At 44.5% G+C, this 144,179-nt stretch overlaps 14 non-coding genes and 7 pseudogenes across 14 annotated transcripts; 4 read left to right on the top strand and 17 right to left on the bottom strand.

The window, feature by feature from the left end:
* Positions 1-5,044: 5,044 nt before the first annotated feature.
* LOC142718406 (U2 spliceosomal RNA) lies at positions 5,045-5,226 on the top strand. The gene has a single exon (XR_012872525.1). It is a non-coding gene; the product is annotated as a U2 spliceosomal RNA (small nuclear RNA).
* Positions 5,227-6,460: 1,234 nt separating this feature from the next.
* Positions 6,461-6,651, top strand: LOC142718421 (U2 spliceosomal RNA). The gene has a single exon (XR_012872537.1). It is a non-coding gene; the product is annotated as a U2 spliceosomal RNA (small nuclear RNA).
* Positions 6,652-13,195: 6,544 nt separating this feature from the next.
* Positions 13,196-13,420, top strand: LOC142718405 (U2 spliceosomal RNA; annotated as a pseudogene).
* Positions 13,421-14,944: 1,524 nt separating this feature from the next.
* LOC142718423 (U2 spliceosomal RNA) lies at positions 14,945-15,135 on the bottom strand. Its single transcript, XR_012872538.1, has one exon. It is a non-coding gene; the product is annotated as a U2 spliceosomal RNA (small nuclear RNA).
* Positions 15,136-16,373: 1,238 nt separating this feature from the next.
* LOC142718413 (U2 spliceosomal RNA) lies at positions 16,374-16,570 on the bottom strand. The gene has a single exon (XR_012872531.1). It is a non-coding gene; the product is annotated as a U2 spliceosomal RNA (small nuclear RNA).
* Positions 16,571-22,790: 6,220 nt separating this feature from the next.
* LOC142718420 (U2 spliceosomal RNA) lies at positions 22,791-22,985 on the bottom strand. The gene has a single exon (XR_012872536.1). It is a non-coding gene; the product is annotated as a U2 spliceosomal RNA (small nuclear RNA).
* A 6,261-nt stretch (positions 22,986-29,246) lies between these two features.
* On the bottom strand, positions 29,247-29,444 carry LOC142718412 (U2 spliceosomal RNA). The gene has a single exon (XR_012872529.1). It is a non-coding gene; the product is annotated as a U2 spliceosomal RNA (small nuclear RNA).
* Positions 29,445-40,729: 11,285 nt separating this feature from the next.
* LOC142718416 (U2 spliceosomal RNA) lies at positions 40,730-40,924 on the top strand. Its single transcript, XR_012872534.1, has one exon. It is a non-coding gene; the product is annotated as a U2 spliceosomal RNA (small nuclear RNA).
* A 1,526-nt stretch (positions 40,925-42,450) lies between these two features.
* LOC142718422 (U2 spliceosomal RNA) lies at positions 42,451-42,617 on the bottom strand (annotated as a pseudogene).
* A 6,576-nt stretch (positions 42,618-49,193) lies between these two features.
* Positions 49,194-49,406, bottom strand: LOC142718410 (U2 spliceosomal RNA; annotated as a pseudogene).
* A 12,651-nt stretch (positions 49,407-62,057) lies between these two features.
* On the bottom strand, positions 62,058-62,245 carry LOC142718399 (U2 spliceosomal RNA). The gene has a single exon (XR_012872520.1). It is a non-coding gene; the product is annotated as a U2 spliceosomal RNA (small nuclear RNA).
* A 7,288-nt stretch (positions 62,246-69,533) lies between these two features.
* Positions 69,534-69,727, bottom strand: LOC142718407 (U2 spliceosomal RNA). Its single transcript, XR_012872526.1, has one exon. It is a non-coding gene; the product is annotated as a U2 spliceosomal RNA (small nuclear RNA).
* Positions 69,728-75,832: 6,105 nt separating this feature from the next.
* Positions 75,833-76,019, bottom strand: LOC142718398 (U2 spliceosomal RNA). The gene has a single exon (XR_012872519.1). It is a non-coding gene; the product is annotated as a U2 spliceosomal RNA (small nuclear RNA).
* Positions 76,020-82,571: 6,552 nt separating this feature from the next.
* On the bottom strand, positions 82,572-82,796 carry LOC142718418 (U2 spliceosomal RNA; annotated as a pseudogene).
* A 6,527-nt stretch (positions 82,797-89,323) lies between these two features.
* LOC142718400 (U2 spliceosomal RNA) lies at positions 89,324-89,515 on the bottom strand. The gene has a single exon (XR_012872521.1). It is a non-coding gene; the product is annotated as a U2 spliceosomal RNA (small nuclear RNA).
* Positions 89,516-96,301: 6,786 nt separating this feature from the next.
* Positions 96,302-96,476, bottom strand: LOC142718401 (U2 spliceosomal RNA; annotated as a pseudogene).
* Positions 96,477-103,268: 6,792 nt separating this feature from the next.
* Positions 103,269-103,459, bottom strand: LOC142718396 (U2 spliceosomal RNA). The gene has a single exon (XR_012872518.1). It is a non-coding gene; the product is annotated as a U2 spliceosomal RNA (small nuclear RNA).
* A 1,238-nt stretch (positions 103,460-104,697) lies between these two features.
* On the bottom strand, positions 104,698-104,868 carry LOC142718403 (U2 spliceosomal RNA; annotated as a pseudogene).
* A 6,431-nt stretch (positions 104,869-111,299) lies between these two features.
* Positions 111,300-111,474, bottom strand: LOC142718424 (U2 spliceosomal RNA; annotated as a pseudogene).
* Positions 111,475-123,300: 11,826 nt separating this feature from the next.
* On the bottom strand, positions 123,301-123,492 carry LOC142718402 (U2 spliceosomal RNA). The gene has a single exon (XR_012872523.1). It is a non-coding gene; the product is annotated as a U2 spliceosomal RNA (small nuclear RNA).
* A 6,784-nt stretch (positions 123,493-130,276) lies between these two features.
* Positions 130,277-130,470, bottom strand: LOC142718417 (U2 spliceosomal RNA). Its single transcript, XR_012872535.1, has one exon. It is a non-coding gene; the product is annotated as a U2 spliceosomal RNA (small nuclear RNA).
* Positions 130,471-144,179: the final 13,709 nt, after the last annotated feature.

Below are 144,179 nucleotides of genomic sequence, written 5' to 3'. Positions count from 1 at the left end.
CCAGAGAGCAATAGAAGATATGAGCTTGGCACATTTGTTCAGAACGTCCTTTTCAGGATGCTGAACTTGAGAGCACAGGAGATCTACTGCTTGCAGGATAACACTTCTCAAGGGCTTTTTGATGTCTCTTTTGAGACACAAAATGAATGCCTCAGCGTTTTTGAACGCTGCAAAGAGCTGAACACGCAGCCAGAGATGAGAGACTTCACCCTTCTGCCGCTGTTCCTGATGGATGAAAAGCCGGTGACCCTGCACCTCTTCAACCCGTTCACGGAGCTGTCTCATGTGGTGGCTTTCCTCCAGAGATACTGCACCAGCGTAAGAGGAGGAATCAAGCTGAAGAACTGCTTTGGGATCCCAAACGGAAAACTACGCTTCTGGGTGCGTTTCCGTCCAGACTCGGATGGCATCGGAGGAGTGAGCCACCCGCCTTCTTCCTTCTCTCTGGGTGGTAACCGAGGATACCTAGTATACCCAGGACAGCCAAGATATTGCCGACAGTGCTTCAAGTTCGGCCACACCCAAGACGCCTGCCCGACCGGACGATGCTGCCGCAACTGCGGCACTATGGGCCACGACGCTGGACGTTGCTCTCAGCCTCGCTCCTGTGACCTGTGCGGCTCCAGAGAACACCTGGTAAGAAATTGTCCGAAAGGCTTAATGACAAGCCGAAGTTATGCGGATGCGGCTCGTACAGGCCGCGGACCCATCTTCCTGGAGACTTCCCGTGCTGTGGAGGATTCGGAGCCGGCCGCAAAAGAGCTACCAATGGCCCAGGCACTGTCCGAATTGCCCTCGCTGTTTTCAAATCCACCTCAGAAGCCAGCACAGGCACCTAACCTACAGAAACTTATATTACGCAGTTTCAACTCTGCTACATCAACACCTGCTGCTGAACTCCAGCTAACACCGGCTGCTGTTCACCCACTAGAGGGCGCTGCTGCACAAGTTCTGGCTTCTCCAGGACATATCCCTGAGCTGGAAGTGCCCGCTGATGCCTCCCCCCAGGGGGTCGAGGCTCGCACGGCACAGAAGATTGTCGCAGCTACGGAGGGCTTAGAGGACTGCCTTTCCCCAATGCAGTCTGATGACCAAGAGGGCAGTGGCACTGTCATCCCGGACACTATGGACAATGTGAGTATGAACCCTTCTTTTTCTGCCGCATTTGAAGCTTTACCCTCACTCTTGGCCCCAAATACCGAAGGAGAGGAGGACCTTTGGGAGACTGTCCGCAGTCGACCCAAGAGGATGAAAACGGAGCCTGACCTCCCTACCCTTAGCGGTGCTAGTCTTAGCTCCCTGCCTTGTGCCCAGAGACTGCTTAGCCCTCCAGATAAAAGAGATACCAACTCTTTCGAAGTGCTGGCCGATTTGACGGAGGAGTTACTCAGCCAGGATAGTGGGGCGTCCTCCCCCTTCCTCGATGGCGACGTGGTCAACCTTTTTGCTGATACCTTACACATGCCACAAACATGATTTGATCTGCAGGATTTTGTTTCTGATTTCTTCTTTTTTCATTAATAACATTCACACTCTCTATTTTTTCCCTTAATGTAAGGGTTTTCCAGGACAAAGCAAGGCGGACAGCTATCTTAGAACACCTTGCCACCAAACCAGGGGATATTTTTTGTTTACAGGAATGTGGCCTTGCCACCACCCCCAAAAGCTCGGAATGGGCACACGGCCCATCCCTCTGGTCCGCTTCCACCAACAACAAGAATGACGGAGTGGGCATTCTATTTAGAAATAATAATTTTGTGATTGACAGTTATGTGATTGTAGAAGAAGGCAGATGTTTAATTGCTTATGTTAAGTATAGAAATGTCACCTTTAGGGTTATTAACATTTATGCTCCTGCAGACAAAAATGAGAGGAAGGAGCTTTTTGACAAACTAAAACTGTTCCTTCCTGGGCGTTTGCCATGCATATTAGTGGGGGATGTCAACTGCCACCTGCAGGGGGACAAAATTGATGTAACGGGAAAGCAGTTTGTCCAGTTAACGTCTGATTTTCATTTACAGGATGTTGTGGTATTAAGTAAAATCAAGCCTGCACCTGACACATACCATGCTGACAGGGGTGGGATTCACTCCAGGTTGGATTATCTCTTTGTCTCACGGGACTTTACTGTGAAATCTTATCACCAGGAGAGGGTGCTGTTCTCTGATCATGAATGTTTGATGTGTGCTTTGAATTTGGATGATGATAGGAAGTATGGGAAAGGAGTGTGGAAATTGAATGTAAGCATTTTGGAGGATGAAACTGTGAAAGGTAACTTTAAAAAAATGTACGACAGATGGCGACAACAGAAAGCTGACTTTGAATGCATTTTGGATTGGTGGGATTGGGTGAAAGGTAGAATAGGTTTTTTCTTTAAACAAAATGGGTATAGATTAGCTGCTAGGAAAAGGGGTATGTATGCCAGAGCGCAAGCGAGAATGAATACCTTACATAGGCTTAGAAAGGAAGGTTTGGATGTGGATGAACAATTGTGTGGGGCCAGAAAGGAGGTGAGCGATTTGTTAAGGGTAAGGGGGAAACAGATCATATACCAGGCTAAGATAGACTGCATGGAAAAAGACGAGTCTTGCTCACGTTTTTTCTTCAAAATGGTCGCGAGAACAAACAGGTATTTGCCCAATATGGCAGATACAAATGGGAATAATGTGAGTGGTGCTGCTATGAAAGAGGTGATTGAATCCTTTTATACGGAGCTGTACAGTGAGAAGGTGAGAGATGTGGGGCTAGAGGAAGACGTGATAGGAGCGCTGCATGACAGGGTTGGACAAGATGATCTGCCAGCTCTAGAAAAGGAAATCCTGGAGGATGAGGTAAGACAGGCTTTCTCTAACATGGCTAGAAATAAAACACCAGGGAAGGATGGACTGCCTGTAGAATTTTATACTGATTACTGGGACATAGTGGGTCCAGAGGTCCTAGAGATTTATACTTATATGTGGAAAGAGGGTAAAATTAGCTTAAGCATGAAGGAGGGGGTTGTTGTTCTTATCTATAAAAAAGGAGATAAAACCGACCTCCGGAACTGGAGGCCAATTACCTTACTGAACGTTGACTACAAAGGTTATGCAAAACTCATTGCAAACCGAATGAGCAGGGTGGTAGGTCAAGTGGTACAAGATGACCAGGTATGTGGGGTGCCTGAGAGGTATATTGCAGGGAACCTTAGTCTCCTGAGGGATGTGATATGGGATTGCACTCAGAGAAATAGGAGTGTAAACGTGCTTTCACTGGATTTCGAGAAAGCCTTTGATAGGCTCTCTCACTCCTTTTTGTTTCAGGTTATAGAGAGGATGGGCTTTCCGCCAATTTTCGTTAAGGCCATTAGGAGCCTGTATGAAGAAATAGGGAGTTGGATTCTAGTTAATGGCTTTCTAAGCAATAGAGTTAGTGTTTCCTCGGGAGTCAGACAAGGCTGCCCGCTATCACCGCTAGTTTTTATTTGTGCTATGGAACCTTTATTCTGCATGATACGGAGTGACAAGTTTATGGGAGGGGTAAAAATACCTGGGAGTGGGGGCCAGTGTGTGAAAGTCTTAGGTTATATGGATGATGTGTGTGTGGTGAGTGAAAATAAAGCTGAATTGTTAAGAGCTAAACTATTAGCCAACATATATTGTGGAGCATCGGCTTTCAGAATAAATTGGGACAAATGTGAAGTCAAATGTTTTGGAGGTGCATGTGACATGTCTGATGTGGGGGTTAAAATTGTTGACAGTATAAAAGTTCTGGGTCTTCAGTTTGATGAAAGATTAAATGGTCAGCAGAGCTGGGGAACGGTGAGGGAGAAAATAGCGAGAAAACTGGATTTCTGGGAATTGAGGGATTTAACTTACACTGGAAAGGTGTTGATGGTCAAATGTGTAATTTTGCCCATGTGGCGAACATTTTCCCACCCAGTTACATGGAACTCAGAAAAATTAATAGGGTTATCTTGCTCTTCCTATGGGGTTGTAAAATGGAAAGAGTTAAACGGAGTACAGTAGTGAAATCTAGGAAAAACGGAGGATTGGGTTTCCCTGATGTTCACCTTTTTCTAGCCATTAACCTTATAGTTACTGTATTGAGACTGTTTAAAGGTAACACAAAAGTAGCCCACATGATTCGATACTCGGGAGGATGGATATGGTGTAGAATGGGATGGTGTAGCCGTAACCTGCGACAACCCGTGGCCTTTCTTTGTCCATCCTGGTATAAATGTATAGAAATTTTTGTTATTAAACATGAACTGTGTGACTTAAGTACAACGGACCTATGCAATAAAAATAAAGTCCTGGCAGCCTGTACAAAGGATGAGACGACGACCAACATAGATCTCCTGACATCTGTAGAAACCCAACAGGTATGGAAAAATCTGTCTATGGATGGTATGACTAACAAACAAACACAGGTAATGTGGCTCAGTATGCAAGGGGCCTTACCAGTCAGGGAAGTACAGAAAAAGAGGGATTTAGTAAGAACGGATATGTGCCCAAGACAGGGATGCGGGGGCAGGGAAAGCATTCTGCACCTCTTCTGGAATTGTGATTTTGCGCAACGGGTTTTAGACCAATTAAAAAACGTAGTCAAAGAACTGACAGGGATTCAATACCTCACATTTGCCTATGTTCTTTTTGGAATAGGGTTGACAGACAAACACAAGAGCCGAGTGTTATGGTTGCTCATGTTATGTGTCAAAGAAATCTCATGGGACGCCAGAAACATTTATGTATATAAACGGGAAGTGTGGGAGGACTCTGATTGTGTCAAATTGATTTTAAGCCGACTGTACTTATGTTACCTTTGGGATAAACGGAAAGGAGACAAGTTTGACGCTGAAGGTGTTTGGAAGTTCAAAAAATGGAAACACCTAGTTTAAAATAAAAACATACACTTAAAATTGTATTTATCCTGTTAAATTTTACCTGCACACCTTTTGTCAAATAAAAAATAAATGAATAAGAACCACATGATGACCTGGTTATGGCTTGAAATCTTGATGAGTTTGCTTTTTGTCAAGTTATTTAGGCCTTTACCACCAGACCTGATGGTTTTAAAAAAAAAAAAAAAAAAAAATCTGTTCTTATCAGTTTAATATCTGATACGTCCCCTATCTGGGGACCATATATTAAATGGATTTTTAGAACAGGGAGATGGAAATAGAGCTTGCTCTGTCCACTCCACGCATTGACCTGGTATTGCAGTATTTCCAGGACCGGTGCACCCTTTCCTTATGTGTTGACTAAAATCAGATTCCAAAAGTGTTTTTTGTGTTTGCCATTGTTTCTGTCTTTCTGAAGGGATCTCCCCTTTTAATCCCATTATTTCAACACCTGTTGGACAATGCATGAGTGATAATGAGCTAATTGATTAAATGCAATTAATGAATACATTGCCACCTCTTGTTCTGTGTCGTCTGTGTGTCTGTGTTTCCGGCATTTCACATTGGAACAGCTCATTCACCTTCCTTGTCTTCTCTCCGCCCTCCCTTTTAGGTAAGTTAAAGAGCTGCACCTGAGCCAGCCACTGATTGATGCAGCACCACAGTCAAATAGTGGAGTGGAGTAGGGGAACAGCAAACAGCCATTAAAGCCGCCCGCCCGCCCGCCACAATGGACCTACCTGTGTACACTAGATGGATGTGATGGAATGTACTGTCGTCCCTACATTTCAAGAAGGAGTAAGAATTGCAGTTGCAACAAAGCCTTGCTTGCCTACAAAGAGAGCAGCAATTTGGATTTGTTACTATGTTACCTAGAAGAATAACAAACTGTGCAAGGATGGAGGTTGTAGGAGCAAGGAGAAGTTGTCTGTAAAGTTGGTGGATGCTTATTTTCCATTTTGCAGTCCCTTGTCTCCCTCTTGTGGCCTCCTGGAGGCAACTAGCTGTGCAAAAAAAGACAGCCTGGCGGCCGGCTGTTGCAGTGTTGCCCTCTCAGGCAACACTGAGTGACTGACTGAGCCGCACCGTCTTATATAAAGTTCAGACGGAACTTTGCACGTGTCATAGTGGAGCCCTGAGGAGCCAGAGCCAGCTTTCTGACATCATAATGGGGCCTCAGAGATAAAAGCCTGGGCCCAGGCAGTGTTGGTCAGTGCTGCTCAGCAGGCAGCACTGGACTGGACTGGATTACAGCTGATACAAGGTGTGAAGGAACAAGGGGTGGCTGTGGGCATGCACTTGCTGCCGCTGCCAGTGTTTATCTGCATGGCAGCAGGGCATTTGGGCGTTGCCAGGAAGGCGTTTTTATGTAGATTCCTCCTCTTTCAGCACTGCATTGTGGTGCAAGCAAAAGAAGCAAATCTTGTCTGGCTTCCTCTCCGGCCTTTATTCACCTCCCGTGTAGCTGTGAGTGTGTGAGCCTGCAGGGCCCCATGGAATTGCCTAGAAGTAGGCTGAATCGCTGCAAGGGCTGAACAGCAGTATCGGGCAGGCTCGGGCAACGCGCGGCCCGTTCGGGTTATCGCTTCTCGGCCTTTTGGCTAAGATCAAGTGTAGTATCTGTTCTTATCAGTTTAATATCTGATACGTCCCCTATCTGGGGACCATATATTAAATGGATTTTTAGAACAGGGAGATGGAAATAGAGCTTGCTCTGTCCACTCCACGCATTGACCTGGTATTGCAGTATTTCCAGGACCGGTGCACCCTTCCCTTATGTGTTGACTAAAATCAGATTCCAAAAGTGTTTTTTGTGTTTGCCATTGTTTCTGTCTTTCTGAAGGGATCTCCCCTTTTAATCCCATTATTTCAACACCTGTTGGACAATGCATGAGTGATAATGAGCTAATTGATTAAATGCAATTAATGAATACATTGCCACCTCTTGTTTTGTGTCGTCTGTGTGTCTGTGTTTCCGGCATTTCACATTGGAACAGCTCATTCACCTTCCTTGTCTTCTCTCCGCCCTCCCTTTTAGGTAAGTTAAAGAGCTGCACCTGAGCCAGCCACTGATTGATGCAGCACCACAGTCAAATAGTGGAGTGGAGTAGGGGAACAGCAAACAGCCATTAAAGCCGCCCGCCCGCCCGCCCGCCACAATGGACCTACCTGTGTACACTAGATGGATGTGATGGAATGTACTGTCGTCCCTACATTTCAAGAAGGAGTAAGAATTGCAGTTGCAACAAAGCCTTGCTTGCCTACAAAGAGAGCAGCAATTTGGATTTGTTACTATGTTACCTAGAAGAATAACAAACTGTGCAAGGATGGAGGTTGTAGGAGCAAGGAGAAGTTGTCTGTAAAGTTGGTGGATGCTTATTTTCCATTTTGCAGTCCCTTGTCTCCCTCTTGTGGCCTCCTGGAGGCAACTAGCTGTGCAAAAAAAGACAGCCTGGCGGCCGGCTGTTGCAGTGTTGCCCTCTCAGGCAACACTGAGTGACTGACTGAGCCGCACCGTCTTATATAAAGTTCAGACGGAACTTTGCACGTGTCATAGTGGAGCCCTGAGGAGCCAGAGCCAGCTTTCTGACATCATAATGGGGCCTCAGAGATAAAAGCCTGGGCCCAGGCAGTGTTGGTCAGTGCTGCTCAGCAGGCAGCACTGGACTGGACTGGATTACAGCTGATACAAGGTGTGAAGGAACAAGGGGTGGCTGTGGGCATGCACTTGCTGCCGCTGCCAGTGTTTATCTGCATGGCAGCAGGGCATTTGGGCGTTGCCAGGAAGGCGTTTTTATGTAGATTCCTCCTCTTTCAGCACTGCATTGTGGTGCAAGCAAAAGAAGCAAATCCTGTCTGGCTTCCTCTCCGGCCTTTATTCACCTCCCGTGTAGCTGTGAGTGTGTGAGCCTGCAGGGCCCCATGGAATTGCCTAGAAGTAGGCTGAATCGCTGCAAGGGCTGAACAGCAGTATCGGGCAGGCTCGGGCAACGCGCGGCCCGTTCGGGTTATCGCTTCTCGGCCTTTTGGCTAAGACCAAGTGTATTTATACAGGAGGTTTTTAGTCAGAAGGTGCTCAGGTACCCTCTCTCTCGGCCTCGGGGGATCGTCCAGGTTCGCCTGGACTTCACCCCCGTGCTGCTATTTGGGAGAGAGGCTTAGTCCTGAGCAACGAGTTGCGATCCCCCCCCCAGCCCTTTGGTGTGTCTCCTTGAACCCAAAGGGCGCAGCGCAAGCTGTGCGGTACCGACCTGGCCACGCAAATGGCAGGCGGACCTGATGCGGTGCCGGTATACGCCCGGTTGCGGAATACTGCAAGATTTATCTTGGCAGAGGGTGGAGGCGGTCCTCGTGGTCTCAAGTTCCTTGTCCACGATATTTTGGAAAAGCGGTTGGCGGTCCACAAGAACGAGATTTTGGCGATCCAGGACTACCCAAGGCGTGGAGTGTACGACGTGACTTTTATGGGAGAAGGAATCCTCCGTGATGCCATGGGAAAAGCTGAGAGGCAACAAGGTGAACTCATGGCCTTGGGAGTCCAGGTAATTGAACACGCTTTTGAAGTAACCAAACTCGTAGTGATTAAAATGTATTCCCCATACGTGAAAGATCAGGAAGTGGCGGCGTTTCTTGCTGCATACTTTAAGAACGTTAAGCTGCTGGGGAGAGTTATGAACGAGTGCGGTGTGTGGACCGTCAAATGGAAATTTATTGTTACGCTAATAAAGGACCCCTCCACCCAAGAAACGAAGCTACCACCTGCTCGTTTTAAACTTGGGAATGTGAATGGCGACCTCTATTTCTCAGGAATGCCAAACTTCTGCAGGGCCTGCGGTACCTATGGACATACCAGTTTTAACTGCGATGTCACCTGCAGGAACTGTGGAAGTAAACAACACACAATGAGAGAATGTACAGAAGAGAAAAAATGCAATTTTTGTCAAAAAACTGGTCATCTTTATTATGCTTGTCCACATAGGTACCGAGGCGAAGAAGATGAGCAACCCGAGGTGCCCCCACGTGCTCCACCAGCAGAGCAGTCCCGTCCTCAAGGAGGAGAACAAGCTGTTGCGGCGAAAGAGCAGAGAGGTACCTGGGCTTCAAGAGTACGGCTAGCCGAAGCCAAAACAGGTGCCTCTCAGCCAGCGACCTCAGGGGATAAAAATGAGCCCAGCGCCAAGGAAAAACGGCAGGCCAAGAGGAAGGCAGAAAAGGAGCAGGCCATCGATGAACCTGTGGCATCCCAGACGGCTGGTTGCTCAGGCGGTGCCGGGCCTGCTCCTAATCCTGGGTCTCTAGAGACCGACTCGGAAGGAGAAGACTGGGTACAGGTGGGTCCCCGTAAAAAGGGGAAGCAAGAACGTGCCAGTAGGAGGGAGACAGGGGAGGAGCAGATGGATACGTCCGTGCGGAAAGATGTGGCTCCTCCTGGGACCCCCTCCTCGCCTGCACTGGTGAGGAGGACGGGCACTGCTCCCTCCGTATTATCGGACACCCCGCCATGCGCACAACCTCCCCCTCTAGACCGGCCTTCACGGGCCCAGGGGGGAGAGGCGGGGCCCTTGGGGGACCCACCAGACATGGACCCAGTCGGTCAACCGAGAGAGACCCAGGTGAGGCTGTGCGAGTCTGGGCTCCCCGTGTACGAGGTGAGTGTTGCTGGCTCAGCTCTCAGCGACAGTAGTTCTTCTCCTGCCTCGTCCCTCTTTTCAGTTGAGTCGGATGAGGGCGGGGCCATGAGTTCAAGTGAGGTTTCGGGTATTGCTGGTGGAGGAGCAATCTGATTTTAAGTACGCCTATTATTTATTATTTTAAAATCAGAATTTTGCTTTAACTCTCCACGATGTCTGAGCTCATGGGAATCTCCCTCAACGTGAGGGGCGCCAAGTCAAAAGTGAGAAGGGTTGCTCTCTTCAATTTTTTATCTTGCCTGGCAGCCTCTGTATTTTTCCTGCAGGAGTGCGGCATTCCCCATACAATGAGATATGAAAATTACAAAAAGGATTGGAAGTATGGTCCATCCGTCTGGTCTGGATCCAACGAGTCCAGATCAGCAGGGGTCGCCATTCTTTTTAAGGGAAACGTTTTAATTGATTTTATTCAAGAAATCTTACCAGGACGTATTTTAATGGTTAAAGCTTTTATTGATGGTGTAAAGTGGCAGTTTTTAAATTTTTACGGATCACCAGAAAAGAACGAAAGAGCGAGGATGCTGGAGATTTTACCGCTTTTTATCAACACATCTGAGCCTTTTATCCTCGCAGGTGATTTTAATTGTATCCTGAGAGGAGAACGCCGGCTTACCAACAGTACGAGTAGGAACTATGACAAGACCTCTGGACTGCTCAAGGATATCGTGACTGATTTTAAATTAAAAGACATATACAAAGAATGTAACAGGAGCAGTCCAGAGGAAGCCGGCGTTACCTGGAGCAACGCCACCTGTAGCTCCAGGATTGATTTTATCTTTTGTTCTGAAAATTTACTGCCTTTTAATTGTGAAGTTTTAACCAATGTGTTTTCAGATCACAGGCTTTTATCTTTTAAAGTAAAGCATGATCTTAATAATATTGTATGTAAAAAGTCCTGGAAGATGAATGTTTCCCTTTTAGACGATCCACAGGTTTTAGCAGATTTTATTGAATTTTACCAAGAAAGCAGGCGGGTAAGAGACACACGTACTCCCATCAGTGCATGGTGGGAGAAAATGAAAAAGAAAATAAAAGATTTTTTTATTAAGAAAAGCGTGGCGAAAGCCAAAGAGAAATACGCTTTTTTTAAAATTCTCAATACCCGTCTGCAGACCCTGTACAAAATGCAAGATCATGACATAGACGTTAAAGATGACATCACCAATTTGAAAAAGGAGATAGCCCAGTGCCTGGAGCAGAAAGGTAAAGAGATTATATTCCGTTCAAAAATACAACATGTGGAGGAGAACGAGACCTGCTCCAGGTACTTTTTTAAGAAAATAAATAACAAAAAGGCAATTATCAAAAATATAGAAGGGGTGTCAGATGTACAGGGTCTTTTAAGTAAAGTTCATGAGTTTTACACTGACCTTTTTAATGTTAAGACTGTGGATCATAATTTTATGCGTGACTCACTGAAGGAGATTACTACTGTTTTAGACCCTGTCTCCCAGAATTTTTTATTACAGGAGCTGACGGAGCAGGAGGTTTTAGAAACTGTTAAGAGTTTTAAAACAGGGAAAGTTCCCGGACCGGACGGTATACCCAGTGAGTTTTATGTAAAATTTTATGACATTTTAAAAGAGGATCTTTTTAACCTTTTTTCTGATGATTTTAATTCCAAGATGCTGCCTAAGTCCTGGCGGAAGGGTGAGGTCTCCCTGCTGTATAAGACGGGTGACATCGCAGTTTTAAAGAATTGGAGACCAATAACCCTTCTAAATAGCGACTATAAAATTATGGCTAAAATATGTGCAAATAGATTAAAAGCCATAATACCCCACATTATACACTCTGACCAGGTGTGTGGGGTGCCAGGCCGCAGCATCTGGGATAATTTAAACCTAATAAAAGACGTGATTGAGGACACGAGGTCTAGAAAAGTTAAATTAGCCATTTTATCTATAGACTTTGAGAAGGCGTTCGACCGTGTCTCTCATTTTTATCTTTTTAAGGTTTTAGAACGTATGGGTATACCTGAAGGATTTTTATTATCTATTAAAGCCTTTTACAGAGAATGCACCAGCAAAATTTTAGTGAATGGTTTTAAGACACAGGACGTATTTTTAAACTCTGGGGTGAAGCAGGGGTGTCCCTTGTCCCCACTGCTTTTTATATGTGCATTGGAGCCTCTGTTATGCGCAATTCGCCGCGATAAGTGTATCCGTGGAGTCCCCCTGCCCGGGGGAGGCGGCGTAGAGGCCAAAGCAGTGGGGTACATGGATGATGTGGCGGTTTTATGTAGGGACGCCCTGTCGCTTCAGAGAACCCTTAGGCAAATCGAGTTTTATTGCTGTGCTTCCGGTTTTAAAGTAAACTTCAGCAAGAGTCATATTTTAAACATAGGAAGCATGGCTCTTAGAGATATACCGGTTCCTGTGTCTGATAATATTAAAATTTTAGGTGTCTCCTTCAGTGAGTACGACAATGGTTTTATCAGTTGGGACATGGTGGCGCAGAAGGTAAATCAAAAAATATGCATGTGGAACATGAGGAAGCTTACCATGGAGGGAAAAATTTTAATAATTAAAATGATAATTTTACCTTTGCTTTTATACTTAAGCATGGTTTTCCCTCCTCCCACGGTTTTATTAAGAAAAATTACTAAAGCTTGTTTTACCTTCTTTTGGAGTTCCAGAATGGAGAAACTTAAACGTGAGACGGTAATGAAAATCAAACCAAAGGGTGGCAAAGACTTTCCAGATTTTAATAGGTTTCTTTTAATCAAGTACTTTTGTTTCTGTCTTAATTCTCTTTTTAAACAACATCATTGGTCTTATTTTCTACGTTTTAATACTGGGTTTTTTATGCGAAGGATGGGGTGGTTTGAAATTGTTTTAACCTCACCTTATGCTTTTAATCTACCAGCAAATTACGTGATTTTAGAGAAAATAGTGGCCTTGTTTAATTTTAAAGGGAAAAATTTTAATGACATGATAAACAGTAAGAAACTTATAAAAGACATAAGAGGAAATGAAGTCGTCACTAATATTGAAAATTTTAATAATGAACGCTGTGCTTTTATCTTCAAAATGGTTAATGTGTTTTATCTTTTTAATACACAGATGGACCTGGCCTGGAGCTGCGTTCATCAATGTCTTCCATGCCGGGCATTCCAATTCAGGAGAGGATTCGCGAGGTCTGCCATCTGTCCGAGGGAAGGCTGCCAGGCTGAGGAGACCGTGCGTCATATTTTTTGGACTTGCGATTTTACTAAACATATTTGGATAAAGATATTCCCTCTAATGAAGAAGATGGCAGACCTAAAGGACTTGACTTACGAAATGATTTTATATGGACTCTTTGGATGCCCAACCGCGAACCAAAAGACTATTGCATGGAAGACGATGAACTGCGTAAAAGAAGCTCTGTGGAAGGCCAGGAACATCCTGATTTTTAAGCACGATGTTTTATCTGTTGACGATGTTTTAGGTCTTTGTTTTAGCGAGATGTACATTTATTATTTATTAGATAAAAAAAGAAATGCCACCCTTTCAAATAAATGGTTTGTAAAAGAATGGAACTCCAATATATAAGAATTTGCCACCATGTCCCCTTTTATGTGTTTTTATGTAAATTGATTTTATTACTGTAATTCATTGTAAAAAGCTGTAATTCATTGTAAATATTTTTTGAATTTTAAGTAATAAATCATTGACACCCCCGCGAGGGGGTAGCCAACTTAAAAAAAAAAAAATCTGTTCTTATCAGTTTAATATCTGATACGTCCCCTATCTGGGGACCATATATTAAATGGATTTTTAGAACAGGGAGATGGAAATAGAGCTTGCTCTGTCCACTCCACGCATTGACCTGGTATTGCAGTATTTCCAGGACCGGTGCAACCTTTCCTTATGTGTTGACTAAAATCAGATTCCAAAAGTGTTTTTTGTGTTTGCCATTGTTTCTGTCTTTCTGAAGAGATCTCCCCTTTTAATCCCATTATTTCAACACCTGTTGGACAATGCATGAGTGATAATGAGCTAATTGATTAAATGCAATTAATGAATACATTGCCACCTCTTGTTTTGTGTCGTCTGTGTGTCTGTGTTTCCGGCATTTCACATTGGAACAGCTCATTCACCTTCCTTGTCTTCTCTCCGCCCTCCCTTTTAGGTAAGTTAAAGAGCTGCACCTGAGCCAGCCACTGATTGATGCAGCACCACAGTCAAATAGTGGAGTGGAGTAGGGGAACAGCAAACAGCCATTAAAGCCGCCCGCCCGCCACAATGGACCTACCTGTGTACACTAGATGGATGTGATGGAATGTACTGTCGTCACTACATTTCAAGAAGGAGTAAGAATTGCAGTTGCAACAAAGCCTTGCTTGCCTACAAAGAGAGCAGCAATTTGGATTTGTTACTATGTTACCTAGAAGAATAACGCCTTCCTGGCAACGCCCAAATGCCCTGCTGCCATGCAGATAAACACTGGCAGCGGCAGCAAGTGCATGCCCACAGCCACCCCTTGTTCCTTCACACCTTGTATCAGCTGTAATCCAGTCCAGTCCAGTGCTGCCTGCTGAGCAGCACTGACCAACACTGCCTGGGCCCAGGCTTTTATCTCTGAGGCCCCATTATGATGTCAGAAAGCTGTCTCTGGCTCCTCAGGGCTCCACTATGACACGTGCAAAGTTCCGTCTGAACTTTATATAAGACGGTGCGGCTCAGTCAGTCACTCAGTGTTGCCTGAGAGGGCAACACTGCAACAGCCGGCCGCCAGGCTGTCTTTTTTTGCACAGCTAGTTGCCTCCAGGAGGCCACAAGAGGGAGACAAGGGACTGCAAAATGGAAAATAAGCATCCACCAACTTTACAGACAACTTCTCCTTGCTCCTACAACCTCCATCCTTGCACAGTTTGTTATTCTTCTAGGTAACATAGTAACAAATCCAAATTGCTGCTCTCTTTGTAGGCAAGCAAGGCTTTGTTGCAACTGCAATTCTTACTCCTTCTTGAAATGTAGTGACGACAGTACATTCCATCACATCCATCTAGTGTACACAGGTAGGTACATTGTGGCGGGCGGGCGGCTTTAATGGCTGTTTGCTGTTCCCCTACTCCACTCCACTATTTGACTGTGGTGCTGCATCAATCAGTGGCTGGCTCAGGTGCAGCTCTTTAACTTACCTAAAAGGGAGGGCGGAGAGAAGACAAGGAAGGTGAATGAGCTGTTCCAATGTGAAATGCCAGAAACACAGACACACAGACGACACAAAACAAGAGGTGGCAATGTATTCATTAATTGCATTTAATCAATTAGCTCATTATCACTCATGCATTGTCCAACAGGTGTTGAAATAATGGGATTAAAAGGGGAGATCCCTTCAGAAAGACAGAAACAATGGCAAACACAAAAAACACTTTTGGAATCTGATTTTAGTCAACACATAAGGAAATACTGCAATACCAGGTCAATGCGTGGAGTGGACAGAGCAAGCTCTATTTCCATCTCCCTGTTCTAAAAATCCATTTAATATATGGTCCCCAGATAGGGGACGTATCAGATATTAAACTGATAAGAACAGATACTACACTTGATCTTAGCCAAAAGGCCGAGAAGCGATAACCCGAACGGGCCGCGCGTTGCCCGAGCCTGCCCGATACTGCTGTTCAGCCCTTGCAGCGATTCAGCCTACTTCTAGGCAATTCCATGGGGCCCTGCAGGCTCACACACTCACAGCTACACGGGAGGTGAATAAAGGCCGGAGAGGAAGCCAGACAGGATTTGCTTCTTTTGCTTGCACCACAATGCAGTGCTGAAAGAGGAGGAATCTACATAAAAACGCCTTCCTGGCAACGCCCAAATGCCCTGCTGCCATGCAGATAAACACTGGCAGCGGCAGCAAGTGCATGCCCACAGCCACCCCTTGTTCCTTCACACCTTGTATCAGCTGTAATCCAGTCCAGTCCAGTGCTGCCTGCTGAGCAGCACTGACCAACACTGCCTGGGCCCAGGCTTTTATCTCTGAGGCCCCATTATGATGTCAGAAAGCTGGCTCTGGCTCCTCAGGGCTCCACTATGACACGTGCAAAGTTCCGTCTGAACTTTATATAAGACGGTGCGGCTCAGTCAGTCACTCAGTGTTGCCTGAGAGGGCAACACTGCAACAGCCGGCCGCCAGGCTGTCTTTTTTTGCACAGCTAGTTGCCTCCAGGAGGCCACAAGAGGGAGACAAGGGACTGAAAAATGGAAAATAAGCATCCACCAACTTTACAGACAACTTCTCCTTGCTCCTACAACCTCCATCCTTGCACAGTTTGTTATTCTTCTAGGTAACATAGTAACAAATCCAAATTGCTGCTCTCTTTGTAGGCAAGCAAGGCTTTGTTGCAACTGCAATTCTTACTCCTTCTTGAAATGTAGGGACGACAGTACATTCCATCACATCCATCTAGTGTACACAGGTAGGTCCATTGTGGCGGGCGGGCGGGCGGGCGGCTTTAATGGCTGTTTGCTGTTCCCCTACTCCACTCCACTATTTGACTGTGGTGCTGCATCAATCAGTGGCTGGCTCAGGTGCAGCTCTTTAACTTACCTAAAAGGGAGGGCGGAGAGAAGACAAGGAAGGTGAATGAGCTGTTCCAATGTGAAATGCCGGAAACACAGACACACAGACGACACAAAACAAGAGGTGGCAATGTATTCATTAATTGCATTTAATCAATTAGCTCATTATCACTCATGCATTGTCCAACAGGTGTTGAAATAATGGGATTAAAAGGGGAGATCCCTTCAGAAAGACAGAAACAATGGCAAACACAAAAAACACTTTTGGAATCTGATTTTAGTCAACACATAAGGGAAGGGTGCACCGGTCCTGGAAATACTGCAATACCAGGTCAATGCGTGGAGTGGACAGAGCAAGCTCTATTTCCATCTCCCTGTTCTAAAAATCCATTTAATATATGGTCCCCAGATAGGGGACGTATCAGATATTAAACTGATAAGAACAGATTTTTTTTTTTTTTTTTTTTCCCTCAGATGGGAATGAATACGATCAACCACAACCATATCCGTTCTATGACAATTTCACGAAAAAACTGTCCCATCATCATCCAGAAAACATTCTAAATATATTTTTCCAAAGGTCAACAACAAAAACAGCAACATCATTGCATAAAACATTACAGAAAAAAGAAATCATGATCAACAATCAACAATATCAATCCATTTTTTAACTTTCCACACCCCCTCTGCATCCATTTCCCCTTTTCTCTTTTTATCCCACAAAAAACAAACATATAGCTTTCCCAATGCCATTCTCACACTATCTCTAACAGCCAGTTCTTTCCTTTTAAACACATATACATTCCTTACATCCCATAATACTTCTTTTATACATGCAAGCAACAACCACAACACTCTCTCTTTTTCTCCATTACACGCACACAACCCAAACATAAACATTTCAAAAGACAACAAACTCACCCCAGTCAACTCCTTACATAACGGTCCCATTCTCTTTATCACTTTTCTTGCATACTTACAATTCCAGAACAAATGAATAACACTCTCCCTTCCATTACAATCAGACCTTGGACACATATCACTCCTGATTAGCCCACGATTCCTCTGGAATTCTCTTACTGGTAACACTCCATGCAAACTTTGCCACACCAATTCACTCTGCTTATTTGTCAAACCATCCATTCTTACTTTCTTCCATACTTTCCCCACCTCTCTTCCTCTCACCATATTTATACCACACTCAGTCTCCGCACACTCAATCATCCTGTACACCAAACTCTTATTGCGCAACATCCTAACATCCACACCATGCAACTTATATTTCACAAGAAACGTATACATCCACACATACCATACAGGCACAACAAACACAACTGGACTACGTAAATCTCTTGCACACCACTTCATCCGAATCAGGTAAGTCCCAAACAAATATTTACACATAACAGAATATTTTAAGTCTGCCCTAACTACTCTTAGAAGAAAAATACACATATTTACCCCAAAGAATACTTCTAAGTTAGGAAAACCCAATCCACCATTCCTCACAGATTTAATTACCACCTCCCTCCTCGCTCGCTCCATTTTTGATCCCCACAAGAAAACAAACAAAATCCTATTTAAGCTCCTCAAACACATATAATTAGGTGGAAACACAAAAGCAATATACAAGTATATTGGCAAAACAACACTCTTAATAATCAAAATCTTCCCAGTAAAAGATAAACTTCTCATCCTCCAAAAACATAATTTACTTTCCACTTTCTTCTTCACATCATCCCAACATTCTTTCCCATCTAATTTTTCTGTAAATTTCACCCCCAACACCTTAATTGGTCCATCCACAATGTTCACCCCTATATCCCCCCTCACCTTACTGCTCCCAAAACTTTTACATTCACTCTTACTCCAGTTAACACGAAAAGCAGACGCGCCACAAAAAAAGGACACTAACAGTTTCACACGTTTTATAGCACATTCAGAATCACATAGAACGCACACATCATCCATATAGCCACTTACCTTCCACTCTCTCCCCCCACTCCCTGGAATCTGAACACCACGCACGACCTTATCTTTCCTTAACAAACACAATAATGGCTCAATCGCACAAATGAAAGCAACCGGTGACAACGGACATCCTTGACGCACACCAGAAGACACAATCACTCTCCTACCCACACACCCATTCAATAACACACGACTATATATCCCACCATACAAACTCCTAATTCTACATACAAACTCAGCTGGAAAACCCATTTTCAGCAACACCTTATACAAAAACTTATGAGACAACCTATCATACGCTTTTTCAAAATCCAAACTTACCAAATGCACATCCTTCTTCCTTTCCATACAATCCCACAAACAATCTCTTAACATACACACATTCTCATGTATTCTTCTCCCAGGTACCGCACAACATTGCTCATCCCCAACCACACTCTCAATCACATCACGCATCCTATTGGCTATCACTTTTGCGTAAATCTTATAATCACAATTGAGTAACGTTATCGGGCGCCAATTTTTCAATTCCTTTAACTCTCCCTTTTTCGGAATCAACACAATCACACCCGCACGCATACTTTCAGTAATTTCTTCATTCACCCACATATATTTACACAATTCTATCACATCTTTTCCAATCACATCCCACATTAACCTATAGAACTCTATAGGGAGTCCATCTTCCCCTGGTGTCTTATTCACAGCCATACTATTTATTACCTTCCATACTTCATCCATAGTCACATCCTTCATAACACATTCTTTCTCAACATCACTCAAATTTTTATCCATCCCATTCAACACCTCACTCTCCAAAGTATCATCCCTCCATTTTTCTGCATACAACTCTTCATAGAACTTTGCCACTTCCTCACTCACATCATCACCACTCACCTCACTACCATCCTCCCCAATCAACACATTCATACTTTGTTTTTTACCAAACACTTTTTTGAAAAAAAAACGTGTACATTTCTCATCATATTCCATTCTCTCCAATTTTGCTCTAAAAATAACACTCTTACCTCTCTCAAACATAAATTCATTAATCTCTCTTTTGATAACTAATATATCCTCACTCACATCAGAACCTTCATCCCTTAACTTATATAATAAACTCAACTGAGCATTCAACCTCACATACTTTTCCCTCTTAATCGCAGCACATTTATACCCAACATTTTTGAAAAACGATCTTGTCTTCATTTTAACCCAATCCCACCACCTACAGATATCAGTAAAATCACTTTTCTTCCTTACCCAACATGCATACCGATTTGCATATTCCCGCCTCACATCCTCACTTTCTAACAGACTCACATTTAATTTCCATAAACCCCGCCCATACACACCCTTTGCATCCACATCCACCTCACATATTACACACTCATGGTCTGAAAACAAAACCCCATGCTGTTTATAACTTAAAGAAATAACATTTTGCGAAACAAAGCAATAATCCAACCTACTATGAATTCTCCCCCTATCAGCATGATAGGTATTTAAATTCGGGTCTATTTTACATAACTTTTGCATATCTGATAAATTAAAATCACTAACTAAATCCAAAAATGTTTTCCCTGATATGTCAACATTACTCTTAGTGAGATCACAATTTAGATCACCAACTAAAATTACAGGCATTCTCCCTGGAATGAAAAACTTAATTTTTTCAAATAAAACATTTCTTTCTACTTTATTTGTTGGAGCATATATATTAATTAAACATAACTGTACATTTTTGTACTCAAAGATAACTAAAATGCATCTACCTTGTTCTATAACAGTATAACTAACTAAAGATACTTCCCTCCCTTTAAACAAAACTCCCACCCCATCATTTTTATTTAACACACTGCCTGACCATACCATACTACCATGCACCCATTCATCACTTCCAATTGACTCACACAAACCACATTCCTGCAAACAAAAAATAGAAGCACTTTCCTGTGCCAGGAACTCTAGAATAGCAGCTCGTCTATTTTTACTCTTGAAGACTCTGACATTTTGAGACACTATCCTGAAGCCCATATTCAACTTAAAACTTCTAGCTCATGGAGAGCAACCTAAAAAGAAAATACATAAAAGTACAACAAAATACATTTTTGCACATAGTACTAAAAATAACACAAATTTCTCTTCCCAGAGGTTTCCTCTTCCTTGCATAATGTGAAGACCACAGGTGAGTGAAACACATCACTTATCCCTAAACTGCAGGGCAAACTGTGTCAGCGTCCATAGGGTCAATCTCCAGCACCTGAAAAGGGTTGCTTGTTTCCACACCTTCCTTCTCACTCTTCTCAGTGCGTCTTTTTTTACAGGATTTTTCCCTGCGAACCAAGAAGGTTTGACTGTCTTCCTCAGAGCTTTTATCCCCACCACCCTCCCTTTGACTCTTTATAGTCTCTGTCCCAGATGGATATTCCTCTATGTTACATGGGTCAGATGCATGAACAGAGCTGGTGAACTCCTCAATCACTTCCTCCAAACTTCTCAAAGGAGGTAAAAGCGGGGGCAGGGCACTCACCACAGGTGTTTGTGTAGTAGTCTCATCACCCCTCCTTACCTCTTCACTGGCTGGGCCTCTTACCACACTTGCAAATGATCTCCTTTGTGTTGCACTGTGTTCCCGCCGCTCCACTTCTCTTTGCTGAGCCTCCTCCGCCCTCTTCTGATTCTGCTCCTTCTGTGCAGCTGCATTGGGGCAATCTCTAAATAAATGGTCAGTTTTACCACAGATATCACAGGCACGTGGAGTAGGACACTCATTAGCTGTGTGCCCCTCCTGCTTACAGTTCCTGCAGCAACTTCCTTTAGTGCAAACATCCTGTGTATGACCAAAAAGAAAACAATTTCTGCAGTACTTTGGCTGCCCAGGGTACATTATGAACCCCCTCTGGCCTGCCACAGAGAAACTCGCAGGTGGGTGCATAAAACCTCCTAAGTAATTAGGGTCCTGCTTCAACTTCACTCTGAACTTGTATTTGCAGTTGAAAATACCCATGCAATTCACCTGGGGTACTCCATCTCTAACATACTGGCAGTAGTTAAGGAGAAAATTTACAAGAACCTCCATCTTGGTGTAGGGATTGTAGACATGCACCGTGATAACAATTTCATTCAATCCGAACAACGGCGTACATTTTATACCTTGCATCATGGGGTCATCCTTGTTACTGCGCAGCCATTCATAGACGTTTATGCAAATTTCTTCATTTATGAAGGTAACGTCGTACACACCTGTTTTCCAGAAGTCCTGAACAGCAAAAATCAGATTTCTCTGCACACCAGCTTTACCTTCAATGATCTTTTCAATCATAAAACGGAGGTTGTTCTTCTGATGGTCCTTGGGATCCACTTCCATCCGGATGGTATTCTTCAGCCCAGCCATTCTTCAATAAGACACTGTCGGTAAAAACCACAGAAAATTAGACAGCAGCTCCTGCAAAGGAAACTGCTGGATCACTCCAGGACTCGCACCCTGACTACTACACTTGGTCGTAGCCAAAAGGCCGAGAAGCGATAACCCGAACGGGCCGCGCGTTGCCCGAGCCTGCCCGATACGGCTGTTCAGCCCTTGCAGCGATTCAGCCTACTTCTAGGCAATTCCATGGGGCCCTGCAGGCTCACACACTCACAGCTACACGGGAGGTGAATAAAGGCCGGAGAGGAAGCCAGACAGGATTTGCTTCTTTTGCTTGCACCACAATGCAGTGCTGAAAGAGGAGGAATCTACATAAAAACGCCTTCCTGGCAACGCCCAAATGCCCTGCTGCCATGCAGATAAACACTGGCAGCGGCAGCAAGTGCATGCCCACAGCCACCCCTTGTTCCTTCACACCTTGTATCAGCTGTAATCCAGTCCAGTCCAGTGCTGCCTGCTGAGCAGCACTGACCAACACTGCCTGGGCCCAGGCTTTTATCTCTGAGGCCCCATTATGATGTCAGAAAGCTGGCTCTGGCTCCTCAGGGCTCCACTATGACACGTGCAAAGTTCCGTCTGAACTTTATATAAGACGGTGCGGCTCAGTCAGTCACTCAGTGTTGCCTGAGAGGGCAACACTGCAACAGCCGGCCGCCAGGCTGTCTTTTTTTGCACAGCTAGTTGCCTCCAGGAGGCCACAAGAGGGAGACAAGGGACTGCAAAATGGAAAATAAGCATCCACCAACTTTACAGACAACTTCTCCTTGCTCCTACAACCTCCATCCTTGCACAGTTTGTTATTCTTCTAGGTAACATAGTAACAAATCCAAATTGCTGCTCTCTTTGTAGGCAAGCAAGGCTTTGTTGCAACTGCAATTCTTACTCCTTCTTGAAATGTAGTGACGACAGTACATTCCATCACATCCATCTAGTGTACACAGGTAGGTACATTGTGGCGGGCGGGCGGCTTTAATGGCTGTTTGCTGTTCCCCTACTCCACTCCACTATTTGACTGTGGTGCTGCATCAATCAGTGGCTGGCTCAGGTGCAGCTCTTTAACTTACCTAAAAGGGAGGGCGGAGAGAAGACAAGGAAGGTGAATGAGCTGTTCCAATGTGAAATGCCAGAAACACAGACACACAGACGACACAAAACAAGAGGTGGCAATGTATTCATTAATTGCATTTAATCAATTAGCTCATTATCACTCATGCATTGTCCAACAGGTGTTGAAATAATGGGATTAAAAGGGGAGATCCCTTCAGAAAGACAGAAACAATGGCAAACACAAAAAACACTTTTGGAATCTGATTTTAGTCAACACATAAGGAAATACTGCAATACCAGGTCAATGTGTGGAGTGGACAGAGCAAGCTCTATTTCCATCTCCCTGTTCTAAAAATCCATTTAATATATGGTCCCCAGACAGGGGACGTATCAGATATTAAACTGATAAGAACAGATTTTTTTTTTTTTTTTTTTTTTTTTTTTTTTTATTAAACCATTCAGGTTTTTTTGAATAAAACCGAGAACTGTAGTTGTTCAAACCACCTCTCTATTTTTCAAAAAATCTCATCACTCTGGTTCATTATTTTATTTTTCCATCAAATACAAGATAAGTCAAACAAAACTCCTCAAACTAAATACCGCCATTTTAACATTCGCCATATCCCTTCCGCATCCATACCTTTTTCTAGATCCCATTTATAATAAAAATACAATTTAGCCAATACCATACTAACCACATCCTCCATCTCAAATACTTCTCTTTTATACACATTCAAATTCCTCGTATTCCACAATACCTCTTTCACACAAGTCAAAAAAATCCACAACACTCTATCCTTTTCACTACCCAAACTACACAAACCAAACAAGACAATTTCATACGTCAAACTCTTCAACCCAGTCAATTCTTCGCACAACCCACTCAACTTTTTCCAAACATCCTTTGCATGCTTACACGACCAGAACACATGACTCACATCCTCATCATCCCCACAACCTTCTCTCGGACACCTTTCAGATGCAACCAAACCTCTTCTTTTCTGAACACTCCTTACAGGCAACACTCCATGTACCGACATCCATAACAAATCTTTCTGCTTATTTGACACATCATACGTAACAATCTTCTTCCACACAGACTTAGACTCCACCGAATTCAAACCATTTACAGAACACATCACATTATTCATACACATACTTCTCACAACATTCTTTTCACTCAAAAATCTCTCCATTCTTACATCCTCTAGCTGGAACTTTTTGATAAATTTTTCTACATACAAATACCACCCCGTGCACTGAAAAGCAATTGGTTTACATAAATTTAGTTTTTCCCACCTTAGACGCTGAATCACCGTTCCAGCTAGATACTTAGACATTCTGGAAGCCTTGGATTCCTTAAATAAAAGCTGTACAAAAAAACGTACACAATTAATTCCAATGAAAATCTCCAAATTTGGAAAATCAAGGCCTCCATTACGTCTGCTCTTCATTAGAGTTTCTCTCTTTGCCTTCTCAATCCCGCTCCCCCATAAAAAAAGGAACAAAACTCTATTCACTTTTTTTAACATAGCAACGGCAGGAGGAAAAACCAGAGCAACATATAAAATCATAGGTAAAATAATACTTTTGACAATTAAAACCTTCCCTGAAAAAGAAAGATCCCTCATTCTCCACATTTCCAACTTTCTCACAATCCTACCACCTAACTCATCCCAACTTTCTTTCCCTTTCAACTCATCATCAAACACAATACCCAAAATTTTCACACCATTCACCTGTTCCATATCAGAATCACTCACTCGCTCATTACTGAAAAAAAATTTAAATTTGCTCTTACCCCAATTTATTTTAAAAGCAGACGCAATACAAAACATATTTACAATCAACTTCACTCTGGACATATCATACACTGAATCACACAATACACAAATATCATCCATATATCCCAAAGCTTTCACACGCTTTCCATCACACCCGGGCACCACCAAACCTTTCACAACCTTATCATTTCTAATCATTTGCAACAATGGTTCAATCGCACAAATAAATAGGATGGGAGACAACGGACAACCCTGTCGCACACCAGACATAATATTAAATGATTCTGAAAAAAACCCATTCACCTGCACACAACTCTTTGCATTCGCATATAAATTCTTCAACAAACTCACAAACTGAACCGGAAAACCCATTCTCTCTAACACTTTAAACAAAAACACATGCGCCACACGATCAAATGCTTTCTCAAAATCTAACGCACACACAATCACCTTCTTATTCCGACCCTTACAATCCTCAAGCATGTCCCGCACCAACGCCACATTCTCATGCAATTTCCTTTTTGGTACCGCACATACCTGATCCTCATCAATCACACACCCAATCACATCTCTCATACGATTCGCAATCAGCTTGGCAAAAATTTTATAATCCGTATTCAGCAAAGTAATCGGTCGCCAGTTTTCTAACCGCCTCTTATCTCCTTTTTTATGCAACAGAACTACCATACCCTTCTTCGTCACATCACACATATTCGTCCCAGAAAACAACACTCTCATAACATCTATAACATCCTTCCCAATTATATCCCAATATTTCCCATAGAAATCAGCTGGTATCCCATCGATCCCTGGAGACTTATTTTTAGCCATACTTCCCACCACATCCTTTACTTCACCATCCATAATCTCACCAAGCAAAAAGGAACATTCACTTTCAGGAACAAAATTACACAAAATATCCAAAAACTCATCATCATCACCCAGATCACACTTCTTCACATCATACAGTTGTTTATAAAAATCAGACACCACATCAATCACATCCTTACCAAACACCTCTTTATCATCCTTATCCAATAACACATTCATTCCACTTTTTCCACCACACATTTTTTTAAAGAAAAATCTAGTGCATTTCTCGTGATTATCTCTAACCTCCACCTTAGACCTAAATATTATTTCTTTCCCTTTTTCTCGGAACCACTCCTTAATATCTTTTTTTGTTTTTTCCAAATCGTGTCTTACATCCATACCCAAATATTTACATTGTTGAAGGAACGTCATCCGCATATTAAAGCGTGAATATTCTAATCTTTTCCTTCTCGCTCTTCTATACCCTATCTGTCTAAAAAACCCACCAATCTTTTTTTTCACCCATACCCACCATTCACACACATTAGAGAAAGAATTTTTCTTCCTAACCCATATTTTTTCCCAAACCTAGTTTTTACCCTTTCATCACTCAGAAAACTAACATTCATCTTCCATACCCCTCTACCATAAAAGAAATTATTTATAACAAAAACCCCCAACAAACACTCGTGATCTGAAAACCACACTCTCTCCTGCGCATAATCTACACATTTCATTGCCGAGGTAGAAAAAAAGAAAAAGTCCAGACGAGAATCTGTTCTTCCGTCATCGGCATGATAGGTAAATGGACCTGGTTTCCTGGTGACAGCGTCCTGCAAAGCAAAGTCCTGCAAAATTTTGTTCCACACACTTCCAGTAGCGTCCACATTAGACTCTGTGGATCCGGCTCGGGCCTGCTTCTCCAGGATACAGTTAATATCACCGACAATAATAACAGGAACTTTACCATGTAGAAAAAATTTTAAAGTATCAAAAAGTGCCAACCTATCAGATTTCACAGCATGGCCATAGATATTGATAAGCCTAAACTGCCATCCCTTATAGGATAGTAACACACAGACACATCTTCCTTCCTGAATGATTTGAGTCTGTTTGATGACAAACTCATTATTTTTGAAGAGAATACCAATTCCATCATTCCTATTTGTGGAAGAAAAGGACCAAATTGCTTCCCCAAACTTCCATTCTTCTTTCCTAGGCATTTTTGATAAACCACATTCTTGTACGCAAACAATGTCACTGCCCTTAGAGGCCAAAAAGTCCAGGACTGCAGCACGCTTGTGAGCAGAGGAGAACACCCGTACATTTTGTGAGACAATCTTTAATCTCAAAGACATGCGGGCATAGTATGGTTAGTGCAAAGGAAAGCCATGAAATAACCAGAACATATCACGTCCCAGGGAAATACATCGCTCTTTCCAGATTTGCCACATTGACTTCACTGAGGAAACCTTCCCCAGGAGAGCTGGGTACTTCTGAGGCCACCTCAGATGACTTAGGGCTACAACTAGAGTCACTGTCCAGCAATGAGAAAGGATTTGCATGAGCAGAATCTTCCAACAAACCTATCTTCAGTCTCTTCACCGCCTTTCCAGATTTCCCCCTTTTTGAGACAACTTTGTGGAAAATTTCCGCACTAGTGGCACTAGGCATCCTGGCCTCCTTCTCGTCCTCCTCCGATATTGACCACTCCACTTTAGCTGAGTCTTCCGTTTTTGACTCTGGGCTAGAGAAAGACAAAATTTGCATACTTGCACCATTATCAGGGTATGCACACCCACTAGGTGGCGCTGTGTCTTCACCTTCCATAGGTATAACCACAGGTGTCTCATCAACAGTTGGCTCTGCAGGAGGGACCACACCCAACTCCATGCTGTCAGTATGTGAGGTTAGAACCTCTCCTAATCCAGCTTTCCCAGGGTCCTGAGAAGCAGCCACAGAAACACTGCCAGCAGGCTCTGAAATTACATCAGAAGAGGCAGCAAGGGAACTTGTTGTTCTCACCTGTCTGCCCCATGTCCTTCTCTCTTGCCCTAAGAAGGGAAACACCTTTGGGCATTTTCTACAGGTATGACCAGGCAAACCACAAATATCACACCTGGATGGGGAAATGCATGCACTAACCTCATGTCCTGTTTCCTTGCAATTTCTGCAAACCTTGCCTTTACATGCATCTTTAGTATGCCCGTAGGAAAAACATGATCTGCAAAATGATGGCATATCTTGGTAGTAAAGATATCCCTTGTTCCCACCAATGGAAAAATTAGCGGGAGGATTCATCACTCCTCCAATACAGCTGGAGTCAGGTTTCAGCCTGACCCAGTACTTGATATCACCATTGAAAACTCCCCATAGGTTCTTCTGCTCCACACCTCCTCTAACATGGGTACAGTAGTGTGCTAAAAAGGCCCTGACCAGCCTTCTATCCAGAAATGGGTTATACATGTGGATGGTAATACATTTCTCCACTGCTGAGAAAAGAGGTAGCACTTCAATAGATTTTAAAGCCTCATGCATATGTTTCTCCTTGAGCAACTGAAAAACATTTAGACAGTAGGCGGCCTCAAAAAAGGATACGTCATACGTAGCAATATTGCTGAAAGCTTGGATACAGAATACCTCTACCAATGTGACTCCAGCCAGGTCCAGAAGGATATTCTCAATGATGTGCCCAGTATCCACTTCTTCTCTCCTCTGCTCATTCACCACAAAACGAATTGTATTCCGCACAGCTGCCATCTTGATGAGGAATGCCCAACGGCACGATGATCGCTCCCAAAAACGTCGGAGAGGACTCCACGAAAGACCGAACCCCCGGCCCAGACCAGGCAATAAACCTGATCTGAGCCAAAAGGCCGAGAAGCGATAACCCGAACGGGCCGCGCGTTGCCCGAGCCTGCCCGATACTGCTGTTCAGCCCTTGCAGCGATTCAGCCTACTTCTAGGCAATTCCATGGGGCCCTGCAGGCTCACACACTTACAGCTACACGGGAGGTGAATAAAGGCCGGAGAGGAAGCCAGACAGGATTTGCTTCTTTTGCTTGCACCACAATGCAGTGCTGAAAGAGGAGGAATCTACATAAAAACGCCTTCCTGGCAACGCCCAAATGCCCTGCTGCCATGCAGATAAACACTGGCAGCGGCAGCAAGTGCATGCCCACAGCCACCCCTTGTTCCTTCACACCTTGTATCAGCTGTAATCCAGTCCAGTCCAGTGCTGCCTGCTGAGCAGCACTGACCAACACTGCCTGGGCCCAGGCTTTTATCTCTGAGGCCCCATTATGATGTCAGAAAGCTGGCTCTGGCTCCTCAGGGCTCCACTATGACACGTGCAAAGTTCCGTCTGAACTTTATATAAGACGGTGCGGCTCAGTCAGTCACTCAGTGTTGCCTGAGAGGGCAACACTGCAACAGCCGGCCGCCAGGCTGTCTTTTTTTGCACAGCTAGTTGCCTCCAGGAGGCCACAAGAGGGAGACAAGGGACTGCAAAATGGAAAATAAGCATCCACCAACTTTACAGACAACTTCTCCTTGCTCCTACAACCTCCATCCTTGCACAGTTTGTTATTCTTCTAGGTAACATAGTAACAAATCCAAATTGCTGCTCTCTTTGTAGGCAAGCAAGGCTTTGTTGCAACTGCAATTCTTACTCCTTCTTGAAATGTAGGGACGACAGTACATTCCATCACATCCATCTAGTGTACACAGGTAGGTCCATTGTGGCGGGCGGGCGGGCGGCTTTAATGGCTGTTTGCTGTTCCCCTACTCCACTCCACTATTTGACTGTGGTGCTGCATCAATCAGTGGCTGGCTCAGGTGCAGCTCTTTAACTTACCTAAAAGGGAGGGCGGAGAGAAGACAAGGAAGGTGAATGAGCTGTTCCAATGTGAAATGCCGGAAACACAGACACACAGACGACACAAAACAAGAGGTGGCAATGTATTCATTAATTGCATTTAATCAATTAGCTCATTATCACTCATGCATTGTCCAACAGGTGTTGAAATAATGGGATTAAAAGGGGAGATCCCTTCAGAAAGACAGAAACAATGGCAAACACAAAAAACACTTTTGGAATCTGATTTTAGTCAACACATAAGGAAAGGGTGCACCGGTCCTGGAAATACTGCAATACCAGGTCAATGCGTGGAGTGGACAGAGCAAGCTCTATTTCCATCTCCCTGTTCTAAAAATCCATTTAATATATGGTCCCCAGATAGGGGACGTATCAGATATTAAACTGATAAGAACAGATTTTTTTTTTTTTTTTTTATACCATTCAGTTCAACTTAAAGCAACAGTACAACGCAAGAACCATTTTGCATCTTTAAGGCATAAGTTGCCTTAGTCATACATCATCATGGTAATACTTTATTCCGATCAAAAAGGAACATAATAATACAAGGGACAACATTTGAAACAGAGATAAAAAACAACAGTTAACTGTATTTCACTAACCTTCTCCATTTCTTAAATTTCCAAACTCCCTCTGCGTCTATGCCACCACCACAGTGACTATCCCAGCGATAAACCACATATAATCTCGACAATATCATCCTCACACAATCATTAATTGGTACCCACTTATGCTTGAAAATACCTAAATTGCGCACATCCCACAAGCTCTCCATTATACACACCATAATCAACCATAATACCCTATCACTTGCCCTATTACATGCACCTATAGCGAACATTGCGACCTTCCAATCCATAAAACTTACCCCAGCCAATTCCTTACACAAACCACCCATTCTTCTCCAAACCTCATAAGCATAATCACAGTCCCAAAAGAGATGTCTTACAGTCTCACACGAACCACACCCAACTCTCGGACAAACCTCAAATCTAACTAACATCCTCCTCCTCTGCACATCTCTAACAGGCAAAATATCATGCATCGCCATCCACACTATGTCTTTTTGCCTATTTGACATACCTGTCACACTTAACTTCTTCCAAACATTCACAACATCCTGTCCTCTCAAACCCACAATATTACACACAACCTCATTCACACACAACCTTTTTAACACAGCCTTCTTATTCTTAAACTCACCCATTGGAACTGCAATCAAATCATGCTTCCTAATAAATTTTTCAATCAGAATATACCATACAGGACATACATAAGCAACAGGCACAGTGGCATCTCTCTTAACCCAATCTAACCCATAAAGCATCCAACCAGCCATATACCTAACCATATACGCGCTCTTACTTCCTTTCCCCAAAAGAACCACAACCATTTTGATATAATTAAGCCCAAGAAAAACCTCAACATGTGGAAAACCCAAACCCCCATTCTCACAAGACTTATACACAAATTCACGCTTCAGTTTCTCTATTCGGCTTCCCCAAAAAAAAGTAAAAACCATTTTCTCTAACTTCTTAATCTTCCTACTGGCGGTTGGAAAAACACAAGCCACAAAGACCAGAATTGGCAGAATCACCGATTTTATTATTAAAACCTTCCCCGATAGGGTCAGGTCCCTAAGCCTCCAAAAATTTAACTTCCTCTCAATTCTCATGCCACATTCATCCCAACTCTCATTCCCTCTTAAATCATCATTAAACTGAATCCCTAACACTTTCACTGCACCCACTTCATTTCTCACCCCTCCCATTCTTACACCCCTGTCCCCAAAACACTTGAATACACACTTACCCCAATTCACTTTAAAAGCAGATGCACCACAGAAGAAATCCAACCATAATTTAACTCTATTCAGCCCAGCCATACAATCACTCACAACCACCACATCATCCATATAACCCAAAATTTTAACACATTTACCCCCACTCCCTGGAATCAGAAAACCTCTCATTACCTTATCTCTTCTTACTAAACACATCAAAACTTCAATTACACAAATAAACAAAACAGGGGACATAGGGCACCCCTGTCTAACCCCGGATTCCACACATACTTTTGAACTTAAATTACCATTCACCAAAACTTCACTTGACACATCCCTATACAAACACTTCACACCTTGTAAAAACCTCGTGGAGAAACCCATCCTAGCAAGTACAGCAAACATAAACCCGTGCGACACCCTATCGAAAGCCTTTTCAAAATCCAATGCAAGCATCATACACTTCTGTTTCCTACTCATACAGTCACCAATCAAATCTCTCAACAAAACCAAATTATCAGTCATACTTCTACCTGGCACAGCACACACTTGCTCCTCCCCTACAATTTTACCTACCACCTCCCGCATACGATTAGCCAAGATTTTACTAAAACATTTATAATCTGCATTCAATAATGAGATTGGCCTCCAATTACCCAGACACTTCTTGTCTCCTTTCTTGTAAATCAAAACAATCACACCTTCTTTCATAGACTCACACAAAACCCCCTTATCCCATATATTCTTACACACTTCTAGCAAGTCTACCCCAATTACCTCCCACATCTTTACGTAGAATTCCACCGGAATTCCATCTTTACCAGGAGTTTTATTTTTCCCCGCACTCATTATCACATTCTTCACTTCTTCAAGAGTTATCTCTTCATTCAACCCCACGCAGTCATCCTCACCAAGGACACTTTCCAAACCACCCAAAACCTCATTCATCAAACCATTATCAATCCATTTTTTCCCATACAACTCTGAATAGTATGATTCCACCACTTTTACCACATCTACACCCTCCATACACTCACCTTTCTCATTAACAACTTCATTCATATCTTCTTTCTTACCACACATTTTTTTGAAAAAAAATCTTGTACATTTTTCATTTTTATCTAGATATTCCACTTTTGATCTAAAAATGATTTCTTTACCTTTTCTTTCCAGAACCTGCTTTAACTCCTTTCTGGCTTCTTCCAACAAATCACTCATATCAATCCCATTTTCACCCATCTTACGTAACCATTCTATCCTAACATTCAGATCTTTATACTGATTACGTAGTCTAGTAGCTTGTTTATGTCCCCATCTTACAAAAAAGATTTTAATCTGCACTTTCACCCAATCCCACCACTTAAGCACATCTTTAAAACTATTTTTCTCCCTTTTCCACACAGCATACTTACCCTTAAACTCATCCATCACTTCCACATCCTCTAATAATCTACTATTCAACTTCCATACACCCCTCCCAAAACTAAATTTACAATTACCTTCCATCCATACTTGCAAACATACATGATCCGAAAATGGTACCTCACTTTGAACAAAAGTCTTACAAACTAGATTCTTGGATACACATATACGGTCAATCCTAGACTCAACCCCTCCTCTGTCTGATTTATACGTTGGTGGTGGTGGCTTACCCAAATGCATTTCTGCCGTATCTAGAAAAGAAAAGTCAGACATTAATTGATTTAACTTTTTCCCGGTCACATCCAGGCCCTCTCCATCAAAGGAGCAATTGAAATCTCCTACAAAAATTGTAGGTATCCTCCCAGGTAGGAAAAGGCTCAGCTTTTCTAACAAAGCCAGCCTACTCGCCCTGTCTGTAGGGCAATACATATTTATCACCCTGACCCTAAATCCCCTACAACACACTACTGCAATCAAACATCGACCTATTTCAACCACTGTGTAACTCTCCAAGTTTATACCCTTATTCCCCAGTAGTATCCCTACACCATCATTTTTATTAAACGAAGACCCTGACCAAACACATTGCCCATAGGGCCAATCCCCCTCCCCCGGTGGTTCAGATATGCCACATTCCTGCAAGCAAGAAATTTCTGCTCCAAGATTCCTGACATGATCCAAAACTAAAGCACGTCTAGACTTAGATGCTATTTGTCTGACATTTATGGATATGACATTAAATGTAGTTTTGGAGCCCATATCTTGATCTTTTTACGAACATAACCACCGATACCCCACTGTCTGATCAGCCTACGCCTCCTGGAGGCTGGCAACCGGACACAAAGACAGTTTTTTCTGCGTCCTCCCCTAAAAAAGGAAAATCCTCAGAGAAATGAGAGATAGGGTAAATTCCCCTGTCTGGGCTGGCTCCATCCTCACTCAAGGGTGACAGCATAGTACGTAGTCTTTTAGAAGACGACCCTTCTCCCTCCTCCTCAGCAGATCTCACAAGAGAAGATGGAAAGTCTCCTTGGCCACCTCCGCCATCTTGTTCTATGTAAATTCCTTCCCAGGACAAGACCGGAGTCCTGGAGAGAGAAGCATCTATCTCACCATCCCCCCTCAAACCAGTCAAGTCATCAGAGGGGTGAGGCAGGTCTCCTTCCAACAAAGCCACTTCCATTTCTTCAGCCACCGTTTTGCTAGCATGAGTTAGCTCAGTGAGAGATTCAGCAGGCTCCCGAGGAGGTGATGGCCCAGCAGGCCCTCTGGGAGGCGTCAGCTCAGCAGGCTCCTTAGGCGTCGGCTCCTGAATTCCCTGGACAACAGAGCTTAGAACCACATTAGATGTACTGCCACTGGCTTCACCTGCTACTACCTCCGCCATAGTCCTCACCCTCTTATTTTTTGCACGCATTGGGCAGTTTTTAAAAGCATGTCCCACTGTACTACACATATTGCACACAATAGGATTCTTACAGTCCTTAGCCAGATGACCATCCTGGTTGCATTTGTTGCATGTAACCCCTTCCTGTGTGCAGTCTTCATAAGTATGCCCATACGTTTTACACTTCCTGCAAAACACAGGAGGCTGGGGAAAAAATAAATAACCTTTATCACGGCCAATTGCAAAATTTCTGGGAGGGTATTTAACCCCCAATGGTCCTGCAGGGTCCTCTTCAAAGCGCACAAAAAACTTATGTTTTCCAGTCCATATAGACTCAGTGTTTAAAACCTGGTGGGAATAACTTGCATAGGAGCAGTACTTCCTTAGAAAAGAAAGAATGTCCTCCACCAACACATGAGGATTGTACATAAGCACAACCAATGGCACATCATTGTTATACAGCACAGTGAAGACAAGTCCATCCAGATCAGGATTTTGCAGGTTTGCCTTGATTGTCGCATACAGATTATAGCAAGCATTGAGACTGTTAAGAACTAAAGTAAAACGATTACCTCTAGGGTCCTGAAGGCATAGGATGTCGCTCCTGCTGACATTGAGGGTCTTGAAGAGGATGTCTTGCACCAAATGTTTCAACGAAAACAGGTCTCTTTTGTCCAAGGGAACATCGATACCAAAAGCATTCTTGATCCGGGTTTCCCCGATCCCAGCGTAGCGGAGCCTAGCTCCCATGATCGCTCTACTAATGATCACCCAGCCTACCCCCTAATAGCAGCAGATGGCTTAAGCCACCGAGGTGGCGATGCCAAAAGGCCAAGGGCATGACATGCTGATCACCTAATGACACGAGATCGTGCCAAAAGGCCGAGAATCGATAACCCGAACGGGCCGCGCGTTGCCCGAGCCTGCCCGATACGGCTGTTCAGCCCTTGCAGCGATTCAGCCTACTTCTAGGCAATTCCATGGGGCCCTGCAGGCTCACACACTCACAGCTACACGGGAGGTGAATAAAGGCCGGAGAGGAAGCCAGACAGGATTTGCTTCTTTTGCTTGCACCACAATGCAGTGCTGAAAGAGGAGGAATCTACATAAAAACGCCTTCCTGGCAACGCCCAAATGCCCTGCTGCCATGCAGATAAACACTGGCAGCGGCAGCAAGTGCATGCCCACAGCCACCCCTTGTTCCTTCACACCTTGTATCAGCTGTAATCCAGTCCAGTCCAGTGCTGCCTGCTGAGCAGCACTGACCAACACTGCCTGGGCCCAGGCTTTTATCTCTGAGGCCCCATTATGATGTCAGAAAGCTGGCTCTGGCTCCTCAGGGCTCCACTATGACACGTGCAAAGTTCCGTCTGAACTTTATATAAGACGGTGCGGCTCAGTCAGTCACTCAGTGTTGCCTGAGAGGCAGTGTTGGTAAGTGCTGCTCAGCAGGCAGCACTGGACTGGACTGGATTACAGCTGATACAAGGTGTGAAGGAACAAGGGGTGGCTGTGGGCATGCACTTGCTGCCGCTGCCAGTGTTTATCTGCATGGCAGCAGGGCATTTGGGCGTTGCCAGGAAGGCGTTTTTATGTAGATTCCTCCTCTTTCAGCACTGCATTGTGGTGCAAGCAAAAGAAGCAAATCCTGTCTGGCTTCCTCTCCGGCCTTTATTCACCTCCCGTGTAGCTGTGAGTGTGTGAGCCTGCAGGGCCCCATGGAATTGCCTAGAAGTAGGCTGAATCGCTGCAAGGGCTGAACAGCAGTATCGGGCAGGCTCGGGCAACGCGCGGCCCGTTCGGGTTATCGCTTCTCGGCCTTTTGGCTAAGACCAAGTGTATTTATACAGGAGGTTTTTAGTCAGAAGGTGCTCAGGTACCCTCTCTCTCGGCCTCGGGGGATCGTCCAGGTTCGCCTGGACTTCACCCCCGTGCTGCTATTTGGGAGAGAGGCTTAGTCCTGAGCAACGAGTTGCGATCCCCCCCCCAGCCCTTTGGTGTGTCTCCTTAAAGCCAAAGGGCGCAGCGCAAGCTGTGCGGTACCGACCTGGCCACGCAAATGGCAGGCGGACCTGATGCGGTGCCGGTATACGCCCGGTTGAGGAATACTGCAAGATTTATCTTGGCAGAGGGTGGAGGCGGTCCTCGTGGTCTCAAGTTCCTTGTCCACGATATTTTGGAAAAGCGGTTGGCGGTCCACAAGAACGAGATTTTGGCGATCCAGGACTACCCAAGGCGTGGAGTGTACGACGTGACTTTTATGGGAGAAGGAATCCTCCGTGATGCCATGGGAAAAGCTGAGAGGCAACAAGGTGAACTCATGGCCTTGGGAGTCCAGGTAATTGAACACGCTTTTGAAGTAACCAAACTCGTAGTGATTAAAATGTATTCCCCATACGTGAAAGATCAGGAAGTGGCGGCATTTCTTGCTGCATACTTTAAGAACGTTAAGCTGCTGGGGAGAGTTATGAACGAGTGCGGTGTGTGGACCGTCAAATGGAAATTTATTGTTACGCTAATAAAGGACCCCTCCACCCAAGAAACGAAGCTACCACCTGCTCGTTTTAAACTTGGGAATGTGAATGGCGACCTCTATTTCTCAGGAATGCCAAACTTCTGCAGGGCCTGCGGTACCTATGGACATACCAGTTTTAACTGCGATGTCACCTGCAGGAACTGTGGAAGTAAACAACACACAATGAGAGAATGTACAGAAGAGAAAAAATGCAATTTTTGTCAAAAAACTGGTCATCTTTATTATGCTTGTCCACATAGGTACCGAGGCGAAGAAGATGAGCAACCCGAGGTGCCCCCACGTGCTCCACCAGCAGAGCAGTCCCGTCCTCAAGGAGGAGAACAAGCTGTTGCGGCGAAAGAGCAGAGAGGTACCTGGGCTTCAAGAGTACGGCTAGCCGAAGCCAAAACAGGTGCCTCTCAGCCAGCGACCTCAGGGGATAAAAATGAGCCCAGCGCCAAGGAAAAACGGCAGGCCAAGAGGAAGGCAGAAAAGGAGCAGGCCATCGATGAACCTGTGGCATCCCAGACGGCTGGTTGCTCAGGCGGTGCCGGGCCTGCTCCTAATCCTGGGTCTCTAGAGACCGACTCGGAAGGAGAAAACTGGGTACAGGTGGGTCCCCGTAAAAAGGGGAAGCAAGAACGTGCCAGTAGGAGGGAGACAGGGGAGGAGCAGATGGATACGTCCGTGCGGAAAGATGTGGCTCCTCCTGGGACCCCCTCCTCGCCTGCACTGGTGAGGAGGACGGGCACTGCTCCCTCCGTATTATCGGACACCCCGCCATGCGCACAACCTCCCCCTCTAGACCGGCCTTCACGGGCCCAGGGGGGAGAGGCGGGGCCCTTGGGGGACCCACCAGACATGGACCCAGTCGGTCAACCGAGAGAGACCCAGGTGAGGCTGTGCGAGTCTGGGCTCCCCGTGTACGAGGTGAGTGTTGCTGGCTCAGCTCTCAGCGACAGTAGTTCTTCTCCTGCCTCGTCCCTCTTTTCAGTTGAGTCGGATGAGGGCGGGGCCATGAGTTCAAGTGAGGTTTCGGGTATTGCTGGTGGAGGAGCAATCTGATTTTAAGTACGCCTATTATTTATTATTTTAAAATCAGAATTTTGCTTTAACTCTCCACGATGTCTGAGCTCATGGGAATCTCCCTCAACGTGAGGGGCGCCAAGTCAAAAGTGAGAAGGGTTGCTCTCTTCAATTTTTTATCTTGCCTGGCAGCCTCTGTATTTTTCCTGCAGGAGTGCGGCATTCCCCATACAATGAGATATGAAAATTACAAAAAGGATTGGAAGTATGGTCCATCCGTCTGGTCTGGATCCAACGAGTCCAGATCAGCAGGGGTCGCCATTCTTTTTAAGGGAAACGTTTTAATTGATTTTATTCAAGAAATCTTACCAGGACGTATTTTAATGGTTAAAGCTTTTATTGATGGTGTAAAGTGGCAGTTTTTAAATTTTTACGGATCACCAGAAAAGAACGAAAGAGCGAGGATGCTGGAGATTTTACCGCTTTTTATCAACACATCTGAGCCTTTTATCCTCGCAGGTGATTTTAATTGTATCCTGAGAGGAGAACGCCGGCTTACCAACAGTACGAGTAGGAACTATGACAAGACCTCTGGACTGCTCAAGGATATCGTGACTGATTTTAAATTAAAAGACATATACAAAGAATGTAACAGGAGCAGTCCAGAGGAAGCCGGCGTTACCTGGAGCAACGCCACCTGTAGCTCCAGGATTGATTTTATCTTTTGTTCTGAAAATTTACTGCCTTTTAATTGTGAAGTTTTAACCAATGTGTTTTCAGATCACAGGCTTTTATCTTTTAAAGTAAAGCATGATCTTAATAATATTGTATGTAAAAAGTCCTGGAAGATGAATGTTTCCCTTTTAGACGATCCACAGGTTTTAGCAGATTTTATTGAATTTTACCAAGAAAGCAGGCGGGTAAGAGACACACGTACTCCCATCAGTGCATGGTGGGAGAAAATGAAAAAGAAAATAAAAGATTTTTTTATTAAGAAAAGCGTGGCGAAAGCCAAAGAGAAATACGCTTTTTTTAAAATTCTCAATACCCGTCTGCAGACCCTGTACAAAATGCAAGATCATGACATAGACGTTAAAGATGACATCACCAATTTGAAAAAGGAGATAGCCCAGTGCCTGGAGCAGAAAGGTAAAGAGATTATATTCCGTTCAAAAATACAACATGTGGAGGAGAACGAGACCTGCTCCAGGTACTTTTTTAAGAAAATAAATAACAAAAAGGCAATTATCAAAAATATAGAAGGGGTGTCAGATGTACAGGGTCTTTTAAGTAAAGTTCATGAGTTTTACACTGACCTTTTTAATGTTAAGACTGTGGATCATAATTTTATGCGTGACTCACTGAAGGAGATTACTACTGTTTTAGACCCTGTCTCCCAGAATTTTTTATTACAGGAGCTGACGGAGCAGGAGGTTTTAGAAACTGTTAAGAGTTTTAAAACAGGGAAAGTTCCCGGACCGGACGGTATACCCAGTGAGTTTTATGTAAAATTTTGTGACATTTTAAAAGAGGATCTTTTTAACCTTTTTTCTGATGTTTTTAATTCCAAGATGCTGCCTAAGTCCTGGCGGAAGGGTGAGGTCTCCCTGCTGTATAAGACGGGTGACATCGCAGTTTTAAAGAATTGGAGACCAATAACCCTTCTAAATAGCGACTATAAAATTATGGCTAAAATATGTGCAAATAGATTAAAAGCCATAATACCCCACATTATACACTCTGACCAGGTGTGTGGGGTGCCAGGCCGCAGCATCTGGGATAATTTAAACCTAATAAAAGACGTGATTGAGGACACGAGGTCTAGAAAAGGTAAATTAGCCATTTTATCTATAGACTTTGAGAAGGCGTTCGACCGTGTCTCTCATTTTTATCTTTTTAAGGTTTTAGAACGTATGGGTATACCTGAAGGATTTTTATTATCTATTAAAGCCTTTTACAGAGAATGCACCAGCAAAATTTTAGTGAATGGTTTTAAGACACAGGACGTATTTTTAAACTCTGGGGTGAAGCAGGGGTGTCCCTTGTCCCCACTGCTTTTTATATGTGCATTGGAGCCTCTGTTATGCGCAATTCGCCGCGATAAGTGTATCCGTGGAGTCCCCCTGCCCGGGGGAGGCGGCGTAGAGGCCAAAGCAGTGGGGTACATGGATGATGTGGCGGTTTTATGTAGGGACGCCCTGTCGCTTCAGAGAACCCTTAGGCAAATCGAGTTTTATTGCTGTGCTTCCGGTTTTAAAGTAAACTTCAGCAAGAGTCATATTTTAAACATAGGAAGCATGGCTCTTAGAGATATACCGGTTCCTGTGTCTGATAATATTAAAATTTTAGGTGTCTCCTTCAGTGAGTACGACAATGGTTTTATCAGTTGGGACATGGTGGCGCAGAAGGTAAATCAAAAAATATGCATGTGGAACATGAGGAAGCTTACCATGGAGGGAAAAATTTTAATAATTAAAATGATAATTTTACCTTTGCTTTTATACTTAAGCATGGTTTTCCCTCCTCCCACGGTTTTATTAAGAAAAATTACTAAAGCTTGTTTTACCTTCTTTTGGAGTTCCAGAATGGAGAAACTTAAACGTGAGACGGTAATGAAAATCAAACCAAAGGGTGGCAAAGACTTTCCAGATTTTAATAGGTTTCTTTTAATCAAGTACTTTTGTTTCTGTCTTAATTCTCTTTTTAAACAACATCATTGGTCTTATTTTCTACGTTTTAATACTGGGTTTTTTATGCGAAGGATGGGGTGGTTTGAAATTGTTTTAACCTCACCTTATGCTTTTAATCTACCAGCAAATTACGTGATTTTAGAGAAAATAGTGGCCTTGTTTAATTTTAAAGGGAAAAATTTTAATGACATGATAAACAGTAAGAAACTTATAAAAGACATAAGAGGAAATGAAGTCGTCACTAATATTGAAAATTTTAATAATGAACGCTGTGCTTTTATCTTCAAAATGGTTAATGTGTTTTATCTTTTTAATACACAGATGGACCTGGCCTGGAGCTGCGTTCATCAATGTCTTCCATGCCGGGCATTCCAATTCAGGAAAGGATTCACGAGGTCTGCTGTCTGTCCGAGGGAAGGCTGCCAGGCTGAGGAGACAGTGCGTCATATTTTTTGGACTTGTGATTTTACAAAACATATTTGGATAAAGATATTCCCTCTAATGAAGAAGATGGCAGACCTAAAGGACTTGAGTTACGAAATGATTTTATATGGACTCTTTGGATGCCCAACCGCGAACCAAAAGACTATTGCATGGAAGACGATGAACTGCGTAAAAGAAGCTCTGTGGAAGGCCAGGAACATCCTGATTTTTAAGCACGATGTTTTATCTGTTGACGATGTTTTAGGTCTTTGTTTTAGCGAGATGTACATTTATTATTTATTAGATAAAAAAAGAAATGCCACCCTTTCAAATAAATGGTTTGTAAAAGAATGGAACTCCAATATATAAGAATTTACCACCATGTCCCCTTTTATGTGTTTTTATGTAAATTGATTTTATTACTGTAATTCATTGTAAAAAGCTGTAATTTATTGTAAATGTTTTTGAATTTTAAGTAATAAATCATTGACACCCCCGCGAGGGGGTAGCCAACTGAAAAAAAATCTGTTCTTATCAGTTTAATATCTGATACGTCCCCTATCTGGGGACCATATATTAAATGGATTTTTAGAACAGGGAGATGGAAATAGAGCTTGCTCTGTCCACTCCACGCATTGACCTGGTATTGCAGTATTTCCAGGACCGGTGCACCCTTTCCTTATGTGTTGACTAAAATCAGATTCCAAAAGTGTTTTTTGTGTTTGCCATTGTTTCTGTCTTTCTGAAGGGATCTCCCCTTTTAATCCCATTATTTCAACACCTGTTGGACAATGCATGAGTGATAATGAGCTAATTGATTAAATGCAATTAATGAATACATTGCCACCTCTTGTTTTGTGTCGTCTGTGTGTCTGTGTTTCCGGCATTTCACATTGGAACAGCTCATTCACCTTCCTTGTCTTCTCTCCGCCCTCCCTTTTAGGTAAGTTAAAGAGCTGCACCTGAGCCAGCCACTGATTGATGCAGCACCACAGTCAAATAGTGGAGTGGAGTAGGGGAACAGCAAACAGCCATTAAAGCCGCCCGCCCGCCACAATGGACCTACCTGTGTACACTAGATGGATGTGATGGAATGTACTGTCGTCACTACATTTCAAGAAGGAGTAAGAATTGCAGTTGCAACAAAGCCTTGCTTGCCTACAAAGAGAGCAGCAATTTGGATTTGTTACTATGTTACCTAGAAGAAAAACGCCTTCCTGGCAACGCCCAAATGCCCTGCTGCCATGCAGATAAACACTGGCAGCGGCAGCAAGTGCATGCCCACAGCCACCCCTTGTTCCTTCACACCTTGTATCAGCTGTAATCCAGTCCAGTCCAGTGCTGCCTGCTGAGCAGCACTGACCAACACTGCCTGGGCCCAGGCTTTTATCTCTGAGGCCCCATTATGATGTCAGAAAGCTGGCTCTGGCTCCTCAGGGCTCCACTATGACACGTGCAAAGTTCCGTCTGAACTTTATATAAGACGGTGCGGCTCAGTCAGTCACTCAGTGTTGCCTGAGAGGGCAACACTGCAACAGCCGGCCGCCAGGCTGTCTTTTTTTGCACAGCTAGTTGCCTCCAGGAGGCCACAAGAGGGAGACAAGGGACTGCAAAATGGAAAATAAGCATCCACCAACTTTACAGACAACTTCTCCTTGCTCCTACAACCTCCATCCTTGCACAGTTTGTTATTCTTCTAGGTAACATAGTAACAAATCCAAATTGCTGCTCTCTTTGTAGGCAAGCAAGGCTTTGTTGCAACTGCAATTCTTACTCCTTCTTGAAATGTAGGGACGACAGTACATTCCATCACATCCATCTAGTGTACACAGGTAGGTCCATTGTGGCGGGCGGGCGGGCGGGCGGGCGGCTTTAATGGCTGTTTGCTGTTCCCCTACTCCACTCCACTATTTGACTGTGGTGCTGCATCAATCAGTGGCTGGCTCAGGTGCAGCTCTTTAACTTACCTAAAAGGGAGGGCGGAGAGAAGACAAGGAAGGTGAATGAGCTGATCCAATGTGAAATGCCGGAAACACAGACACACAGACGACACAAAACAAGAGGTGGCAATGTATTCATTAATTGCATTTAATCAATTAGCTCATTATCACTCATGCATTGTCCAACAGGTGTTGAAATAATGGGATTAAAAGGGGAGATCCCTTCAGAAAGACAGAAACAATGGCAAACACAAAAAACACTTTTGGAATCTGATTTTAGTCAACACATAAGGAAAGGGTGCACCGCTCTATTTCCATCTCCCTGTTCTAAAAATCCATTTAATATATGGTCCCCAGATAGGGGACGTATCAGATATTAAACTGATAAGAACAGATTTTTTTTTTAAGTTGGCTACCCCTTTTCAGGGGTGTCAATAATTTATTTCATGATAAAAAATACAGTTTACAATAAAACCAACTTTTGTACAAATGAATAACAATAAAATCAATATTTCATTGCATTACATTACATAAAAGGGACATGGTGGCAAATCTTTATATATTGGAGTTCCATTCTTCCACAAACCATTTATTAAGAAGGGTGGCATTTCTTTTTTTGTCTAATAAATAATAAATGTACATTTCGCTAAAACAAAGACCTAAAACATCATCAGTAGATAAAACATCGTGCTTAAAAATCAGGATGTTCCTGGCCTTCCATAGAGCTTCTTTGGCGCAATTCATCGTCTTCCACGCTATTATCTTTTGGCTCGCGGTTGGGCATCCAAATAGTCCATATAAAATCTCTTCATAATTCAAGTCTTTCAGGTCTGCCATCTTTTCCAAAAGAGGGAATATTTTTTTCCAAAATTCCTTCGCAAAATCACACGTCCAAAAAATGTGTCGAACTGTTTCCTCGGCCTGGCAGCCTTCCCTCGGGCAGACGGCAGACGGCAGACCTCGCGAACCTCCTTCTGTATTGGAATGCCCGGCATGGAAGACATTGATGAATGCAGCTCCAGGCCAGGTCCATCTGTGTATTAAAAAGATAAAACACATTAATAATTTTGAAGATAAAAGCACTTCGTTCCTCATTAAAATTCTCAATCCTGCTGACCGTCTCACTTTCTCTTAGGTCTTTAATTAATTTTTTACTGTTTTTCAGCTCATTTACATTTTTTCCCTTCAGGTTGAATAAGGTCACTATCTTTTCTAAAATCACATAGTTTATTGAGAGTTTAAAAGCGTAAGGTGAGGATAAAACAATGTTGAACCACCCAAACCTTTGCATTAAAAACCCTGTATTAAAACGTAAAAAATAGGACCAATAATGTTCTTTAAAAAGGGAATTAAAACAGAAACTGAAGAACTTGATTAAAAGAAACCTGTTAAAATTCGGAAAATCTTTGCCACCCTTCGGTTTGGATTTCATCACAATCTCTCTTTTTAGTTTCTCCATTCTGGAACTCCAAAAGAAGGTAAAACATGCTTTAGTAATTTTTTGCAATAAAACCGTGGGGGGAGGGAAAACCATACTCAGATATAAAAGCAGGGGTAAAATGACCATTTTAATAATTAAAACTTTTCCCTCCATGGTAAGTTTTCTCATGTTCCACATACATATTTTTTGATTTACCTTCTGCGCCACCATGTCCCAACTGATAAAACCATTGTCGCACTCACTGAAGGAGACACCTAAAATTGTAATATTATCTGACACAGGGACGGGTATGTCTCTAAAAGCCATGCTTCCTATATTTAAAATATTACTTTTGTCGAAGTTCACCTTAAAACCGGAAGCACAGCAATAAAACTCAATTTGTCTGAGGGTTCTCTGAAGCGACAGGGTGTCCCTGCAAAAAACCGCTACATCATCCATGTACCCCACTGCTTTAGCCTCTACGCCGCCACCCCCGGGCAGGGGGACTCCACGTATTAACTTATCGCGGCGAATTGTACACAGTAGAGGCTCTAATGCGCAAATAAAAAGCAGTGGAGACAAGGGACACCCCTGCTTCACCCCTGAGTTTAAAATCACGTCCTGTGTCTTAAAACCATTCACTAAAATTTTGCTTGTGCAATCTTTATAAAAGGCTTTAAGTGATAATAAAAATCCTTCAGGTATACCCATACGCTCTAAAACCTTAAAAAGATAAAAATGAGAGACACGGTCGAACGCCTTCTCGAAGTCTATAGATAAAATGGCTAATTTACTTTTTCTAGACCTCGTGTCCTCAATCACATCTTTTATCAGGTTAAGATTATCCCAGATGCTGCGGCCTGGCACCCCACACACCTGGTTAGAGTGTACAATGTGGGGTATTATGGCTTTTAATCTATTTGCGCACACTTTTGCCATTATTTTATAGTCGCTATTCAGAAGGGTTATTGGTCTCCAGTTCTTCAAAACTGCGATGTCACCTTTCTTATGTAGCAGGGAGACCTCACCCTTCCGCCAGGACTTAGGCAGCATCTTGGAATTAAAAACTTCATAAAAAAGGCTAAAAAGATCCTCTTTTAAAATGTCATAAAATTTGACATAAAACTCACTGGGTATACCGTCCGGTCCGGGAACTTTTCCGGCTTTAAAACTCTTTACCGTTTCTAAAACCTCCTGCTCCGTCAGCTCCTGTAATAAAAAATTCTGGGAGACAGGGTCTAAAACAGTAGTAATCTCCTTCAGTGAGTCACGCATAAAATTATGATCCACAGTTTTAACACTAAAAAGGTCAGCATAAAACTCATGAACTTTACTTAAAATACCCTGTACATCTGACACACCTTCAATATTTTTAATAATAGCCTTTTTATTGTTAATTTTTTTTAAAAAGTACCTGGAGCAGGTCTCATTCTCCTCCACATGCTGAATTTTGGAACGGAAAATGATTTCTTTGCCCTTCTGCTCCAGGCACTGGGCTATTTCTTTTTTTAAGTTAGTGATGTCAGTTTTAACGTCAATTTCATTATCTCTCATCTTGTACAGGGTCTGCAGACGGGTGCTGAGAATTTTAAAAAAAGCATGTTTTTCCCTGGCTTTCGCCACGCTCTTTTTAATAAAAAATTCCTTTATTCTTTTTTTCATTTTCTCCCACCATGCACTGATGGGAGTACGCATGTCTCTCCCCCGCCTGCATTTTTGGTAAAATTCAATAAAATCAGTAAAAACCTGTGGATCATCTAAAAGGGAAACATTTAACTTCCAGGACTTCTTACACACCGGTTTATTAAAATCACGCTTTACATAAAATGATAAAAGCTTGTGATCTGAAAAAACATTAGTTAAAACTTCACAATTAAAAGGCAGTACATTCTCATTACAAAAAATAAAATCTATCCTGGAGCTACAGGTGGCGTTGCTCCAGGTAACGCCGGCTTCCTCTGGGCTGCTCCTATTACATTCTTTGTACACATCAGTTAATTTAAAATCATTTACAATATCTTTGAGCAGTCCAGAGGTCTTATCGTAATTCCTACTTGTAGCACTGGTAAGCCGGCGTTCCCCCCTCAGGATACAGTTAAAATCACCTGCGAGGATAAAAGGCTCAGTTGTATTAATAAAAAGAGGTAACATTTCTAACATCTCTGTTCTCTCATTTTTGTCAGGTGAGCCGTAAAAATTTAAAAACTGCCATTTTACGCCGTCAATAAAAGCTTTAACCAATAAAATACGTCCTGGAAGAATCTCTTGAATAAAATCAATAAAAACGTTTCCCTTAAAAAGAATGGCGACCCCTGCTGATCTGGACTCATTAGATCCAGACCAGACTGATGGACCATACTTCCAATCCTCTTTATATTTATGGTACTTCATTGCATGGGGAATGCCGCACTCCTGCAGGAAAAAAACAGAGGCTGCCAGGCCAGATAAAAAACTGAAGAGAGCAACCCTTCTGACTTTGGACTTGGCGCCCCTCACGTTGAGGGAGATCCCCTTTATTTCAGACATCGTGGAGTTTTAATTGTGTTAGTCTTGATTTTAAAAAATAAATAATCGTGTTACTTAAAATCAGACTTGGCCTCCACCAGCAATACCAGAAATCTCGCTTGAACTCATCTCCCCGCCCTCGTCTGACTCTAGCGAGAAAGGGGATGATTCAGGAGAGGAACTACCTTCAGTGAGCGTCGAGCCAACAGCCCTCATCTCGTATACAGGGAGCCCAGATTCACACAGCCTTACCTGGGTCTCTAACGGCTGACCATATAGGTCTGTATCGGGTGGGTCCCCCAAGGGCCCCGCCGCTCCCCCCTGAGGCCGTGCAGGCCGTTCTAGAGGGGGAGGTTGCGCACATGGCGGGGTGTCGGTTGGCTCGGGGGGAACAGCGCCCACCCTCCTCACCAGTAACGACGAGGGGGTGGTCCTAGGAGGAGCCTCACTTTGCTTTACGGACGTATCCATTTGCTCCTCCCCTGTCACCCCCCTACCGGCACGCTCCTGTTTACCCTTTTTACGGGGACCCACTTTCAGCCAACCTTCCTCTTCAGACTCCGTATCTAGAGACCCAGGATTGGGAGCAGGCCCGGCATCCACTGAGCAACCAGCACTCTGGGATGCCTCAGTTATCTCACTGGCCTGCCCCTTCTCAGCCTTACGTTTGGCTTGGCGTTTTTCTTTCGCACTGGACTCCCTTCTCTCCTCTGAGGCTGTTGGCTGTGAGGTACCTGCTTTGGCTCCAACAGACCGTACTCTTGAAGCCCAGGTACCCCGCTGCTCCTTTGCAGCACTGGCTTGTTCCTCTCCCTGAGGGCGGGGCTGGTCCACTGGTGGAGCACGTGGGGGCGCCCCGGGTTGCTCTTCTTCTCCGCTTCGGTACCTATGAGGACAAGAAAAATACAAGTGACCAGTTTTTTGACAAAAGTTGCATTTTTTTTCCTCTGTGCACTCCCTTATATTGTGCTCTTTGCTTCCACAGTTTCTGCAGGTGACATCGCAGTTAAAACTGGTATGTCCATAGGTACCGCAAGCCCTGCAGAAGTTTGGCATCCCTGAGAAGTAGAGGTCGCCATTCACATTTCCAATTTTAAAACGAGCCGGTGGTAATCTCGTTTCTTGGGTGGAGGGGTCCTTAATCAGCGTAACTAAAAACTTCCATTTGGCGGTCCACACTCCACACTCGTTCATCACTTTCCCCAGGAGTTTGACATTTTTGAAGTAGGCAGCTAGAAATGCTGCCACTTCCATATCTCTCACATATGGGGAATACATTTTAATCACCACGAGTTTTGTTACTTCAAATTCGTGCTCTACTACCTTGACTCCCGCTGCTACGAGTTCACCTTGTTTCCTCTCAGCTCGGTCCATAGCATCACGGAGTATTCCTTCTCCCATGAAGGTGACATCGTAGATTCCTCGCTTCGGGTAGTCCTGGATAGCCAAGAGCTCGTTCTTGTGGACCGCCAGCAGATCTTCCAAAATGGCGTGGACTAAAAATTTAATACCACGGGGACCGCCTCCACCCTCTGCCACGATAAATCGTGCAGAATTCTTAAGCCGGGCGTACACCGGCACCGCATCGGGTTCGCCTGCCATTAGCGTGGCCAGGTCGAACCGCACAGCTTTCGCTGCGCCCCTTGTCTTACGGAGACCAAGGGGCTGGGGGGGATCGCAACTCGTTGCTCAGGACTAAGCCTCTCTCCCAAATAGCAGCACGGGGGTGAAGTCCAGGCGAACCTGGACGATCCCCCGAGGCCGAGAGAGAGGGTACCTGAGCACCTTCTGACCAAAAACCTCCTGTATAAATACACTTGGTCTTAGCCAAAAGGCCGAGAAGCGATAACCCGAACGGGCCGCGCGTTGCCCGAGCCTGCCCGATACTGCTGTTCAGCCCTTGCAGCGATTCAGCCTACTTCTAGGCAATTCCATGGGGCCCTGCAGGCTCACACACTCACAGCTACACGGGAGGTGAATAAAGGCCGGAGAGGAAGCCAGACAGGATTTGCTTCTTTTGCTTGCACCACAATGCAGTGCTGAAAGAGGAGGAATCTACATAAAAACGCCTTCCTGGCAACGCCCAAATGCCCTGCTGCCATGCAGATAAACACTGGCAGCGGCAGCAAGTGCATGCCCACAGCCACCCCTTGTTCCTTCACACCTTGTATCAGCTGTAATCCAGTCCAGTCCAGTGCTGCCTGCTGAGCAGCACTGACCAACACTGCCTGGGCCCAGGCTTTTATCTCTGAGTCCCCATTATGATGTCAGAAAGCTGGCTCTGGCTCCTCAGGGCTCCACTATGACACGTGCAAAGTTCCGTCTGAACTTTATATAAGACGGTGCGGCTCAGTCAGTCACTCAGTGTTGCCTGAGAGGGCAACACTGCAACAGCCGGCCGCCAGGCTGTCTTTTTTTGCACAGCTAGTTGCCTCCAGGAGGCCACAAGAGGGAGACAAGGGACTGCAAAATGGAAAATAAGCATCCACCAACTTTACAGACAACTTCTCCTTGCTCCTACAACCTCCATCCTTGCACAGTTTGTTATTCTTCTAGGTAACATAGTAACAAATCCAAATTGCTGCTCTCTTTGTAGGCAAGCAAGGCTTTGTTGCAACTGCAATTCTTACTCCTTCTTGAAATGTAGGGACGACAGTACATTCCATCACATCCATCTAGTGTACACAGGTAGGTCCATTGTGGCGGGCGGGCGGGCGGCTTTAATGGCTGTTTGCTGTTCCCCTACTCCACTCCACTATTTGACTGTGGTGCTGCATCAATCAGTGGCTGGCTCAGGTGCAGCTCTTTAACTTACCTAAAAGGGAGGGCGGAGAGAAGACAAGGAAGGTGAATGAGCTGTTCCAATGTGAAATGCCGGAAACACAGACACACAGACGACACAAAACAAGAGGTGGCAATGTATTCATTAATTGCATTTAATCAATTAGCTCATTATCACTCATGCATTGTCCAACAGGTGTTGAAATAATGGGATTAAAAGGGGAGATCCCTTCAGAAAGACAGAAACAATGGCAAACACAAAAAACACTTTTGGAATCTGATTTTAGTCAACACATAAGGAAAGGGTGCACCGGTCCTGGAAATACTGCAATACCAGGTCAATGCGTGGAGTGGACAGAGCAAGCTCTATTTCCATCTCCCTGTTCTAAAAATCCATTTAATATATGGTCCCCAGATAGGGGACGTATCAGATATTAAACTGATAAGAACAGATTTTTTTTTTTTTTTTTTTTTTTTTTTTTTTAAAACCATCAGGTCTGGTGGTAAAGGCATAAATAACTTGACAAAAAGCAAACTCATCAAGATTTCAAGTCATAACCAGGTCATCATGTGGTTCTTATTCATTTATTTTTTATTTGACAAAAGGTGTGCAGGTAAAATTTAACAGGATAAATACAATTTTAAGTTTATGTTTTTATTTTAAACTAGGTGTTTCCATTTTTTGAACTTCCAAACACCTTCAGCGTCAAACTTGTCTCCTTTCCGTTTATCCCAAAGGTAACATAAGTACAGTCGGCTTAAAATCAATTTGACACAATCAGAGTCCTCCCACACTTCCCGTTTATATACATAAATGTTTCTGGCGTCCCATAAGACTTCTTTGACACATAACATGAGCAACCATAACACTCGGCTCTTGTGTTTGTCTGTCAACCCTATTCCAAAAAGAACATAGGCAAATGTGAGGTATTGAATCCCTGTCAGTTCTTTGACTACGTTTTTTAATTGGTCTAAAACCCGTTGCGCAAAATCACAATTCCAGAAGAGGTGCAGAATGCTTTCCCTGCCCCCGCATCCCTGTCTTGGGCACATATCCGTTCTTACTAAATCCCTCTTTTTCTGTACTTCCCTGACTGGTAAGGCCCCTTGCATACTGAGCCACATTACCTGTGTTTGTTTGTTAGTCATACCATCCATAGACAGATTTTTCCATACCTGTTGGGTTTCTACAGATGTCAGGAGATCTATGTTGGTCGTCGTCTCATCCTTTGTACAGGCTGCCAGGACTTTATTTTTATTGCATAGGTCCGTTGTACTTAAGTCACACAGTTCATGTTTAATAACAAAAATTTCTATACATTTATACCAGGATGGACAAAGAAAGGCCACGGGTTGTCGCAGGTTACGGCTACACCATCCCATTCTACACCATATCCATCCTCCCGAGTATCGAATCATGTGGGCTACTTTTGTGTTACCTTTAAACAGTCTCAATACAGTAACTATAAGGTTAATGGCTAGAAAAAGGTGAACATCAGGGAAACCCAATCCTCCGTTTTTCCTAGATTTCACTACTGTACTCCGTTTAACTCTTTCCATTTTACAACCCCATAGGAAGAGGAAGATAACCCTATTAATTTTTCTGAGTTCCATGTAACTGGGTGGGAAAATGTTCGCCACATACAGCAACATGGGCAAAATTACACATTTGACCATCAACACCTTTCCAGTGTAAGTTAAATCCCTCAATTCCCAGAAACCCAGTTTTCTCGCTATTTTCTCCCTCACCGTTCCCCAGCTCTGCTGACCATTTAATCTTTCATCAAACTGAAGACCCAGAACTTTTATACTGTCAACAATTTTAACCCCCACATCAGACATGTCACATGCACCTCCAAAACATTTGACTTCACATTTGTCCCAATTTATTCTGAAAGCCGATGCTCCACAATATATGTTGGCTAATAGTTTAGCTCTTAACAATTCAGCTTTATTTTCACTCACCACACACACATCATCCATATAACCTAAGACTTTCACACACTGGCCCCCACTCCCAGGTATTTTTACCCCTCCCATAAACTTGTCACTCCGTATCATGCAGAATAAAGGTTCCATAGCACAAATAAAAACTAGCGGTGATAGCGGGCAGCCTTGTCTGACTCCCGAGGAAACACTAACTCTATTGCTTAGAAAGCCATTAACTAGAATCCAACTCCCTATTTCTTCATACAGGCTCCTAATGGCCTTAACGAAAATTGGCGGAAAGCCCATCCTCTCTATAACCTGAAACAAAAAGGAGTGAGAGAGCCTATCAAAGGCTTTCTCGAAATCCAGTGAAAGCACGTTTACACTCCTATTTCTCTGAGTGCAATCCCATATCACATCCCTCAGGAGACTAAGGTTCCCTGCAATATACCTCTCAGGCACCCCACATACCTGGTCATCTTGTACCACTTGACCTACCACCCTGCTCATTCGGTTTGCAATGAGTTTTGCATAACCTTTGTAGTCAACGTTCAGTAAGGTAATTGGCCTCCAGTTCCGGAGGTCGGTTTTATCTCCTTTTTTATAGATAAGAACAACAACCCCCTCCTTCATGCTTAAGCTAATTTTACCCTCTTTCCACATATAAGTATAAATCTCTAGGACCTCTGGACCCACTATGTCCCAGTAATCAGTATAAAATTCTACAGACAGTCCATCCTTCCCTGGTGTTTTATTTCTAGCCATGTTAGAGAAAGCCTGTCTTACCTCATCCTCCAGGATTTCCTTTTCTAGAGCTGGCAGATCATCTTGTCCAACCCTGTCATGCAGCGCTCCTATCACGTCTTCCTCTAGCCCCACATCTCTCACCTTCTCACTGTACAGCTCCGTATAAAAGGATTCAATCACCTCTTTCATAGCAGCACCACTCACATTATTCCCATTTGTATCTGCCATATTGGGCAAATCCCTGTTTGTTCTCGCGACCATTTTGAAGAAAAAACGTGAGCAAGACTCGTCTTTTTTCCATGCAGTCTATCTTAGCCTGGTATATGATCTGTTTCCCCCTTACCCTTAACAAATCGCTCACCTCCTTTCTGGCCCCACACAATTGTTCATCCACATCCAAACCTTCCTTTCTAAGCCTATGTAAGGTATTCATTCTCGCTTGCGCTCTGGCATACATACCCCTTTTCCTAGCAGCTAATCTATACCCATTTTGTTTAAAGAAAAAACCTATTCTACCTTTCACCCAATCCCACCAATCCAAAATGCATTCAAAGTCAGCTTTCTGTTGTCGCCATCTGTCGTACATTTTTTTAAAGTTACCTTTCACAGTTTCATCCTCCAAAATGCTTACATTCAATTTCCACACTCCTTTCCCATACTTCCTATCATCATCCAAATTCAAAGCACACATCAAACATTCATGATCAGAGAACAGCACCCTCTCCTGGTGATAAGATTTCACAGTAAAGTCCCGTGAGACAAAGAGATAATCCAACCTGGAGTGAATCCCACCCCTGTCAGCATGGTATGTGTCAGGTGCAGGCTTGATTTTACTTAATACCACAACATCCTGTAAATGAAAATCAGACGTTAACTGGACAAACTGCTTTCCCGTTACATCAATTTTGTCCCCCTGCAGGTGGCAGTTGACATCCCCCACTAATATGCATGGCAAACGCCCAGGAAGGAACAGTTTTAGTTTGTCAAAAAGCTCCTTCCTCTCATTTTTGTCTGCAGGAGCATAAATGTTAATAACCCTAAAGGTGACATTTCTATACTTAACATAAGCAATTAAACATCTGCCTTCTTCTACAATCACATAACTGTCAATCACAAAATTATTATTTCTAAATAGAATGCCCACTCCGTCATTCTTGTTGTTGGTGGAAGCGGACCAGAGGGATGGGCCGTGTGCCCATTCCGAGCTTTTGGGGGTGGTGGCAAGGCCACATTCCTGTAAACAAAAAATATCGCCTGGTTTGGCGGCAAGGTGTTCTAAGATAGCTGTCCGCCTTGCTTTGTCCTGGAAAACCCTTACATTAAGGGAAAAAATAGAGAGTGTTGTCAAGGAAGCCCCCTTCAGGTAGACTGTGTTTGTCAGAAGCAAAATGGACTTCCCTTCTTTGTTGAGTGGTTTTCAAATTAGTGTCGGCCTTGAGAAATATATATGGGCCCTCTGTACATCAAATCAGGCACAGCAGTCATGATTGTCTGTCAGAATATCTCTCTGATTTTACTGGCAAGTATAACACATATATATATGACAAAACCACAATTACTCAGCAAGATGTGGTCAAGCTGTTCGCTGAAATGTACAGATAAAGGCGGGGTCTGTCTAAGATGTCTGACCACCCAAGATAAGCTAAGCAGAGAAATGTTACACAAGTCACGCAATGTGCGATAAACATCGTCCTGACACGTAGGCATAAAAAGATATTACACATAGAATAATATGAAAATTAAATAATTGTTCATCCTTCCTTATTAAACCCTCCTGTTTTTCATATTCATTCTCATTGTCCAGCTACTTCACTTGGTGTTTCCATCAAATGGGACCTGAGTCCATTCACCGGTAAATGATCTTGAATATTACTTCAGGACATAGGGTATTGGTCGTCAAAACTTTTCGGCTTAGGTTTGTGATGAACAATCTTTTTGGTCTTCTTACATATCATTGGTACTAAAGAAATGACTAGTTTAACAAATATATATATATATATATATAAATAAACTAATATAATGAGTAGTATGTGTGTCTGGGCACTGCATTAACATTTACATCTTCATGTGGTATGATGCACATGGCAGGTGTTAGCCATTTATACGCCTGGTGTTCGCATACGATATACATGTTCTTTGGTACTCCTACAACTGACCCGTTAAATAAGTTTGCCACCCATTTGACTACCATGTTACCCTCTAGTGCAGAGGAGAAGGCTGTAATGTTGGTGGTATTGTTAACATGTAATAGTAAGGCTTCCCTGATCATTTGTAAGGTGGTAGTTACGCAGGGGGGCATCTGCCCTAACGTGGCATCAATTCCTACACACTGAGTATCGATGGAACTGGTACCATTGCATTCTGTGTAGTTCATTAATGAAAAAGGTATTCTGCCACATTTAATGTGTATACAGCTGCAGGATGAGAAGCTGGGATAACAGGTAAGGTCCACTCACACAGAAGCCTGAGGCGTCTGTGCCACCTTTAGGGGTGGACCACTCCTGTTAAACAACATCCACGGCTCTTCCATCCATGCAGCTACTGGCAATGGTACATTTTTATCCTTACTTTTCCCTGTCAGGGTAGTAATTACAGTGTTATTACACAGTTCTCTGATTTCATTCAAGGTGACAGGGATGGCAAGTTAGGGCATACTTTTGGAGTTAACAGGACTATGAGTACAAGTCCAACAATCAGTCAGGTTATCCTGGCCCTTCAAGGCCTGATATAAAACTTGGTGGTGCTTGATGAATGTATTGTCCCAATCGTCCTTATTTAGGTACGGTGGCAGTGTGTTGACTAGCATCAGGTTCAGGAGTGTCACTACCAGGTACCACATCTTGGCTCAGTATCTTCTTGCAGTGGCTAGCGTGTATCCAAGTGGCTCTTGGAGTTTTACTGAAGTAGCGGTCACCAGCTGCACTTGATGAGGTGCTGTATAGCGAGGCTGTAGGCTGGTGCGATCGTGGATCTTTACCACAACCCAATCTCCTGGTTGCAAGGAGTGGGTTCCTGCAAGAGAGTTAGGATCTGGAATAGAAGACAGTGTCAATTTGTGCACTCTTTCGAGTCGTTTATGTAAGGCCATCAGATATTGTGTCATCTTATCATAATTACTCTGCAATTGTTGGGGAAAATATAAACCAGTCTTTGGAGGACACCCAAAAAGAATCTCAAAAGGGGAGAGTTGATCCTTTCCCCTTGGGGTGCTTCTTACGGAAAACAGGGCCATAGGCAAGCATTTCGTCCATGGCAAGGAAGTCTCATCCATGGCTTTCTGAATTTTCAATTTCAATGTTCCATTTAACCTTTCTACTTTGCCGCTACTCTGCGGATGGTATGGGGTATGAAATGCTTGCTCTATTCCTAGGCTTTTTAAGATCTTCCCCAGTAACTCCTGAGTAAAATGTGTTCCTCTATCGCTTTCTATGGTCTCTGGGACACCATACCTGCATACTATTTCATTTAGTAGCTTATCTGCTGTGCTAGCAGCATTTGCTTTTGATACTGGAAAGGCTTCAGGCCATCCTGAAAACAAATCAATACAGACTAGAACATATTTATATGGCCCCACCTGAGGTAGCTGTATGTAATCCACCTGCAGTCTCTGAAAGGGGTAGTAGGACTTGGGTGTGTGTTTTGCTGGTGTTTTTACTACCTTTCCTGGGTTGTGCTGTGCACAGATCATGCAGCTTTGTACATATTTTGCTGCAGCATGCTGGAATCCCGGGGCGTGCCAGGTTCTAAGTACTAATTGACTCATGGCTCCTTTAGAGCAGTGTGTCAGGCCATGCGCCAGGGCACACATCATGGGAAACAAGCTTTGCGGCAGGCATACATTACCCTTTACACGCCATAGCCCTCCTTCACCTTTAACAGCCCCCACCTCCTGCCACAGTTTATGCTCCGGGGTCGGTGCTTGGGTTTGGAGAGCACATAGCAATTCCTCCGTGACAGGGGCCACCTGTTGGACCGTGAGCACGGGGAGGGTAGCAGCGGCGGCTACTTTTGCTGCTTGGTCGGCCAGTGCATTGCCTTCTGACTGGCTATCACCATTGTGGGTGTGCGCTTGTACCTTTATTATTGCTACCTTTGTAGGCAGTTGTAGGGACTCTAACAGTGCTTTCACTGCGTCTGCATTTTTTATAGCTTTACCAGCTGAGGTTAGGAAACCTCTAGTTCTCCATATAGTTCCAAAGTCATGAGCTACTCCAAAAGCGTACCTGGAGTCTGTATATATATTCACACACAACCCTTTGCCCAACTTACACGCTTCAGTGAGTGCTCTTAGTTCCGCCTCCTGTGCAGAGCTACTGGAGGGTAGGGACTGTTGTGTGACTGGCTTACCATTGTGGACTACCGCATACCCGGTGAGAAAATGTCCTTTGTCTTCACTCCAGTATCGTGATCCATCTACAAAATACTCAGCATCAGGGTTAGTGAGTGCAACATCAAATACATTAGACATGCCTTTTGCTTCTATCTCATCTAAACTTTGACAGTCATGTTCATCACTATCTTTATCACTATCCCCCTTTTGATCCAAATTCAGCGGAAGTAGGGTAGCTGGATTTAGGACCACACAACGTTTTATGGTAATGTTTGGGGAGAGAAGAGTGAGCTCAATCTTTGTGAGTCGTGCAACAGACAAATGCTTGGTTTATGCAGTGCTCATGAGCTCATGTACGGCGTGGGGTACCTGTTTCCTGAGCGCATATTTCAACAGAGACAACACAAAAGCAAATATTGCAATAGACAAGTGGTGGAGTGTTTGGGGGACCACTTATCCAGCAGCTCTTTCATTGTACGGGTGACAATATCAGGCGAATGTGCTGTGCCCCGGGGAAGCGCCGTCCAGAACAATCTGGAGGCAGAGGGACAGAGAAAAATACACACTTATCAGTTTCCTTCACAATAAATTAGCAAGGTCATTTATGCAGACCGTGCGAGTTGTATTTAATTTGAGGAAAAGAGAGCAGCAATTTACGTCCTTCTAACATTCTCACACACTGCTCCCCCCCCCTGTGTTTCATAACTTCCTTCATTTTTTTTTTTTTTTGTAGAACTAGAAGCCCCAGCAAGCCAAAATGCTGAAAGGCAACTAAGTCTCTGCTATATTTCTAAGAGCTAACTTTAATTATTTAAACCTTATAGATAAGGTAAGTTAAAACGTCAGTCTATTTACACAATCTTGTACTTCAATTCAATGTTCTAGGACTTTTTACACAATATTTTTACATATAATAATGATTTAAAGTTCAATTAATTCAGCTCTCAATCTGGATTGAGAAAAACATCTCACATCAAACAGTACACAATTTCATTTGCTCCTCAGACTAGTCTGCGACACACACACTGTATACACGGACACACACACTGTATACATGTCTACATCATACTTCTCATCATAATCCACATTACTCACTACAATATACCTAGCTGTATTAGTCTTACAGTCACTCTTATCAAAATCTATGTTAATCTAATAATTCTGCTTTTGCTATCAGTTCATTGTCTTTTTACCAGCCAGCATTCTGTTTGATGAAAGTTTTTCATCTTGAACTATATAAACAACTTCCTTTTGACATTCCTGATCATTTTAACATTCTGTCAGAACCTTCTACCGCCTCCTATGATTGCCAATGCATTTAACATACCATTACTTCCTATCTTCATTTGTTAAAACATTCTTTTACAGTTTTTGACCACTTCCTCACCTTTCTTCAAGCGTTCCACACAAACCCACTCCCATCATTTTAAACATCCTTTTGCAATCTTTCACAGCATTTTTTTCCTTTCAAACCTTCTACTATATTGCAGGCTGATATCCATGCCATCGGATCACACCGGTGGGCAGTCTTACTATCTCCTGACCCCATTTCCTAGGGATCACAGTTCCTTTCCTCAAAAAGAACTGACCTTGTGAGGACCTTACTGTCCTTCACGTTCCAGTGGTTTACCACTTATATATATACTCCTTATATATATACAATCTCCTACGCTGGGAGATTATTCCAAGCCCTTTTACTCAGGGACTTTGTGAGGACCTTACTGTCCTTCACTTTCTAGTGGTTTACCTCATATATACATTCCCTTATATATATGCAATCTCCTACGCTGGGAGATTATTCCAAGCCCTTTTACTCAGGGACTTTATATCAACTGGGCCGCAGTTGAGTTATTTACCACTTCAATATCACTGTTGCTAGTAGTAAGACTACAAATCCTAACACCATGCCTTCTGTACAATCTATATCAACAAATCTCATACCATTCACACAGGAGTGGGTCTCATTCATAGGTATTTGGGTAAGAGCGTTTCTGGGACAGTGTGGTAATTATACTATTACAACACCTTTTTTAGCTGGAGGTTGGAAGTTATACTACTTCAGAAACTTTGGTTCCTAGGTTGTTATTTTACAACGAGGAGAATGTTCCCGGGCTAGAAGGAATTTTCCAGTATTGGCCGCTATTGACGTAGTGGAGGCAGTTATCAGAGGGAACGACGGGGAATGCCCCGAGGCTATCAGGTCTTTCCATCCACCAGTCAATTCATGGGGCGTCCTCAATACTGTATTATTACCTTCTTTTTACTATTCATACTTGTTTCTCTAATTTGGGTTTGACAGAGTACTTGACTGTAATGTATATTGGGACTATAACAGCCTTTCACAATTATTTCCCCTAACTTTTGTCCCACAGAATCTGTCTGAGCATGCAGATTAATAATGTATTTTTAAAATTAAGCCTTCTACTGACCCTCTCGATTCCACATGTACACAACAAACACACACACTGCAGGAATTAGGTGTTAAATGCAGGTTTCTTGATACCAAAACACAACTCTAGGATAGTGTGCTGCCCATCCAAGATGGCCACAGCCGGGTGTATGAACTATCCCAACCTCACACTGCGCAACTGTACAAATGTTATACAAGTTTATCAACGCTCATACAATCATACCAGACCAACTCAACAAAGGACCTGACTCTTAGTGGAATCTCTGTGCGGGGACACAATTACCCAGAGTCTTACCGGATATTCTGGCAGAGTATTTGAAACAGGTATTGTAACAAAAAGTAGTTACTTACCGCGCGGTTTTGGTTTCAATGACTCTTCCAGATGTTCCGGACTAGCAGACGCTAGGAAACGTTCCTCCGAGAGATCCCGGGTTTTCGGCACCATTTAAACTGTCAAGGAAGCCCCCTTCAGGTAGACTGTGTTTGTCAGAAGCAAAATGGACTTCCCTTCTTTGTTGAGTGGTTTTCAAATTAGTGTCGGCCTTGAGAAATATATATGGGCCCTCTGTACATCAAATCAGGCACAGCAGTCATGATTGTCTGTCAGAATATCTCTCTGATTTTACTGGCAAGTATAACACATATATATATGACAAAACCACAATTACTCAGCAAGATGTGGTCAAGCTGTTCGTGAAATGTACAGATAAAGGCGGGGTCTGTCTAAGATGTCTGACCACCCAAGATAAGCTAAGCAGAGAAATGTTACACAAGTCACGCAATGTGCGATAAACATCGTCCTGACACGTAGGCATAAAAAGATATTACACATAGAATAATATGAAAATTAAATAATTGTTCATCCTTCCTTATTAGTGTGAATGTTATTAATGAAAAAAGAAGAAATCAGAAACAAAATCCTGCAGATCAAATCATGTTTGTGGCATGTGTAAGGTATCAGCAAAAAGGTTGACCACGTCGCCATCGAGGAAGGGGGAGGACGCCCCACTATCCTGGCTGAGTAACTCCTCCGTCAAATCGGCCAGCACTTCGAAAGAGTTGGTATCTCTTTTATCTGGAGGGCTAAGCAGTCTCTGGGCACAAGGCAGGGAGCTAAGACTAGCACCGCTAAGGGTAGGGAGGTCAGGCTCCGTTTTCATCCTCTTGGGTCGACTGCGGACAGTCTCCCAGAGGTCCTCCTCTCCTTCGGTATTTGGGGCCAAGAGTGAGGGTAAAGCTTCAAATGCGGCAGAAAAAGAAGGGTTCATACTCACATTGTCCATAGTGTCCGGGATGACAGTGCCACTGCCCTCTTGGTCATCAGACTGCATTGGGGAAAGGCAGTCCTCTAAGCCCTCCGTAGCTGCGACAATCTTCTGTGCCGTGCGAGCCTCGACCCCCTGGGGGGAGGCATCAGCGGGCACTTCCAGCTCAGGGATATGTCCTGGAGAAGCCAGAACTTGTGCAGCAGCGCCCTCTAGTGGGTGAACAGCAGCCGGTGTTAGCTGGAGTTCAGCAGCAGGTGTTGATGTAGCAGAGTTGAAACTGCGTAATATAAGTTTCTGTAGGTTAGGTGCCTGTGCTGGCTTCTGAGGTGGATTTGAAAACAGCGAGGGCAATTCGGACAGTGCCTGGGCCATTGGTAGCTCTTTTGCGGCCGGCTCCGAATCCTCCACAGCAAGGGAAGTCTCCAGGAAGATGGGTCCGCGGCCTGTACGAGCCGCATCCGCATAACTTCGGCTTGTCATTAAGCCTTTCGGACAATTTCTTACCAGGTGTTCTCTGGAGCCGCACAGGTCACAGGAGCGAGGCTGAGAGCAACGTCCAGCGTCGTGGCCCATAGTGCCGCAGTTGCGGCAGCATCGTCCGGTCGGGCAGGCGTCTTGGGTGTGGCCGAACTTGAAGCACTGTCGGCAATATCTTGGCTGTCCTGGGTATACTAGGTATCCTCGGTTACCACCCAGAGAGAAGTAAGAAGGCGGGTGGCTCACTCCTCCGATGCCATCCGAGTCTGGACGGAAACGCACCCAGAAGCGTAGTTTTCCGTTTGGGATCCCAAAGCAGTTCTTCAGCTTGATTCCTCCTCTTACGCTGGTGCAGTATCTCTGGAGGAAAGCCACCACATGAGACAGCTCCGTGAACGGGTTGAAGAGGTGCAGGGTCACCGGCTTTTCATCCATCAGGAACAGCGGCAGAAGGGTGAAGTCTCTCATCTCTGGCTGCGTGTTCAGCTCTTTGCAGCGTTCAAAAACGCTGAGGCATTCATTTTGTGTCTCAAAAGAGACATCAAAAAGCCCTTGAGAAGTGTTATCCTGCAAGCAGTAGATCTCCTGTGCTCTCAAGTTCAGCATCCTGAAAAGGACGTTCTGAACAAATGTGCCAAGCTCATATCTTCTATTGCTCTCTGGCTTCACCAGGAAACGAATGGTGTTCCTCACTCCTTGAGGCTCCATCCCTTCAGCAAGTTGATCCACTTCTGATCTTAGCCAAAAGGCCGAGAAGCGATAACCCGAACGGGCCGCGCGTTGCCCGAGCCTGCCCGATACTGCTGTTCAGCCCTTGCAGCGATTCAGCCTACTTCTAGGCAATTCCATGGGGCCCTGCAGGCTCACACACTCACAGCTACACGGGAGGTGAATAAAGGCCGGAGAGGAAGCCAGACAGAATTTCCTTCTTTTGCTTGCACCACAATGCAGTGCTGAAAGAGGAGGAATCTACATAAAAACGCCTTCCTGGCAACGCCCAAATGCCCTGCTGCCATGCAGATAAACACTGGCAGCGGCAGCAAGTGCATGCCCACAGCCACCCCTTGTTCCTTCACACCTTGTATCAGCTGTAATCCAGTCCAGTCCAGTGCTGCCTGCTGAGCAGCACTGACCAACACTGCCTGGGCCCAGGCTTTTATCTCTGAGGCCCCATTATGATGTCAGAAAGCTGGCTCTGGCTCCTCAGGGCTCCACTATGACACGTGCAAAGTTCCGTCTGAACTTTATATAAGACGGTGCGGCTCAGTCAGTCACTCAGTGTTGCCTGAGAGGGCAACACTGCAACAGCCGGCCGCCAGGCTGTCTTTTTTTGCACAGCTAGTTGCCTCCAGGAGGCCACAAGAGGGAGACAAGGGACTGCAAAATGGAAAATAAGCATCCACCAACTTTACAGACAACTTCTCCTTGCTCCTACAACCTCCATCCTTGCACAGTTTGTTATTCTTCTAGGTAACATAGTAACAAATCCAAATTGCTGCTCTCTTTGTAGGCAAGCAAGGCTTTGTTGCAACTGCAATTCTTACTCCTTCTTGAAATGTAGGGATGACAGTACATTCCATCACATCCATCTAGTGTACACAGGTAGGTCCATTGTGGCGGGCGGGCGGGCGGGCGGGCGGCTTTAATGGCTGTTTGCTGTTCCCCTACTCCACTCCACTATTTGACTGTGGTGCTGCATCAATCAGTGGCTGGCTCAGGTGCAGCTCTTTAACTTACCTAAAAGGGAGGGCGGAGAGAAGACAAGGAAGGTGAATGAGCTGATCCAATGTGAAATGCCGGAAACACAGACACACAGACGACACAAAACAAGAGGTGGCAATGTATTCATTAATTGCATTTAATCAATTAGCTCATTATCACTCATGCATTGTCCAACAGGTGTTGAAATAATGGGATTAAAAGGGGAGATCCCTTCAGAAAGACAGAAACAATGGCAAACACAAAAAACACTTTTGGAATCTGATTTTAGTCAACACATAAGGAAAGGGTGCACCGGTCCTGGAAATACTGCAATACCAGGTCAATGCGTGGAGTGGACAGAGCAAGCTCTATTTCCATCTCCCTGTTCTAAAAATCCATTTAATATATGGTCCCCAGATAGGGGACGTATCAGATATTAAACTGATAAGAACAGATTTTTTTGAGTTGACTACCCCAACAAAGGAGGTAACCGTTTATTTAAAATTTTGAACAAATTTACAATAAATCAATACATTTCAACAAAAATTTACATAAATTTACAATCATGGTTTTTAATACAGATAAATACAAATTGTCAAATAAAAACAATTTATAAAAGGGCACTTGGTGGCATCATATTATGGAACTCCATTCACTTAAAAACCATTTTCTACATAAAACAGGAGAGAGTTTTTTATCTAAAAGAAAATATTTGTACATTTCATTAAGACAAATGGCTAAAACATCTTCCACAGCTAAAACTTCATGCTTAAATAATAAAATGTTTCTGGCCGCCCACAGAGCTGCTTTTACGCAGTTGGTGATCTTCCATGCCATCATTTTTCGAGTCTGTGTTGGGCATTCCAGGCATCCATATAAAACGCCATCACTTGTGTATCTCCGAAGTCCTGTAATCTTCTGTACCAAGGGGAGGATTCTTGTCCATATCAATTGCGCGTAAAAACATTCCCAGAAAAGGTGGTAGACTGTCTCGTCATCTCTACATCCTCCCCTTGGACACGCAGCCGAGTTGGTCAGTCCCCTTCGATGCTGGAATGCCCGGCATGGAAGACACTCGTGGGCACAGCTCCAGGCCAGATCTTTCTGTGGGTTAAAAAGATATTTAGCGTTCACCATCTTCCATATTTCTTTGCATTTTTGTTCATTAAAATTACTGATGGGAGCTACTAAAACATTTTCTTTTATCTTTTTTAAAATTCCTTTACTATTTTTTACTTCGTTAATATTTTTGTCTTTTAAGTTAAAAAGGTTTACAATTTTTTCTAAAATCTTATACTGGCCAGAAAGGTTAAAAGCATACGGGGAGCTTAAAACCGTGGAGAACCAACCGTTCCTCCTCATAAAATAACCTGTGTTAAAACGTATAAAATATGACCAGTAATGTTCCTTAAAAACTGCATTAAGACATAAAGTAAAAAATTTTATTAAAAGGAATGCTTTTATATCGGGGAAATCTTTCCCCCCCATTGGTTTGGGTAATATTACCTTCTCTCTCCTGAGCTTTTCCATCCTGGAGTTCCATAAAAATGTGAAACATGCTTTAATTATTTTTTTCAATAAAATCTCAGGGGGAGGGAATACCATACTTAAATATAATAAAACAGGTAAAATCACCATTTTTGTAATTAAAACCTTTCCCTCCATTGTTAACTTTCTCATGTTCCACATGCAAATTTTCTGATTGACTTTTTGTGCCACCAAGTCCCAACTGGTAAAACCATTATTTGACTCATTGAAGGAGACTCCTAAAATTTGTACAGACTCTGACACAGGGACTGGAATGTCCATTAAAACCATTTTGCCGATATTTAAGATGTTACTTTTATTAAAATTTACTAAACAACCGGAGGAGCAACAGAATTGGTAAATCTGTTTAAAGGATTTCTGTAATGACAGGGTGTCCCTGCAAAGGACCGCGGCATCGTCCATGTACCCCACCACTTTAGCCTCTAGTCCCCCCCCGCCTGGCAGGGGGACTCCGCTTATCTGCTTATCCTTTCTTAACCTGCAGAGTAGAGGCTCGATCGCACAAATAAAAAGTAGTGGGGACAAGGGACACCCCTGCTTCACTCTACACTGGCGGATTCACTTGTTGAGAAGGATCTGGGTGTACTTGTAAATCATAAACTCAATAACAGCATGCAGTGTCAATCAGCTGCTTCAAAGGCCAGCAGGATATTGTCGTGTATTAAAAGAGGCATGGACTCGCGGGACAGGGATGTAATAATGCCACTTTACAAAGCATTAGTGAGGCCTCATCTAGAATATGCAGTCCAGTTCTGGGCTCCAGTTCATAGAAAGGATGCCCTGGAGTTGGAAAAAATACAAAGAAGAGCAACGAAGCTAATAAGGGGCATGGAGAATTTAAGTTATGAGGAAAGATTGAAAGAATTAAACCTATTTAGCCTTGAAAAAAGACGACTAAGGGGGGACATGATTAACTTGTATAAATATATTAATGGCACATACAAAAAATATGGTGAAATCCTGTTCCTTGTAAAACCCCCTCAAAAAACAAGGGGGCACTCCCTCCGTCTGGAGAAAAAAAGGTTCAAGCTGCAGAGGCGACAAGGCTTCTTTACAGTGAGAACTGTGAATTTATGGAATAGCCTACCGCAGGAGCTGGTCACAGCAGGGACAGTAGATGGCTTTAAAAAAGGGTTAGATAATTTCCTAGAACAAAAAAATATTAGCTCCTATGTGTAGAAATTTTTCCTTCCCTTTTCCCTTCCCTTGGTTGAACTTGATGGACATGTGTCTTTTTTCAGCCGTACTAACTATGTAACTATGTAACTATGTAACTCCGGAATTTAAAAGGACATCCTGTGTCTTAAAACCCTTTACTAAAATTTTGCTAGTACAATTTTCATAAAAGGCCTTCAGAGACTGTAAAAAACCTTCCGGTATACCCATCTTTTCTAAAACCTTAAAAAGATAAAAATGTGACACTCTATCGAAGGCTTTCTCAAAATCTATAGATAAAATTGCCATTTTACCTCCTCTCTCTTTCGTGTCACTGATCACATCTTTTAAAAGGTTTAAATTATCCCATATACTCCTCCCGGGTATCCCACAGACCTGATTGGAGTGTATGATCTGGCCTATCACTGCTTTTAATCTGTTCGCACATATCTTTGCCATTATTTTATAGTCACAGTTTAGTAAAGTGATAGGCCTCCAATTTCTAATGTCTGTTTTGTCCCCCTTTTTGTAAAGCAGGGACACCTCGCCTTTCTTCCAGGACCCCGGGAGGGCTTTTGTTCTAAAAACTTGGGTAAAAAGAGGGTGGAGATCCTCTTTTAAAATACCATAAAATATGACATAAAATTCTATGGGTATACCATCAGGACCAGGGACTTTACCTGTTTTAAAACTCTTTGTAGTTTCTAAAATCTCCTGTTCCGTAATATCCTGTAATAAAAACACTTGGGAAGCAGGATTTAAAACAGCATCCACCTCCTTCAATGAGTCGTTCATAAAATCAACATCAACATGTTTTGTATTAAAAAGATCCGCATAAAAACCGTGCACCTTTTTTAAAATGTTTTGGGTATTTGTTTCCCCATCTATCTCATTTAACAGGGTATGCTTATCATTTATTTTCTTGTAGAAGTACCTGGAGCAGGTCTCGTTTTCTTCAAGATGTTTCACCTTAGAGCGAAAGATTATCTCCTTTCCCCTCTGCTCCAGGCACTGGGAGATTTCTTTTTTAATTTCGGTGATCTCTTTCTCCACCTGCATACCCTGTTCTCTGAACTTGTATTGGGTCTGCAGACGGGTATTTAAATTAGCATAAAATTCAGATTTTTCTTTTGCTTTCTTCATCCCAGCTTTAATAAAAAAATCTCTTATCTTTATTTTCATTTTTTCCCACCAGGAAACAATTAGCATATTGGGATGTCTTACCCGTCTGCAGCCCTTATAAAAGGTGATAAAATCGGATAAAATTTGCGGATCCTCTAAAAGGGATACGTTTAATTTCCAGGCTTTCTTCGGAGTTCTCCTTTGATCGTTCAAATTAACTTTAAAATATAAAAGTTTATGGTCAGAAAACACGTTAGAATTAAGATCACATTTAAAAGGCAGTATTTGATAAGAGCAAAAAATAAAATCAATCCTGGAGCTGCAGTTTACATTGCTCCAGGTGACGCCGTCCTCTTCCGGTAGATCCCTATTGCATTTTTTAAAAACATCAGTAAGTTTAAAATCCACTGTAATATCTTTTAAAATAGACGGGGTTTTATCATAGTTTCGACTTACTGAATTAGAGAACCGGCGTTCCCCCTTTAAAATACAATTAAAATCACCAGCTAAAATAAGTGGTTCTGAATCATTGATAAAAAGGGGTAAAATTTCTAGCATTTTTGCTCTTTCTTTTTTGTCTGTAGAACCATAAAAGTTTAAAAACTGCCATCTAACACCGTTTATAAAAGCTTTGACCATTAAAATTCTGCCTGGTAAAATTTCATAAAAACTATCAATTAAAACGTTCCCTTTGAATAAAATGGCGACACCTGCGGCTTTTGATTCATTGGACCCGGACCACACTGAAGGTCCGAGTCTCCAGTCTTCCTCATATTTTTTATAATTCATGCGGTGAGGTATGCAGCATTCCTGTAGGAAAAACACTGAGGCGGTAAAAACAGAAAGGTAGTTGAAAAGGGCAGCTCTTCTTGTCTGTGAGTGCACGCTTCTTACATTAAGGGAAAGACCACATAACTCAGCCATGAGGAAAAGGGAGAGAGACAGTCTATTTTTATCTTACCCGAGGAGGCCTCAGCAGTCCTCCGCGTCGCCAGACACCCCACTCGAGCTCTCATCATCATATTTCCTCGAGTCAAATGTACGCATCGATGAGGTTTGAGAGGAAGACCCGTCACTCAGCTGACCCCCCATACCTAAGGCGCTTCTTGAAAATGGGTCCCAGACGGACTCAACGGGTAAGATTCGGCAATCTTTGGCAGCGTCCTCCCCTTCTATAGGGGCAGGAATCGCGCTTCTGGACGTCTCAGGGACCACGCTTACCTCGGAGGCAGCTGTCCCTATATCCCCCAACTGTCTGGAAGGGGGGGGACCTTCAGTTGTCGCTTCCGGGGGCACGTCAACTGGTTTCCCTGCCTTCAACCTGGCAGGTACTCCCATCGGCACCCCCGCTGCCACCTCCGAGTACGCCCTACGTCTCTTAGTGAGCGCTGCCGCTCCGCCCGGGACCTCTGCCTCAGGTACAGGCTGACCCAGCATCTCTTGCAGGCCAGTAGGATCAGCTTCATCCGAACTATCCTGCGCCCCAGTCTCCTGGGGGGGCTCTTTCGTCCGCTGATCACTGGCTCTGCGTTTTTGTCGCCTCTGCTCTTTAGGGTCACCTGTTTGGGGGGGTCTGCTGGAGGTATCCATTTCGTCTTGCTCACCTCCTTGGGGTTCCTCTCCTTGTACGGGGGTGATCTGGCCTGCGGGCCGCTCGGGACGCCTTGGCCGGTCCTCAGGTTGTTCCAACTCCTTAGATCTGTGGGGACAAGTAGCATAGAGGTGACCAACTCGGCTGCAAAAACGGCACCTTTTCCCCAGAGGGCAAGTTTTGGTCTCGTGCTCAGAGCTGCCGCAGTTCCTACAGGTGCTGTCACAAGACTCCTTGGTGTGACCGTACTTTTGGCACTTCCTACAGAATGGAGGCATCCCTGAAAAATAAAAGTCTCCGGCCATATCACCTATTTTAAAACGTGCTGGCGGCAACATTATCCCTCCTGTAAAATTGGCATCTTTATAACATGTTACATTGAATCTCCACTTTGAGGTCCATACACCAACCTCATTCATGACTTTGCCAATACATTTCACAGTTTTAAAATAAGGGAATAAAAAGGACATCACTTCTTTTAAGTCGGCAAAAGGGCAGTACATCTTTATAACTATCATTTTAGTGATGTCCATAACGTGCTCATAAAAATCAACACCGTCCAGTCTCGGGTCATTTTTTACCGTATAAGCCGCCAGCAGATCTCGGAATACTCCATTCTGTATGAAAGTAACGTCGTATGTCCTCCTTCTTGGGTAATCCTGCACCGCCAAAATTTCTCGCTTCTGGATGTTGAAGATACCAACAAGTACGGTCTCCACCACAAATTTTAAGCCGCAGGTCGTCGCCTTCTCCTCCGATAGCACTACACGAATTGTGTTTTTAATCCGGGCATAAGCCGGTATCTCACATGGATCCTCGTCCATGGTGAGTAAGGTTTTTTTTAGGAATCGTTACGCTACTCCTTAGTAGGCGCAACTTTGGGCGCAACTCCCCTTTTCAGCCAAAGCCTACACGGGGGTATGTGGATCGCAACCCGTTGCTCAGGACTAAGCCTCTCTCCCAAATAGCAGCACGGGGGTGAAGTCCAGGCGAACCTGGACGATCCCCCGAGGCCGAGAGAGAGGGTACCTGAGCACCTCCTAACCAAGACCAGGCAGCACTGACTACAAGTAATCAGCACTACACTTGATCTCAGCCAGAAGGCCGAGAAGCGATAACCCGAACGGGCCGCGCGTTGCCCGGGCCTGCCCGATACTGCTGTTCAGCCCTTGCAGTGATTCAGCCTACTTCTAGGCAATTCCATGGGGCCCTGCAGGCTCACACACTCACAGCTACACGGGAGGTGAATAAAGGCAGGAGAGGAAGCCAGACAGGATTTGCTTCTTTTGCTTGCACCACAATGCAGTGCTGAAAGAGGAGGAATCTACATAAAAACGCCTTCCTGGCAACGCCCAAATGCCCTGCTGCCATGCAGATAAACACTGGCAGCGGCAGCAAGTGCATGCCCACAGCCACCCCTTGTTCCTTCACACCTTGTATCAGCTGTAATCCAGTCCAGTCCAGTGCTGCCTGCTGAGCAGCACTGACCAACACTGCCTGGGCCCAGGCTTTTATCTCTGAGGCCCCATTATGATGTCAGAAAGCTGGCTCTGGCTCCTCAGGGCTCCACTATGACACGTGCAAAGTTCCGTCTGAACTTTATATAAGACGGTGCGGCTCAGTCAGTCACTCAGTGTTGCCTGAGAGGGCAACACTGCAACAGCCGGCCGCCAGGCTGTCTTTTTTTGCACAGCTAGTTGCCTCCAGGAGGCCACAAGAGGGAGACAAGGGACTGCAAAATGGAAAATAAGCATCCACCAACTTTACAGACAACTTCTCCTTGCTCCTACAACCTCCATCCTTGCACAGTTTGTTATTCTTCTAGGTAACATAGTAACAAATCCAAATTGCTGCTCTCTTTGTAGGCAAGCAAGGCTTTGTTGCAACTGCAATTCTTGCTCCTTCTTGAAATGTAGGGATGACAGTACATTCCATCACATCCATCTAGTGTACACAGGTAGGTCCATTGTGGCGGGCGGGCGGGCGGGCGGGCGGGCGGCTTTAATGGCTGTTTGCTGTTCCCCTACTCCACTCCACTATTTGACTGTGGTGCTGCATCAATCAGTGGCTGGCTCAGGTGCAGCTCTTTAACTTACCTAAAAGGGAGGGCGGAGAGAAGACAAGGAAGGTGAATGAGCTGATCCAATGTGAAATGCCGGAAACACAGACACACAGACGACACAAAACAAGAGGTGGCAATGTATTCATTAATTGCATTTAATCAATTAGCTCATTATCACTCATGCATTGTCCAACAGGTGTTGAAATAATGGGATTAAAAGGGGAGATCCCTTCAGAAAGACAGAAACAATGGCAAACACAAAAAACACTTTTGGAATCTGATTTTAGTCAACACATAAGGAAAGGGTGCACCGGTCCTGGAAATACTGCAATACCAGGTCAATGCGTGGAGTGGACAGAGCAAGCTCTATTTCCATCTCCCTGTTCTAAAAATCCATTTAATATATGGTCCCCAGATAGGGGACGTATCAGATATTAAACTGATAAGAACAGATTTTTTTTTTTTTTTTTTTTTATTAAATCCTCAGATGGGATATTCAACGGTCCAAAACTACCATTAGAACATCAGTAACAGTTATAGGGCACTGTTTCCCATCATCATGTGGACTTTCTTTATTTCCAACAAATAATACACATAAATAAACATAAAATAGCTATTAGGAACAATTTACTACATCTATCCACTTTCTCACTTTCCACACTCCTTCAGCATCTTCTCCTCTTCTCCTTTTATCCCACAAAAAACAAACATATAATTTTCCTAACACCATTCTTACACTGTCTTTTACAGGAAATTCTTTTCTTTTAAATACATACACATTTCTAACATCCCATAATACTTATTTTATACATGCAAGCAGCAACCACAACACTCTCTCTTTTTCTCCATTACACGCACACAAACCAAACATAAACATTTCAAAAGATAACAAACTTACCCCAGTCAACTCTTTACATAACGGTCCCATTCTCTTTATCACTTCTCTTGCATACTGGCAATTCCAAAACAAATGAACAATACTCTCTTTTCCATTACAGCCAGACCTCGGGCACGCATCACTCCTGACCAAACCTCGATTCCTCTGGAACTCTCTAACCGGTAGTACTCCGTGAAGGCTTTGCCAGACTAACTCTCTCTGTTTATTCGTTAAGCCATCCATTCTTACTTTCTTCCATACTTTACTTACATCTCTTCCTCTCACCATATTTATACTACACTCAGTCTCTCTACATTCAATCATCCTATACACTAGACTCTTATTTCGCAACATTCTGACATCCACATCCCGTAATTCATATTTACCAAGGAACTTGTACATCCATACATACCACACAGGAATGACGAAGGAAACAGGACGACGCAAATCTCGCACACACCACTTCATTCGAATCAAATAGGTACCAAATAAATATCTACACATATATGCGTACTTTCCATCTGATCTAACTACTCTCAATAGAAAGATAACCAAATTTACCCCAAAATAAATTTCTACATTTGGAAACCCAAGACCTCCCTTATCTATACTTTTCACTAAAATTTCTCTTTTAGCCCTCTCCATTTTGGATCCCCATAAAAAAACAAACAAAATTCTATTTAGACTCCTAAGACCCATATAGCTTGGTGGAAAGACTATGGCAATAAACAAAAAGATCGGTAAAATAATGCTTTTGATTACTAAGATTTTCCCAAAGAAGGATAAACTCCTCATTTTCCAAAAATTTAACTTGTTTTCAACTTTTTTCTTAGCATCTTCCCAACATTCCGCACCATCCAATCTTTCATTGAACTTTACACCCAAAACCTTAATTGGTCCATTCACTACATTCACTCCTATATCCCTCCTCAAAACGCCTTTTCCAAAATTTTTACATTCGCTCTTGTCCCAATTCACACGAAAAGCAGACACGCTACAAAAGAAGGACACTAGCAATTTCACTCGTCTCACTGAACACTCAGAATCACACCAAACACAAACATCATCCATATAACCACTTACTTTCCATTCTTTCCCTCCTCCACCTGGCACATGTACACCACGAATAACTTTGTCCTTTCTTATCATACACAACAAAGGTTCAATTGAACAAATAAAAACAATCGCAGACAACGGACATCCTTGACGCACGCCTGACAACACATTCACTTTCCTTCCTACATGCCCATTCAATAACACCCGACTATATATCCCTTTATATAGGCTTCTAATACGCCAGACAAACTCAACTGGAAACCCCATTCTAACTAAAACCTTAAATAAATAACTATGAGATAACCTGTCATAGGCTTTTTCAAAGTCTAAACTTAATAAAAAGACATCATTTTTCCTCTCCATAGAGTCCCATAAACAATCTCTCAGCATACACACATTCTCATGCAATCTTCTTCCAGGCACTGCACAACACTGTTCTTCCCCAATCACACTCTCTATCACATCACGCATCCTATTCGCGATCACCTTTGCATAAATTTTATAATCACAATTGAGCAACGTTATTGGACGCCAATTCTTCAAATCTTTCAAATCCCCTTTTTTTGGTATCAATACAATTACTCCTGCACGCATACTCTCAACCATTTCTTCATTCGTCCACATATATTTACATACTTCGAAGAAATCACGCCCTATCACATCCCACATACGTCTATAAAATTCTATTGGTAATCCGTCTTCACCAGGCGTTTTATTTACCGCCATACTATTTATTACCTTCCATAATTCTTCTATCACCAACTCTTTCATGACACCTTGTTTTTCTACATCACTCAACTTACCATCCAAAACTTTTAGCACATCACTTTCCATATCTTCATCTCTCCACTTATTTGCATACAAATCCTCATAAAAACTCGCAACTTCTTCACTTACTCCATCACCGCTCACCTCATTGCCATCTCTTCCAACCAACACATTCATACTTTGTCTTTTACTAAAGACTTTTTTGAAAAAAAACCTGCTACACTTCTCATCAAACTCCATTTTATCTAATTTTGCCCTATAAATAATACTTTTTCCTCTATCATTCAAATATTCATTAATCTCTCTTCTTACACACAAGATATCTTCATTCACTTCCGCACCGCTCTCTCTCAATTTATACAATAAATTCAGACGTGCATTTAGTCTCACATACTTCTCTCTTTTAACTGCAGCAGTTTTATACCCAAGATTCCTAAAAAATATTTTTGTTTTCCATTTAACCCAATCCCACCATTTACCTATATTATTGAAAGTTCCTTTTTGTCTACACCAACTCTCATACTTTCTAGCATACTCCTTTCTCACATCTTCACTTTCCATCAAATTAACATTTAATTTCCATAAACCACGCCCAGACACATTGTTTACATCCACATCTACTTCACATATAACCAATTCATGGTCAGAAAATACCACTTGCTGTTGACTGTAACTTAAAGGAACTAAGTTCCGAGAAATAAAACAATAATCTAAACAACTATGTATTCTACCTCTATCTGCATGATAGGTATTCAACCTGGGATCGATTTTGCATAATTTCTGCATGTCCGATAAATGAAAATCATTAATTATTTCTAATAATACTTTCCCTGAAATATCGACAGTACTTTTACTAATATCACAGTTCATGTCTCCAACTAATATTACCGGTAGCCCTCCTGGAACGAAAAACTTAATTTTATCAAACAAATTTTTTCTTTCAACTTTGTCCGTTGACGCATAAACATTAATGATACAAAACCTAACATTTTTATAGCTAAAAAAGGCCAAGATACACCTCCCCTCCTCTATAACTGTATAACTAATAAGAGACACTTCTTTTCCCTTAACTAAAATTCCCAGCCCATCATTTTTATTTGATACACTCCATGACCAAATTGAACTTCCATGCACCCATTCATCACTACTAATTGCTTCATTCAAACCACATTCTTGCAAACAATATATGACTGCATTTTCTTGTGCAAGAAACTCTAATATGGCAGTTCGTCTATTCTTAGTTTTAAACACTCTCACATTTTGTGAAGCGATTTTGACTCCCATATTGCCAAAAAACTTTTAGCTCATGGAGAACACTGAAAAAACAGAACAAAGGAAAAACATTATCTATAAAGTTCCACCACCATCCACAACGTCCGCAATGTCTTCCTCCAGCGTTTGCAACGAAGAGCCGGCTTGCGGGGTTTGGTTTTCACCCTCCTCACTACGTCTTTTCTTGAAAACCCTCCTCTGCACGCACAATGCTTGGCCATCTTCGTCTGATTCATCCCCACCACCCTCCCTTTGACTCTTTACCGTCTCTATGCTTGATGGGAACTCATGAATATTCGTTGGATCTGATTCATGCACCGCCTCCCCTGCCTCTTCAAACAGCTCCTCAAAGTGCCTCATCAGGGGTAAGAAAGGGTGGGGCCCACCTGGTTGCAAAATCTGTGGCTCACTTACTTTCAGCTTCTGTGCTCCGCCCGAGTCTTTCACCACACTAGCATAAGACTTTACCTGTTGCATTTGTCTTTGCTTTCTTTGCTCCTCCTGTCTCTGCTGTGCTGCTTTGGTTTTTTCCTCATTTGCAGCCCTTTGAGCATCTGCTACAGGACAAAACTTGTACATGTGGTCAGTCCCCCCACACGCATCACAGGATTTTGGGGTGGGGCACTCACCTGCAGTGTGGCCTTCTTGTTTGCAATTTCTGCAACACACTGATTTATCACAGAAGACCTGTGTGTGACCAAAGGAAAAACATTTCCTGCAATACCTTGGCTGTCCTGGATAACTTAGAAAACCACGGTGCCCTGCGACAGAGAAACTTGACGGTGGGTGTTGAAAACCCCCAACACAGTTTAAGTCACGTTTCAGCTTGACTTGAAATCTGTACTTACAGTTAAAAATCCCTAGGATGTTGGTCTGTGCAACTCCTCCTTTCACATACTCACAGTACTTGAGCAGGAAATCCACCAGCAGATCAATCTTGGTGTAAGGGTTATACACATGTACAAGCAAGTTAATTTCATTGAATCCAAACAATGGTGTAACTTTAACTCCTTGCATCATGGGATCTTCAGTGTTGTTTCTCAGCCACTCATATACATTAAGGCAAGTAAAATCCTCATGGAACGTGACATCGTACGCACCTGTTTTTGGAAAGTCTTGTACAGCATAGATGTCTTGCCTTTCTGCTCCAGCCTTTTTTTCGATAAGATCTGCAACCACAAATTTCACGTTGTTCTTGTTGGCTTCTCTCGGGGGCACTTCAATCCGGATGGTATTCTTGATGGCAGCCATTCTTCACAATAAACCTGTCGGTACAAAACCACAGCAAAAAAAGTTTCCCGTAAACGGAAACGGAAACGGAGGATCGCTCCAAACTCGCACCTCCAGCCCAAACCAGGCAATAAACCTGATCTGAGCCAAAAGGCCGAGAAGCGATAACCCGAACGGGCCGCGCGTTGCCCGGGCCTGCCCGATACTGCTGTTCAGCCCTTGCAGTGATTCAGCCTACTTCTAGGCAATTCCATGGGGCCCTGCAGGCTCACACACTCACAGCTACACGGGAGGTGAATAAAGGCCGGAGAGGAAGCCAGACAGGATTTGCTTCTTTTGCTTGCACCACAATGCAGTGCTGAAAGAGGAGGAATCTACATAAAAACGCCTTCCTGGCAACGCCCAAATGCCCTGCTGCCATGCAGATAAACACTGGCAGCGGCAGCAAGTGCATGCCCACAGCCACCCCTTGTTCCTTCACACCTTGTATCAGCTGTAATCCAGTCCAGTCCAGTGCTGCCTGCTGAGCACCACTGACCAACACTGCCTGGGCCCAGGCTTTTATCTCTGAGGCCCCATTATGATGTCAGAAAGCTGGCTCTGGCTCCTCAGGGCTCCACTTTGACACGTGCAAAGTTCCGTCTGAACTTTATATAAGACGGTGCGGCTCAGTCAGTCACTCAGTGTTGCCTGAGAGGGCAACACTGCAACAGCCGGCCGCCAGGCTGTCTTTTTTTGCACAGCTAGTTGCCTCCAGGAGGCCACAAGAGGGAAACAAGGGACTGCAAAATGGAAAATAAGCATCCACCAACTTTACAGACAACTTCTCCTTGCTCCTACAACCTCCATCCTTGCACAGTTTGTTATTCTTCTAGGTAACATAGTAACAAATCCAAATTGCTGCTCTCTTTGTAGGCAAGCAAGGCTTTGTTGCAACTGCAATTCTTACTCCTTCTTGAAATGTAGGGACGACAGTACATTCCATCACATCCATCTAGTGTACACAGGTAGGTCCATTGTGGCGGGCGGGCGGCTTTAATGGCTGTTTGCTGTTCCCCTACTCCACTCCACTATTTGACTGTGGTGCTGCATCAATCAGTGGCTGGCTCAGGTGCAGCTCTTTAACTTACCTAAAAGGGAGGGCGGAGAGAAGACAAGGAAGGTGAATGAGCTGTTCCAATGTGAAATGCCGGAAACACAGACACACAGACGACACAAAACAAGAGGTGGCAATGTATTCATTAATTGCATTTAATCAATTAGCTCATTATCACTCATGCATTGTCCAACAGGTGTTGAAATAATGGGATTAAAAGGGGAGATCCCTTCAGAAAGACAGAAACAATGGCAAACACAAAAAACACTTTTGGAATCTGATTTTAGTCAACACATAAGGAAAGGGTGCACCGGTCCTGGAAATACTGCAATACCAGGTCAATGCGTGGAGTGGACAGAGCAAGCTCTATTTCCATCTCCCTGTTCTAAAAATCCATTTAATATATGGTCCCCAGATAGGGGACGTATCAGATATTAAACTGATAAGAACAGATTTTTTGAGTTGACTACCCCAACAAAGGAGGTAACCGTTTATTTAAAATTTTCGACAAAAAAAGGATTTACAAGTTTTTACATTTTTACAATAAATCAATAAATACACAGGGTTTACAACAATGGTATAATAATAAATACAAGTTATCAGATAAAATCACATAACTTATAAAAGGGCACTTGGTGGCATCAAATTATGGAACTCCATTCACTAAAAAACCATTTTCTACATAAAACAGGAGAGAGTTTTTTATCTAAAAGAAAATACTTGTGCATCTCACTTAAACAAATGGCTAAAACATCATCCACAGTTAAAACGTCATGTTTAAATAAAAGAATGTTTCTGGCCGCCCACAGAGCTGCTTTGACGCAGTTAGTGATCTTCCATGCCATCATTTTTCGGGTCTGTGTTGGGCATTCCAGACATCCATAAAAAACGCCATCGCTAGTAAATCTCTGTAGTCCTGTAATCTTCTGTGCCAAGGGGAGGATTCTTGACCACACCAATTGCGCGTAGTAGCACTGCCAGAAAAGGTGGTAGACTGTCTCATCATCTCTGCAACCTCCCCTTGGACACGCAGCCGAGTTGGTCAGTCCCCTTCGATGCTGGAATGCCCGGCATGGAAGACACTCGTGGGCACAACTCCAGGCCAGATCTTTCTGAGGATTAAAAAGATAATTAATATTTACCATTCTCCATATTTGTTTGCACTTTTGTTCACTAAAATTACTAATGGGGGCTACTAAAACATTTTCTTTTATCTTTTTTAAAACACTTTTACTATTTTGCACTTCTTCAATTCTCTTGCCTTTCAAGTTAAAAAGGTTCACAATTTTCTCTAAAATCTTGTACTGGTCAGGGAGGTTAAAAGCATACGGGGAGCTTAAAACCGTGGAGAACCATCCGTTCCTCCTCATAAAATACCCGGTGTTAAAACGGATAAAATATGACCAGTAGTGATCCTTAAAAGCAGCGTTAAGACATGCAGTAAAAAATTTGATTAAAAGAAAGGTCTTTATGTCAGGGAAATCCTTACCACCCATTAGTTTTGGCATCATCACCTTCTCTCTCCTGAGTTTTTCCATTTTGGAGTTCCATAAAAATGTAAAACAAGCTTTATTTATTTTTTTTAATAAAATATCAGGGGGAGGGAAAACCATACTCAAATATAATAAAATCGGTAAAATCACCATTTTGGTAATTAAAACTTTTCCCTCCATGGTCAGCTTTCTCAAATTCCACATACAAATGTTTTTATTAACTTTTTGTGCCACCAAGTCCCAACTGTTAAAACCATTGTTTAACTCATTGAAGGAGACCCCTAAAATCTGCACAGTCTCTGACACAGGGACTGGAATGTCCTGTAAAATCATATTGCCAATGTTTAAAATGTTACTTTTATTAAAATTGACTTTAAAACCGGAGGAGCAACAAAACTTATAGATCTGTCTTAAAGTTGTTTGTAGTGATAGGGTGTCCCTACACAGTACCGCGACATCATCCATGTACCCCACTACCTTTGCCTCTAGTCCCCCCCCGCCCGGCAGGGGGACTCCACGTATCTGTTTGCTTTTCCTCAAGGTGCACAGTAGAGGCTCAATTGCACAAATAAAAAGTAGTGGGGACAAGGGACACCCCTGCTTCACTCCGGAATTTAAAAGGACATCCTGTGTTTTAAAACCTTTGACTAAAATCTTGCTAGTGCAGTTGTCATAAAAGGCCTTCAGAGACTGTATAAAACCTTCCGGTATACCCATTTTCTCTAAAACCTTAAAAAGATAAAAGTGTGACACTCTGTCAAAGGCTTTCTCAAAGTCGATTGTTAAAACTGCCATTTTGCCTTTCCTCTCCTTTGTGTCATTAATAACATCTTTTAAAAGGTTCAGGTTATCCCATATGCTCCTCCCGGGTATCCCACAGACCTGGTTGGAGTGAATTATTTTGTTTACAACTGCTTTTAATCTATTTGCACAAATTTTAGCCATTATCTTGTAGTCGCAATTTAGCAGTGTAATTGGTCTCCAGTTTTTAATGTCGGTTTTGTCCCCCTTTTTGTACAGCAGGGACACCTCACCTTTCTTCCAGGACCCCGGGAGGGCTTTTGTTCTAAAAACTTGTGTAAAAAGAGAGTGGAGATCTTCCTTTAAAACACCGTAAAATAGAACATAAAACTCTATGGGTATACCATCAGGACCAGGGACTTTACCTGTTTTAAAACTCTTGTTAGTTTCTAAAATTTCTTGTACTGAAATCTCCTGTAATAAAAAGTTTTGGGAGACAGGATCTAAAACAGCATCAACCTCCTTCAATGAGTCATTCATAAAAGCATTGTCAATGTTTTTAACATTAAAAAGATCCGCATAAAACCCATGTACCTTTTTTAAAATATTTTGGGTATTTGTTTCACCTTCAATATTATCCAACAGGGTATGCTTATCATTGATTTTCTTAAAAAAATACCTGGAGCAGGTCTCGTTCTCCTCAAGATGTTTTACCTTACAGCGAAAGATTATTTCCTTTCCCCTCTGCTCCAGGCACTGGGAGATCTCTTTTTTAATCTCAATGATCTCCTTGTCCACCAGCATACCCTGTTCTCTGAATTTATATTGGGTCTGCAGACGGGTATTTAAATTTGCATAAAATTTGCATTTCTCTTTTGCTTTTCTCATCCCAATCTTAATAAAAAAATCTCTTATTTTAACTTTCATTTTTTCCCACCAGGTGACGATGGGCATATTGGGATGTCTTACCCGTCTGCAGCCTTTGTAAAAGGTAATAAAATCAGCTAAAATTTGCGGATCTTCTAAAAGGGATACGTTTAATTTCCAGGCTTTTTTCGGAGTTCTTCTTTCGTTATCACATTTCACTTTAAAATACAATAACTTATGGTCAGAAAAGACGTTTGGGTTAATATCACATTTAAAAGGCAGTATTTGGTAAGAGCAGAAGATAAAATCAATCCTGGAGCTGCAGGTCACGTTGCTCCAGGTAACGCCGGCCTCTTCACATAAATCCCTGTTACATTTTTTAAAAACATCGGTGAGTTTAAAATCAGTAACAATATCTTTTAAAATTGACGAGGTCTTGTCGTAGTTCCTGCTTACTGAATTAGAGAACCGGCGTTCCCCCTTTAAAATACAATTAAAATCACCCGCTAAAACAAGTGGTTCTGAATCATTAATAAAAAGGGGTAAAATCTCTAGCATTCTAGCTCTTTCATTTCTCTCAGGAGAACCATAAAAGTTTAAAAACTGCCATTTAATACCGTCTATAAAAGCTTTGACCATTAAAATTCTGCCTGGTAAAATTTCATAAAAACTGTCAATTAAAACGTTCCCTTTAAATAAAATGGCGACACCTGCGGCTTTAGATTCGTTAGACCCGGACCACACCGAAGGTCCGAGTCTCCAATCTCTTTCATATTTTTTATAGTCCATGCGATGTGGGATGCAGCATTCCTGTAGGAAAAAAACTGACGCGGTAAGAATAGAGAGGTAATCAAACAGGGCAGCTCTTCTTGTCTTAGAATGCACGCTTCTTACATTTAAGGAAAGACCACATAACTCAGCCATGAGGAAAAGGGAGAGAGACAGTCTTTATAATCTTACCCGAGGTGGCCTCAGCAGTCCTCCGCGTCGCCAGAGACCCCACTTGCACTCTCATAGCCTTCAATTTTGGAGTCCACGGAAAATATGGAGAAGGTAGGAGAGGAACTCCCATCACTTAGCTGACCCCCCGCCATACCTGAGGCACTAATCATAAATGGATCCCATATGGACTCCACGGGCAACATTTCATCTGCTGGAGCTTTTTTGGCAGCGACCTCCCCTTCGATAGGGGCAGGAATTGCGCTCCCTGACGTCTCTGGGACCTCCGTCACCTCGGAGGCAGCTGTCCGTGTATCCCCCAACTGGCTAGAAGGGGGTGGACCTTTAGTTGTCACTTTCGGGGGCACGTCCAGTGGTTTCCCTGCCTTCGCCAATGCAGGTACTTCCATCGGCACCCCCGCTGCCACCTCCGAGTACGCCCTACGTCGCTTGTGTGTCGCTGCCGCTCCGCCCGGGTCCTCTGCCTCAGGTACAGGCTGACCCAGCATCTCTTGCGGACCAGTAGGATCAGCTTCATCCGAACTACCCGTCTCCCCAGTTTCCTGGGGGGGCTTTTTCGTCCGCTGATCACTGGATCGACGCTTGTTCCGTCTCTGCTCTTTTGGGTCACCTGTTTGGGGGGGTCTGCTAGAGGTATCCATCTCATCCTGGCCTTCTCCTTGGGGTTCCTCTCCTTCTGGGGGTACGATCTGGCCTGCTGGCTGCTCGGGACGCCTCGGCCGGACCTCGGGTTGTTCCGATCTGTGGGGACAAAATGCAAAAAGGTGACCAACTCGGCTGCAATATCGACACCTTTTCCCCAGAGGGCAAGTTTTGGCCTCGTGCTCAGAGCTGCCACAGTTCCTACAGGTGCTCTCGCAGGACTCATTGGTGTGACCGTACTTTTGGCATTTCCTACAGAATGGAGGCATCCCTGAAAAATAAAAGTCTCCTGCCATATCTCCTAATTTAAAACGTGCTGGCGGCAGCATTATCCCTCCTGTAAAATTGGCATCTCTGTAGCATGTCACTAGAAATCTCCATTTAGAGGTCCAGACCCCAACCTCATTCATCACTTTGCCAATACACTTTACCGTTTTAAAATAGGGGGATAAAAAGGACATCACATCTTTTACGTCAGCAAATGGGCAGTACATCTTAATAACAATCATTTTTGTGATGTCCAAAACATGCTCGTAAAAATCCACTCCGTCCAGTCTCGGGTCCTTTTTTACTGCATATGCCGCCAGCAGATCTTGGAATACTCCATTCTGTATAAATGTGATGTCATAGGTTCTTCTTCTTGGGTAGTCCTGCACTGCCAAAATCTCCCTCTTTTGGACATTGAAAATGCCAACAAGCACGGTCTCCACCACGAATTTCAAGCCGCAAGTCGTCGCCTTCTCCTCCGAAAGAATTACTCGCACAGTATTCTTAATCCGGGCATATGCCGGTATGTCACCTGGATTTTCATCCATAGTGAGTCTTTTAGGAAAGTCACGCCACCCGTTGGTGACGTAACGTCTACGCAACCTCCCCTTTTCGGCCGGAACCTACACGGGGGTATGTGGATCGCAACCCGTTGCTCAGGACTAAGCCTCTCTCCCAAATAGCAGCACGGGGGTGAAGTCCAGGCGAACCTGGACGATCCCCCGAGGCCGAGAGAGAGGGTACCTGAGCACCTCCTAACCAAGACCAGGCAGCACTGACTACAAGTAATCAGAACTACACTTGATCTCAGCCAGAAGGCCGAGAAGCGATAACCCGAACGGGCCGCGCGTTGCCCGGGCCTGCCCGATACTGCTGTTCAGCACTTGCAGCGATTCAGCCTACTTCTAGGCAATTCCATGGGGCCCTGCAGGCTCACACACTCACAGCTACACGGGAGGTGAATAAAGGCCGGAGAGGAAGCCAGACAGGATTTGCTTCTTTTGCTTGCACCACAATGCAGTGCTGAAAGAGGAGGAATCTACATAAAAACGCCTTCCTGGCAACGCCCAAATGCCCTGCTGCCATGCAGATAAACACTGGCAGCGGCAGCAAGTGCATGCCCACATCCACCCCTTGTTCCTTCACACCTTGTATCAGCTGTAATCCAGTCCAGTCCAGTGCTGCCTGCTGAGCAGCACTGACCAACACTGCCTGGGCCCAGGCTTTTATCTCTGAGGCCCCATTATGATGTCAGAAAGCTGGCTCTGGCTCCTCAGGGCTCCACTTTGACACGTGCAAAGTTCCGTCTGAACTTTATATAAGACGGTGCGGCTCAGTCAGTCACTCAGTGTTGCCTGAGAGGGCAACACTGCAACAGCCGGCCGCCAGGCTGTCTTTTTTTGCACAGCTAGTTGCCTCCAGGAGGCCACAAGAGGGAGACAAGGGACTGCAAAATGGAAAATAAGCATCCACCAACTTTACAGACAACTTCTCCTTGCTCCTACAACCTCCATCCTTGCACAGTTTGTTATTCTTCTAGGTAACATAGTAACAAATCCAAATTGCTGCTCTCTTTGTAGGCAAGCAAGGCTTTGTTGCAACTGCAATTCTTACTCCTTCTTGAAATGTAGGGACGACAGTACATTCCATCACATCCATCTAGTGTACACAGGTAGGTCCATTGTGGCGGGCGGGCGGGCGGGCGGCTTTAATGGCTGTTTGCTGTTCCCCTACTCCACTCCACTATTTGACTGTGGTGCTGCATCAATCAGTGGCTGGCTCAGGTGCAGCTCTTTAACTTACCTAAAAGGGAGGGCGGAGAGAAGACAAGGAAGGTGAATGAGCTGTTCCAATGTGAAATGCCGGAAACACAGACACACAGACGACACAAAACAAGAGGTGGCAATGTATTCATTAATTGCATTTAATCAATTAGCTCATTATCACTCATGCATTGTCCAACAGGTGTTGAAATAATGGGATTAAAAGGGGAGATCCCTTCAGAAAGACAGAAACAATGGCAAACACAAAAAACACTTTTGGAATCTGATTTTAGTCAACACATAAGGAAAGGGTGCACCGGTCCTGGAAATACTGCAATACCAGGTCAATGCGTGGAGTGGACAGAGCAAGCTCTATTTCCATCTCCCTGTTCTAAAAATCCATTCAATATATGGTCCCCAGATAGGGGACGTATCAGATATTAAACTGATAAGAACAGATTTTTTTTTTTTTTCAGTTGGCTACCCCCTTGCGGGGGTGTCAATGATTTATTACTTAAAATTCAAAAACATTTACAATGAATTACAGCTTTTTACAATGAATTACAGTAATAAAATCAATTTACATAAAAACACATAAAAGGGGACATGGTGGCAAATTCTTATATATTGGAGTTCCATTCTTTTACAAACCATTTATTTGAAAGGGTGGCATTTCTTTTTTTATCTAATAAATAATAAATGTACATCTCGCTAAAACAAAGACCTAAAACATCGTCAACAGATAAAACATCGTGCTTAAAAATCAGGATGTTCCTGGCCTTCCACAGAGCTTCTTTTACGCAGTTCATCGTCTTCCATGCAATAGTCTTTTGGTTCGCGGTTGGGCATCCAAAGAGTCCATATAAAATCATTTCGTAAGTCAAGTCCTTTAGGTCTGCCATCTTCTTCATTAGAGGGAATATCTTTATCCAAATATGTTTAGTAAAATCGCAAGTCCAAAAAATATGACGCACGGTCTCCTCAGCCTGGCAGCCTTCCCTCGGACAGATGGCAGACCTCGCGAATCCTCTCCTGAATTGGAATGCCCGGCATGGAAGACATTGATGAACGCAGCTCCAGGCCAGGTCCATCTGTGTATTAAAAAGATAAAACACATTAACCATTTTGAAGATAAAAGCACAGCGTTCATTATTAAAATTTTCAATATTAGTGACGACTTCATTTCCTCTTATGTCTTTTATAAGTTTCTTACTGTTTATCATGTCATTAAAATTTTTCCCTTTAAAATTAAACAAGGCCACTATTTTCTCTAAAATCACGTAATTTGCTGGTAGATTAAAAGCATAAGGTGAGGTTAAAACAATTTCAAACCACCCCATCCTTCGCATAAAAAACCCAGTATTAAAACGTAGAAAATAAGACCAATGATGTTGTTTAAAAAGAGAATTAAGACAGAAACAAAAGTACTTGATTAAAAGAAACCTATTAAAATCTGGAAAGTCTTTGCCACCCTTTGGTTTGATTTTCATTACCGTCTCACGTTTAAGTTTCTCCATTCTGGAACTCCAAAAGAAGGTAAAACAAGCTTTAGTAATTTTTCTTAATAAAACCGTGGGAGGAGGGAAAACCATGCTTAAGTATAAAAGCAAAGGTAAAATTATCATTTTAATTATTAAAATTTTTCCCTCCATGGTAAGCTTCCTCATGTTCCACATGCATATTTTTTGATTTACCTTCTGCGCCACCATGTCCCAACTGATAAAACCATTGTCGTACCCACTGAAGGAGACACCTAAAATTTTAATATTATCAGACACAGGAACCGGTATATCTCTAAGAGCCATGCTTCCTATGTTTAAAATATGACTCTTGCTGAAGTTTACTTTAAAACCGGAAGCACAGCAATAAAACTCGATTTGCCTAAGGGTTCTCTGAAGCGACAGGGCGTCCCTACATAAAACCGCCACATCATCCATGTACCCCACTGCTTTGGCCTCTACGCCGCCTCCCCCGGGCAGGGGGACTCCACGGATACACTTATCGCGGCGAATTGCGCATAACAGAGGCTCCAATGCACATATAAAAAGCAGTGGGGACAAGGGACACCCCTGCTTCACCCCAGAGTTTAAAAATACGTCCTGTGTCTTAAAACCATTCACTAAAATTTTGCTGGTGCATTCTCTGTAAAAGGCTTTAATAGATAATAAAAATCCTTCAGGTATACCCATACGTTCTAAAACCTTAAAAAGATAAAAATGAGAGACACGGTCGAACGCCTTCTCAAAGTCTATAGATAAAATGGCTAATTTACCTTTTCTAGACCTCGTGTCCTCAATCACGTCTTTTATTAGGTTTAAATTATCCCAGATGCTGCGGCCTGGCACCCCACACACCTGGTCAGAGTGTATAATGTGGGGTATTATGGCTTTTAATCTATTTGCACATATTTTAGCCATAATTTTATAGTCGCTATTTAGAAGGGTTATTGGTCTCCAATTCTTTAAAACTGTGATGTCACCCGTCTTATACAGCAGGGAGACCTCACCCTTCCGCCAGGACTTAGGCAGCATCTTGGAATTAAAAACATCAGAAAAAAGGTTAAAAAGATCCTCTTTTAAAATGTCACAAAATTTTACATAAAACTCACTGGGTATACCGTCCGGTCCGGGAACTTTCCCTGTTTTAAAACTCTTAACAGTTTCTAAAACCTCCTGCTCCGTCAGCTCCTGTAATAAAAAATTCTGGGAGACAGGGTCTAAAACAGTAGTAATCTCCTTCAGTGAGTCACGCATAAAATTATGATCCACAGTCTTAACATTAAAAAGGTCAGTGTAAAACTCATGAACTTTACTTAAAAGACCCTGTACATCTGACACCCCTTCTATATTTTTGATAATTGCCTTTTTGTTATTTATTTTCTTAAAAAAGTACCTGGAGCAGGTCTCGTTCTCCTCCACATGTTGTATTTTTGAACGGAATATAATCTCTTTACCTTTCTGCTCCAGGCACTGGGCTATCTCCTTTTTCAAATTGGTGATGTCATCTTTAACGTCTATGTCATGATCTTGCATTTTGTACAGGGTCTGCAGACGGGTATTGAGAATTTTAAAAAAAGCGTATTTCTCTTTGGCTTTCGCCACGCTTTTCTTAATAAAAAAATCTTTTATTTTCTTTTTCATTTTCTCCCACCATGCACTGATGGGAGTACGTGTGTCTCTTACCCGCCTGCTTTCTTGGTAAAATTCAATAAAATCTGCTAAAACCTGTGGATCGTCTAAAAGGGAAACATTCATCTTCCAGGACTTTTTACATACAATATTATTAAGATCATGCTTTACTTTAAAAGATAAAAGCCTGTGATCTGAAAACACATTGGTTAAAACTTCACAATTAAAAGGCAGTAAATTTTCAGAACAAAAGATAAAATCAATCCTGGAGCTACAGGTGGCGTTGCTCCAGGTAACGCCGGCTTCCTCTGGACTGCTCCTGTTACATTCTTTGTATATGTCCTTTAATTTAAAATCAGTCACGATATCCTTGAGCAGTCCAGAGGTCTTGTCATAGTTCCTACTCGTACTGTTGGTAAGCCGGCGTTCTCCTCTCAGGATACAATTAAAATCACCTGCGAGGATAAAAGGCTCAGATGTGTTGATAAAAAGCGGTAAAATCTCCAGCATCCTCGCTCTTTCGTTCTTTTCTGGTGATCCGTAAAAATTTAAAAACTGCCACTTTACACCATCAATAAAAGCTTTAACCATTAAAATACGTCCTGGTAAGATTTCTTGAATAAAATCAATTAAAACGTTTCCCTTAAAAAGAATGGCGACCCCTGCTGATCTGGACTCGTTGGATCCAGACCAGACGGATGGACCATACTTCCAATCCTTTTTGTAATTTTCATATCTCATTGTATGGGGAATGCCGCACTCCTGCAGGAAAAATACAGAGGCTGCCAGGCAAGATAAAAAATTGAAGAGAGCAACCCTTCTCACTTTTGACTTGGCGCCCCTCACGTTGAGGGAGATTCCCATGAGCTCAGACATCGTGGAGAGTTAAAGCAAAATTCTGATTTTAAAATAATAAATAATAGGCGTACTTAAAATCAGATTGCTCCTCCACCAGCAATACCCGAAACCTCACTTGAACTCATGGCCCCGCCCTCATCCGACTCAACTGAAAAGAGGGACGAGGCAGGAGAAGAACTACTGTCGCTGAGAGCTGAGCCAGCAACACTCACCTCGTACACGGGGAGCCCAGACTCGCACAGCCTCACCTGGGTCTCTCTCGGTTGACCGACTGGGTCCATGTCTGGTGGGTCCCCCAAGGGCCCCGCCTCTCCCCCCTGGGCCCGTGAAGGCCGGTCTAGAGGGGGAGGTTGTGCGCATGGCGGGGTGTCCGATAATACGGAGGGAGCAGTGCCCGTCCTCCTCACCAGTGCAGGCGAGGAGGGGGTCCCAGGAGGAGCCACATCTTTCCGCACGGACGTATCCATCTGCTCCTCCCCTGTCTCCCTCCTACTGGCACGTTCTTGCTTCCCCTTTTTACGGGGACCCACCTGTACCCAGTTTTCTCCTTCCGAGTCGGTCTCTAGAGACCCAGGATTAGGAGCAGGCCCGGCACCGCCTGAGCAACCAGCCGTCTGGGATGCCACAGATTCATCGATGGCCTGCTTCCTCTTGGCCTGCCGTTTTTCCTTGGCGCTGGGCTCCATTTTATCCCCTGAGGTTACTGGCTGAGAGGCACCTGTTTTCGCTTCGGCTGGCCGTACCCTTGAAGCCCAGGTACCTCTCTGCTCTTTCGCCGCAACAGCTTGTTCTCCTCCTTGAGGACGGGACTGCTCTGCTGGTGGAGCACGTGGGGGCACCTCGGGTTGCTCATCTTCTTCGCCTCGGTACCTATGTGGACAAGCATAATAAAGATGACCAGTTTTTTGACAAAAATTGCATTTTTTCTCTCCTGTACATTCTCTCATTGTGTGTTGTTTACTTCCACAGTTCCTGCAGGTGACATCGCAGTTAAAACTGGTATGTCCATAGGTACCGCAGGCCCTGCAGAAGTTTGGCATTCCTGAGAAATAGAGGTCGCCATTCACATTCCCAAGTTTAAAACGAGCAGGTGGTAGCTTCGTTTCTTGGGTGGAGGGGTCCTTTATTAGCGTAACAATGAATTTCCATTTGACGGTCCACACACCGCACTCGTTCATAACTCTCCCCAGCAGCTTAACGTTCTTAAAGTATGCAGCAAGAAACGCTGCCACTTCCTGATCTTTCACGTATGGGGAATACATTTTAATCACTACGAGTTTGGTTACTTCAAAAGCGTGTTCAATTACCTGGACTCCCAAGGCCATGAGTTCACCTTGTTGCCTCTCAGCTTTTCCCATGGCATCACGGAGGATTCCTTCTCCCATAAAGGTTACATCGTACACTCCACGCCTTGGGTAGTCCTGGATCGCCAAAATCTCGTTCTTGTGGACCGCCAACCGCTTTTCCAAAATATCGTGGACAAGGAACTTGAGACCACGAGGACCGCCTCCACCCTCTGCCAAGATAAATCTTGCAGTATTCCGCAACCGGGCGTATACCGGCACCGCATCAGGTCCGCCTGCCATTTGCGTGGCCAGGTCGGTACCGCACAGCTTGCGCTGCGCCCTTTGGGTTCAAGGAGACACACCAAAGGGCTGGGGGGGGATCGCAACTCGTTGCTCAGGACTAAGCCTCTCTCCCAAATAGCAGCACGGGGGTGAAGTCCAGGCGAACCTGGACGATCCCCCGAGGCCGAGAGAGAGGGTACCTGAGCACCTTCTGACTAAAAACCTCCTGTATAAATACACTTGGTCTTAGCCAAAAGGCCGAGAAGCGATAACCCGAACGGGCCGCGTGTTGCCCGAGCCTGCCCGATACTGCTGTTCAGCCCTTGCAGCGATTCAGCCTACTTCTAGGCAATTCCATGGGGCCCTGCAGGCTCACACACTCACAGCTACACGGGAGGTGAATAAAGGCCGGAGAGGAAGCCAGACAGGATTTGCTTCTTTTGCTTGCACCACAATGCAGTGCTGAAAGAGGAGGAATCTACATAAAAACGCCTTCCTGGCAACGCCCAAATGCCCTGCTGCCATGCAGATAAACACTGGCAGCGGCAGCAAGTGCATGCCCACAGCCACCCCTTGTTCCTTCACACCTTGTATCAGCTGTAATCCAGTCCAGTCCAGTGCTGCCTGCTGAGCAGCACTGACCAACACTGCCTGGGCCCAGGCTTTTATCTCTGAGGCCCCATTATGATGTCAGAAAGCTGGCTCTGGCTCCTCAGGGCTCCACTATGACACGTGCAAAGTTCCGTCTGAACTTTATATAAGACGGTGCGGCTCAGTCAGTCACTCAGTGTTGCCTGAGAGGGCAACACTGCAACAGCCGGCCGCCAGGCTGTCTTTTTTTGCACAGCTAGTTGCCTCCAGGAGGCCACAAGAGGGAGACAAGGGACTGCAAAATGGAAAATAAGCATCCACCAACTTTACAGACAACTTCTCCTTGCTCCTACAACCTCCATCCTTGCACAGTTTGTTATTCTTCTAGGTAACATAGTAACAAATCCAAATTGCTGCTCTCTTTGTAGGCAAGCAAGGCTTTGTTGCAACTGCAATTCTTACTCCTTCTTGAAATGTAGGGACGACAGTACATTCCATCGCATCCATCTAGTGTACACAGGTAGGTCCATTGTGGCGGGCGGGCGGGCGGCTTTAATGGCTGTTTGCTGTTCCCCTACTCCACTCCACTATTTGACTGTGGTGCTGCATCAATCAGTGGCTGGCTCAGGTGCAGCTCTTTAACTTACCTAAAAGGGAGGGCGGAGAGAAGACAAGGAAGGTGAATGAGCTGTTCCAATGTGAAATGCCGGAAACACAGACACACAGACGACACAAAACAAGAGGTGGCAATGTATTCATTAATTGCATTTAATCAATTAGCTCATTATCACTCATGCATTGTCCAACAGGTGTTGAAATAATGGGATTAAAAGGGGAGATCCCTTCAGAAAGACAGAAACAATGGCAAACACAAAAAACACTTTTGGAATCTGATTTTAGTCAACACATAAGGAAAGGGTGCACCGGTCCTGGAAATACTGCAATACCAGGTCAATGCGTGGAGTGGACAGAGCAAGCTCTATTTCCATCTCCCTGTTCTAAAAATCCATTTAATATATGGTCCCCAGATAGGGGACGTATCAGATATTAAACTGATAAGAACAGATAAGGTTTCAACAAAGTTTTTTATTGGCAAAAATAATATATTTTACAGACTTTTTTTAAAATTGAAACCACAAGATAAAATCAACAGCATAATACATGAATATTCATACATTTAAATGAATACAAAAGTAATAATAATAAGACCAGTAATACAGATGTTATAATAAAAGTACAGAACAATAGCAGGATAAAATTTATACAGGGCATAAAAGACATAAAAGAATAAAACCATTTTTATTTACAATGTTATGGTATTCCACATTTGCAAACACCACATGGATGTTGCTTCTTTTACCCCTAGCTGCTTTTTGTCCCTAAGATAATAAATATACATTTCACTTAGGGCATATTTCACACAATTTTTAACGTCAATAAAATCATGTTTAAAAAGCAGAATGTTCCTAACCTTCCAGATGGCATTCTTAAAACAGTTTAAAATGATCCAACAGACCATTTGCTGTTTAAAACTTGGGCAGTTAAAAAGACCATAAAACACGTATTCAAATTTAAGATCTTTAAGACCGCAGGCCCATTTCAGCAATGGGCCTACCTTCCTCCAAACCTCCTGTGCATATGGGCAGTTCCAAAACAGGTGCATTACCGTCTCGTCGTCACCACACCTGTCTCTCGGGCACTTGGCTCTCGCCACCAGTCCTCGCCTATGCTGGAATTCACGAGTAGGGAGGCACTGGTGAACGATTGCCCAGGCAAGGTCCTTGTGCACATTTGCCATAAATTTCCCGAAAACGTTCCGCCACACCACCTTGGACCTTGCCTGTGAGAAATTTGAAACTGCCAGTGTATCCTCCTGCCGCCTACAGGAGAGTGACACTTTTTTCTGGTCCCCCAATATGTCAGGCTCCAATTCTTGGAGACCTAGGAGCCTGACAGTTTTTTCGAGCACCGCATATTGTTTTGGGGGACACAGAAGCACAGGAGAATTCAAAGGGACACGAAACCATCGTTTAAAAATCATGCCCGTAGCGTACTTTAAAAAGTAGCTAAAAATACCATCAGAATTATACATTTTAAAACAGAAGCAAAAGTATTTAATGTAAAAGAAGTTAAAAAGGTTAGGAACATCTCTCCCGCCATTGTCCTTACATCTGTACATAAAATCACGTTTTAGTTTTTCCATTTTGGAACCCCATAAAAACATAAAACAGATCCTGGTCACTTTTTTAATATATAAAATTGTTGGAGGGAAAACCATAGCTACATAAAGCATTATGGGTAATAAAACAGATTTAATTATTAAAACTTTTCCCTCCATGGTGAGATTTCTCAAATTCCACATTAAAACCTTTTTTTCCATTTTGGCAATTACTGAATCCCAATTGGGTCTCCCATCGTTTTCTTGATTAAAAACAATTCCTAAAATTTTTATCTGATCCTGCTGCATGTTAACTCCTGGTGTCACAGAGGAATCCCATACACCAGTATAAAAACAGTCACACTTATCAACGTTTAATTTAAAACTAGAGGCTTCACAAAAAAAGCCGGTGTTCCTCAATGCCCGTCTCATAGAAGCGGCGTCTGGGCATAGGACGGTGGCGTCATCCATATAGCCTAGGATTTTTATCTGGTTCCCCCTTCCTCCAGGTATGGGCACGCCTCTGATGACTTTATCATCTCTTATTAGGGTGAACAGAGGTTCTATGGCACAAATAAAAAGGAGCGGAGACAACGGGCACCCCTGTTTCACCCCTGATAAAAGAGGAACACCTTTAGTTAAAAATCCGTTGATAGAAATTTGGCTAAAACAGGATCGATATAAAAGCTTAATACGTGTTAAAATAATTTCAGGAACAGCCATCTTTTTAAGAACCATAAAAAGATATTCATGGGAGACCCGGTCAAAAGCCTTCTCGAAATCTAAGGATAAAATAGCAAGGCTTTGACCCCTTTCTTTAAAATACCAAATGATGTCACGTAAAATATTCAGGGACTCAGTAATTGACCTCCCAGGTACCCCACATACCTGGTTTGGATGGATTAATTTATGAATAAAAGGTTTAAAACGGATTGTTATTAGTTTAGCTAAAATTTTACAATCAACGTTTAAAAGAGTAATAGGGCGCCAGTTTTTTAACTGGTCCCTCTCACCTTTTTTAAAAATTAAGGACACAATCCCCCTCCTCCAGGAAGGGGGCAGCTCTTCAGTAATAAAAACTTCCTTATACAATAAAAACATGTCATTCTTTAAAATTTCCCAAAAAGCATGATAAAATTCGATGGGCAGACCATCTTCCCCAGGAGCTTTCCCATTAGAAAAACTTTTAAAAGCAAATAAAAGTTCCTCCAAGGTAATATTACGGGATAAAACTTCCTGGTCTAAAATATCTAGCTTGGCATCAAGGGAATTAAGAACATGTTCTAAAAAGGAAGGATCAATATTTTTCTTGTTAAAAAGAGATTGGTAGAAATTAAAAGCAGAATTTAAAATGCCGACCATAGTGGTTTCTCCTTCAAGGTTTAAAATGACATCTCGTTTATCCATTACCTTTTTGAAGAAGAACCGGGAACACTTCTCGCCATCCTCGAGGTGCTTTACATGTGAATTAAAAATTATTTGTTTCCCTTTCTCTTCTATGGCATGTTTTATTTCAGCTTTAAGATTTAAGATATCATCATCAACATCCATACCAATCTCCTTCAATTTAAAAAGTACATGTAAACGTTTATTAAGAACATAAAACCATTGTTTTTTCTCTTTTGCTTTCTTCTTACCTGCTCGAATAAAAAAAGCTCTGATTTTGGGTTTAATGCCCTCCCACCAGTGTAGCATAGGCTGACTGGGCGCTCTATGGGACTGCCAACACTGGTAGGTCCGCACAAACTCCTCTTTAATGATGGGGTCCTCCAGGAGTGTGGTGTTTAGTCTCCAGGGACCCCTACAAGCTTTTTGCTCTCCCTCTAGCTCCAGGTGCACTGAAAGGAGCTTGTGATCAGATAAAATATTTGTTAAAAGCAAACATTTTTTGGGAATAAAACTATTAGAAGTGAAAATAAAATCAATTCTGGAGCTCACTCTTCCATTGGACCAGGTGGGGCCTGGGTCCGCAGGCAAGAGTTCCCTCCAGCAATCTTTCAATTTAAAATCACCAATAAAATTCTTGAGCAGGTAAGAAGTACGGTCAATTTTTCGATTAAAATCCCCACCCTGCCGGTGTTCTCCATCTCGCACACAGTTAAAATCACCACCCACCAGCAGGGGGGTAGACCCAACACAAAACAATGGTAAAATCTCTAATAGTTCTGCCCTCTCCTGTTTGGTAGGAGGGGCATAAACGTTTAAAACACGAATTAAAATTCCATTAAAAAGCAAATGTATTAAAATAGCTCTGCCGGGCATGATTTCAGTCACTGTTTGGATGGAGATAAAACGACCTCGGCAGAGCAATCCAACCCCCGCAGAGCGACAGTCATTTCCACCAGACCAGACTGAGGGGCCTAGTTTCCAGTCCATCTTTAAATCTTGATATTCCAAGTCATTAGGGATTCCACATTCTTGAAGCAGGCAAAGGTCAAAGTCCACAGTCTCTAAAAATGAAAATAAAGCAGTCCTGCGGACAGGGCTCTTTAGGGACCTCACATTTAGTGAGGCGACTTTGATAGGAACCAACATAGTCTTAGTTGAGGTCAGGGTCCGAACCAGAAGAGTCGTACTCGGAGATCAGCTGCGAGTCTGGACCCCCTTTTTGAGGGGTCAATAAATCTTGGATGTTGGTAGGGTCAGAGCCAGATACGTGGGCGGCTCCAACCCCCACACTGCTCTCATCCGAACTCCGATAGGCAGCTTTCCTCCGAACTCCGGACTCCTCTTCCTCTCGCTGTCTCTTTGCAGAATGGCTCCTATCCATCTCCTCGAAGTCGCTCTCACCCATCTCTGGCCCCTGGCTGAAGATATCGCTGATGTCCTTCCTGGGCAGCTGCACAGGGGCCTGTGAGGTCCCATCACTCTTGGCAACCTTTGCCTGCTTACGGGGAGCCTTCATCGCAAGCCCCTCCACAACCGCAGTGGAGGAACTTTGCTCCGACCCCCCCGTTGACCGGAAATGGTCAAAACGAGGCTCCAATCCAGCATATTTTAGGGTTTTCTTAATGGAGCCCTCGTCTGACACAGAGTGTCTCCGCTCCATGCCCACACTCTTGGGACAGGCGTCAGGTCCTACTGCAGAACCTACGGAGCCACGACGCCTGTCGCTAACCACTGCCTCAACAGGGTCCACTGCAGGCGGAGCAGAGGACCTGTTTGCAGAGGTGCCGGTCAACTTATGTCCAGCAGAGTCAGAATTCCTCCTGCTCTGCCTGGACCCGGTGGAATCCCTATGGCCGTCCCTCGAGGCTGACATCGGTGGGCCCCCCGATGGAGCTGTGAAGGACTTTGGCCTGGACCCCTCAGTCGTCAATGCTCGTTTTGGGGCATTACCAGCGGCGTCTGCACATGTTGCAAACTGCCGCTCTGGCCCTGGTCTGGGTGGCCCAGATTTCGCTCTGCGGGGGCAATCTTTAAAAGCATGCCCAGTCATGCCGCACAGATTGCACAACACCTCGGAACTGCATTTTGCCGCTACGTGTCCAACCTGGCCACACCTGTTACACTGCACCACATGGGGCCGGTCACAATGTTCTCTGGTGTGGCCATATCTCAAGCAGTTCCGGCAGGCTATTGGCATCTGGGGGTAAAATAGGAATCCTCGATTCTTCCCAATGGCAAAGTTCTGGGGTGGGTGATGTAAGCCTCCAATGCCATTGGGATCCTGGCGGAACTTCACCCAATATTTTCTTTTGCCATTCCAGAAGCTCTGGGTGTTCAAGATTTTATGTGAGAAGCGGACCTCCCTGCAGTAACGACTGAGGAAGGTTTCAATGTCACACTCTGAGACAAATGGACTGAACATGCACATCACGAGCGGGACTTCTTCCTCCCCGTAGAGGAATAAAAAGTTCAGTCCATTTAGCCGCTCCTCACTCTGGTCCGCATCAGACAATCTTTTGTGCATGTTGTCGCAACATGCCGCGGCCGTAAAGGATACGGTGTACCGACCGCGGCTTTCCTGGTCGTTGAGACACAGGATGTCCGCCCGCTTGAGCCCCAGGAAGTCCAGCAGAATCACCTCCACAATGAAGCGAAGGTTCTTCCGCTGGCGATGGCCTTCTTCCACCTCGATGCGGACGGACTGGCGCAACCGGGTGTCCCCGGATGCAAATCCAAATGTAAATGGCATTTTCAGTGCCTGGGGGCTAAGCCTGTCCCTTATAGCAGCAAGGGCTCAGATTCCACAATTAAGTGGAACCCTCCCCCAAGGCCAAGGATTAGGGTACCCCAGACACCTACGAAGCCCGATAAACGCCCTCGGAACGCTCTTAGAAAAACGCCTCAAGGCCGGTTGACCTCTTGGGTAAGGCGCGATCGCAACTCGTTGTCCGGGGGCTAAGCCCACTCCCCAAATAGCAGCAAGGGGGTGAAGTCTCTCTGTGAAAAGAGACGATCCCCCAAGGCCAAGGAGCAGGGTACCCCGGACACCTCCCAACAAAACCAGATGCAGAAATACTACACCTGATCTTGCCAAAAGGCCGAGAAGCGATAACCCGAACGGGCCGCGCGTTGCCCGAGCCTGCCCGATACTGCTGTTCAGCCCTTGCAGCGATTCAGCCTACTTCTAGGCAATTCCATGGGGCCCTGCAGGCTCACACACTCACAGCTACACGGGAGGTGAATAAAGGCCGGAGAGGAAGCCAGACAGGATTTGCTTCTTTTGCTTGCACCACAATGCAGTGCTGAAAGAGGAGGAATCTACATAAAAACGCCTTCCTGGCAACGCCCAAATGCCCTGCTGCCATGCAGATAAACACTGGCAGCGGCAGCAAGTGCATGCCCACAGCCACCCCTTGTTCCTTCACACCTTGTATCAGCTGTAATCCAGTCCAGTCCAGTGCTGCCTGCTGAGCAGCACTGACCAACACTGCCTGGGCCCAGGCTTTTATCTCTGAGGCCCCATTATGATGTCAGAAAGCTGGCTCTGGCTCCTCAGGGCTCCACTATGACACGTGCAAAGTTCCGTCTGAACTTTATATAAGACGGTGCGGCTCAGTCAGTCACTCAGTGTTGCCTGAGAGGGCAACACTGCAACAGCCGGCCGCCAGGCTGTCTTTTTTTGCACAGCTAGTTGCCTCCAGGAGGCCACAAGAGGGAGACAAGGGACTGCAAAATGGAAAATAAGCATCCACCAACTTTACAGACAACTTCTCCTTGCTCCTACAACCTCCATCCTTGCACAGTTTGTTATTCTTCTAGGTAACATAGTAACAAATCCAAATTGCTGCTCTCTTTGAAGGCAAGCAAGGCTTTGTTGCAACTGCAATTCTTACTCCTTCTTGAAATGTAGGGACGACAGTACATTCCATCACATCCATCTAGTGTACACAGGTAGGTCCATTATGGCGGGCGGGCGGGCGGCTTTAATGGCTGTTTGCTGTTCCCCTACTCCACTCCACTATTTGACTGTGGTGCTGCATCAATCAGTGGCTGGCTCAGGTGCAGCTCTTTAACTTACCTAAAAGGGAGGGCGGAGAGAAGACAAGGAAGGTGAATGAGCTGTTCCAATGTGAAATGCCGGAAACACAGACACACAGACGACACAAAACAAGAGGTGGCAATGTATTCATTAATTGCATTTAATCAATAAGCTCATTATCACTCATGCATTGTCCAACAGGTGTTGAAATAATGGGATTAAAAGGGGAGATCCCTTCAGAAAGACAGAAACAATGGCAAACACAAAAAACACTTTTGGAATCTGATTTTAGTCAACACATAAGGAAAGGGTGCACCGGTCCTGGAAATACTGCAATACCAGGTCAATGCGTGGAGTGGACAGAGCAAGCTCTATTTCCATCTCCCTGTTCTAAAAATCCATTTAATATATGGTCCCCAGATAGGGGACGTATCAGATATTAAACTGATAAGAACAGATAAGGTTTCAACAAAATTTTATTGACACATATATATATATACAGAGAATACATTTTCATAAAATAAAATTCAGTAATAAAATGCTTGTTGTACATTTCATAAAATAATTTTTGTGTAATACAATTCTGTAATAAATTATTTGTTTGTACATTTTTCTTTAATAAAATTCAGTAACAAAATGTTTTTTAATTCATTTCATTAAAACCTTTTTGTAAAATAAATTCAGTAATAAAATGTTTATTTTTAATACATTTCATTAAAATGATAAAAGCAATAAATTTTTAACGAGAAGAAGGTTTCTTTAAAAATATGACAATGGCAGGATAAAACAAGCAGTAAAATCACAATTACAAATACATAAATTATTTACATGGTAATCGTGTTCCACAGAGACAGACACCACATGGATGCCGCCTCTTTTGCTCCTAGATTTTTTTTGTCTCTGAGGTAGTATACATACAGCTCACTTAGCGCAATCTTGACACAGTCTGTAATGTCAATAAAATCACGTTTAAAAAGAAGAATGTTCCTAACCTTCCAGATGGCATTTTTAAAACAATTAATAATCATCCAGCAGATCATCTGCTGTCTGAATGATGGGCAGGTAAAAAGGCCATAAAAAACGTATTCGTACTTAAAATCTTTAAGACCACAGATCCATTTTAGTAAAAGGCCTGCTTTCCTCCATACCTCCTGTGCATAGTGGCAGTTCCAGAACAAGTGCATTATTGTTTCATCATTCCCGCACCTATCTCGTGGGCACTTGGCTCTCGCCACCAGTCCTCGCCTATGTTGGAATGCACGTGTAGGGAGGCACTGGTGGACGATTGCCCAGGCAAGGTCCTTATGCACATTTGCAAGATATTTTCCAAAGACATTTCGCCACACTTGCTTGGACCTTGCCTGCGAGAAATTGGACACTGCCACTGTCTCTTCTCCGTGTCTGCACGCCATCGACACCTTTCTCTGGTCCCCCAATATGTCAGGCTCCAATTCTTGGAGGCTCAGGAGCCTAACAGTCTTCTCTAGCACCACATAGTGTTTTGGGGGACACAGAAGCACAGGAGAATTTAGGGAGATACGAGCCCAACGTTTAAAAACCATGCCCGCTGCGTATTTTAAAAAGCAGCTAAAAATGCCATCGGATTTAAACATTTTAAAACAGAAGCAGAAATATTTGATATAAAAAAATGTAAAAAGGTTAGGAACATCTCTCCCGCCATTGTCTTTACCTTTATACATAAAATCACGTTTTAATTTTTCCATCTTGGAGCCCCACAGAAACATAAAACAAATGCGTGTTAGCTTTTTAATATATAAAATGGATGGAGGGAAAACCATGGCCACATAGAGCATTATTGGGATTAAAATCATTTTTATGATTAAAATTTTCCCCTCCATCGTGAGGCTCCTAAGATTCCACATTAAAACCTTCTTCTCTATTTTTGCTATCACTGAGTCCCAGTTAGAGGTCCCATTGTTCGCCTGATTAAAAACAATCCCTAAAATTTTAATCTGGTCCTTCTGCATTCTGACTCCTGGGGTCAGGGAGGAATCCCAGCCTCCTATGTTAAAACACTCACATTTATCAATGTTAAGTTTAAAACCAGAAGCCTCGCAGAAAAAGGTGGTGTTCCTCAGCGCCCTCCTCATGGATGATGAATCGGGGCACAGAATTGTCACATCATCCATGTAGCTTAATACCTTTACTTGGTTACCCCTCCCACCAGGTATTGGGGCGCCTCTAATAACTTTATCGTTCCTGAGCATGGCTAAAAGGGGCTCCATTGCGCAAATAAATAGTAGGGGAGACAATGGGCACCCTTGCTTGACTCCAGATAAAAGAGGAACACCACTAGTTAAAAATCCATTTATAGAAATCTCACTAAAACAGGACCGATATAAAAGCATAACACGACTTATAATAAAATCAGGCACCGCCATTTTTTTAAGCACCATAAAAAGGAACTCATGGGACACTCTATCAAAGGCCTTTTCAAAATCAAGGGATAAAATAGCAAGGTTTTGGCCTCGATCTTTAAAATACCAAATAACATCTCTTAAAATATTAAGGGACTCAGTGATAGATCTACCAGGTACCCCACAGACCTGATTTAGGTGGATTAATTTACTGATAAAAGGTTTAAAACGGACCGCTATCAGTTTGGCTAAAATTTTATAATCTACATTTAAAAGCGTAATCGGGCGCCAATTTTTGAGCTGGTCCTTTCCACCCTTATTTTTAAAAATTAGGGACACAATCCCCCTTCTCCAAGAAGGGGGCAGCTCTTCTACAATAAAAGCCTCTTTATATAATAAAATCATATCCTCTTTTAAAACATCCCAAAAAGTTAGATAAAATTCAATAGGCAACCCATCCTCCCCAGGGGCCTTTCCCGCTGAAAAACTTTTAAAAACAAATAAAAGTTCCTCCAAATTAAGATCCCGGGATAAAACCTCCTGGTCCAAAGTATCTAACTTAAAATCAAGGGAGTTAAGAGCATGATTTAAAAAGGATTCATCAATGGCTTTTTTACTAAAAAGGAGTTGGTAAAAATTAAAAGCTGCCTTTAACATTCCTCCCACGGAAGTCTCCCCTTCTAGGTTTAAAATAGCATCTCTTTTGTCGTTTACCTTTTTAAAAAAGAATCGGGAGCACTTCTCGTCTTCTTCTAGATGCTTCACGTGGGAGTTAAAAATTATTTGTTTACCTATATCATCAAGACATTTTTTTATTTCAGCTTTTAAGTTTAAAATATCAGAATCCACATCAAACCCAACATCCTTCAATTTAAAAAGCACATGTAGACGCTTATTAAGAACATAAAACCACTGTTTCTTTTCTCTGGCTTTCTTCCTACCTGCTCGGATAAAAAATAATTTAATTTTTGGTTTAATGCCCTCCCACCAGTGCAGCATGGTCCCGTGGGGTTTTCTCTGTAATTGCCAGCACTGGTAGGTCCGCACAAACTCATTTTTAATTTCAGGGTCCTCCAGGAGCGTGGTGTTCAACCTCCAGAGGCCCTTACTTACTTTTTGCTCTCCCTCCAGCTCCAGAGACACATTTAGGAGTTTATGATCTGAAAAGATGTTATTTAAAAGCATGCATTTTTGAGGGGTAAAATCATGGGAGGCAAAAATAAAATCGATTCTGGAGCTCACTCTTCCATTAGACCATGTGGCGCCTGCGTCTCCTGGCAAGAGATCCTTCCAGCAATCGCATAATTTAAAATCATCAATAAAATTTTTGAGCAGGTAGGTAGTGTGGTCTTTCCTATTTGCATCACCCCCCTGCCGGCACTCTCCTTCTCTTATGCAGTTAAAATCACCCCCTACCAGCAGGGGGGCAGACCCAACACAAAACAGTGGTAAAATATTAAAAAGTTCTGCCCGCTCCTGTTTGTCAGGAGGGGCATACACATTTAAAATACGAATTAAAAGTCCATTAATGTGCAGGTGGGTTAAAACAGCTCTGCCGGGCATAATCTCAATCACATTTTGTATAGAAATAAAATGGCCACGGCAGAGTAATCCCACACCTGTAGAACGACAGTCATTGGCTCCAGACCACACCGAAGGGCCCAGCTTCCAATCTTGTTTTAGATCCATATAGTCCATGCTGTTAGGGATTCCACACTACTGCAGTAGGCAAAAATCAAAGTCCATAGTCTCAAGGTAAGAAAACAAAGCAGCCCTGCGAACAGGGCTCTTTAGGGACCTCACATTCAGTGAGGAGAATTTTAGGGTACTACAAGGCATAATTTATGGAGAGTCAGTGTCCACTTCTGAGGAGCCCGACTCCGATATACTCTGGGAGTCAGGCTGCCCCGCATCCGGGGACGCGAACTCCACGATGTTCACAGGGTCAGAGCCGGACAGATGTTTCGACCCGACACTTCCCCTGAATTCGCTTTCGTCCGAACTGCGGCATAACGTTTTCCTCTTTATTGTAGACACCTCCTCCTCTCTTGACCTCTTCCCCGTACTGGATAAATCCATCGTCGTATCGTCCTCGTCCTCCTCACTCAACGTCACCTCGGTCTCCTGGCTGATGTCATCTCCGTCACGATCTCCGGCCACTGCTACCTCAGGTGCGGCTACAGGTTCCTCCGGATCGCTGGTCGTCTTGGGTTGCTCAGGAGCCTGTGAGGTCCCTTCCTTCTTCCTTATCATTCCGCCTACTGCATCTAAAGCCGTCAGCATCCGACCCTCTATTGGCGTGACAAGAGGGACCGACTCTAGCTGCCCGGCCGATCGGCGGCTGGTGCTTGGGGTATCCCGCAAGGAGCCCCTACGTCTGGACTCCTTATTTGGCTCTTCACCAGCCGCCGTCTCTGCCCAGTCCCCTTTTGTGGGTATCGAGGACCGGCGAGACTTTTTGCCGACCGGCTCCGGGTTGGAGCTTGGGGCCTTCATTACAGAGCTAGAACAGCCCTGCTCGGCCCCCTTGGAATCCCTAGGACCACCCTCCACACGTGGCCCGGAGGGTATTGGCCCTGACCCTTCGGTGGGTCCCGGGGCATTACCAGCAGTGCCCGCACCTGTTGCAGGCTGCTGCCCTGGCCCCGGTCGGGGTGGCCCAGGTTTGGGTTCACCCCTCAATGACTGCGTTCTCTTTGGACATTCTTTGTACATGTGTCCTGTCTCCCCGCACAGGTTACACATGGTGCTGGAACTGCATTTGGAGGCCACGTGCCCAAGGCCTCCACATTTATTACAGCGTATGACATGACCCTCACTGCATGCGTCTTTCGTATGTCCATACGACTGGCAGTTCCAGCAGAACCGAGGCATCTGGGGGTAAGAGATATCCCCGGTTCCTCCCAATGGCAAAGTTGGCTGGCGGATGTATAAAGCCTCGTATGCCATTTGGGTCTTGGAAGAATTTCACAAAATACTTCCGCTTTCCATTCCAGAAGCCTTCCGCATTTTTAACTTCATGGCTGAAGTGGATTTCTCGACAGTATCGCCCAAGAAAGATCTCAATGTCCCTGGCAGGGACAAACGGGCTGTGCATCACCACGACAAGTGGAATAGATTCCTCCCCGTAGAGGAATGCGAAATAGAGCCCGTCCAGGCGCTCTTCTGTCTGGTCCGCACCAGACAGGGCTGCACAGATGGTGTCGCAGCAGGCCGCGGTACAAAAGGAGATGGTATATCGTCCGCGGCCTTCCTGGTCATTAAGACACAGGATGTTCTCCCGTCTGAGGCCGAAGAAGCCAAGCAGGATTTCCCCTACTATGAACTTCAGGTTCTTCCGCTGGCGATGTTTCTCCTCGACCTCAATCCGGATAGATTGTCGCAACTGGGTTTCCCCAGTCACGAATCCGTACGCAAACGGCATTTTCAGCTTGTCCCGACAAGGATTCGCCCTTCTAGGCCGTCCGGCGCAAGCCGTCCGCCTAGTGATCCCTTCTCGTTGCCTGAGGACTAGTCCGACTACCCAATAGCTGCAGGGGGGTGAAGTCAAGGCGATAAACCTGTGACGATCCCCCCAGGCCAAGTAGCCGGGTACCCCAGGCACCTTCTGACAAAACCTCCTGTATAAATACACTTGGTCTTAGCCAAAAGGCCGAGAAGCGATAACCCGAACGGGCCGCGCGTTGCCCGAGCCTGCCCGATACTGCTGTTCAGCCCTTGCAGCGATTCAGCCTACTTCTAGGCAATTCCATGGGGCCCTGCAGGCTCACACACTCACAGCTACACGGGAGGTGAATAAAGGCCGGAGAGGAAGCCAGACAGGATTTGCTTCTTTTGCTTGCACCACAATGCAGTGCTGAAAGAGGAGGAATCTACATAAAAACGCCTTCCTGGCAACGCCCAAATGCCCTGCTGCCATGCAGATAAACACTGGCAGCGGCAGCAAGTGCATGCCCACAGCCACCCCTTGTTCCTTCACACCTTGTATCAGCTGTAATCCAGTCCAGTCCAGTGCTGCCTGCTGAGCAGCACTGACCAACACTGCCTGGGCCCAGGCTTTTATCTCTGAGGCCCCATTATGATGTCAGAAAGCTGGCTCTGGCTCCTCAGGGCTCCACTATGACACGTGCAAAGTTCCGTCTGAACTTTATATAAGACGGTGCGGCTCAGTCAGTCACTCAGTGTTGCCTGAGAGGGCAACACTGCAACAGCCGGCCGCCAGGCTGTCTTTTTTTGCACAGCTAGTTGCCTCCAGGAGGCCACAAGAGGGAGACAAGGGACTGCAAAATGGAAAATAAGCATCCACCAACTTTACAGACAACTTCTCCTTGATCCTACAACCTCCATCCTTGCACAGTTTGTTATTCTTCTAGGTAACATAGTAACAAATCCAAATTGCTGCTCTCTTTGTAGGCAAGCAAGGCTTTGTTGCAACTGCAATTCTTACTCCTTCTTGAAATGTAGGGACGACAGTACATTCCATCACATCCATCTAGTGTACACAGGTAGGTCCATTGTGGCGGGCGGGCGGCTTTAATGGCTGTTTGCTGTTCCCCTACTCCACTCCACTATTTGACTGTGGTGCTGCATCAATCAGTGGCTGGCTCAGGTGCAGCTCTTTAACTTACCTAAAAGGGAGGGCGGAGAGAAGACAAGGAAGGTGAGTGAGCTGTTCCAATGTGAAATGCCGGAAACACAGACACACAGACGACACAAAACAAGAGGTGGCAATGTATTCATTAATTGCATTTAATCAATTAGCTCATTATCACTCATGCATTGTCCAACAGGTGTTGAAATAATGGGATTAAAAGGGGAGATCCATTCAGAAAGACAGAAACAATGGCAAACACAAAAAACACTTTTGGAATCTGATTTTAGTCAACACATAAGGAAAGGGTGCACCGGTCCTGGAAATACTGCAATACCAGGTCAATGCGTGGAGTGGACAGAGCAAGCTCTATTTCCATCTCCCTGTTCTAAAAATCCATTTAATATATGGTCCCCAGATAGGGGACGTATCAGATATTAAACTGATAAGAACAGATACTACACTTGATCTTAGCCAAAAGGCCGAGAAGCGATAACCCGAACGGGCCGCGCGTTGCCCGAGCCTGCCCGATACTGCTGTTCAGCCCTTGCAGCGATTCAGCCTACTTCTAGGCAATTCCATGGGGCCCTGCAGGCTCACACACTCACAGCTACACGGGAGGTGAATAAAGGCCGGAGAGGAAGCCAGACAGGATTTGCTTCTTTTGCTTGCACCACAATGCAGTGCTGAAAGAGGAGGAATCTACATAAAAACGCCTTCCTGGCAACGCCCAAATGCCCTGCTGCCATGCAGATAAACACTGGCAGCGGCAGCAAGTGCATGCCCACAGCCACCCCTTGTTCCTTCACACCTTGTATCAGCTGTAATCCAGTCCAGTCCAGTGCTGCCTGCTGAGCAGCACTGACCAACACTGCCTGGGCCCAGGCTTTTATCTCTGAGGCCCCATTATGATGTCAGAAAGCTGGCTCTGGCTCCTCAGGGCTCCACTATGACACGTGCAAAGTTCCGTCTGAACTTTATATAAGACGGTGCGGCTCAGTCAGTCACTCAGTGTTGCCTGAGAGGGCAACACTGCAACAGCCGGCCGCCAGGCTGTCTTTTTTTGCACAGCTAGTTGCCTCCAGGAGGCCACAAGAGGGAGACAAGGGACTGCAAAATGGAAAATAAGCATCCACCAACTTTACAGACAACTTCTCCTTGATCCTACAACCTCCATCCTTGCACAGTTTGTTATTCTTCTAGGTAACATAGTAACAAATCCAAATTGCTGCTCTCTTTGTAGGCAAGCAAGGCTTTGTTGCAACTGCAATTCTTACTCCTTCTTGAAATGTAGGGACGACAGTACATTCCATCACATCCATCTAGTGTACACAGGTAGGTCCATTGTGGCGGGCGGGCGGGCGGGCGGCTTTAATGGCTGTTTGCTGTTCCCCTACTCCACTCCACTATTTGACTGTGGTGCTGCATCAATCAGTGGCTGGCTCAGGTGCAGCTCTTTAACTTACCTAAAAGGGAGGGCGGAGAGAAGACAAGGAAGGTGAGTGAGCTGTTCCAATGTGAAATGCCGGAAACACAGACACACAGACGACACAAAACAAGAGGTGGCAATGTATTCATTAATTGCATTTAATCAATTAGCTCATTATCACTCATGCATTGTCCAACAGGTGTTGAAATAATGGGATTAAAAGGGGAGATCCATTCAGAAAGACAGAAACAATGGCAAACACAAAAAACACTTTTGGAATCTGATTTTAGTCAACACATAAGGAAAGGGTGCACCGGTCCTGGAAATACTGCAATACCAGGTCAATGCGTGGAGTGGACAGAGCAAGCTCTATTTCCATCTCCCTGTTCTAAAAATCCATTTAATATATGGTCCCCAGATAGGGGACGTATCAGATATTAAACTGATAAGAACAGATAAGGTTTCAACAAAGATTTTATTGATTCACAAGTTCGTCATACAATAAAATACAATATGTACATTAATATAAAGCTGTTTTCCATAATTGTACATTCCAAGTACTGTTTGCATCTCTTGTACCATAGTTTTTCCTGTCCCTTAAAAAATATATGTACATTTCACTAAAAGCAAGTTTAATACATTCGTCCACAGAAATAAAATCACGTTTAAAAAGTAAAATATTTCTGACTTTCCAAATGGCGTTTTTAAGACAATTTATCATACTCCAACAAACCATGTACTGTTTAAAAGTTGGGCAATTAAATAGTCCGTAAAATATATATTCGTATGTTAGATCTTTTAATCCACAAGTCCATTTTAAAAGCACGCCGACTTTCCTCCAAACTTCTTGTGCGTAAGGACAGTTCCAAAATAAATGTAGCACAGATTCATCGTTCGCACAAGAGTCTCTTGGGCATTTTGCCCTTGCCACCAGGCCTCTCCTGTGCTGAAAGTCTCTTGTTGGGAGGCACTGGTGGACCATCATCCAGGCAAGGTCTATATGTCCATTTGCGAGAAATTTCCCAAAAACGTTCCGCCATACTTGTCTAGACCTCGTCTGGGAATAGTTTGCCACAGGGATAACCTCCTCATTCCCCCTTAGGATTGCAGACAGTTTTCTCTGGTCCTTTAAAACGTCGCTTTCTTGGTCCTTTAAATGAAATGTTCGTATAGTCTTTTCTAAAATCACATAATGCTTTGGGGGGCATAAAAGAACAGGGGAATTCAACGGAGGCATACACCATTTTTTAAAAACCATACCGGCAGCGTACTTTAAAAAACAACTAAAAACGCCATTGGAATTAAAACATTTAAAACAGAAGCAGAAAAATTTTACATAAAAGAAAATATGCAAATTAGGGACATCTTTTCCACCATTCAACTTGCTTTTGTACATATGATCTCTTTTTAATCTTTCCATCTTTGAACCCCATAAAAACATAAATATAATTCTGGTTAGTTTTTTAATCAAAACATCCGATGGAGGGAAAACCATTCCCACATATAGCATTAGCGGCAGTAAGATCATTTTTATTATTAATACCTTGCCCTCCATCGTCAATTCTCTATGGTTCCAGAAAGAGATCTTTTTTTCCATTTTGCATAAAATCTCATCCCAATTGTCAATCCCATCATTTGTTTCTTTGAAAATGATACCAAGAATTTTTATTTTATCTTGTTTTATGCTAATTTCCGGAGTCTGGGAGGCATCCCAAGCTCCAACACTCAGACATTCACTTTTTGCAACGTTTAATTTAAAACCTGAAGCCTGGCTAAAAAACTCTGTGCACCTTAAGGTTCTTTTGAGCGAAGCAGGGTCTGTACATGCTACTGTCACATCATCCATATAGCTCAACACTTTTACCTGGTTGCCACCTCCTCCAGGGATAGGAACCCCTCTGATGACTTTGTCCTTGCGTATCTGACACAATAGGGGCTCCATTGCACATATAAATAAAATCGGGGAGAGCGGACACCCCTGCTTCACTCCAGATTTTAAAACCACATTTTCGGTTAAAAACCCATTAATATAAATTTGGCTAAAACAAGACTTATACAGAACCTTAATACGACTTAAAATCATCTCAGGGATTGACATTTTCTTTAAAACATTAAAAAGGTACAAATGTGAAACTCTGTCAAAAGCCTTCTCAAAATCTAGCGCTAGGAGGGCTAAACCTTGACTCCGGTCTCTTGAATACCATATGACATCACGGATTATATTTAAAGTCTCAGTAATGCTTCTCCCAGGAACCCCACAAACCTGGTCCGGATGTATAATTTTGCTGATCACTATTTTTAACCGGTTTGCAATTATCTTGGCCATTACTTTGTATTCCATATTTAGGAGGGTGATAGGTCTCCAGTTCCCCAGCAGAGTCCGATCTCCTTTTTTAAAAATCAAAGACACTACCCCCCTCCTCCATGAAACCGGCAACATATTTACAGTAAAAGCATCTTTAAATAACACTAGAAGGTCGTCCTTTAAAATGTCCCAAAACGTTAGATAAAATTCGATGGGAAGTCCATCTGAACCAGGAGCTTTCCCATAAGAAAAACTTTTAAAAACAGTAAAAAGTTCTTCTAAGTTGATATCACGTGATAAAACCTCCTGGTCTAAAACATCTAACTTAAAATCAAGGACATTAAGAGCATCTGTTAAAAAGGACATATCAATACACTTTTCATTAAAAAGGAGCTGGTAAAAATCATGAGCAGACTTTAAAATACCTTCCCTAGAGGTTTGACCCTCCAAGTTTAAAATCACATCTCTTTTATCCATAACTTTTTTGAAGAAAAATCGGGAACATTTTTCTCCTTCCTCCAGATGTTGAACTCGGGATCTGAAAATAATTTGTTTACCTCTTTGCTCTAAACATTTCTTAATTTCTGCTTTCATACTTTCAATATCTTCTTTCACATCTATCCCCAGCTCCTTGAATTTAAAAAGTGTTTGCAACCTTGTGTTAAAATTATAAAACCATTGTTTCTTTTCTTTTGCTTTCCTCTTGCCTGCTTTCATAAAAAATAACTTAATTTTTGTTTTTATTTCTTCCCACCAGGTCAGCATTGGTATGTCGGGGTTTTTCTGCTGCTGCCAACACTGGTAGGTTTGGCCAAATTCCAGCTGAGTCAGAGGATCCTCCAGCAGGTGCGTGCTCAACCTCCAGAGGCCCTTGTTTACCTTCAGTTCACCACTAAACTCTATCTTAGCCTGCAAGAGTTTGTGGTCAGAAAATATATTAGATGTTAAAACAAATTTCACTGGGTTAAAATCCTCTGCTAAAAATATAAAATCGATCCTAGAAGCCACTCTCCCATTGGACCATGTGTGGCCTAGGTCCGCCGGCGAGAGCAACTTCCAGGCATCCCTCAGCTTAAAATCGCATAAAAAATTCTTAAGCAGGTAAGAGGTCTTATCTAGTTTGCGGAGAGGGTCACCCCCCTGCCGGCATTCTCCTTCACATATACAATTGAAATCTCCTCCTACTAATAAGGGGGATGACCCAACACAAAACAATGGTAAAATTTGCATTAACTCCGCCCTCTCCTGCTTATCAGGAGAGGCATATACATTTAAAATACGAAACATAAAACCATTAAAATTCAGGTGGACTACTATTGCTCTGCCAGGTAAAATCTCAGTCACAGAATGTATAATAGTAGAAAAGCCACGGCAGAGCAGTCCTACCCCAGCAGATCTATTTTCATTGGAGCCGGACCACACGGAAGGACCCAGCTTCCAATCTTTTTTGATGTCCGAATAATCTATTGCGTGTTGAAATCCACACTCCTGTAGCAAGCAGAAATCAAAGTCCTCAGTCTCTAGGAAGGAAAACAAAGCAGCCCTACGAGCGGGGCTCTTTAATAGTCTCACATTCAGTGAGACGACATTAACGAGAGGCATTACACATATTATGGTGGCGGATCGTCCATGCTCGAGCCACAACTAAACTCCTGGATGTCTAGCCCACCAAAGATCTCCTGCTCAGGAGACCCAGGCGACTGGATGTTCTGGGGGTTGGAAGCAGGCAACTGATAGGTCACCGGCCCCAACCACAAATCGTCATCGGCCAAGCAGATATCCGGGGAGTCAAGTTCCACTCCCCTCCGCCACTTCCTTACTGGTTCATTCTCCCTCTCATCGCTGTCATCACCTCCCCGCTCACTGGAGGCTGCTCTCTTCTCACCCTCTGGAATGCTTGACTCCATCTCCTCCACGATGTTTTGGTGGTCCTCAGAGCGGTCGTCAAGGGTCTTCAGCGAAGTCTCCTTCCTAGGCTGGCTCTTCTCACGTTGGGACTTTGAGGTCATCTGCATAGATCCTCCCTCTGGTGTTGAAAGGGATTTCTGCTCGGACTTGCGGCTGGTATTTGGGGTCGTCATTGCAGGGCTCTCCACTGAAGTTATGGAGACCCTCTGCTCTGACTCACTGATGGCAACACCACGGGACTTACAAGCAGAGGCCTGACCAGGAACTGTGTCAGGCTCCCGCTCTGTCCCAACCGCACTCCTGCTGCTACAGGAGGTGCCCTTGACCTTCATCGCCTTGTCTGCTGATAGAGATTCAGCAGACATTGGCTCCGGTCTTGAAATCACAGTCTCTTGTCTGGCGCCCAGGGTCATCATCACCCAATCCTCAGCAGACGTTACTGAAGATCGCTTTGGCTCTGACCCAGGTGTGGATTTCACAAAACTCTTCACCGTGTCAGCGTAGGTACGATTCCTGGCTCTGCTGGGGCAATCCCTGAACATGTGGCCCTTGCCCCCACATAAATTGCACAGTCTCTCTTTGGGGCAACTCTTCATTTGATGTCCGTATTGGCCACAATTATTGCACCTATCCACCTTCTCATCTTTGCAGGAAACCTGGGTATGTCCAAAGTGTCCACACTGCCGGCAATATGTGGGCATACCCGGGTAAAATATATAGCCTCTGCTTTTCCCAATAACTACGGTAGAGGGTGGGTGCTGCATGCCTCCGATTCCCTCTGGGTCTTTTTTTAAGCGGACCAAAAATTTTCGCTTACCTCCCCAAAATCCAACAGCATTATTAATTTTGTTCATAAATTTTACGTCATCACAATATCTCTGGAGGTAAGTGGTTATATCATCAGTCTCTACATGGGGATTGTAGAGATAGACTACCAGAGGGATCTCATCATAGGCAAAAAGTAATACGAACTCTAGTCCATCAAACTTTTCATCATACATTAGTTCGTTTACCTTCTTTACGACGTTCTGGCAGCACCCGAGATCCTGGAAGGTGATGGTGTGGGTTCCTTTGGCTTCGTTGTCCTGGAAGCAAAAAATATCCCTGTGATGTAGTCCAAGCGAACCCAAAAGCACTTCTCTGGCGATAAATTCCAAGTTCTTCTTTGGTCTGTGTCTTTCCTCCACTTCAATACGAATAGTATTCTTCATCCGGGCCTCACCCGATGCGTACGAAATCCTGGCTGGCATCTCTCCCGTCTGGCAGGAAACAGGCCGATTGCCTGGGGATCCCTTCCCGTTGCTCCCGGACTAGGCCTTTCTCCCAATAGCGACAGGGGGGTGAAGTCTGGGCTATGAACCCAGACGATCCCCCCAGGCCGAGAGAAAGGGTACCGGAAGCACCTCCTGACAAGTCTCCTGGATAAATCCAATTGATCTTAGCCAGAAGGCCGAGAAGCGATAACCCGAACGGGCCGCGCGTTGCCCGAGCCTGCCCGATACTGCTGTTCAGCCCTTGCAGCGATTCAGCCTACTTCTAGGCAATTCCATGGGGCCCTGCAGGCTCACACACTCACAGCTACACGGGAGGTGAATAAAGGCCGGAGAGGAAGCCAGACAGGATTTGCTTCTTTTGCTTGCACCACAATGCAGTGCTGAAAGAGGAGGAATCTACATAAAAACGCCTTCCTGGCAACGCCCAAATGCCCTGCTGCCATGCAGATAAACACTGGCAGCGGCAGCAAGTGCATGCCCACAGCCACCCCTTGTTCCTTCACACCTTGTATCAGCTGTAATCCAGTCCAGTCCAGTGCTGCCTGCTGAGCAGCACTGACCAACACTGCCTGGGCCCAGGCTTTTATCTCTGAGGCCCCATTATGATGTCAGAAAGCTGGCTCTGGCTCCTCAGGGCTCCACTATGACACGTGCAATGTTCCGTCTGAACTTTATGTAAGACGGTGCGGCTCAGTCAGTCACTCAGTGTTGCCTGAGAGGGCAACACTGCAACAGCCGGCCGCCAGGCTGTCTTTTTTTGCACAGCTAGTTGCCTCCAGGAGGCCACAAGAGGGAGACAAGGGACTGCAAAATGGAAAATAAGCATCCACCAACTTTACAGACAACTTCTCCTTGCTCCTACAACCTCCATCCTTGCACAGTTTGTTATTCTTCTAGGTAACATAGTAACAAATCCAAATTGCTGCTCTCTTTGTAGGCAAGCAAGGCTTTGTTGCAACTGCAATTCTTACTCCTTCTTGAAATGTAGTGACGACAGTACATTCCATCACATCCATCTAGTGTACACAGGTAGGTACATTGTGGCGGGCGGGCGGCTTTAATGGCTGTTTGCTGTTCCCCTACTCCACTCCACTATTTGACTGTGGTGCTGCATCAATCAGTGGCTGGCTCAGGTGCAGCTCTTTAACTTACCTAAAAGGGAGGGCGGAGAGAAGACAAGGAAGGTGAATGAGCTGTTCCAATGTGAAATGCCGGAAACACAGACACACAGACGACACAAAACAAGAGGTGGCAATGTATTCATTAATTGCATTTAATCAATTAGCTCATTATCACTCATGCATTGTCCAACAGGTGTTGAAATAATGGGATTAAAAGGGGAGATCCCTTCAGAAAGACAGAAACAATGGCAAACACAAAAAACACTTTTGGAATCTGATTTTAGTCAACACATAAGGAAAGGGTGCACCGGTCCTGGAAATACTGCAATACCAGGTCAATGCGTGGAGTGGACAGAGCAAGCTCTATTTCCATCTCCCTGTTCTAAAAATCCATTTAATATATGGTCCCCAGATAGGGGACGTATCAGATATTAAACTGATAAGAACAGATTTTTTGATTGAAAAATGCTTTATTGACAATCAATCGTCATCATACAAACATTACTGCGACGCAGCGCAAGCCATGAAGCAGCAAATAATAAATAATAACAGTCGTCAAACATAACATGACAGTATAATACACAGTACAGGCTAGCCTATGCTATACATTACACCACGTGCTACACTAACATTCTTGCATTCACTAAAGCCAAACAACAAAGCATTACAGACAAGTGATGGGATAGGGGAGTGGGTAGGAGGGGATAGGGAAGGGGGAAATCACAGGCCCGAAGCTTTATTGAAAGACAACACACAAGAAGGGAGAGTGGGGGGAAGGGGAGTATCAGTCCTCTTCCTCTTCGACGTCCGGGCTGTCCCAGGTGGAATAGTCTCTGAGCAGGCTGTGGATCAGCCTGCGGCAGTCCTGGACGGACACACTCTCTCTCCGCAAAATCAGACGGTTCCTGGCAAACCATATAGCGTCCTTAAAGCAGTTCATAAGGCGCCAGGCTTCCTGGATTGCTCCATCCGTGGTATTCCCAGGAAATAGTCCATAAAGTACCGAGCGGTACGACAGTCTGTTCCTGGGTACTGAGTCCTTGAGTTCATGTTCCAAGGCTTTCAACAGACCCTGTGCAAAGGGGCACTGCCAGAAAATGTGCAAAGATGTTTCCTCCGTGAAGGGGCACCTGGGGCAGTACCGGGTCTTGCACAGGTTGCGGGCATGCATGAATGACCTAAGAGGCAGTCCTCCCTGGATGGCCATCCATGAAATGTCCTTGTGCCCGTTGGTCAACCTGCCAGATGACACGTTAGTCCAAACAGTCTCCAACGTGTCGGCATGAAGCCCTGGAACAGACTCCAGTGAGTCCTTTGCTCTGATGTGCTTGTGGATCGTCTTAGGTTTCCACAAGTCGGGCTTAAGACCCTCCAGTTGATGCTCCCTCACAAACCGGACGACATCTCCGTAGAACCAGGGAGCGTGCCAGTTGTAAGGGAAGGAGCTGTCCCACTTGTCCCAGCCAAAACCTCGCCAGAGGGGAAGGAGGAAGTAGCGGGACATGGCCTTGCCCGCAGAGCCGTTTGCTGTCCTCAGAGTCCTACGAACACAGTCACATACAAAAGCGATCCGCAGCAGAGTGGGAATGTCGGGTATACCCTTCCCACCTTTGCGGGGCTCCTTGTACATAACAGTCCGCTTTACTCTGTCCATTTTCGAGCCCCAGATGAAGCGAAACACAGTCCTGGTAATGGCCCTCGAGACGGTGGCAAGAGGGGGCCATGCCTGTGCAGTGTATTGTAGCACAGGCAAGACTTCGTTACGCAGGACCATTGCTTTGCCCTCAATAGTGAGTTGTCTGAGGCTCCACAGTCCGATCCTTTGGTTGACTTTGGCCAAGCGTTCTTCCCACGACTTTAGGGCTGCACCTTCCTTACCGAACCAGACTCCCAGAATTTTGATGAAGTCCGGCTTGATAGTAAACGGGAAGGAGGCAGGAGAAGGCAGGTACCACTTTCCGAAGAGCATGGCTTCCGACTTCCCGCAGTTGACTTTTGCCCCTGAAGCGCGTCCGAACTCCTCGCAGGTCTGGACGAGTGCAGTCACCGAACTCTGGTCAGCGCAGAAGACGGTCACGTCGTCCATGTACAGCGAGCATTTGACCTCGAAGTGTCCTGGACCTGGTGCGGTGATCCCTCTGATCTCTCCATTCTGCCGGATAGCCTCTGCGAAGAGCTCTATAACACAAACAAAAAGGAGAGGTGAAAGAGGACAGCCTTGTCTAACCCCCGACGATACAGGAAAGGGGTCAGTCTTCCAGCCGTTCACCAGCACCGAGCTGTAAATGTCACAATACATCAGGTTAACATACAAACAGAACAACCTGCCAAGCCGCAGCCTACGCAGAGCCTTACCCATGAATTCGTGAGAGACCCGGTCAAAAGCCTTCTCCTGATCCAGACTGACCAGGGCCGCGTGTGTACGGCGGCTTTGCATGTAGTGCACCGTGTCCCTCACCAGGGCAAGACTGTCGGCCACCCTACGGCCAGGAATGCCGCAGGTTTGGTCCGATCCGATGATCTGTCCGATGACAACCTTCAGTCTGTTGGTCAATACTTTGGCGAGGATCTTGTAGTCCACGTTCAGGAGAGAGATGGGACGCCAGTTTTTCAGGTCACATCTCTCCCCCTTCCGCTTATACAAGATCGTGATCATGCCTTCTCTCAAGGACGGTGGCATTCTACCCTCCACCACCATCTCCTCATAGAGCTCCAGCAGGTCCGGACAGATCAAGTCCCCCAGCGCTACATAGAGCTCTGCTGGGAGACCATCACTGCCCGGGGTCCTGCCGGGTCTGAAGGATTTAGCGGCAGAGAGCAGTTCCTCCACCGTCAGGGGTACATCCATAGCCTCTGTACCTGCAGGATCAAGATGATTAGTGATACCTGACAGGAATTTATCGGCGGCTTCGGGGTCAGTGGTTTTCCGGGAGTAGAGGCTTCGGTAGTAGTCTGTGACGACTCCCATCACCTCCTTCTTCCCAGAATGCATGTTTCCGGTCTCATCTCGGAGTTCCTTCAGGGGCGTGTGGCCGGCATGGAGTTTCCTGAAAAAGAACGAGTTACATTTCTCACCCTTCTCCAGGTTCTCCACCTTGGAACGAAAGACAATTCGCTTGGATTCCTCCTCTAAGTGCCTTTTCAGGCCCTTTTTGGCTTCCTCCAGCTCCTTCCTGACGTCCCAGCCGCATTGAAGGAGGTCTTGCAGGGATCGCAGCTGACGCTGCATCTCTCTGAAGTCTCTCTTCCTCTCACACGCCTGTTGACGACTTTTTGCCTGAAAGAAACAACGAAATTCAACTTTAACATATTCCCACCAGTCACAGGTTTTGTCAAGGAAAACTTTATCATTCCTCCAAACAATATAGGCGTCTCTAAGTTCCGCCAATACCTCCTCTCTTTCCAGCAGGGCACAATTCAGCTTCCAGGAGCCAGGGCCGGGAGGAAAACAGTGGCCGATGGCACCCTGGAAGAGAATGGCCCTGTGGTCAGAGAAGAAGCAGGGGACCATGGAGTGCCCATGCTGCTTGACTGCCCGGGAGGTGAACACAAAGTCAATCCGAGAACGAAGTGAGCCATCGGGTCGGCTCCATGAATAGTTCACAGAGCCGATCCCCATGGAGCCCACAACGTCCTGCAAGGATGCTTCGGTTACCATCTCGATAAGCAGTTTGGAACTGACATCCAGTTTGATTTAAGTGCCGGAACTTCGTCCATCCTCTTCGATGGGGCAGTTGAAGTCCCCGGCCATCACCACTGCCCTAGTGGTGGCGAGCTGGGTCCGCAGGGTCTGGAATAGTTCCAGGCGCTCAGCCTTCATAGGGGGAGCGTACACGTTGATGAGCCTAATCGGCTCTCCTGCCCAGGAACCGTCTACGACCAACAAGCGGCCGCAGGCGAGCTCCTGGACAGAGTCAACAGTAAATACGCTTCCCCTAATCAGGATGGCAACCCCTGCAGACTTACAGTCGCCCCCACCAGACCAGTAGGACGGGCCATGGGTCCACTGCCTGGCCAGATGATGGTATGACCTGGAAGAGGGGAGAGTACATTCCTGCAGCATAAATACATCACTCGACTGCTTGGAAAGAAAAGTTAGCACCATCTGACATCTAGTCCTATCTCTAACACTCCTCACATTGAGGCTAAAGATGTTAAGTTTAGCAGCCATGGGGGAGAATAAAGAAGGTTAGTGCAAACGATACACCTTAGTTACCAGTCCGGTCGGGCGGATCCTCCTCGCCTGGCGGGTCCGAAAGATCCAGCAGGCCCTCTGACAGAAATTGTTCCAGGATTGTAGCCACCTGGATGTCTGTTGTGAAGTCGATGACCTCAGGTTCAGACACGAGTTCCTCCACCATCTGCTCCATTTCCTCCTGCTGCGCAAGGGAATCTTCGCAGATTTCCACGACTTGTCGCTTTGAGGACTCAGCCGCTGGGCTGTCCCTCACCTTTCTCTTCCTCTGGATGGCACCTGAGGAGACAAGAGGGGGAAAATCCTCCAGGGAGAGGACTCCAGCAGCTGGAGGGGAAGATGTTAGTGCTGCTGGAGCTGGGGAGAAGGGAGGCTGGGTTGGGAGAGGTGCAGGTGACAGGACCACTGAGATGGGTGGGTAGGAGAAGGTGAGAGCCTCAGTGGGGGTGACAGGGGTTGGGGACGGGGGGGTGGGGAGGGCTGGGCGAGGGAGGGTGGGAGGGGTAGGGCGAGGGAGGGCCGGGAGAGTGGGGGGAGGGACTGTCGTCTTCTTACCATCCTTCTTATTCCCGGTTTTCTGCGCCGCTGGAGCTCTGGCTGGGGCGGGGTTCCCTCTGGCCGGAGCTTTCGCCGCTACAGTTGCCCAGGATCGATCCCTCTTCGGGCAGTCCTTGTAGGAGTGGGCTGCTTGTCCGCAGAGGTTGCACATTGTCCGTTTCGGGCAGTCTTTGGTCTCGTGTCCTGTTACCCGGCAGTTCTTGCAGGCGTCCTCCTTGCAGTCCTTCACCGAATGACCCTTCTTGCTGCATCTCCTGCAGATCTGCGGCATGTCCGGGTAGTAGATGAGGCCGTAGGAGTTGCCCAGCGAGAATGACTGGGGCAGGTGCTGGAGGCCGTCTTCCGCGCTCGAATCCTTGTTCAGTCGGACGATTACCGACCACTTGCCAGTCCAGAAGCCGAGTCCGTTCAGGATGTGGGTGGGTTCCCTCACCACTGTGCAGAACCGCTTCAGGAGCGTGGTGATGTCTTTGCCGGGGGTGTGTGGGTTCCGCATTGAGACCGTCACCCGCCTTTCCTCTCTTTGGACAGGGCAGTTGCCCACAAAGCGAGAGAAAGGGGATTCAGGCCTCGCCGCTTTCACCATCTCCCAGTACCTTCTGCAGATGTTGATCGAAGCGAAGGTCACGAAGAACATCCCGGTCATGAAGGCCTGGATGCTGATGGTCTCCGGCTTAGCGAAGCCCTGGTCCAGGAGCATCTTCTGGCAGAACACTTCTTCCGTCATGTCCGGCACTCTCCCGTCCACCTCCTTCAGCTTCAGGGCCACCGTCTGCTTCATCCAGGGCTCCAGGGTTGGAGCAGCCTGGTTCGGCTTCCTGGTGGCCTGTTGGCTTGAGGAGGCTTCAGGAGGAGATGTCCTGGCCTGGGTCGGCTCACCTGGTCCATCAGCCTTCTTCTTCTGGGTGGCAGGGTTGCTGGTTGAGGCCATGGCTTCTTCCAGCTGTTCCTGTCGCTTGGGGAGGATCTTCGATAGCTCTTTCCCGAAGGGGGCGGAGCTATGCAAATCTTCTCCTTGCTGGCCGAGGTTCTTCCACGAAATTTCTTCCGCAGCGGTTCCTCGTCGAGCTTCTTCTGCGGCCGAGCTTCTTCAAAGATCCCCTTCAGCAGCGGCTCTTCTCCGAAGGTCTCTGTCGCAGTTCTCCTTCTTCCCGGCAGCGATCTCCCGGAGCTTCTTCCCCGATGGCGGCTTCTCCCTTCTGGATCGTCGTCTTCGGTGGTTCTTCTCCGCAGTTCGTCGCCGGCTTCGTCTGGAACGCTCTTGGATCGCTAAGCTAGTGTTTATAGCCCCCAGTGGTTCTCCGAGCTATCTATCCTTACAAGGACTGATAAGAACAGATTTTTTTTTTTTTTTTTTAAAACCATTTCAGTTAGTTATAAGCAACTTATAATGTTTCTCAAACCTTGAAAATCAAAACCACGTTGCTTCAAACTTAGCATCATTCTGGTTTGTTCTTTATTCATAATCAATTCACATAAACAATCACAAAAAAAAACAGAACAATATTACCTACGTCGTATCAGGAATTTCCATTTTTTGAACTTCCATATCCCCTCTGAATCTAAGCCACCACCATGCTGTCTATCCCACAAATACATGACGTAAAGTCTAGACAAAATCATCCTAATACACTCATTTTCAGGCACTAATTTCCTTTTAAACACTAACAAGTTTCTAACATCCCACAAACTTTCCATCACACATGCCATAATTAACCACATAATTCTATCTTTCATACGACTACTTGCACCCATTCCAAACATCGCTACTTTCCAATTAACGAATTTTACCCCCGCCAGTTCTTTACACAAACCACCCACCCCTTTCCATACTTCATACGAATAGTCACAGTCCCACAACATATGTCTCACACTCTCACTTGCTCCACATCCATCCCTCGGACAAACCTCAGACCTAATAAGATCCCTTCTTTTCTGCACTTGCCTAACCGGTAGGATATTATGCAGCGACATCCATACAATATCACGCTGTCTGTTTGACATACCACTCACCTTCAATTTACTCCATACACTCTGCACTTCATTAGACCTCAAACCTGCAATTTCACATGGAATTTCCTTCGCACGTATTCTCTTCATCACCGCATTCTTATTTTTAAACTCACTCATTGGCACAGCAAGCAAGTCATTTTTCCTCACAAAAACCTCAATCCTCATATACCACACTGGACACTTGAAAGCCACAGGCACACTTGCATCTCTCTGTACCCAATTCAGACCATACAACATCCAACCAGCCAAGTATCTAATCATGAAACCAGTCTTGTTATTCCTCTGCACTAACACAGACACCACTTTGATATAATTCAAACCCAAAAATAGCTCAACATTTGGGAAATCTAAACCACCATTCACACACATCTTATACACATACTCTCTCTTCAATTTTTCCATTCTACTCCCCCAAAAAAAGGTAAAAATCATCTTTTCCGTCTTCTTAATTTTATGGGTAGCAAAAGGGAAAACAACTGCACAAAAAAGTAAAATTGGTAATATAACAGCTTTAACTATCAGAATTTTTCCCGTCAGTGTCAAACTTCTCAGGCTCCAAAAGTTCAGCTTTCGTTCTATTCTCATACCACATTCATCCCAACTTTCAGTCCCTCTCAGATCCTCATTAAATTGCACACCCAATACTTTAATAGCACCCATCTCACAATTAACCCCATCCATTCTCACACACCTGTCACCAAAACACTTAAAGCTACATTTACCCCAATTCACTTTAAACGCAGACGCACTACAAAACAAACTCAACAACAATCTCGCTCTATTTATCTCCGCCTCTCTTTCACTAACAATCACCACATCGTCCATATAACCCAACACTTTCACAAATTTCCCATTACTCCCAGGGATTAATAACCCCCTCATAAATGTTTCCCTTCTAACCATACACAACAATACTTCAATCGCGCTAATGAACAGGACAGGGGACATAGGGCAACCCTGCCTGACACCTGACCTTATCCCCACTTTTCCACTCAGGAACCCATTTACGAGAAACTCACTTGTTACGTTCCTATACAAACCTTTCACTGCATACACAAACTTTCTTGGAAAACCCATTTTACACAGCACACTAAACATAAACTCATGTGACACCCTATCAAATGCCTTTTCAAAATCCACAGATAGGACCATACATTTCTGCTTTCTATCCATACAGTCCCCAATCATATCCCTTAGTAACAACAAATTATCAGTCATACTTCTACCAGGCACTGCACACACTTGATCTTCATTCACCACTTCACCAACAACCTCACGCATCCTATTGGCCAATACTTTACTAAAACACTTATAATCAGAAGCCAACAAAGTAATTGGCCTCCAGTTTGCCAAATTTTTCTTCTCACCTTTTTTATATATCAGCACAACCACACCTTCTTTCATAGATTCGCTCAGCACACCATGCTTCCACATATACTGACATACCTCAAGCAAATCCCCACCCATTATATCCCACATCCTCACATATAATTCAATTGGGATCCCATCCTTCCCAGGTGTTTTATTTTTATTTGCACTCATCACCACATTTCTCACTTCATCCATGGTAATATCACCACACAGAGACTCACGATCTTCCTCTCCAAGTTTATTTTCCAACCCATTCAAAACCTCATTCATCAAATCCTTATCATACCACTTCTCTCCATACAACTGGGTATAAAAACCTTCAACTTCACTCATCACATCCTTTCCAGAAACACACTCACCCCTATCATTCAATAATTCATCCATATCATCCTTTTTACCACATATTTTTTTGAAAAAGAATCGTGTGCATTTTTCGTCTTTGTCTAAGTTTTCCACCTTGGATGTATATATAATTTTTTTCCCTTTTTCCTCTAATAAGCGTCTACTTTCACTCCTTGCGTCCCTCATCAAATCACTCACATCCACCCCTAGCTCGCTAAGTTTTCTTAACCATTCTATTCTAACATTCAACTCATTATATTGGTTTCTTAGCATAGCTGCTTTTTTATAGCCCCATTTTTTAAAAAATTTTTTACATTCATTCTTCATCCAGTCCCACCACTCCAACACATTCCCAAAAAATTCCTGCCGCAATTTCCATCCTTTATAAGCATATATAAAAGCCTTCACAATTCTTTCATCCTCTAACAAACTTACATTTAGCTTCCATACGCCTGCACCACGCACTAAACGAGCATCCCCTTCAAAGGTTGCACACATACACACATGGTCAGAAAAGGTCACATCACGCTGCTGCAAACTTATACACCCCACATTTTTTGAGAAGAGCACCCGATCTATCCTTGATGTTACCCCTCCTCTATCAGATCTATAAGTGTCGGGTGGTGGCTTTCCCAAATGAACCTCAGCAGCATCTATAAAAGAAAAATCTTTGATTATTTGGTACAACTTTTTACCAGATACATCCATTTTTCCCCCCTCCGTCACACAGTTAAAGTCCCCAACCCAAATTGTGGGAATTCTCCCTGGCAAAAAAAAAGACAATTTCTCTAGGAGCTCTAACCTTTCTTCTTTTTTTGTTGCTCCATATATATTAATTACCCTTACCCTCCATCCTCTGACATTAATCTCTGCCAAAATACACCTCCCCACCTCCACCACAGTATAGCTCTCTAACTTTAAATTCCTATTCCCTAGCAAAATTCCTACACCGTCATTTTTATTCATAGAGGAACCAGACCATATACATTGGCCATGTGGCCACTCCTGCTCAGGCACAGGTTCTGCTATTCCACATTCCTGCAAAGCATAAATATCAGCTCCTATATTTTTTAAAAAATCAAGGACTGCAGCCCTCCTGGGCTTAGATTTAATTTGTCGCACATTTAAGGATACGACATTACATAGAGTTTTGGTGGCCATACTTTGATTTTAGCAACCAAATATCCACAAACTGTCCATTTATTTCTCAGCCTTTGCCTTCTGGAGGCGGGCAATTTAAGGTGAAGAGATGAGTCCCTTGACCTTCTTCCAGAAAAGGCTGATCCAAAGATATCATGGATGAAGGATATTCAGCATCTCTTCCAGGGGTAACCGGAGGTGACGCAGTCAACCTGGCCCTCTTGGCTCCCATGTCCAGAATCTCATCAGCAGGTCTGGTAACTGTAGTGAAGTCCCCTTGCTCTGCAAATTCATCTGGGAACACCTCATCCAGACACCAAGAGACATCGGGATTCACAGGCACATCATCCTCAATTTCACCCTCACCCTGCAGCCCAGTCTGGACATCAGTTGGGTGAGGGAGATCTTCCTCGACAGGGGCTGCCTCCATACCTGCCCCTTCCTCCACTTGTACTTCTGCTAAAGTTGCAACTCCAGAGGCATGATGGACAATAGTTGCCTCATTTGCATATCCCATCAGCCCCGCCATCCCAGGCATCTCAGACACTCTGATTCTGGCTGCATCTGCATATGATTTTTTTCGCAGAGGGCAGTCTTTGAAGGCGTGACCTTCCACCTCACACAGGTTACAGACAATGCGATTAACACATTCCTTTGCTGCATGCCCCTCCTGATTGCACTTGGAGCACCTGCCCGTTTTCTGACACCCTTCTTTTGTATGGCCAAAAACCTTGCAGTTTCTACAAAATGGTGGACACCTGGGAAAGAACAAATATCCCCTATCTCTTCCAATGGAGAAATTTGAAGGCGGGAAATGAAAACCTCCTGGTTCCTCAATGCTTTGGCGAAAACGGACACGAAATTTGTATTTCCCGGTCCATAGCAGTTCAGAATTCAAGATTTTGTTTTCATACTTGACATATGCACAATGCCTGGACAAAAAGGCCACAATATCCTGCAGTGGTACATGTGCATTATACAAAAAAACCACCAAGAAGACTTCTCCTTCATCATAGAGTAAAACAAAAGAGAGTCCAGCAAGCTCAGGGTTATTAACATTTTCCATCAAGTTGAAATGCAGATTATGGCAAGCAGGTAAATCCGTCAAGATCAAAGTATAATGACCAACCTTGTGCTCCTGCAGACAGAGAATCTTCGTCCGTTCCACCTTCAAAATTCCGAAAATGACATTGCGTACCAAATATCGCATATCCAGGGTTTTCTCCAATCCAGCATCCACTTCAATACGAACTCCATATTTGACCCGGGTTTCCCCGGCCTTAGCATGGCGCACAATTACGCCCATTGTCGATCGCCTTCCTGCCACTGGCTGTCTCCCTATAGCAACAAGCAGCTTAAGCCCCAAAGGGCGATGCTGCAGGGCCGAGAGTTCAGCACTGGACGCCTCTGGTTAGCCACTTGAGCTTAGCCAAAAGGCCGAGAAGCGATAACCCGAACGGGCCGCGCGTTGCCCGAGCCTGCCCGATACTGCTGTTCAGCCCTTGCAGCGATTCAGCCTACTTCTAGGCAATTCCATGGGGCCCTGCAGGCTCACACACTCACAGCTACACGGGAGGTGAATAAAGGCCGGAGAGGAAGCCAGACAGGATTTGCTTCTTTTGCTTGTACCACAATGCAGTGCTGAAAGAGGAGGAATCTACATAAAAACGCCTTCCTGGCAACACCCAAATGCCCTGCTGCCATGCAGATAAACACTGGCAGCGGCAGCAAGTGCATGCCCACAGCCACCCCTTGTTCCTTCACACCTTGTATCAGCTGTAATCCAGTCCAGTCCAGTGCTGCCTGCTGAGCAGCACTGACCAACACTGCCTGGGCCCAGGCTTTTATCTCTGAGGCCCCATTATGATGTCAGAAACCTGGCTCTGGCTCCTCAGGGCTCCACTATGACACGTGCAAAGTTCCGTCTGAACTTTATATAAGACGGTGCGGCTCAGTCAGTCACTCAGTGTTGCCTGAGAGGGCAACACTGCAACAGCCGGCCGCAAGGCTGTCTTTTTTTGCACAGCTAGTTGCCTCCAGGAGGCCACAAGAGGGAGACAAGGGACTGCAAAATGGAAAATAAGCATCCACCAACTTTACAGACAACTTCTCCTTGCTCCTACAACCTCCATCCTTGCACAGTTTGTTATTCTTCTAGGTAACATAGTAACAAATCCAAATTGCTGCTCTCTTTGTAGGCAAGCAAGGCTTTGTTGCAACTGCAATTCTTACTCCTTCTTGAAATGTAGGGACGACAGTACATTCCATCACATCCATCTAGTGTACACAGGTAGGTCCATTGTGGCGGGCGGGCGGCTTTAATGGCTGTTTGCTGTTCCCCTACTCCACTCCACTATTTGACTGTGGTGCTGCATCAATCAGTGGCTGGCTCAGGTGCAGCTCTTTAACTTACCTAAAAGGGAGGGCGGAGAGAAGACAAGGAAGGTGAATGAGCTGTTCCAATGTGAAATGCCGGAAACACAGACACACAGACGACACAAAACAAGAGGTGGCAATGTATTCATTAATTGCATTTAATCAATTAGCTCATTATCACTCATGCATTGTCCAACAGGTGTTGAAATAATGGGATTAAAAGGGGAGATCCCTTCAGAAAGACAGAAACAATGGCAAACACAAAAAACACTTTTGGAATCTGATTTTAGTCAACACATAAGGGAAGGGTGCACCGGTCCTGGAAATACTGCAATACCAGGTCAATGCGTGGAGTGGACAGAGCAAGCTCTATTTCCATCTCCCTGTTCTAAAAATCCATTTAATATATGGTCCCCAGATAGGGGACGTATCAGATATTAAACTGATAAGAACAGATAAGGTTTCAACAAAGTTTTTTATTGGCAAAAATATTATATTTTACAGACTTTTTTTTAAAATTGAAACCACAAGATAAAATCAATGGCATAATACATAAATATTCATACATTTAAATGAATACAAAAGTAATAATAATAAGACCAGTAATACAGATGTTATAATAAAAGTACAGAACAATAGCAGGATAAAATTTATACAGGGCATAAAAGACATAAAAGAATAAAACCATTTTTATTTACAATGTTATGGTATTCCACATTTGCAAACACCACATGGATGTTGCTTCTTTTACCCCTAGCTGCTTTTTGTCCCTAAGATAATAAATGTACATTTCACTTAGGGCATATTTGACACAATTTTTAACATCAATAAAATCATGTTTAAAAAGCAGAATGTTCCTAACCTTCCAGATGGCATTCTTAAAACAGTTTAAAATGATCCAACAGACCATTTGCTGTTTAAAACTTGGGCAGTTAAAAAGACCATAAAACACGTATTCAAATTTAAGATCTTTAAGACCGCAGGCCCATTTCAACAATGGGCCTACCTTCCTCCAAACCTCCTGTGCATATGGGCAGTTCCAAAACAGGTGCATTACCGTCTCGTCGTCACCACACCTTTCTCTCGGGCACTTGGCTCTCGCCACCAGTCCTCGCCTATGCTGGAATTCACGGGTAGGGAGGCACTGGTGAACGATTGCCCAGGCAAGGTCCTTGTGCACATTTGCCATAAATTTCCCGAAAACGTTCCGCCACACCACCTTGGACCTTGCCTGTGAGAAATTTGAAACTGCCAGTGTATCCTCCTGCCGCCTACAGGAGAGTGACACTTTTTTCTGGTCCCCCAATATGTCAGGCTCCAATTCTTGGAGACCTAGGAGCCTGACAGTTTTTTCGAGCACCGCATATTGTTTTGGGGGACACAGAAGCACAGGAGAATTCAAAGGGACACGAAACCATCGTTTAAAAATCATGCCCGTAGCGTACTTTAAAAAGTAGCTAAAAATACCATCAGAATTATACATTTTAAAACAGAAGCAAAAGTATTTAATGTAAAAGAAGTTAAAAAGGTTAGGAACATCTCTCCCGCCATTGTCCTTACATCTGTACATAAAATCACGTTTTAGTTTTTCCATTTTGGAACCCCATAAAAACATAAAACAGATCCTGGTCACTTTTTTAATATATAAAATTGTTGGAGGGAAAACCATAGCTACATAAAGCATTATGGGTAATAAAACAGATTTAATTATTAAAACTTTTCCCTCCATGGTGAGATTTCTCAAATTCCACATTAAAACCTTTTTTTCCATTTTGGCAATTACTGAATCCCAATTGGGTCTCCCATCGTTTTCTTGATTAAAAACAATTCCTAAAATTTTTATCTGATCCTGCTGCATGTTAACTCCTGGTGTCACAGAGGAATCCCATACACCAGTATAAAAACAGTCACATTTATCAACGTTTAATTTAAAACCAGAGGCTTCACAAAAAAAGCCGGTGTTCCTCAATGCCCTTCTCATAGAAGCGGCGTCTGGGCATAGGATGGTGGCGTCATCCATATAGCCTAGGATTTTTACCTGGTTCCCCCTTCCTCCAGGTATGGGCACGCCTCTGATGACTTTATCATCTCTTATTAGGGTGAACAGAGGTTCAATGGCACAAATAAAAAGGAGCGGAGACAACGGGCACCCCTGTTTCACCCCTGATAAAAGAGGAACACCTTTAGTTAAAAATCCGTTGATAGAAATTTGGCTAAAACAGGATCGATATAAAAGCTTAATACGTGTTAAAATAATTTCAGGAACAGCCATCTTTTTAAGAACCATAAAAAGATATTCATGGGAGACCCGGTCAAAAGCCTTCTCGAAATCTAAGGATAAAATAGCAAGGCTTTGACCCCTTTCTTTAAAATACCAAATGATGTCACGTAAAATATTCAGGGACTCAGTAATTGACCTCCCAGGTACCCCACATACCTGGTTTGGATGGATTAATTTATGAATAAAAGGTTTAAAACGGATTGTTATTAGTTTAGCTAAAATTTTACAATCAACGTTTAAAAGAGTAATAGGGCGCCAGTTTTTTAACTGGTCCTTCTCACCTTTTTTAAAAATTAAGGACACAATCCCCCTCCTCCAGGAAGGGGGCAGCTCTTCAGTAATAAAAACTTCCTTATACAATAAAAACATGTCATTCTTTAAAATTTCCCAAAAAGCATGATAAAATTCGATGGGCAGACCATCTTCCCCAGGAGCTTTCCCATTAGAAAAACTTTTAAAAGCAAATAAAAGTTCCTCCAAGGTAATATTACGGGATAAAACTTCCTGGTCTAAAATATCTAGCTTGGCATCAAGGGAATTAAGAACATGTTCTAAAAAGGAAGGATCAATATTTTTCTTGTTAAAAAGAGATTGGTAGAAATTAAAAGCAGAATTTAAAATGCCGACCATAGTGGTTTCTCCTTCAAGGTTTAAAATGACATCTCGTTTATCCATTACCTTTTTGAAGAAGAACCGGGAACACTTCTCGCCATCCTCGAGGTACTTTACATGTGAATTAAAAATTATTTGTTTCCCTTTCTCTTCTATGGCATGTTTTATTTCAGCTTTAAGATTTAAAATATCATCATCAACATCCATACCAATCTCCTTCAATTTAAAAAGTACATGTAAACGTTTATTAAGAACATAAAACCATTGTTTTTTCTCTTTTGCTTTCTTCTTACCTGCTCGAATAAAAAAAGCTCTGATTTTGGGTTTAATGCCCTCCCACCAGTGTAGCATAGGCTGACTGGGCGCTCTATGGGACTGCCAACACTGGTAGGTCCGCACAAACTCCTCTTTAATGATGGGGTCCTCCAGGAGTGTGGTGTTTAGTCTCCAGGGACCCCTACAAGCTTTTTGCTCTCCCTCTAGCTCCAGGTGCACCGAAAGGAGCTTGTGATCAGATAAAATATTTGTTAAAAGCAAACATTTTTTGGGAATAAAACTATTAGAAGTGAAAATAAAATCAATTCTGGAGCTCACTCTTCCATTGGACCAGGTGGGGCCTGGGTCCGCAGGCAAGAGTTCCCTCCAGCAATCTTTCAATTTAAAATCACCAATAAAATTCTTGAGCAGGTAAGAAGTACGGTCAATTTTTCGATTAAAATCCCCACCCTGCCGGTGTTCTCCATCACGTACACAGTTAAAATCACCACCCACCAGCAGGGGGGTAGACCCAACACAAAACAATGGTAAAATCTCTAATAGTTCTGCCCTCTCCTGTTTGGTAGGAGGGGCATAAACGTTTAAAACACGAATTAAAATTCCATTAAAAAGCAAATGTATTAAAATAGCTCTGCCGGGCATGATTTCAGTCACTGTTTGGATGGAGATAAAACGACCTCGGCAGAGCAATCCAACCCCCGCAGAGCGACAGTCATTTCCACCAGACCAGACTGAGGGGCCTAGTTTCCAGTCCATCTTTAAATCTTGATATTCCAAGTCATTAGGGATTCCACATTCTTGAAGCAGGCAAAGGTCAAAGTCCACAGTCTCTAAAAATGAAAATAAAGCAGTCCTGCGGACAGGGCTCTTTAGGGACCTCACATTTAGTGAGGCGACTTTGATAGGAACCAACATAGTCTTAGTTGAGGTCAGAGTCCGAACCAGAAGAGTCGTACTCGGAGATCAGCTGCGAGTCTGGACCCCCTTTTTGAGGGGTCAATAAATCTTGGATGTTGGTAGGGTCAGAGCCAGATACGTGGGCGGCTCCAACCCCCACACTGCTCTCATCCGAACTCCGATAGGCAGCTTTCCTCCGGACTCCTCTTCCTCTCGCTGTCTCTTTGCAGAATGGCTCCTATCCATCTCCTCGAAGTCGCTCTCACCCATCTCTGGCCCCTGGCTGAAGATATCGCTGATGTCCTTACTGGGCAGCTGCACAGGGGCCTGTGAGGTCCCATCACTCTTGGCAACCTTTGCCTGCTTACGGGGAGCCTTCATCGCAAGCCCCTCCACAACCGCAGTGGAGGAACTTTGCTCCGACCCCCCCGTTGACCGGTAATGGTCAAAACGAGGCTCCAATCCAGCATATTTTAGGGTTTTCTTAATGGAGCCCTCGTCTGACACAGAGTGTCTCCGCTCCATGCCCACACTCTTGGGACAGGCGTCAGGTCCTACTGCAGAACCTACGGAGCCACGACGCCTGTCGCTAACCACTGCCTCAACAGGGTCCACTGCAGGCGGAGCAGAGGACCTGTTTGCAGAGGTGCCGGTCAACTTATGTCCAGCAGAGTCAGAATTCCTCCTGCTCTGCCTGGACCCGGTGGAATCCCTATGGCCGTCCCTCGAGGCTGACATCGGTGGGCCCCCCGATGGAGCTGTGAAGGACTTTGGCCTGGACCCCTCAGTCGTCAATGCTCGTTTTGGGGCATTACCAGCGGCGTCTGCACATGTTGCAAACTGCCGCTCTGGCCCTGGTCTGGGTGGCCCAGATTTCGCTCTGCGGGGGCAATCTTTAAAAGCATGCCCAGTCATGCCGCACAGATTGCACAACACCTCGGAACTGCATTTTGCCGCCACGTGTCCAACCTGGCCACACCTGTTACACTGCACCACATGGGGCCGGTCACAATGTTCTCTGGTGTGGCCATATCTCAAGCAGTTCCGGCAGGCTATTGGCATCTGGGGGTAAAATAAGAATCCTCGATTCTTCCCAATGGCAAAGTTCTGGGGTGGGTGATGTAAGCCTCCAATGCCATTGGGATCCTGGCGGAACTTCACCCAATATTTCCTTTTGCCGTTCCAGAAGCTCTGGGTGTTCAAGATTTTGTGTGAGAAGCGGACCTCCCTGCAGTAACGACTGAGGAAGGTTTCAATGTCACACTCTGAGACAAATGGACTGAACATGCACATCACGAGCGGGACTTCTTCCTCCCCGTAGAGGAATAAAAAGTTCAGTCCATTTAGCCGCTCCTCACTCTGGTCCGCATCAGACAATCTTTTGTGCATGTTGTCGCAACATGCCGCGGCCGTAAAGGATATGGTGTACCGACCGCGGCTTTCCTGGTCATTGAGACACAGGATGTCCGCCCGCTTGAGCCCCAGGAAGTCCAGCAGAATCACCTCCACAATGAAGCGAAGGTTCTTCCGCTGGCGATGGCCTTCTTCCACCTCGATGCGGACGGACTGGCGCAACCGGGTGTCCCCGGATGCAAATCCAAATGTAAATGGCATTTTCAGTGCCTGGGGGCTAAGCCTGTCCCTTATAGCAGCAAGGGCTCAGATTCCACAATTAAGTGGAACCCTCCCCCAAGGCCAAGGATTAGGGTACCCCAGACACCTACGAAGCCCGATAAACGCCCTCGGAACGCTCTTAGAAAAACGCCTCAAGGCCGGTTGACCTCTTGGGTAAGGCGCGATCGCAACTCGTTGTCCGGGGGCTAAGCCCACTCCCCAAATAGCAGCAAGGGGGTGAAGTCTCTCTGTGAAAAGAGACGATCCCCCAAGGCCAAGGAGCAGGGTACCCCGGACACCTCCCAACAAAACCAGATGCAGAAATACTACACCTGATCTTGCCAAAAGGCCGAGAAGCGATAACCCGAACGGGCCGCGCGTTGCCCGAGCCTGCCCGATACTGCTGTTCAGCCCTTGCAGCGATTCAGCCTACTTCTAGGCAATTCCATGGGGCCCTGCAGGCTCACACACTCACAGCTACACGGGAGGTGAATAAAGGCCGGAGAGGAAGCCAGACAGGATTTGCTTCTTTTGCTTGCACCACAATGCAGTGCTGAAAGAGGAGGAATCTACATAAAAACGCCTTCCTGGCAACGCCCAAATGCCCTGCTGCCATGCAGATAAACACTGGCAGCGGCAGCAAGTGCATGCCCACAGCCACCCCTTGTTCCTTCACACCTTGTATCAGCTGTAATCCAGTCCAATCCAGTGCTGCCTGCTGAGCAGCACTGACCAACACTGCCTGGGCCCAGGCTTTTATCTCTGAGGCCCCATTATGATGTCAGAAAGCTGGCTCTGGCTCCTCAGGGCTCCACTATGACACGTGCAAAGTTCTGTCTGAACTTTATATAAGACGGTGCGGCTCAGTCAGTCACTCAGTGTTGCCTGAGAGGGCAACACTGCAACAGCCGGCCGCCAGGCTGTCTTTTTTTGCACAGCTAGTTGCCTCCAGGAGGCCACAAGAGGGAGACAAGGGACTGCAAAATGGAAAATAAGCATCCACCAACTTTACAGACAACTTCTCCTTGCTCCTACAACCTCCATCCTTGCACAGTTTGTTATTCTTCTAGGTAACATAGTAACAAATCCAAATTGCTGCTCTCTTTGTAGGCAAGCAAGGCTTTGTTGCAACTGCAATTCTTACTCCTTCTTGAAATGTAGGGATGACAGTACATTCCATCACATCCATCTAGTGTACACAGGTAGGTCCATTGTGGCGGGCGGGCGGGCGGGCGGCTTTAATGGCTGTTTGCTGTTCCCCTACTCCACTCCACTATTTGACTGTGGTGCTGCATCAATCAGTGGCTGGCTCAGGTGCAGCTCTTTAACTTACCTAAAAGGGAGGGCGGAGAGAAGACAAGGAAGGTGAATGAGCTGTTCCAATGTGAAATGCCGGAAACACAGACACACAGACGACACAAAACAAGAGGTGGCAATGTATTCATTAATTGCATTTAATCAATTAGCTCATTATCACTCATGCATTGTCCAACAGGTGTTGAAATAATGGGATTAAAAGGGGAGATCCCTTCAGAAAGACAGAAACAATGGCAAACACAAAAAACACTTTTGGAATCTGATTTTAGTCAACACATAAGGAAAGGGTGCACCGGTCCTGGAAATACTGCAATACCAGGTCAATGCGTGGAGTGGACAGAGCAAGCTCTATTTCCATCTCCCTGTTCTAAAAATCCATTTAATATATGGTCCCCAGATAGGGGACGTATCAGATATTAAACTGATAAGAAAAGATTTTTATTTTTTTTTATTAAACTCATCAGTTTATATACTATCCGCATCTTATTTCACATAAAAGCTACTTCATACTGCGGTTAGACCTTACATCATATGAGTCATATCAAAAATGTATTTCTTTACATACATTAACAATACAGGTTCCATTTTTTAACATTCCACATACCTTCAGCCTTAACCTCACCCCACCTTTTCTTGTCATAGAGGTACACAGTATGCAGCCTGGATAAAAACAGTTTGACAGCATCGTTTGGGGTTAAAACAGTCTTCCTAAAAATAATTAGATTTCTTGCATCCCAGACAGTTTCTTTGAAAATAGCAAAGACAATCCAATAAATACGTACATTTTCAAATTTTGTAAAATCACATCCAATCAAAATATTTTCATAGCTAAAAGCATTAGATTTCAATAAGAATATTAAGAGCCGGTTTAAAAGTGATAAAACCTGCTTCGTAAAATTACAACTCCAAAATAGATGTTTTACATCTTCAATACCTCCGCAGCCACTCCTGGGACAGACCTCTGATACTCCCACACCTCTTCTCTCGAGGAGAGACCTTGTTGGAAGACAGTTATGTAAAGTCAACCAAACCACATCATGTTGTCTATTAGATACTCCAGGTGTCTTAAAGAGCTTCCAAACTCTAGCGGATTGTGTATTATTTGCAAAAGGAACCTCACATAAAACCTCGTTATTTCTAACTAAATCAATAATTTTCTTCTTGTCAAGGTCACCTGCGGTACCCAGATTAAAACGTACATAAAAGGATTTTAAGATGACATAAAATACAGGCAGTTTCCAGGATATCGGCCGTTTTAAATCTCTTACGCACCATTTCCATTTCACCATCAACCATCCCGCCAGGTAACGTATCATATCTGCCGCTCTGTTTTCCCCTTTCACAGTTTTAAGAATCAACAATAAATAGTGCAGATTTAAAAACACATCAATATTAGGAAAATCATACCCTCCCAAAATCGTTTTCCTCATGACCACCTCCCGTCTTAGTTTCTCCATTTTGGAGTTCCAGAAAAATACGAATAATTTCCTAGTAATTCTTCTTACCCACAACTTATTGGGAGGGAAAATTACAGCAACATACAACAGTAAAGGAAGGATTACCGACTTTATTACCAATACTTTCCCTTTCAGGGACAGGCTTCTCAATTTCCAGAAGGCAAGCTTCTGGTCTACTTTAGCCTCTAATAGAGAGAAACTGTGTTTACCCTTGAGATCTCTCTCAAAGGTAACTCCAAAGACTTCAATCTTATCTGTCTGCATCACTCTGTCCACCTTCACTTGTACCTGCTTGCCAAAGTTACACAACTGACATTTGTCCCAGTTGACTTTCATCCCTGATATTGCACAAAAGATCCTAAGATGTAAGTTGGCTCGATTAAGATCGGCCACCGAGGTACACACAAATACTGCGTCATCCATGTATCCTAGTGACTTGACCTGATGCCCATCGCCTCCCGGAATAAAACAACCAGATATTTTTTTATCATTTTGTAAACTAATAAACAAAGGCTCCATAACACACACAAATAAAATGGGTGAGAGCGGGCACCCTTGCCTCACACCGGATTTAACCTTAATGGAGGGACTCACATTCCCATTAATTAATACCTGGCTCTCTACCCCATTATACAGCCCTTGGATCATCGTCATTAGTTTTGCAGGTATTCCCATCCTCTTCAATACTGCGAACATAAATCGATGAGAAACTTTGTCAAACGCCTTTTCCAGGTCAATTGACTCCAATATCAAAGATATATCCACCTCGTTTGCATAAAATATCAGATCACGCAATAACAGCAAATTGTCCGATATCCTACGCCCAGGGACAGCGCAAGTTTGATGCATACCAACCATGTATTTTACCACCTGACTCATCCTTCCTGCAATGATCTTTGCTAATAACTTATAGTCAGTATTCAAGAGGGTGATAGGACGCCAGTTCTTCATTTCCCTCCTATCTCCCTTCTTATGAATCAAAGTCACCACTCCCTGCCTCATTGAGGTTGAAAGCCCCCCACTATCAAATGCATATCTCAGAACTTTCACCACCTGTTCCTTGATAAAAGACCAGCATTCTTGGTAAAATTCAACCGGGAGCCCATCACACCCTGGGGTCTTATCTTTAGCCATGGCGTCCATACTTTTTTTAATTTCTGACTCACTAATATCGCTAGACATATTTTCTATATCTTCAAGCAAGATATTATTCTCCACGTTTTTACAGTAGTCATAAATCTCATTATCACATGCCGCCTCATCCACTCCAAACAATGATTGATAAAACCTACAAACCTCAGTAGTCATTCCCTTGCCACAAACTTCTCCTGTAGGTGTTAAAACTGAGGAAATGATCCCTTTTGCATTAAAAGTTTTTTTAAAAAAAATACCTCGAACACTGTTCGTTTTCCTCCAAATGCCTTATCTTTGATTGGAACACAATCTGCCTCCCTCGATCCATCAAACCTTTCTTTATCTCATCCTTTATGATTTTTAAGTCCTCCTCCACATCACAACCTGCATTTTTAAACTTCTGGAGAGTCTCCAACTTCCTCGTCAAACGGGCTTCCTCTTCCCTCCTCTCTTTTGCCTTCCTGATACCTATTCTTTTAAGGAGGGAAACCATCTGTTCTTTTGCCCAATCCCACCAAACCAACAAATCTGCATAATCAGATTGTTTCTCAACACAAAATTGAAATACCTTTTTTAATTCCTGCAATACGTCAACCTCCTGCAACAAGCTTGTATTTAGTTTCCACAACCCCCTTCCAAACCTGAGAGACTCATTAAAACAAAATTCAACAGAAACCATTTTATGGTCTGAAAAACTATTTCTCTGATGTCTGCAATTCCTAGTTTTTATACCTTCAGAGGCAAAAATAAAATCAATTCTGGATTTGGCCCTTCCACTTTCCGCCAGGTAAGTATATTTATCCTCTCCGTCAATCGATACTCCAGCATCCTGATATCTCAAATCTAAAATAAGCTGATTTAAAATTTTAGAAGAAAAGTCCAATTTTACCTCTGCAACACTTTCTCTATCCCCTACTACTCTGATACAATTAAAATCCCCTGCAACAATTGTAAAAGCACGACCAGGCATATATAATTTAAGTGTCTCAAAAAAGGAAATTCTAGCCTGCTTCTCAGCAGGAGCATAAATACTAAAAACCCTAATTTTATGACCTAAAAAAACACAGTCTAAAATTATAAAACGACCTGGTACAATAATTCTAAAATCACTCACTGTAACATTATTATTCTTAAGGAGAATACCCAATCCTTCATTCCGATTTTCACCACCGACCGACCAAAAGGATTTCCCACAATTCCACTCAGCTTCAGCTGGAGCGATCTGAATAGCACACTCCTGTATGCAAATTATGTCAGCATTAACATTTTTTAATTGGTCAAGAATTGCTGCCCTTCTAAATTCAGATCCTATACTCCTAACATTAAGGGAAGCTACTATCAATGCCATTATAAGGATAAAAGCAAGTTTTATACAATACTTAGCCATTATAATTTTAATCTATACTACTTTTTAAACTGACTAGTCTTTTTTAACTTCTCAACATCATCTTTTTCCAGATATTCAATAACAAGCGAACCTGGAGATTCAAAACCTCCACCGTCCCCTGAGAAGGAAGGCATTGCCTCTACAGATAAGCATGCATACCTATTGGCATGATCAAACCTTGGCTTTTTCAATACTGCCCTCACAGGTCTTTCATCCTCACCAGAGGCTCTCTTAGTACTCCTTTGTCCAGGCGTTAGCAAGTCATCTGAATCAACCTCATCCAGGTCAGGGAGACTAACGGGGCTCACCACACCCAAATCACTTTCAGCTGCCACCTGAGAAAACTCATCCATCATTACCTCCAAATCACCAATTGCACATTGTGCCTCCTGCGGAAGGTCTAATGCCTGCTCCACTGTAGGAACAGTCTCCATGTGGACTAGCTCACACTCCCCACTGTCGGGAGGGAGCCCCACTCCTGCGGTATCCACAAAACCCACATTTCCGAGCGATTGGGGTTCTCCAGCCTCAGCGAAATCAGCCGATGATGCCCCAATCCCTGCATCAGTTTGCCGCAGTTTGGCACCAGACACCTCCACATTTGGCACCCTGCGTCTTACATTTCTCCTGGCAGCTTGAGCATAAGTAAAAACCTCCCCATGCTCAGGGCATTTCCTAGCCATGTGTCCAGCCAACCCACACAAGTCACAAACTCTTGCACTACCACAATTAGCAGCCTTATGTGAAGAACTCCCACAAATCCTGCACACCTCCCCCTTCACACACCTGTCCTTAGTATGACCATATCTACTGCAATTCCTGCAAAACTCTGGCTGTCCTCTAAAGAAACAAAACCCTCTCTCCCCAGTTATAGAAAATGAAGCAGGTGGACATAAATATCCCTCCAAAGCATTCTTGTCTTTTTTAAACACCACCAAGTACCTCCTTTTACCATTAGGTATACCATATGAGTTTTTTAGTCTCTCTCCAGCAGAAATTTCCTCACAAAACCGCCACAAGTATGCTTTTAAAAGTTCCTCAGAAAATCTTGTGTTGTACATATGCACAATCAGGACCCTTCTTGCTTGCTTGAATAAAGGTTCAATATCCACTTTTTTCAAAATCTCTGCAGTACTTAGTCTGATTTTCTCCATTGCATCCATGCACATGTATTCATTTGTTAAAGTCATATCAAAAGTACCTTGATTAGGAAAATCCTGCAGGCTCTCCACATCCGATGCACGAAGCTTCAACACGCCATAAATGATCTCCTCCACGATTTCTTTTAACGAAATTTTCTTTAGAAAAGCAGGCTTTACCTGAAAACGGATCGTGTCCTCCGCCCCTCGAACCGCCATGTCGTCGTCCTTCGCACCTCCAAGATCCCAACTCGTTTACCCGGGGCCCCCACAAGGAGGACCCCAAAGAAGCCTTCTGACCTGATCCAATAAGGTTTCCCCTACCAGATCGTAGCCAAAAGGCCGAGAAGCGATAACCCGAACGGGCCGCGCGTTGCCCGGGCCTGCCCGATACTGCTGTTCAGCCCTTGCAGTGATTCAGCCTACTTCTAGGCAATTCCATGGGGCCCTGCAGGCTCACACACTCACAGCTACACGGGAGGTGAATAAAGGCCGGAGAGGAAGCCAGACAGGATTTGCTTCTTTTGCTTGCACCACAATGCAGTGCTGAAAGAGGAGGAATCTACATAAAAACGCCTTCCTGGCAACGCCCAAATGCCCTGCTGCCATGCAGATAAACACTGGCAGCGGCAGCAAGTGCATGCCCACAGCCACCCCTTGTTCCTTCACACCTTGTATCAGCTGTAATCCAGTCCAGTCCAGTGCTGCCTGCTGAGCAGCACTGACCAACACTGCCTGGGCCCAGGCTTTTATCTCTGAGGCCCCATTATGATGTCAGAAAGCTGGCTCTGGCTCCTCAGGGCTCCACTATGACACGTGCAAAGTTCCGTCTGAACTTTATATAAGACGGTGCGGCTCAGTCAGTCACTCAGTGTTGCCTGAGAGGGCAACACTGCAACAGCCGGCCGCCAGGCTGTCTTTTTTTGCACAGCTAGTTGCCTCCAGGAGGCCACAAGAGGGAGACAAGGGACTGCAAAATGGAAAATAAGCATCCACCAACTTTACAGACAACTTCTCCTTGCTCCTACAACCTCCATCCTTGCACAGTTTGTTATTCTTCTAGGTAACATAGTAACAAATCCAAATTGCTGCTCTCTTTGTAGGCAAGCAAGGCTTTGTTGCAACTGCAATTCTTACTCCTTCTTGAAATGTAGGGATGACAGTACATTCCATCACATCCATCTAGTGTACACAGGTAGGTCCATTGTGGCGGGCGGGCGGGCGGGCGGCTTTAATGGCTGTTTGCTGTTCCCCTACTCCACTCCACTATTTGACTGTGGTGCTGCATCAATCAGTGGCTGGCTCAGGTGCAGCTCTTTAACTTACCTAAAAGGGAGGGCGGAGAGAAGACAAGGAAGGTGAATGAGCTGATCCAATGTGAAATGCCGGAAACACAGACACACAGACGACACAAAACAAGAGGTGGCAATGGTAAGTCACAGACGCTCGCTCTTGGCTGCATTCGATTCAGCTCGTGGCAGCCAGTCTAAAAAACACTATCTTGGACTTCTCTGCATGTTTCCCAGGCGAGCAATTGGCAGCATGTTCAGAACCATGTTTCTGTGAATAACTCCTGAACCGTAAGTCCTAGACGCTCGCTCTTGGCTGCATTCGATTCAGCTCGTGGCAGCCAGTCTAAAAAACACTATCTTGGACTTCTCTGCATGTTTCCCAGGCGAGCAATTGGCAGCATGTTCAGAACCATGTTTCTGAGGCTAATTCCTTAACCGTAAGTCCTAGACGCTCGATCTTGGCGGCATTCGTCTCAGCGCCTGGCAATTAGTATAGGAGCACTGTGTTTGACTTCTCTGGATGTTTCCCAGGCGAGTTATTGACAAGTAAATCCTAGACGCTCGATCTTGGTTATTTTCGCTTTCGCGGCTGGCAGTAAAATAACCATGTTTCTGTGAATAACTCTTGAACCGTAAGTCACAGACGCTCGCTCTTGGCTGCATTCGATTCAGCTCGTGGCAGCCAGTCTAAAAAACACTATCTTGGACTTCTCTGCATGTTTCCCAGGCGAGCAATTGGCAGCATGTTCAGAACCATGTTTCTGTGAATAACTCCAGAACCGTAAGTCCTAGACGCTCGCTCTTGGCTGCATTCGATTCAGCTCGTGGCAGCCAGTCTAAAAAACACTATCTTGGACTTCTCTGCATGTTTCCCAGGCGAGCAATTGGCAGCATGTTCAGAACCATGTTTCTGAGGCTAATTCCTTAACCGTAAGTCCTAGACGCTCGATCTTGGCGGCATTCGTCTCAGCGCCTGGCAATTAGTATAGGAGCACTGTGTTTGACTTCTCTGGATGTTTCCCAGGCGAGTTATTGACAAGTAAATCCTAGACGCTCGATCTTGGTTATTTTCGCTTTCGCGGCTGGCAGTAAAAGAACCATGTTTCTGTGAATAACTCTTGAACCGTAAGTCACAGACGCTCGCTCTTGGCTGCATTCGATTCAGCTCGTGGCAGCCAGTCTAAAAAACACTATCTTGGACTTCTCTGCATGTTTCCCAGGCGAGCAATTGGCAGCATGTTCAGAACCATGTTTCTGTGAATAACTCCTGAACCGTAAGTCACAGACGCTCGCTCTTGGCTGCATTCGATTCAGCTCGTGGCAGCCAGTCTAAAAAACACTATCTTGGACTTCTCTGCATGTTTCCCAGGCGAGCAATTGGCAGCATGTTCAGAACCATGTTTCTGTGAATAACTCCTGAACCGTAAGTCACAGACGCTCGCTCTTGGCTGCATTCGATTCAGCTCGTGGCAGCCAGTCTAAAAAACACTATCTTGGACTTCTCTGCATGTTTCCCAGGCGAGCAATTGGCAGCATGTTCAGAACCATGTTTCTGTGAATAACTCCTGAACCGTAAGTCCTAGACGCTCGCTCTTGGCTGCATTCGATTCAGCTCGTGGCAGCCAGTCTAAAAAACACTATCTTGGACTTCTCTGCATGTTTCCCAGGCGAGCAATTGGCAGCATGTTCAGAACCATGTTTCTGAGGCTAATTCCTTAACCGTAAGTCCTAGACGCTCGATCTTGGCGGCATTCGTCTCAGCGCCTGGCAATTAGTATAGGAGCACTGTGTTTGACTTCTCTGGATGTTTCCCAGGCGAGTTATTGACAAGTAAATCCTAGACGCTCGATCTTGGTTATTTTCGCTTTCGCGGCTGGCAGTAAAAGAACCATGTTTCTGTGAATAACTCTTGAACCGTAAGTCACAGACGCTCGCTCTTGGCTGCATTCGATTCAGCTCGTGGCAGCCAGTCTAAAAAACACTATCTTGGACTTCTCTGCATGTTTCCCAGGCGAGCAATTGGCAGCATGTTCAGAACCATGTTTCTGTGAATAACTCCTGAACCGTAAGTCACAGACGCTCGCTCTTGGCTGCATTCGATTCACCTCGTGGCAGCCAGTCTAAAAAACACTATCTTGGACTTCTCTGCATGTTTCCCAGGCGAGCAATTGGCAGCATGTTCAGAACCATGTTTCTGTGAATAACTCCTGAACCGTAAGTCACAGACGCTCGCTCTTGGCTGCATTCGATTCAGCTCGTGGCAGCCAGTCTAAAAAACACTATCTTGGACTTCTCTGCATGTTTCCCAGGCGAGCAATTGGCAGCATGTTCAGAACCATGTTTCTGTGAATAACTCCTGAACCGTAAGTCCTAGACGCTCGCTCTTGGCTGCATTCGATTCAGCTCGTGGCAGCCAGTCTAAAAAACACTATCTTGGACTTCTCTGCATGTTTCCCAGGCGAGCAATTGGCAGCATGTTCAGAACCATGTTTCTGAGGCTAATTCCTTAACCGTAAGTCCTAGACGCTCGATCTTGGCGGCATTCGTCCCAGCGCCTGGCAATTAGTATAGGAGCACTGTGTTTGACTTCTCTGGATGTTTCCCAGGCGAGTTATTGACAAGTAAATCCTAGACGCTCGATCTTGGTTATTTTCGCTTTCGCGGCTGGCAGTAAAAGAACCATGTTTCTGTGAATAACTCTTGAACCGTAAGTCACAGACGCTCGCTCTTGGCTGCATTCGATTCAGCTCGTGGCAGCCAGTCTAAAAAACACTATCTTGGACTTCTCTGCATGTTTCCCAGGCGAGCAATTGGCAGCATGTTCAGAACCATGTTTCTGTGAATAACTCCTGAACCGTAAGTCCTAGACGCTCGCTCTTGGCTGCATTCGATTCAGCTCGTGGCAGCCAGTCTAAAAAACACTATCTTGGACTTCTCTGCATGTTTCCCAGGCGAGCAATTGGCAGCATGTTCAGAACCATGTTTCTGAGGCTAATTCCTTAACCGTAAGTCCTAGACGCTCGATCTTGGCGGCATTCGTCTCAGCGCCTGGCAATTAGTATAGGAGCACTGTGTTTGACTTCTCTGGATGTTTCCCAGGCGAGTTATTGACAAGTAAATCCTAGACGCTCGATCTTGGTTATTTTCGCTTTCGCGGCTGGCAGTAAAAGAACCATGTTTCTGTGAATAACTCCTGAACCGTAAGTCCTAGACGCTTGCTCTTGGCTGCATTCGATTCAGCTCGTGGCAGCCAGTCTAAAAAACACTATCTTGGACTTCTCTGCATGTTTCCCAGGCGAGCAATTGGCAGCATGTTCAGAACCATGTTTCTGAGGCTAATTCCTTAACCGTAAGTCCTAGACGCTCGATCTTGGCGGCATTCGTCTCAGCGCCTGGCAATTAGTATAGGAGCACTGTGTTTGACTTCTCTGGATGTTTCCCAGGCGAGTTATTGACAAGTAAATCCTAGACGCTCGATCTTGGTTATTTTCGCTTTCGCGGCTGGCAGTAAAAGAACCATGTTTCTGTGAATAACTCCTGAACCGTAAGTCCTAGACGCTTGCTCTTGGCTGCATTCGATTCAGCTCGTGGCAGCCAGTCTAAAAAACACTATCTTGGACTTCTCTGCATGTTTCCCAGGCGAGCAATTGGCAGCATGTTCAGAACCATGTTTCTGAGGCTAATTCCTTAACCGTAAGTCCTAGACGCTCGATCTTGGCGGCATTCGTCTCAGCGCCTGGCAATTAGTATAGGAGCACTGTGTTTGACTTCTCTGGATGTTTCCCAGGCGAGTTATTGACAAGTAAATCCTAGACGCTCGATCTTGGTTATTTTCGCTTTCGCGGCTGGCAGTAAAAGAACCATGTTTCTGTGAATAACTCTTGAACCGTAAGTCACAGACGCTCGCTCTTGGCTGCATTCGATTCAGCTCGTGGCAGCCAGTCTAAAAAAACACTATCTTGGACTTCTCTGCATGTTTCCCAGGCGAGCAATTGGCAGCATGTTCAGAACCATGTTTCTGTGAATAACTCCTGAACCGTAAGTCACAGACGCTCGCTCTTGGCTGCATTCGATTCAGCTCGTGGCAGCCAGTCTAAAAAACACTATCTTGGACTTCTTTGCATGTTTCCCAGGCGAGCAATTGGCAGCATGTTCAGAACCATGTTTCTGAGGCTAATTCCTTAACCGTAAGTCCTAGACGCTCGATCTTGGCGGCATTCGTCTCAGCGCCTGGCAATTAGTATAGGAGCACTGTGTTTGACTTCTCTGGATGTTTCCCAGGCGAGTTATTGACAAGTAAATCCTAGACGCTCGATCTTGGTTATTTTCGCTTTCGCGGCTGGCAGTAAAAGAACCATGTTTCTGTGAATAACTCTTGAACCGTAAGTCACAGACGCTCGCTCTTGGCTGCATTCGATTCAGCTCGTGGCAGCCAGTCTAAAACACTATCTTGGACTTCTCTGCATGTTTCCCAGGCGAGCAATTGGCAGCATGTTCAGAACCATGTTTCTGTGAATAACTCCTGAACCGTAAGTCACAGACGCTCGCTCTTGGCTGCATTCGATTCAGCTCGTGGCAGCCAGTCTAAAAAACACTATCTTGGACTTCTCTGCATGTTTCCCAGGCGAGCAATTGGCAACATGTTCAGAACCATGTTTCTGTGAATAACTCCTGAACCGTAAGTCCTAGACGCTCGCTCTTGGCTGCATTCGATTCAGCTCGTGGCAGCCAGTCTAAAAAACACTATCTTGGACTTCTCTGCATGTTTCCCAGGCGAGCAATTGGCAGCATGTTCAGAACCATGTTTCTGAGGCTAATTCCTTAACCGTAAGTCCTAGACGCTCGATCTTGGCGGCATTCGTCTCAGCGCCTGGCAATTAGTATAGGAGCACTGTGTTTGACTTCTCTGGATGTTTCCCAGGCGAGTTATTGACAAGAAAATCCTAGACGCTCGATCTTGGTTATTTTCGCTTTCGCGGCTGGCAGTAAAAGAACCATGTTTCTGTGAATAACTCCTGAACCGTAAGTCCTAGACGCTCGCTCTTGGCTGCATTCGATTCAGCTCGTGGCAGCCAGTCTAAAAAACACTATCTTGGACTTCTCTGCATGTTTCCCAGGCGAGCAATTGGCAGCATGTTCAGAACCATGTTTCTGAGGCTAATTCCTTAACCGTAAGTCCTAGATGCTCGATCTTGGCGGCATTCGTCTCAGCGCCTGGCAATTAGTATAGGAGCACTGTGTTTGACTTCTCTGGATGTTTCCCAGGCGAGTTATTGACAAGTAAATCCTAGACGCTTGATCTTGGTTATTTTCGCTTTCGCGGCTGGCAGTAAAAGAACCATGTTTCTGTGAATAACTCCTGAACCGTAAGTCCTAGACCCTCGCTCTTGGCTGCATTCGATTCAGCTCGTGGCAGCCAGTCTAAAAAACACTATCTTGGACTTCTCTGCATGTTTCCCAGGCGAGCAATTGGCAGCATGTTCAGAACCATGTTTCTGTGAATAACTCCTGAACCGTAAGTCACAGACGCTCGCTCTTGGCTGCATTCGATTCAGCTCGTGGCAGCCAGTCTAAAAAACACTATCTTGGACTTCTCTGCATGTTTCCCAGGCGAGCAATTGGCAGCATGTTCAGAACCATGTTTCTGAGGCTAATTCTTAACCGTAAGTCCTAGACGCTCGATCTTGGCGGCATTCGTCTCAGCGCCTGGCAATTAGTATAGGAGCACTGTGTTTGACTTCTCTGGATGTTTCCCAGGCGAGTTATTGACAAGTAAATCCTAGACGCTCGATCTTGGTTATTTTCGCTTTCGCGGCTGGCAGTAAAAGAACCATGTTTCTGTGAATAACTCTTGAACCGTAAGTCACAGACGCTCGCTCTTGGCTGCATTCGATTCAGCTCGTGGCAGCCAGTCTAAAAAACACTATCTTGGACTTCTCTGCATGTTTCCCAGGCGAGCAATTGGCAGCATGTTCAGAACCATGTTTCTGTGAATAACTCCTGAACCGTAAGTCACAGACGCTCGCTCTTGGCTGCATTCGATTCAGCTCGTGGCAGCCAGTCTAAAAAACACTATCTTGGACTTCTCTGCATGTTTCCCAGGCGAGCAATTGACAGCATGTTCAGAACCATGTTTCTGTGAATAACTCCTGAACCGTAAGTCACAGACGCTCGCTCTTGGCTGCATTCGATTCAGCTCGTGGCAGCCAGTCTAAAAAACACTATCTTGGACTTCTCTGCATGTTTCCCAGGCGAGCAATTGGCAGCATGTTCAGAACCATGTTTCTGTGAATAACTCCTGAACCGTAAGTCCTAGACGCTCGCTCTTGGCTGCATTCGATTCAGCTCGTGGCAGCCAGTCTAAAAAACACTATCTTGGACTTCTCTGCATGTTTCCCAGGCGAGCAATTGGCAGCATGTTCAGAACCATGTTTCTGAGGCTAATTCCTTAACCGTAAGTCCTAGACGCTCGATCTTGGCGGCATTCGTCTCAGCGCCTGGCAATTAGTATAGGAGCACTGTGTTTGACTTCTCTGGATGTTTCCCAGGCGAGTTATTGACAAGTAAATCCTAGACGCTCGATCTTGGTTATTTTCGCTTTCGCGGCTGGCAGTAAAAGAACCATGTTTCTGTGAATAACTCTTGAACCGTAAGTCACAGACGCTCGCTCTTGGCTGCATTCGATTCAGCTCGTGGCAGCCAGTCTAAAAAACACTATCTTGGACTTCTCTGCATGTTTCCCAGGCGAGCAATTGGCAGCATGTTCAGAACCATGTTTCTGTGAATAACTCCTGAACCGTAAGTCACAGACGCTCGCTCTTGGCTGCATTCGATTCAGCTCGTGGCAGCCAGTCTAAAAAACACTATCTTGGACTTCTTTGCATGTTTCCCAGGCGAGCAATTGGCAGCATGTTCAGAACCATGTTTCTGAGGCTAATTCCTTAACCGTAAGTCCTAGACGCTCGATCTTGGCGGCATTCGTCTCAGCGCCTGGCAATTAGTATAGGAGCACTGTGTTTGACTTCTCTGGATGTTTCCCAGGCGAGTTATTGACAAGTAAATCCTAGACGCTCGATCTTGGTTATTTTCGCTTTCGCGGCTGGCAGTAAAAGAACCATGTTTCTGTGAATAACTCTTGAACCGTAAGTCACAGACGCTCGCTCTTGGCTGCATTCGATTCAGCTCGTGGCAGCCAGTCTAAAAAACACTATCTTGGACTTCTCTGCATGTTTCCCAGGCGAGCAATTGGCAGCATGTTCAGAACCATGTTTCTGTGAATAACTCCTGAACCGTAAGTCACAGACGCTCGCTCTTGGCTGCATTCGATTCAGCTCGTGGCAGCCAGTCTAAAAAACACTATCTTGGACTTCTCTGCATGTTTCCCAGGCGAGCAATTGACAGCATGTTCAGAACCATGTTTCTGTGAATAACTCCTGAACCGTAAGTCACAGACGCTCGCTCTTGGCTGCATTCGATTCAGCTCGTGGCAGCCAGTCTAAAAAACACTATCTTGGACTTCTCTGCATGTTTCCCAGGCGAGCAATTGGCAGCATGTTCAGAACCATGTTTCTGTGAATAACTCCTGAACCGTAAGTCCTAGATGCTCACTCTTGGCTGCATTCGATTCAGCTCGTGGCAGCCAGTCTAAAAAACACTATCTTGGACTTCTCTGCATGTTTCCCAGGCGAGCAATTGGCAGCATGTTCAGAACCATGTTTCTGAGGCTAATTCCTTAACCGTAAGTCCTAGACGCTCGATCTTGGCGGCATTCGTCTC

Source organism: Rhinoderma darwinii, unplaced genomic scaffold, assembly GCF_050947455.1.
Source record: "Rhinoderma darwinii isolate aRhiDar2 unplaced genomic scaffold, aRhiDar2.hap1 Scaffold_466, whole genome shotgun sequence".
Taxonomy (NCBI): Eukaryota; Metazoa; Chordata; class Amphibia; order Anura; family Rhinodermatidae; genus Rhinoderma; species Rhinoderma darwinii.
The sequence above is the reverse complement of the archived record's forward strand: the minus strand, read 5'-3'. Positions and strand labels throughout refer to the sequence as shown.